We start from the raw sequence: 144,179 nt of genomic DNA, 5'->3' as shown, positions 1-144,179 counted from the left end.
CCAGTCGGTGTTGGCATGGAACCTTCAGTCTTCTGTCAGAAAGCTGAAGATAATAAAGGACTTCATCTTTTAGCACAACAGCTACCCAATGATGGCTTGACCCGTGCTGCAGGTTGTATGGTTGTCCAGGTCTGAGGATGGTCGTAGAGAGGAGCAGTCACATCTTAACGGTAGTGCAAGTGTGTCCTCCAGTTCTCTTCCCTTTTACGGACCCATGAAGGGATGTCATAAAACTGGAACGTACCATTGTTGTGTGTGTGCTGAGAGTCTAATGAAGGATTTGTAGGGCTAATGGAACTTGTTTATGTGCGGTTCATGTTGTGTTATTAATAAGATGTCTGTACTGTCTCACAGACCACACACAAATGTTGCATGCACGGGCTGTGTACATGATACGCAGGGTGTCCACACAATCAACACTGATTGTCTAATTTCCTCATTTCTAGCACATTAACAGCTTAATGTGCCCGTTAGATGCCCAGGATTCAACGGGCACAATTTGCACAATCCCCGCCCAGGATATGGGGGGTTGAAATAATCATATGTACAGCTTGCCTGCGTCTCACCTACTTCTCCCTTACCTACCCTTATGTGTTGGAAAAGTGTTCACCTGTCGGCCGTAGAAAATAACGTCCAGGAACATTTTCTCTTTGGAGCCCAGCCCCATTCAGGTTTGGTCAATTTTCGCCCGCATCCACCGGAAGGGGCAGCTTTGGAATAGTCAAGCCAGAGTACAGACCTGAACCAAACATCTGTGAGGTGATCTAAAGAGGGCTGTGCACAAGAGATACCCTCACAATCTATTAGATGTAGGAAAAGAAGACTGGGCAAACACTGACACATCAGGAAGTACCACGCCATTATTCCTATCCAAAAAGACTTTAACTGTACCGCAACAAAGGATTAGCTTAAGGATGTGCATATATATTTATTTATTTTAAGATTTATTATTGATGTTTTTTCCTTTAAATATGTCAGTTTATTTTCCAATTGTTTTGTTTAAGTTGGAGGTCACATAAAAGTTGTGCAATTATTCATATCTCTCATTTTTTACGTAATGAAAACCTGGAAATTAAACAGGTGTGTGGACTTTTAGCTCCACTGTACATATTAATAAAACTTTAGTTTTGTCTTATTTCTCCTCTGCTTTCACTATTTTCACTAACTATCCCCTATTTTTGGGAAATCCATAAAAAGGTAAGTTTGTCTATGCATAGTATATACATTTATATTAGAGAGAGGAAATGCCCATATTGCATATAAGCTGAAGTGTAAAGGAACCTTGAAAAATCGGGCCAGAATTCAGTATTTGCAGTGTGGCATGCCGCTTATTAAGGAGAAAAAAAAAAAAGGTGGGGAAATAATTTTCTTCAGATAAAAGTAATTACGCACACAGAGCAATGACCCCCAGAGAGGGAACTCATTGGAGTTGTCTAGATGGTAAACAAGTGGTGGAGATAGGGATGGGGATGAGAGTATCTGTGGTCTTTTTGAAGTGTTTCTGTTTCAAATAAGCACAGTGGCTTTCCTATTTTCCCTCGGCTGCCATGGAAAAGGCAGCAGCAGCTTCGCAGGAAGCTCTGTGGCCTCGACAAACCCGTGGCAGGGATCCTAGACTGCAGTCTTCATGCAGGAAGCCCTGGCCAGAGGACTAATCGTATTCCGGTCCCCAAACAACCATGTCCACTCCTGCACAGCTGTGCTTCCCTCTGAAGCATCAGCAGCTGCAAAGGTTATACGAGGGGCAGCAGCAGAGACTGGAGTGAAGAAACGGCAGAATTCCTTTCAAGATGCTTTCCTCCTCTTTATCCGTTTTGTTTACACTGCATTAACATTTCACTTTTAATAGATGACTTTTCCACTGCCAGCTGACTCTAACATTAATTTTTGCTTATATGTTTCTCACCATCGTGCTGCATAAATATTCAGATCAGAGCAGCACAACACCCTGATTAAAAACTCTAGTCAAGGCAATAATTAATGCATTAAAATGTTTGATTAAAAACTATTTAGGGATCCTAACTGCAATGAAAAACCTTTTATAAATGCCATGAATTAGAAACATTTGTATGAGCATTTGAAAATAAAAAAAGAAACATTTAGAGTGATAAACAACAAATTTCTGCTTTTTACTTGTAAGAAACAGCTAAATTGGAGTAAAATTCATGGATGCTTTCCTAAAACCAAAGCACTTCAGGTAAGATTATTGGTTACCTTTATTATCTGAGAAGTCTGTTTAAATCAATTTAATCCTACAAGGTTTAGAGTTTGAAGGAATTCCTGGGCAGGAAATAGTGGGGGTGGGAGAAGTCAGCCTTCAGGGCATTTATCCAGAAGAGGCCTCTGCCCTGAAGGCTTCTGCCGGTAAAGCTTTGGGATGTCAGCTGAGGTGACAAAGGACACCAAGCAGACTGCAGGAGCTCTGCAGATCTGACAGGACTCCTATAAGATTGAAAATAAAGTAACATAACAAAACAAAGCAGAGAACGGCCCACAATAAAGGGGCTTCGAAACGTTTATTAATAAGTCTTGATAAATGTTTACAAGAGAAATGTGGAAAAGGAAAATCATTCTAAATGTATTTATTTCAAAGAACCACATTTCTTTGGAATAAATAAATAAATGTTGTTTTTTTTTAGTGGACTACCTCTGTCTAGGTTTTGCAAACAGAATTTTCGGGAAATGCTGATGATTTGTCAAAACACACTTAAACAGTGTGTGAACTAATCAAAGACGTGTCTAGTATGTTACATTTCATTTGCACATTTTTTAATGAAGACTTTCAGAGTTAGCTTCAAAGTGTGCAGATATTGATGACGGTGCATGTGGTAAAAGCCAAACATTACAGGAGCATAGAGATGTCTTGGCATCAACCAAATTGCCCGACTCTGGGGTGGTGCTTCAGAAAGAAAGAGAAAAGTGAGCTAGCTTGTCTGTAAAACTGAGCATTGATCCCTCATTCCTTTTATCGTGGTTTGTCTGTTCTGCCGTCTCTAATGTGTTTGCGTGATGAGGCTGTTCTTGCTCCGTCATCACAGCAGCACAGAAGCAATAATTACAGCAGTGGAGAAGTGTTGATGATTTGTTCCTATGTTCTGTTAATCAGAGAGGCTTCATTAAGAGAGGCGGAACGGGGTGTGGATCTCAGGTGTGAACACATCACGCTATAATTGCACATTAAATGAGACAATCGTTTGCATCAGGAAGAAGCAGGGAGACCTGCATGAAAAGAAAATGAGATGAAGCCCACTGAGCTGCAACTGTTCTGATTCTGTTATGCTTAATAAACGTGCATTTACAGAAACTGTGTTTTTAACATGTTCCTGATGATGGGGGACATATATAAAGGAAATTTAGCTTAAAATTGCATTTCTCAGTACATCAATGTGAATCAGGAGCAGATGAAAAAATACAGTTTAATAAAAGATTGTATTTGTGACGTAGAAAATAGGCTGGGCTGATCTCCATTCTGATACATCCAATCGTAGACGACTATAGATTATGGATGTAGTCCTCGTCCGAGCTGGAATCGGGATTCAAACTGTATGGCTGGATAGCTCCAAGATTACTCGCAATTTTTGTTGCACAGCTAATGTTAGCTTGTGGGGGTAAAGGGCAGTAAACACATGGTACAGCACGTAAACAGAGAGCTCTCAATTATGGGGAGGGCAAAGGGGGCGGGGTTGCTCCGTGTCAACAGTTCCTATAACAACTCAGAGGTGGATTTGCAATAAACTCCTGCCGCTCTGTGGAAACTATGTCCCAGAAAACGACAGCCCCCCCCCCTCCCGTAAAATTAGCACAAATATGATTTAAAAAAAAAAAAACACTGGAGATGCTTTGAAAGTAAATCAAAAGAGAATCCGAGTGGGACTTTAGACAAAAATTTAAACCATAGCTATAGTGAAATAAGAAAAACTGCTGCTTAAATTATTACTTTAAAGCAGTGTTTTTCAACCCTTTTTGAGCCACGGCACACTTTAACCTTGACAAAAATCCCGCGGCACACCAGCATCCCAAAAAAAAGAGATGGGAGATGTAGTGTAAAAACTGCCATAAAACGGCAGAAAGACTCGCGTCTCTGAGCTTCATGGTTTTGTTCACTTGTTCCACGGTCTGATACCGGATTCTGTGGAAAGCTACACCGCTAAAGACGAGCTTTAGCTGGTGTTTTTGTTGGAACTGAGTGAGTTATGAGCTAAATTGGAACAAGGAAGTTTAGACTTTAAACACTTCTGATTGGTCAGACTGATGACATGTGATTAAGCCTTCAAGAATGATTGGTGGAGTCGTGGAGACAGTAAAAGCTGCGGGACTTTTCCTTACACAGTTATAGCTGCAGCTAAATCGCATTACCGTCATTCTTATAAAAATGTCTTTAATAGAATCAAATAAAAACAAAGAAAAAAGTATTTTATGATCTTTCATATTCCTAACTACTCAGTGTTTTATAAGGACCTGTTTGGATGAACAAAGAGCTGATTTCCTGGAGATGGGAAATGTTTTTAGATCAGTGAATGAGGGCAATTTTCCACGGCACACTTGACCATCTCCCACGGCACACTAGTGTGCCGCGGCACACTGGTTGAAAAACACTGCTTTAAAGGGCCTATATCATGCAAAATCAACTTTTTGAGCTTTGAAGTGTTTTGTAATATTAGTTTTTAGCAAAAAACAACCCTAAAGCTGTATTTTGATCCATTCACAAATCTCTCAGTATTTCTCTAAAAACCTGCGCTCTGAGCAACAGCTCCTCCCAATCCACGAAAATGAGCGAGTCCTCACATTGTGATGTCACAAAGTGGGGAACAGCCCCTTCCAGGAAGAGCCTGCACTGCCAACACCACCCCCAGGCTACGACACAAACACCAATTTTTCCCGTAAAGATAGCGGTGATCGGAAAATATGAGGGGCCGTATAAGACATTATTTATTCTGAACCATTCACATTCATACATTCTTGCTCTCACAGTCATATATACTCTCTTTCGCATACATATATTCTCTTACGCATCCATATATTCTCTCTCTCACATTCATACATTCTTGCTCTCACAGTCATATATACTCTCTTTCGCATACATATATTCTCACTTGCACATCCATATATTCTCTCTCTCGCATGCATATATATTCTCTTACGCATTCATATATTCTCACTTGCACATCCATATATTCTCTCTCTCGCATGCATATATATTACTTTACACATACATACATTCTCACTCTCATTGTCACTCTTAAAAAAGAATGTATGTATGTGAAAGACAAGTATATATGAACGTGTGAGGAAGAGTTTATATGTGTGTGTGAGAGAGGAGTATGCATGAAACGGAAGTTACTTTGCATGAAAAGGAAGGCACTTTGAATGAAAAGGAAGGCACTTTGAATGAAACGGAAGGCAGATGATTTCTCGTGCTCTGATTGGACGAGAGGCCGCCACCTCCCATTTTGAACAGACGCTAACACGAACCAATAAGAAGGCCATCGGAACCTTAAGAAATATTTTATCTTCACCTCAAGTGGTCACAAATCTGTCTGCATCTCTAGAGACACAAAGGAATGTCTCAAATACCAATAATGGTAATAGAAGTGCCACCGAAACAGAAAATCCGTATCCACCTTATTCCTAGCCCCCATGAGCCTTTGCGTGAATTATGGGCGACACTTCCTGTAGACGCTGGAACACGCATTTACATTAAAACAAATACCTCTTGTTTTCGATCCATAACTACATATAAATGTGGGAAAACCAGCTGTCATTTCTTAAAAAAGGCAACGGTGATGTGGAGATGAAATATTTGTTAAGGTTCCGATGGCTGCAGGACCCCCGTGACTACTTCTTGCCGGTTCGTTTTTTTTTTTAAATAAACTTTATTAACAATATCTTGCACATACAAAATACCAAACACAAAACTCCACTGTGTGCAAAATACAATCTTCACGTTCGCCATGAGAATGAACAAAAAAACATAATGATAACCATGTAAAACAGGTTATGCAAAAAGAAAACAAAAATAATAAGGCAAAGGAATCTGTTAAAGTTTCAGGAGAGACCATGTTTCAACTGTTCTGACAGCTTTTTTGTTAGTGGAAGATTTAATACTGTTCACATACAAAACCATTTCTTTCTGAAAAACATAAAACACGTTTTTTTTATTGGCATATTTACACTTGTGTATAAAGTATTTAGCCATAATTATAAGTAAATTAACTACATATATTTTTTCTGCATTACGTCTTTCTTGTGTAAAATATCCAAAAATAATATGCTCGTAAAATAATCTATAATCTTCACATAGATGAGTTCTTATAAAATGTATCACATCTTTCCAAAATAGTTGAGTGAAATAGCAAAACCAAAAAAGATGAGGCACAGTTTCTGGTGAGGAATGACAGAATGAACAGTTTATGTCCAGATCTTTTTTAAACTTAGTAAAGAAATGTTTCACTGGATAAAATTTGTGAAGAATTTTGAAAGAAATTTCTCTGATTTTATTGGTGATGAAATACTTTTGTGGCAGGGTCCAAACCTTTTCCCACTGAATTCTACATCCAAAGCTGTTCCAGTATGAGATAACATACGGTTTTGTGGCAATCTCATTTTGAAACAGAGAACGGATACTTTGATTATTCCTGCTAGCTGAAAAACATACCTTTCCACAACACAAGTCTGTTAATTTGGGATTTCTTGCTTGTTCATGTTAGCGTCTGCACTGTAATCCCTAGCGAGTTGACTGAACTTAAAAATTATTTTGTAACAGATTACGCAACAGTTAAGTTATATTATTAAAACTTTTAAGTTAACATTTATTAAAATTCATATTGTCAGTTGGCTTACATTTGTATTATTTCATATAAAAAATATTAAGATTCCTCAACTTATAAGAGAGATTATTTACTTAAAGTTTTTAATATTTTCCAACTAAAAAACGCTTTAACTAACTATATTTTTATATTACTCAACTCATAAAATATGTAAAATTCACTCAAATGCTTTATAAATTCTTTAACTCATTAAATGTGTAGCATTGAAAATATTTAAAATTCTTCAGCTTAAAATGTATTCTAAACAGAGATATTGATACTGCCCCACTACATTTTAAAGGCTAACATTGATAAAAACCAACAAACGTGAAGGCCACACAATAGTGATTGCTTAATAGACTTTTTTTAATTGCTCTTTAAAAAAAAGCACAAATATCAAGAGGATGAAGAAACAATAAGTGCAATAAAACTGCATTATAAGAGTGCCACACAACATATTGACAAAAAGAGTTGGTTTTGTATTTTATGGCAGAAAAAGCAAATGATCACAACAAAACACATTAGTTACATAACACTTAAACCAACAAATAGTCCATTCTGGAAGACTCACTCAACGAAACATTCTTCAGCGTCAATAAATGTCCTTTCAGTGGTTTGCTGTCCTCAAGGCTCAAGACAGCATTCTGAATAAATATGAAGGCAAGTTCAAGTTTTTTGGGGTGCTGTAGGTCCAGAGCATAGATGTCCCCGAAGAGTTAGAAGAGATTAGTCAGCCAGATCTGTGGGACCACTGACGGCAGCATCAGGAGCATCACCACGACAACTGAGAAGATACCCACAGCAGTGTCTGTGAGGTCTGGTATTCTGGAAAATACAAAACAAAAAACACAGATGAGTTCAGACCCTCAAAGATATTCATCACACTAATGTCCAAAACTGACATTCCTGCCATCTGTCAATAGGAATCTTTTCATGCTAACATTCTGTTAGCTTTTAATCAACTGGCTATGATGTTTTAAGGACCAACTCCAATTAAAATTGTGTTTTTAAAAAGTTCTTTAGCATTTTTCTGAAGGAGGACATTTATAAAATAATTTAAGACTAAAGCTTCATTTTTCTTTATTCAAATAATGATGGATCAGGAGCAGAAAAGGTAAACGAAACTCCACTCCTTCCAATCAGGAGTCCCTGATGTTCGCCTTTCATCTTCTGTCTCATTTTTAAAACCATTTAAAAATATCACTCAGTTTACAAACTACAAACAATTGCCCTATTTATTATGTCACTCAATAAAATCTCAATCAATATTAAAGGATTAGTGAAAACCATTGACAGGGAGTCGTGTGCACTTACTGTACAGGTCATGAAGAAGTTGGAGGCATCTTCATGCAGATAAACAGGAAGTGCAAGGAGGACAAGTGCCCGTCTCATGTTCACGTCACGCTGGTCCTAAAAGAATAAAAAGAAATATCCATTACCTTTGAAGCAAATGCAGAGCAAACACTTCCAATATTTACTTAAGGAACTTTAAGAAATAATAAAATGATACCTTTTCTAGATGTCTATTTCTAGTAAGAGGACAATACAGTGTTTATGTCATGATCCACTTCAGGTCAAAGACCCAAAGTCATTTGAAGGCAAGTTACACCGTGGCTTCTTACAGCTGTTATCCGTTTTTGAATTATGCACATTAGAAATTCACCTGGAGGTCATAAATCCTAACCAAGCTGGCCAGTTCCTGTCTGTTTTGGTGGACTTAGTCTCAGAAAAGGGCAGCTTTAAGTTACACAAACATGTAAAAACTGCACAATTTCCTCTGACTGCATCTACTCTACATAAATCCATTTCAGATCTTGACAGATGAGTTTTCATGGTTTCAAATGATGGAATGGTGCTAATGCAACATCATTTTATTATTGTAATATACTGTCATAAAGACATGACAATATTCCAAAGTGTCTCCACATACATTGCAGTGGAAACACTTTGGAATATTGGCTATGTAGTACTGCAGTATTATATGTAGTACTGCATAGTGCCAAAGTAACAGAACACAACTTGCACCTCCATTCCATTGTGCCACCTTCAGCCTGCAATTTAAATATGTTTAGTTAAATTGTAAATAATTTCAGCTCTATTTAGACCTTTGGCTAGTTAAAATGTGCATAAATGTTTCCATGCTGCCGTATAAATCTAATAATGGTAATAGTTCAGGATGAATGTATTAAATAAGTATAAAACTCACCCACTGACACCTCTTTTCTGGTGAAATGGTGACTTTCTGGTGAACTTTCTGAAGTTCAGTATCTGAAAAAGTCCAAGAGAGATTTTTCAATGTTAAAAAATGTTTCAATTATATTCTGATCAAAAAACATTTATTGCACTACACAACCTATTGCATTTTTTGTTTTTTTAAAATAGCTCTAGACAAATAACTGAGACAAGTTACCTGGCTGGCCTTGGCGTCTACCCGGAGGTGAAACACTGAACACTCTGTAGTTCGGTACCTGAACACAACACGAGCACGTTGATTAATTTATTTTTACAAAAACCTTTTTTATAACGGAGATCAGTGATTTATAAAAGCTTAAAGCTGCATTCAAAACCCAATGCTTCCATGTAGCAACCAGGCTTAAAACTGTTGGCGGTAGCTCCTCCCACACAACCGTTAGAGGCTTTGAGTGACATTTTTGGACAAATGTCCAGCAGCAAACTTTAGCCACAGACAGAGGCCTCCAACGCGAATTTCACACGCGGATCATGTTTAGTGTGATTGCAGCATAACAGATCATTTCTACCTCTGAAAAAAAAAAACCTCATCACTGTCGTAACTTACGGGCAGAAATGCATTTTGGGTTTGGCTCGCCATACGTCTGCTATGACAAACTAATCATGTATACATTTCCACATTAATCTCTAAAACAATCATAACACACATATGTTTAAACAACAGTAAACCACATTTACGGTAGTATTATAAGAGCATTTTTAAAGCATTCATTCATAAACCATGAACGATACTTACCAAATTAAATCAGGGCTGAAGACAAGACGGCACCATCAGCGATGAGGCGGATGAAAAAAAAACCCGAGGTTGGGGCGTCTTGAAGCGGGACGAAATCGCAACGCTTTGCAGAATAATAAAATGCTCGACTTTCAATTTCAAACGTCGCATACTCGCATTCGGCAAATCCAACATGGCCACCTGAGCTAACGTAGAGAAAACGAAAGACCCTCCCACCAGTACGTGATGACGTCATAACGCTACTTCACGGATCTTAAAATTTTTGAGTGCCAGATACAAATAAGCTTTAAAATATTTAGCACTGTTAAGTTAAATTTGAAAAAATCTTGATAGAGCTTAATACTTTATAGTTGAATCAACTACAAAATGACATTTAAGTTGTGTAACCTTAATAGTTATGAGTCAGTACAAGTGATAGGGTTTAGTGTTCAAAATGGGAGGTGGCGGCCTCTCGTCCAATCAGAGCACGAGAAATCATCTGCCTTCCGTTTCATTCAAAGTGCCTTCCTTTTCATTCAAAGTGCCTTCCTTTTCATGCAAAGTAACTTCCGTTTCATGCATACTCCTCTCTCACACACACATATAAACTCTTCCTCACACGTTCATATATACTTGTCTTTCACATACATACATTCTTTTTTAAGAGTGACAATGAGAGTGAGAATGTATGTATGTGTAAAGTAATATATATGCATGCGAGAGAGAGAATATATGGATGTGCAAGTGAGAATATATGAATGCGTAAGAGAATATATATGCATGCGAGAGAGAGAATATATGGATGTGCAAGTGAGAATATATGTATGCGAAAGAGAGTATATATGACTGTGAGAGCAAGAATGTATGAATGTGAGAGAGAGAATATATGGATGCGTAAGAGAATATATGTATGCGAAAGAGAGTATATATGACTGTGAGAGCAAGAATGTATGAATGTGAGAGAGAGAATATATGGATGCGTAAGAGAATATATGTATGCGAAAGAGAGTATATATGACTGTGAGAGCAAGAATGTATGAATGTGAATGGTTCAGAATAAATAATGTCTTATACGGCCCCTCATAAATATATGTATGCGAAAGAGAGTATATATGACTGTGAGAGCAAGAATGTATGAATGTGAGAGAGAGAATATATGGATGCGTAAGAGAATATATGTATGCGAAAGAGAGTATATATGACTGTGAGAGCAAGAATGTATGAATGTGAATGGTTCAGAATAAATAATGTCTTATACGGCCCCTCATGCATGGAGAAATGGCAGCAGCTGACTCAGATGGGTCCAGAAAATCTCCTGAAACGCTGAGGAAGATAATTGCAGAGAATAATTATCATCTTGATGAAGGACTGATGGATGAAACTGGCCTCTTCTGGAAGAAGCGATGTTCAAAACGCGCTGCAGGACCTCTTGCACTTAACTAATGAAGGAGGAAGCACAGACTCCTGGTTTTAAGGCAGAGAGAGACAGAGTGACACTCCTATGTGAGTTTAAAGTACTTTACGGTACAGTCAATTGCTCTGAATTAAAAAAAAAAAACTATGTTGGGCAATCTTCTTTAACAAATGTAGCATCAGAAATGTTTCAGAAGGGTTTTTGATGAGGAAGATTTGGTGACGGTCATTCTTTGGCCGTGTGGGTGGGGTGGGGGTTCTCCGTATTCACTGAGAATACGGGGGAAAAACTTTATTGTCACATGAATGGATACAGTTCACCCTGAAACATTTAAGAAAAGCATATAGGCTTGTTAGTTGGAGTATCTTGAAAGTTTAAAGGTCAGGAAATGAGATTTAATTTCAGATCAATATAGAAAGAGAAATGGGATGGACATTGTTTTCTGTGTAGTGGAATATTGGAACGATGCTCACATCATCCTGAAGCTGTATGTCATGATTTGAACACTAATCCCAAAGGATGAGTGAGGCGGAAACAATCGCCACAGCAAAATTGCAACACAAATTTTTGAGCACATGCTTCTAAAAATCCCCTCCATGCAAAAAAACCCAAACAGATTTAGTGATGATGCATCACCCAAAACGGTGACTGATGAAAGCCAAAGCCTCCACTTTCTGGATTGTTCTGACATTAAGTTGCTGCACTGAACAGGGTGACATTCACTGAGGGAGGGGGGGCACTGTATGACACTTTAAATGAAATTCAACAGGTGCAGATGTCAACCGTAAATCAGGCAGCATTAGAGTAAAATCTACCACGAGCTTCGCCTTCCTGCTTCCGTCGCAAAGAGAAGTCCGTGAAATGTTGTGAGGTCCGCCAGCCGGTCTTACTGAGGAAAGTACACAGGTAGGCTCTGATAAAACAAAACAAAAATCCTGTCTGTTGTTTTACTCGTTTACTGGAGTGCAATTAATAACTCCATAATGGAGCAAACACAGCCTGTATTTTAATTGCTGAGAAATTCATTAAGATCCACTAAAAATGTGGTCAGTCTGGGATTCAGTTACTGGACTATTGAGCAAATGTTCACTATGAAACTTCACGTCGCTGGTGGCCCTTAAAAAAAAGAAAAGCAATCAATAAAGGTAAAAAGAAAGAATGTCAGAGGAGCATTTAAAGAGAATAGACCCACTTGGTAATTTTCAAAACACAGTTTAGACTGAAAAGAAACATGAATCCATCTAAAGTTTTATAAAGCTCTGTCTTCTCCTCAGAAAGTGTCATTGTTCCGTGCAGCGTCTGTCTTCGTGCATCCAGATGCGTCCAACAGCGAAAGCAGCCTAAAGCCAGGAATTGATCTGTTCACTTCTGTGCAGAAAAGACACACTTTCATCTCTCGGCTGCCTGCAAAACACTGCAGATGCATCATGGGAAATATCTTCAGCCCCAGTGGACTTTAGACATCTGATGTTTGAACAAAACACGCACAAAATAGCATTTATTATACATGTTTCCATAAAGTCTGCCTGTGATATCGAGAAAAATGAGGCTTGAATGGAAAAAATATTGCAAATTGCATCGGAAATACACTGAATTCTGGAATCACTGCAAAGTTTTGGTTGAGTTTCCCCAACAGGATGACCACGTTGAAAAAGTTGTGGCAGAAACACTTGATAAGTAACTTGACTCGTGTTCATTTCTCCAAATAGAGAATCTATGTATCCACAAATGAGAAAAAAAACTACCCCTATAGGACATGTTTCAAAGTGGATTGGGAACTTATTTGTGCTAAAATGCTGAAGTCCTCTGGAGTCAAAGATCTCTGCCCCTGGCAGTCTCGTAACCTTGAAGGTCAGCCTCTCAGAAGAACCTGATACCCTTACCTTCAGCTCTTTTTGCTCATCATGGCAAGACCGAGCTAATCAATCAAGCACCGTCAAAAGGCCAAACAGAAGCGCTGATCCTCTGCATCGACCATCTGGATTACAGAGAAACACCCTTTAGACCCAGTACGTGATTTGGCAATATTTCCAATACAGTCTTTTGATAATAACTGCCAACTTCAGACAGAAACTCTATCCAGGATCGAGCGCTTCTCTGAAATCAAGCGAATGTGCATTTGTTCTGTTTTAAACAATGATTGTTTTCTGTTTAAAAGTAATTCTTGTACATTTCTCACTATGATTGAAATTATTAAAGCTATTTTATTTTTCCCAAAAAGAAAAAAAAAAAAATTTTCAACAATCATTTACGAAAGGAAAGATCATCTTTTAAAGCATTTCTCCTATTTAGAAAAAAAATAAACCAACAGCATATTTTAGAAAAAAACTGACTGAGCAGAAGTCAAGCACAGTGTTGCATGGTATTTGAGAAGAACAGGTGCAAATTTAAAACATGTTCACATCATGCCACTTATTACATCCAAACCCCCCTGTAATGTCACAAAACACCTTGTATGGTCTGTTAAAGCTGTTTCTAATCAAGGTGAAAACGGGTATCCAAGCACGAATTTTTGTGACATGTAGCCAGGCGCACTCTTGCTGCGGGGTGCGTGCAGCGTCGGCTGCAATCTTCTGCGTTGTGTCTTAGTTAAATAAAGAGACAGGGATTGCCATCCAGAATGAGGGAATTTACTGTGTGAAAGCAAACATAACAGTTCCTTCTGGTCTCACTTCAACACACACCTGAAGGAAGGCAGAGAAAACCGCCACAGTCATGTGTGAGACCAAGCATGCATGTCCAGTCCTGCCAACACTAGCATACGTCAGAGTGCTGCATTTACCAGTAACAGCATATTTTACACAATTATCAGGAATAAAAATGGTACGAGGAAAGTTTTAACATATAAACATCGCATTTCTATGTTTTAAACTTCATCTAAACTCTCTTTGCACCCAAACTAGTGAGAGCAAAGTCGGCTGCTTACCTCTTCTCTGCAGTCCTCACGGAGACTGAGGGAAATGCCGCGAAAGAACAGGAAGTAGTGGCGGACCATTAGAACATTCTCATACAAACAAGAAAATAAAGACAACAAAGGCGATTTTGGAGAAATTAACATGACAAATATTACATGGGCTACACATGCAAGATCACTAATTAACAATTTTTTAAATGTATCAAAGTATAGTAAAAATAAACTTCAGGAAACGTATCAGAATATTGTTGGTTTTTACCAAACGTTTGCACAACTGTCAAAGGAAGTACATAAATCTTCAAAGTAAAGTATCGGTGAAGGTTCTCTTTTTTTCAAAGTAAACCTATCAGTTTTTTTGCAGTTGGGGAAAAAAAGGGATGAAGTTCGACCTACACTGGTCTCTCACTGTATCACGGTTATCCTTTCAGAATTTTCTTCAGTGCAATTCTGCATACTTATTTTTTTCAACAGTACTCTGAGTCCTGCATCCTGATTGGCTGTAGACCATTGTCAATCAACCTCTACTGTTCCATGTCTGTTATACAGACATTATGTATCTGTAGCGTTTAACGTTTAGCTCGCAATATTTACATAAATCTTTGACCTGATCAGATGTGTTTTTTTTTTTAAACTGGATTCATTTTTCTATGAAATTTTTAACTTTGATTTCAATAGAGAAACACGTTTACATGTTAATGTCTGCCTGACACAAGTGTCAAGAGTGTGTTGTCAGGGGGTTAATATACATTCTATAATAATTGTAAAAAATAAAAAAGACTATGCCATGATGAATAATATGTCATCATGGAAGTGTCTGCTGCCAAGGTGGAAAAGCTGTACAAGAACACGTCTGTAAAATGTTTATCTGAAGGGTCAGAGCTTTTCTTTTTTAGGTGTTTTCAATGAAGATGAAATAAAGTCCATTTATGTTGAGTTAAGATTTAAGCGCCAGTGTTTTTAGTTGTTACATTGTTATTGAGGTGTTGCTGTGTCTTCACTGGGGATTTCCTGTCATTAATCTACTGTCAGCTAAAATTTGAAGATGGAAAAATTGTGGAAAACAGTAAAAAAGAAAAAAACGTTAAGAATCACGGTTTGATCTGTGAATTGTTGATCTTGTTTGTGAATCTCTTCAATCTTCAATCTACAATTGAATCTCTTCAATCTACAATTCCAATCATTTGGAAGCTCAGAGATCTCATTCAAAACACAAGCAATCTCCATGTGCAAACTGAATATATTGAAAAATAAATCCAACACAATGGTTGTGCAATCGTTACAACTGCTCTAAGACGTTTTTGCAAACCGTCAAGATCAAACAGTGTGCTGCCACCATGTCACAGCTGCCAGGGTCTTTGAGCACTGTCGTCTGAGAGCTTTGAGATCAAGATAGTTGAGAATTCTCCTTGAAACAAAAAAACTATGTTTTAGTAAACAGACGTTTCACAAACTTACATCATGGATCAAATCGCAGAGCGATAGAAACGCGCCGTTTTCTCCATAAATCACAGTCTTCATCCCACAGAACCATTCATGCGTTGTCCAATCGAGCTACATGTCAGTGCCAGACGGCTGAACGGTCGTCCACCTTGTTTTTCTGCAATTTAATGAAAAACCAAACTTAAATGTTTCTTTAGCTGTAGCTTATCCAGATACAAAATATACAAACTTATTCCTCAAACTTAGATATTATTTAATTTTGCAATCAAGAAAGGCAATGGATGAGGCATTGTTGTGTAACAAAAAGTGTTTGACATTTATTCTACATAATATTCCTTGGAGGGCTTTTGTTTTCTACAATTTCCTAACCTTCCAGGTACAGTTTTATCCACGTGTCTGCATTCAGAGGCCAACAGATAAGCTGCGTGTGTCTCCGTATGGCTGCAGTAGGCGAGTGTACGGCTTGGGACAAAACCCCACAGAAAAGATTGAAAAAGAAATGGATTCCCACATAAAAATGTGGCATTAAATAATTACTAGTGGTGATCAGCACAAAAAAGTCTTTGCAGCTTTGGGTAAAAAAATAAAAAAAAATTCAATTTTCTTTACTAGTGCAAGGTTGGCTGTGAGGATCACCGAATGGGCGCCGTCTCAATCTAAGGCCTGCATGAAATATTAAGTATTGTGGCCAGATATGCACGGTACAAGAAATACAAAAATGTTCTCCTATCTGCATTTATTGATGGAAGTGAAAGCAACAAATACAATATTTATGAAAGCTAAAAAAACTGGTTTCCGTGAACCATGCCAGACGGTCACAGAGAACTTTGCAGGCTGTTTGTCTCATAACAGTACAGAGATACAGCACATCTAAGAAATCAAGATTAAAAATACTAAGTGCAAGGTAATAACTAGGGCTGGGGATTGTTAAATATCCAATTTGATTGACAAATCACGATCAACAATTCACAAATCAAACCATGATTCTTTCTATTTAGTTTGAATGGCTGCTGTATGTATGTCTTGTTACTGGATGTAAAATAAATAAATATGGATTACTTAATCAGCATCATTTATACCTTTTTTTTCCAAAACAGGAGACCAGATTCAATAACACAAATAAAAATACAAAGATTTTTTTTAAAATAAAAAAACAATATAAATAAATGGATTATTCATTTCAAACAACGTCACAATCAACAGTTTTTCTGTAAACCTCCTGTTTAACTTTACCAGGAAACTTAACGAAATCATCACTTTTGGTTTTGCTTCATTTAACAAGAAATCCGGAAAATGTTTCTGGTATTTTTTTCATGGCGAGAGTCTCGTAACGCACCTGATTTCAATTAAATATATTTTTATAAACTCAAATGGATAATATTTTAGAAATCTGAACTTTAGTCTAATTATTTTCCATCTGCAGAAAACTAGTTAGTTTTACTTTGAAAATAAAAGCCTTAACTAACGCTTTACTTTGAAATGTCATGCACTTCAAGTGACAGTTTGTTTAGTTTATGTTGTTTCTCTTTCGGCTTTTCCCATCAGGGGTCGCCACAGCGAACAAGTCGCATGGGAAACTTGGCAATGTTTTACGCCGGATGCCCTTCCTGACGCAACCTTCTCAAACCGGGCTTGGAACCGGCAGAGGTAGAGAAGGGAACAGGGAGCAGCCTGGAGTCGAACCCGGGTTTCACGGACGGAAGGTGCCGCAAACCAGCACGAGCTAAACTAGCTCCAGTTTGTTTAGTTTATATACAAGAAAATCCAACACTATTATAACTATAATTTCAATGCCTGATGTGTATTTTTGATAAACCTTAAAAGATTGCAAATCAGCAATCTCAAATCGTAATTTGTAATTTTAGAACAACAATTACACTGCCTGAAGGGTATTTTTACCACACTAAACTAGACACTAGTGAATACATCTCAGACCTAACAAATATTCAGACTTGAATATTCTGAAAAAGATTGCAAATATCGGATTTTTCTGATACTTGTTACCGTCCTACTACTAATGCAGTCCGAATAAAACGGTTCCGTTTGAGGGCCCATGAGTCACTTAGACTGGCAGCGGCTCAGGAATAACGTCCGAGTGATGGGTCTATGAAAGTGAGGTGGGCTTTCAAGTACAATGTTACAGCATTGTTGGATGTAGGACCCTTCATTTCATAGTCGCTATTGACTCAGCCCGTTCATTGACATGCCATTTTCATCCACCAACTGCAGAGAACTTCAATGCACCAACAGACTCACCCTCGTGCAGCTCTGAGATTTCTTGGCATTTGCAGAGCTTTGGATCTACCTCATCTCAGCAAATATACAATCAATTTTACCTTCTTGTCTCCTTCACTTTAATCCCCTAACTTTGCTTCCTGCTCGATACAGTAACGTTTCAGAACACTCTGCTCAATGGTGTCTGCCCTATCAGGCGCTGCGTGGATCGAATGTCAGCACTCTCAGGCAGCTCGTCTTAGTCTCAGCAGATGAATACCAGGCAGTTATGCCCCCTCCACATGTCTAGCATGTTCTGATTGCTGCCTCACCTTTTATGCTGTGTTCTGAAATGAAAAGAGATAAAAGCTATCACACACAAATCCATTTCCGCAGACTTAATCATGCATAACAGGCCCCATTACATTATTTTTACAGCCATTATCAGTTGAACACAAATGCACATTAGACGCTTTAGCCTTTTTATGATTAATCAAAGGAACTCCAGGCTGAAAGCACAGTATCTGATGTCTCTGAACAAATGTCTTATAGCTGGAGCAGAAAATCTGTTCCCTTTTTCTTAAGATTCCACCACAGCATCTTTTTTTTTGAATTCTTTGTATCCGTAACATGACTTGTGATTTAAATGCTTGTTTGTAAAAGCTGATTCTTAATTTTTTTTTTCTTCTGGGTTGCCTCAGCTGTTTTGAAGGCGTCTGTGTGTGTGTGTGTGTCTGTGTGTGTGTGTGTGTGTGTGTGTGGGTGCGTGTGTGATCAGATCCTTACATTTGAAATATGCAGAACTTTTGTAATCATTCCCAAGGTCTCATTAGTGCTCTAATAAATCAAAGCATTAATGGAAGGTGTCATTTCAGGAAGGTCAGCTATTGACGCATTCATGTCACTTTTATTCATCCGGCCTTAAATGAGAATCATTGCACTCGGTGGAGGTTGTGATGGCGCTACAGAAAGCCACATTTGCTTAGCAGCATTAGTATCAGCAAGTCTGGAAAGAAAATGTTGAAAGTATCTGCAATACATCAATTATAAAGAAGTACTTTTTAAGGGGTTGAAATGTTAGTACAGGCTCTGGGAAACAAATGAACAATCCGAGCTCAAAAATGAATGAGACAATTTGACTGGTAGTTTCAGTTTTATGAAAATAATATACATTTTCAGCTGCTAAAAGCTCCTGCAGCCCTCTGAAATAATCAATACTTCATTTCACAGGAAAAGTATTATGAAAATGAATATAAAAAAGTGTGAAACACTTTTATTCAGAAGGGGAAAAATACAATCTGCAAAGTAATGTTACAATCTGGTACATTCCCAAGGTCATTCACGGAGGACGGCGTCTTCAGGGCAGCAGAGAACAGAGCAGAGGGAAAAGGTGCGTTTCATTCTTCAATCTCATCATTGCTCTGTCAAGCTTCACACAGAAGCTGGAGCCAAGAAAATTACAGGCCAAACGTCATCTATCAGACACAGTTCTGTATTTTTTTTTTTACCAGTGTGGCATTGTTTTAGTGTCATCCTGATTCCGCACTGATGTCGGGGTGTAGACGGCTGGGCGGTCCTCCGTGTGGGTCGTTTGAGGACACCGTTTCCTGTAAGTGAACTCAGGATGGGCTGACATTTCAGTGGCTTTGTGAGTTAAGTTGTAGGCACAACTACTCTAACAGGTGAATATGGAAAAATAGTTAAACCTACGCAGGCGGCCCGCATGAAACCTTTGTGTGACAGGTCGTACACTCAAAAAAGAGTATTTGGGCTGTAGTTGGAAAGATGAACTTTATTTTACAATGATCTAACTTAAAAATTTAGTTTAAATCATTTTGAGTTCATTCAACTTAAAAATAACATGTAGTTGTCTGACAGTTATTTTACTTTTCAATCAACTTAATTCAATTAAGTTGGTGTAACTTTGGTGTTAAGCTGTCAATGCATCATGACGTCATAACATAAGGCAGCGCAAGGAATTGTGGGATTCCATTTTCTTTACCTGCCTGGGAAGATTGGGGTTTAAAGGCCCGTACACACCGGGACGAATTTCGCCCGCAATATTCGCCGACGTTTAACACCTCATGACTAAACAAAGGGCACCAATGTGAGTGTGCACACCGGCGTGAAAAACACCACGCGTAAAAGCGTCACTTTTTAAAAAACGCCTCGGGTTTTTTTTTTGGTTTGACGCGCCGCGTCGAAAACTATACGACCAATGAGAACGGCGCTTTTGCTCACGTGTCTGGAGCTTCTGAAGTTACAGTAAAACACAACTTGGGGGCGCTCAAACACAAAACTGCCTTGCTGAGCACATATACCAGCGAAGAAGATAGACGCCAAGCAGCGTCTACACTGCCGCGAAGAAATAATGACGGACATTCTAAAATATCAATATATTTCATATATCAATATATATATCATATATATATCAATATATTTCAAGCACCAGTTGGAGCTACTGGTGCTTGAAATATTCATGTTTTCTTTGTTTGATTCTGACAAGCGCGTAAATACTTGCTCTCTTCTTCTGAGTGAAAAGCGACTTTAAGAAGCGTAAAGTTGCGCAGCGCCACCTTGTGTACAGGAGTATTTCTGTTTACATTAAGCGCCATCTAATGTCAGGGAATGAAATTGCATGTTGGCTCATGGTCAGCGAAAATCGCCTGGGTGTGAACACAAAAAACGTGGCGAAAAACGCTGGCGAATACCGCCTGGCTAATATTTGTCCCGGTGTGTACGGGCCTTAAGTGTGAGTTTTTGTCCATGTGCTTTGTTGTCAAGCTGTTTTACACTGTTTTAACTATTAATTTAAACTGCTATGTTTATTTATAACTATTAATTTAAACTGCTATGTTTATTTATTTCTGCACCATGAGTTAGTATGGGAGAGGATGATGACCAACCCCCTTGTGCCAAAGATGCCGAATGTTCCACTATCCAGAACAAAGCTCACGACATTAAAGCTCCTGCCCTGTAGTGCAAACCATTGCTGGGTCATTCATGTCTTTGATGGGGAAATTACAAAACCTGTTGGCCGAAACTTTAACGTATGTAAAATCATAGTGAAAAAAATAAATAAATAAAAACCGATGCCAGAAATACATTGTATTGAGTAGGAAAAATGTATGACATTAAGTTAGATAACTGTATTCAATTTAGTTGTACAAACAAAAAAATTTAAGTTAGATCAACATGTTAAATTGAGTTGGATAGACACAAAAAATTAACTTGAATAAACTTAATTCAATTACGTGTTACCAATTGAAGTGATTCATTTAAGATCGATCAACTTTTATTTCTTTCGTTAGAAATGAGGAAAACAGACAATCAGAGCTTAGTTTGTGTCGACATCCTATGGTCATCATACAGGCGCTTCCATATTTACGCATCACGCACGCAGTTTGTTCGGGATTCATTTGTGTGCCATCAGTAAGGGGCCAGTAGTTGCACCTTACTAACAACTAGTGTGGAGCCCTGTACCACAGCATCACCCATAAGTTATTATGGTCTCGGCCTTATGATACACTTACATGATGAAAATGATGCATTTTATTTTGATGATATGCAGGAGAACGAGATTACAAAAAAATATTTTGTGGTAAAGAGAATAAGGGGCTATTTTCGTTGGTGGATGTGAGATGCGGATAAGACTTTGTTTTATTCTTCTACAAGCTGACCCTTTGACCCTTTTACTGACTGTGTCGTAACTGACGAGCTTTTCTGCATTTACCAGAATGTAATAACATCTTTTAATTTTTAAAATACCAAAATAGGAATATGAGGAAAACTTGTTTAAGAATTCTGGAATAATATGTTGGAAAATCCTTAAATGGTAAAACACAGCTTGTAGAAAGACTTTTAGCCAAATAAAGCAAATCTATTTTTGTGCAATCTACAACAGTGGGCTCCAATCCCCGGGCCGCGGACCGGTACCGGTCCGTGGGTCATTTGGTACTGGGCCACACAGAGAGTAGTATAAACACTATTTCGCTTTTTCTTTTTTTTATGTTAAAGTCCTGAATGTGATATTTCACTGGTGATTAAAGATGAATACAAAGGTGATTTTTCCTGTTTGGAAACCTTTTTCATGTGTTGGACAAAACTTTGCTGTTATGTAAGTCTGCAGGGAGTCATTTGCAAATTAAAAAGGTTTTCTTTGAAAAAGGAAGTTGCTGATTTCTGTCAGAGGGGGATAAAAAGTTCAGAGCAGCTGCAGTATTTTGAATTTTTCTTTGTTGTCTTTAATATGCAGAGGGGAAAACAGAAAACAACGAAAAGCTTATCTTTACATGATAAGTTCATAGATAAACAGCTACAAGCAAGACAGTTAAAAAAAAAAAGGGAACTTACCTTGAAGAGGATTATTTCAAAAGTTGGTAAGAAGGGTGTTATTTAGGCTTAAAAAAAACACGTTAATTTTTACCGCTACCATTACATCAATAGTTTTTAAATGGGTGGCAAAAGACCCCACACTTGTACTCATCTTAGAAGCCAAATAAGAGCCATATCAAACCTGTTTGCCTGTTTTTGCTCTTTGTTGCGCTGGACGGTTTGCATTCACACTGAAGTGATCCGTACCAGAGTTCACCCATGTGTTCCCGTATTTGGTTCACATGAGAACTCAGCTGTGTTTTTTAACTTCAGCCAATACCAAGTACCATAAAATGAGAAAACAATCAGATATGGGTCATCACTACATGGAGGCATTGACTCTATACCTCATTCAATGCATGGAAGACAGAAATTGACGTTGAGAGATAGACTTCATGTCTGGCATCATGAGTGTATTTGTTTTTCAGTATCATAGGAGCTGCGTCTGCACAATGGCACTTTTAGCAGTACTTCCATGTCTCTGTAACCCATTTTGATGACTTGCTGTCCCGCAATAGTCAAAGGAAGGAAAAAATAAAAAGAAGAAGAAAAATGTCTTGATGCAAAAAAGAAACATATCTGAGTTCTGGAGAACGATCAGATTCTCCTCCATGTTTGTTTTGGACAACATTTCTTCTTCTCCTTCTGCTTTGCTGTCAGTGTCAAATTCTGATACACACTTCTACCCCCCTCCCCACAATCACACACACACAGCAAATGTTATTAGGAAATTGATGAAGAGATTAGTCCATTTAGGTTTTGAAAAATCACATATGCCACTTTTTTACTTGAATCCTCTCCGAGCTCCATGCTTTTGTGCTAAAGATGATAGTTTTTCAGCTAAATAAAATGTATTTATATTTTATATAAACACATCTAAACACACATAAAAGGGAGTATTTTAACAACAACAAAAATCTGCTTGATTTTCATACTAAGTTAGCAAACTCAGGATCCTGTAGGACCTATTGAAGATAATGTTTTGGATACAATTTGGATCCATAATTATACTATCACAGCAGCCAGCAGTCTCTCACCTTACCTATTGATTTATTACACTTTCTTTTTTAATAAAACGGCAAAAATAATTGTATAAAAGAAAAGAAGAAGCTAAGATAATATAATTACAAAGGCTTTTGGATATATGCAATGATCTAAATGCTGAATCCTCTATTAGCGAAAGAAAGAAGTGACCACAATAATTGGTGATAGTCCTTTAAAATCAGGTCACTAAATCATGACTATAGTTCTGAATAACGAGTTTTAAACAAAAGCAACTGAGAATAAAATGAGTCGATGTTCAACAATGATTATGTCTTCATAAGATTAATTCCGGAAATTGAATGAGCATCTCTAAACTGAGTCTCCTCCGATGCTGCACTTTACGCCACAGCACAAGGTTAGATGGCACACTCAAAATGGATCTCTACATTTTTTTTCCTGTTTCAAGTATCCTTTCATCTCATCTCTGCCCGTCTTCACTTCCTCCACATCTGAGTAGGAGGGTGCTGCCTCCTGCCCCATACTGTGGTATTATTCAATATAGCATTATCCTTCGAATGTTTTTTTTTTTTTCATAACATCTTGTGAAAATACATAAATAACAAAAACGGATAAGAAAACAGGAGTTTGAAACCGACCCCGTCCTGAGGAAAGACATCTTTCCTGCCCTGTATATAAGCCCAGGTCACAGTCATATGTGGCTGATAACAGTTTATCCTTTTATTTTGTGGCTTCTTTACAAGTCAGTGGATAAAGCCATATGGTGTTTTTATGTAACGACGGATCCATGTTTATACGAGCCTTTTTCTAAAAGCCTGGTGGAAAAAAAACCACGATCATCTCTCCTCACACGATATCAGCTTTCCACTTCTTAACACTGAGACACACAAATGAGGATTTTAAGCTGATGTGATTCAGTTATTTCAACATGGCTACACACAGACAGTCCAGTACAAATGTTTTGCACCACAGATACCCTAAAGAACTTTTTTGTTTTCCTGAAGTATACATTATCACCTTGGCTTAATGTATTTGCTGAAGCGTTAAATGCGATTTAGCTGTTGACGGGTCAGTTACTTATGCGATTGTTCTGTCCACGTAGCTGTGAAAAGACTCAGGGAGGAATGACAAGATTTGCTCTGTGCTTCTGCTCTGAGAACACACAGCAGATAAGAGAAATTTTTAACACTAATTGGAATTTTTCGGCAAACATATCAACATCACACATGGACACTTGTGCTGCAGAATGGCCTGCTTCCACCTAAGGCCAGGAAATACCAGGTGCAGTTACAGACGGAGCAACAACAGAAGTGGATCAGACTCATTCTTGGTCACAAGAGATGTCTGGTGTTCAGAAACGTCCCAGAAGCAGCTCAGTAAGCTGTTGATGCCGCAATTCGACTTAAAACCGAACTGTACATGTTACCCCATTGTCACAGCATTCGTCGCTGCAACTCTGTCTTCTCTACTCCCCTGCATGCACTCATCTGTTTTTCTTCTGTTCGTTTTGCTCCATTTACAAAACATACTGTCAGGGTCGGGTGGTGGACACAAACGCAGGACGCCAGCGGATACGTATAACTCGAATTTAATCGACTATTCTCGTGAGAGTACAAACAAACGAAACGATCCTGTGACCATGACTGGGTTGACAAAGAATATATACAGTGACTAAAGTGGAAACAGGTGAAAACAATCAATGAGGTAAAGACAACGAGTGTAACTAGTGACCAGAACCGGAAGTGTCAAACTAAAACAGGAAGTGAATCAAAAACAATATCGGCCGCCCTGGCCCCTCCTGGTACCTAACAGTACCTCCTCCTCAAGGGGCGCCCCTGGGCGCACCACCAGGTTTGTGAGGGTGCCGCCGGTGGAACTCCCGGAGCATGTCCTTGTCCAGAATACGGGACGACGGTTCCCAGGACCGTTCTTCAGGCCCACACCCCTTCCAGTCCACCAAGTATTGGAAGCCCCGTCCTCTCCGTCTGACGTCCATTATGCGCCGGAAGGTCCATGCGGGCTGACCATCGATGATGCGAGGCGCAGGTGGTGGTTTGGGGGACGGATGCAGGGGACTCGTGATGTGTGGCTTAAGCTGAGACACGTGAAAAACTGGATGGATCCGCATGGTTTGTGGTAGGCGTAACTGGGCCGCCACGGGGTTAATCACCCTCACCACCTGGAAAGGTCCGATGTACCTGGGGGAGAGCTTCCTCGACTCTGTCCGCAACTTGATATTAGCAGTGAAGAGGAGGACTGACTGACCTGGCGCGTAGGCGGGGGCTGGGCGGCGGTGCCGGTCAGCCAGCCTCTTGTTGGTTGCGGAGGAGCGAAGCAGTGCGGCACGTGCCTCCCTCCAGACTCGTCTGCAGCGGCGGTAAAGGTGTTGGATGGATGGTACCGCCACCTCTGTCTCCTGCTCCGGGAACAAAGGAGGTTGATAACCCAGGGAGCACTCAAAAGGAGACATACCAGTAGCAGACGAGGTCATGGAGTTGTGGGCATACTCCAGGGAAGCATGGAGCTCCAGGAGGTCTGGTGACGAGAGCAGATGCATCGGAGGGCCGCTTCGAGGTCCTGATTGGTCCTCTCAGCCTGCCCGTTAGACTGAGGATGGAACCCTGAGGAGAGACTGGCAGTGGCACCGAAAGCTGCACAGAAGGACCTCCACACCTGGGAAATGAACTGTGGACCCCGGTCTGAGACCAGGTCCACCGGAATACCATGCAGCCGGAAAACATGATCAGTGATGAGTTTGGCAGTCTCCGCGGCCGAAGGCAGCTTCTGCAAGGCCACAAAGTGGGCTGCCTTCGAAAACCGGTCCACCACTGTCATGATGACCGTCCTGCCAGCTGAGGACGGCAGACCGGTGACGAAGTCCAGGGCAATGTGGGACCAAGGACGGCTCGGGACTGGTAAAGGGTGTAGGAGCCCAGCAGGAGGTTGGTTGGTGGTCTTATTCTGGGCTCAGACTGTGCAGGCAGAAACAAACTCCCGGGTGTCCCTTGCTAGACTGGGCCACCAGAACCGTCGGCGTAGGAATGAGATGGTCCTGCGGATGCCGGGGTGGCAGGTCAGGCGCGTAGCATGAGCCCACTGGAGAACCTGGCTGCGACAGGTCCTGGGAACAAAAAGTCTATTAGGCGGCCCCCCACCTGGGTCTGGGTCCTGCGCCTGAGCAGCTTTGATGTCCCTCTCCAACCGCCAAGTGAGGGCACCTAGAACGAAGGATGCCGGTATGACTGTTCTTGGTTGTTGATCCTTCACTATAAGTTCCTGCTGCCGAGAGAGGGCGTCAGGTTTTACATTCTTGGAGCCAGGACGGTAAGAAACAACAAAATCAAAACGGGTGAAAAATAACGACCACCTCGCCTGCCTGGGATTCAACCGTTTAGCGGTCCGGATGTACGAGAGGTTCTTATGGTCGGTCCACACCACAAACGGCTGAGTCGCCCCCTCCAACCAGTGTCTCCACTCCTCAAGAGCCAACTTAATCGCTAGAAGCTCCTTGTCCCCCACATCATAGTTCACCTCGGCCGGGTTAAGCCGGCGGGAGAAAAAGGCGCACGGATGGAGCTTGTCATCCGTGCTCGACCGCTGTGATAACACAGCCCCTACCCCAATATCAGAAGCGTCAACCTCCACGATGAACTGGTTGGAGGGATCTGGTTGGATCAGGACAGGCGCGGTGGTGAACAGATGCTTCAGCTTGACAAAAGCAGCCTCAGCGGCCTCCGTCCACTGAAAAGCAGAGGAGGTGGATGTCAGGCTCGTAAGGGGTGCTGCGACAGAGCTAAAATTACGGATAAAGCGGCGTAAGAAGTTGGCAAACCCCAAAAACCGTTGTAACTGTTTACGGTTAACAGGGGTGGGCCATTCCACAACCGCCTTAACCTTGGCAGGATCGTTTCGTACCTCCCCACCCGCAATGACAAACCCCAAAAACGAAATACAAGGGGAGTGAAACTCACTTCTCAGCCTTTACATATAGTTTGTTCTCGAGAAGCCGCTGGAGAACCAGAAGAACATGCCGCCTATGCTCGCTGGAATCCTTAGAAAATATCAGGATATCATCCAGGTAGACAAAAACAAAGTGATGAACAAAATCCCGAAGCACATCATTAATGAATCCCTGAAACACTGCAGGGGCGTTAGACAGACCGAAAGGCATCACCAGATATTCATAGTGTCCGAGTGGGGTGTTGAATGCAGTCTTCCACTCGTCACCCTCCCTGATACGCACCAAATGGTAGGCGTTCCGCAGGTCCAACTTGGTGAACACCCTGGCCTCCTCCAGTGACTCAAAGGCGGAGTTCATCAGAGGAAGGGGATACCGGTTCTTCACAGTAATGGCGTTTAACCCCCAATAGTCGATGCAGGGTCGTAACGACCCATCCTTCTTTCCAACAAAAAAGAACCCGGCCCCTACAGGCGATGAGGACGGCCTGATGAGTCCAGACCTGAGGGAATCAGCCACGTACCGCTCCATGGCCTCCCTCTCCGGTTTCGACAGGTTGTAGAGGTGGTTCTTGGGCAGCGTTGCGTCTGGCTGCAGTGTGATGGCACAGTCATAAGGCCTGTGAGGTGGAAGCGATAGAGCCCGATCCTTAGAAAAAACCTCCCCCAAATCATGGTATTCGGAAGGCACCCCGGATAGGTCAGGTGAGGGCGGCTGCCCCACCGGGACAGCGGGATCGGCCTCCGGATGTCGAGCTGAGCGCAAACAGGTCTCATGACAATAATCACTCCAGCGAGTGATGCGACCAGAGGGCCAGTCGATAACGGGGTTATGAGCCAAGAGCCAGGGAAACCCCAAAACTATAGGATTGAGAGATGACTTGAATACGTAAAACCGGGTGAACTCGTGATGATTACCTGAAATTATGAGATGGACTGGTTCAGTAATTTGGTTGACGGTGGAAACAATCTCACCATTAAGAGAGCTAACTAATAACGGACGGGGAAGCGAGTCGGTGGTAAAACCCGCCTGTTTGGCCAGCTCGGCATCCATGAGGTTCTGCTCAGCCCCAGAGTCCAATAAGGCCCGAACGGGAACCCCCCCAACCTTAAACATAATATGAGCCTCCAGTAAGCACGAGGCAGGACTAGAAATGGTGGGCGCTGGACCTCCACTTGTCAGTGTGCCCACACTTAATGACAAGCGGTGACTTTTGGGCAGGCCCTGCAGAAATGACCCCGCTGACCACAGTAAAGGCACTCACCTGCCGTTATCCGGCGTTTACGTTCAGTGGAGGATAGGCGCCCATGTCCCAAAAGCATAGGTTCGTCCGTCAGGGGCTCCGAAGGATCTGTGGGAGCAGCAGACAAAGCATGATGAGAGGAGCGTGAAGAGTCCACGGGGCGTCCCTCGAAACGGGGAACCTCCGCCCGACGTCCTTTTCTGCGATCCTGCAGGCGATTGTCAATCCTGATAGCGAGGGCTATCAGGGGCTCCAAGGACGACGGGATCTCCAACGGCGCGAGATGGTCCTTCATCTCCTCGGAAAGACCCTCCAGGAAAGCGTCCGTCAGCGCAGCGGGGTTCCAATCGCTCTCTGAACCGAGAGTCCGGAACTCTATGGCGTAATCAGCCACCCGCCGAGGCCCCTGTCGCAGCCGCATAAGCGCCCGGGCTGCCTCCCTCCCAGGCTTTGTGTGCTGGAAGACCTGGGTGAACGCCTCCAGGAAGGCAGGAAGAGATGCGCAGGTCGTGGCTCCACGTTGCCACTCTGCTGTGGCCCATGCTCCAGCTCTGTCCGTGAGGTGCGATATCATGAAGGCCACCTTGGACCGCTCCGTAGGGAACGCTGCGGCGTGTAGTTCGAAGTGCAGCTCACACTGCGTGATGAACGCCCTGCAGTCCCCAGAGTCACCGGAGAACCTCTCTGGCCGGGCCAGCTGCACCACAGGAGCCGGAGAAGTCTGAAAAGGAGCCACAGGAGCCGGCGAGGAGGAGGAAGGATGAGGCGTGTGAGATGAAGAAGACGGCTGAACCTGCGTGGCCAGGAGGTCCAGGCGTTTGTGGAGCGCGGTTAACTGTTGCTCCTGGCGACCGGCCATCTCCAGCATCCCTCGACGCAGGTAATCAAGCTGTTCTGCTTGGAGCTGGATGATCCGCTCCTGGTTACCGGCATCAGCTCCAGAATGATCAGCGCCCGCTGTGTCCATTGTTGACAGGATCGTAATGTCAGGGTTGGGTGGTGGACACAAACGCAGGACGCCAGCGGATACGTATAACTCGAATTTAATCGACTATTCTCGTGAGAGTACAAACAAACGAAACGATCCTGTGACCATGACTGGGTTGACAAAGAATATATACAGTGACTAAAGTGGAAACAGGTGAAAACAATCAATGAGGTAAAGACAACGAGTGTAACTAGTGACCAGAACCGGAAGTCTCAAACTAAAACAGGAAGTGAATCAAAAACAATATCGGCCGCCCTGGCCCCTCCTGGTACCTAACACATACAGTTACATTCCCAGACACTCCCAACAACACGCCTTCACACTTTCTCTTATTTTGGTTGTTTATTATTCTTTATGCATATAAAAGTACTTCAAGTGCTAAAACCGGCTTTGTCTCTTCCCTCAGTCGTTACAGTCCAGAGTCAATCGTAACATGGTACACCCTGAACAGTTTGTTGCAGGGCCACATATTCGGACCAAGGGGCAATTTACGATAACCAATCAATCTGTAAACCATGTTTTTAGACTGTGGGAGGACACCAGAGTGCCCAGAGAAAAGGGTGAACATGCTAACAGAAGCGTCCAAGCCAGGATTTACACCAAGGCCTTCTCGCTGTGAGGCGAGGGAGCTACCAATGCGCCACCATGCAGTCCTGGTTTGGGTGCTGCGAGGACAAAGTCTTCATCAACTGGACTAAGAATGGTTTACACTTAGACCTTAAAGCAGTTTGGATGTGCGGCCACTGACCTTAAAAAGGTAACACAGATACAGGGATGATCATCTCGTACATCAAAAACCGAGTAGAACATGAAAATCATCACGTTGGCAGGCAGGGGTTATCCACTGTAAGAGACAAAGTATCAGGAAAGGAGGACGCCTTTTCTTTTTCTGCTTCCTGCTTTGCTTCCTGTTATCGCAGGATTGGATTGGAAATTGTTTATTTCACGCAAAAATAATACAGAACACAACAAACAACTTGATGGGCCAAGATCTATTTTTTTCAGCACAAAAAATACAATAAAATAGAACAAAAATCTTAAGATTCAGGAGAACCAGGCGTCACAGTTTATTCAGTTACATTTGTGGAGACAATGGGTTAATATTTTCTATGAGGGGAATTCAAGATTTTATGCTTTTGTTTTGTTTTATTTAACCAAGTGAGCTATTACTTAAGAACACGCTCATATTTACAATAACAATCATTATATCACTAAAGTCCATTGAGGAATAAGTAAATATGATGATCTGGTGGTGCTCAAAACTTACTTTTTTACACTTTGGCAACATTTATAAAATAAAGTACCATGGTGTGTTTTACAAGAGGGACATCTGTTGGGCAACAGCAGTTCAGTATTTTGGATTCTTCCACTATTTTAATTAAAACAATAAAATCCCTAAAAGTTCATGTTTTTCAGATTGCTGCTCATTAAAATGGTAGTATATTATTTCAATAATCATCATAATAGGCTTTAATAATTGAAAATGTATGAATAGTCTGAAATTGGTAAGATTCTATGTTCCAGACATTTGGTCAAATTTTAATGACTTTACTTCCAAAGGCTTTGTTTAAGATTTACTTTGAAATATTATTTATCACGTTGTTCAGAGAATTCCCAATATAATCAGTCAGCTGCTCTTTGAAGATCAGCCCCCCCCCACCCCCTTAGTTAGAATATTCTGACAAAACTTTCCAAATACGTCCCAGATGTCTTCATGCTGAACTAAATAAAACAAAGCGCTTCCCAAACGTGTCTGTCACATCTCTGGAATGTGTTGAGGGAATAATGTGGGGAAGTCTGGTTGTCACACTTTACAGAAAGAGCTGCAAAAGTGACAGCATGATTTCCCAATGCCTTGGAGCATATTGTAAAGACCCCAAAAATGCAAGAAGACTTTTTTTTTTCCTCAAGGGTTTTCAAAAATAACAGAAAAGTAGTGCACATCCCTGCAGTTAACATAGAGTTTGTTCTACCCTTCTAAGCTAATTGAATGTGTAAACATAAAAGGGGGAGTATCAAAAGAAGGAAGATCACAAGATTATATAGACAATGATGAGACTGTGCTTTCTCTATTATCGCTTCCTCATAACCTTGTTATCATACTACCAATACATGGAGTTAGCCAACAGAAAGCCCATTTAATCCTTTATATTGTTAAAAAATGATTTTCGAGAGGGAGAGAGAGTGAGAGTGAAAGTGAGAGAGAGAAGTATTTTTTTTCAATGTGATCCACTACAGCAGAGACCCACTACAATTCTTCCAATCAGCTTGTAGACTGAATCAGGTTTGTGCATGACTGGAAGAATTTCCGACCAATCAGCATCAACCTTCATTTGCATGTCTGATTGGCTAGTGTTTGTGGCACATTTTTAATGCAGTGTCTTGCTGTGACTGCAGAAGAGAGAGAATTTCTCTGTAATAAAAAAACGTTTTATTTGCATCTTTAAGTTTCAAGTGCAAACTAATTTAATGAGCACACAAATGTATTCAAAAGTGTAAAGTTAAAAGGTTTTACGCACAATACAGTGAGTGTTGTGCTTAGAATGATGGCACAAAAATCCCTACCTGGAAGGAAAGAGACATGTAAAGACAAAATTAAAGAACTGAACTTAATAGACGCCTGCATTGACCTCGGGGTTTCCACTCCATGATCTGCACAAATGTTGGACTCCTCTTCTTGGGAGCTGCACCTTCCTCTTCTTCACTGCATCGGTTGTGTGGCGGAAGCAGGAGATCCAGCTTCTATAGCTTCAGCTTCAAATGTTAAATATAAACTGACAAATGGCAGTTGGAAGCACAACACTGAATCAAAGGCCAGCGTGTGTCATGTGGGAAGAAGACATTAAGGTCATCACTGCAACTCTGTAATTCAGAAGACCAAAACTCGTAGTGTTTTTTTTTTTTGTTTAATCTTTCATTTCTCTCATTTATTGTAGTTATTTGAAAGCAACTTCGGGAATCAACGTGTTCTGTACTATTGAGATATTTACAGTACAGACCAAAAGTTTGGATACACCTTCCCATTCATTTCAATCAGAAGGTGTGTCCAAACTTTTGGTCTGTACTGTAGCTAAAATGTGCATGCATATCAACTATTCTTGATTTCATATTGGTAAAATTAAAAGTTTCTTTTTGTCTTATTTCTCTTGTGTAACAGTAGAAATAACAGACAAAAGCTAAAAGCCATTTCTCATGAAACAACCTTTATGTGTAAATTGTTGATCAATCAATACAGTCCCTGGACTTTAGAAGACTAAAAGATTTGAGTTTAAGGAGACTGACTTAGCACAAAGGCACAATCAATAGACACTATAACCCACACTGTACACTGAATGTTTCATGAAATTTAAAAATATTGTAAACAAATGTTTGTCTTTTTATTGTCAAACAGCACACAAGTGATATGACCATGTCACATTTTCAAAGTCTTTATGAATTACAGTAACTGCAAACTTATGCAGCCAGGTAATGGGAGTGTTTCCTGTCAGTAAATAAGAACATTTTTTAAATAAATTCATAGGTAAAGAACAATTAGCATTAATGAAAAAGGACATTAAAACTTCTGCAGGCCTTTTTTTCACAGATTCTTTTCTGTACAGATATATTCAGGACACTGGCCCTTCTTGATTGTGTGTTGTAGCTGTGAGACCGATCTGATCATTTATCCGTTTGCACTTTGCCTCCCAGTCTCAGGGAGGATTAAAGACTGCTTTCAACGTCCGGTGAGCCTCCCTCCACTACAATGTCAAATTGACCCGTCAACTAGCTAAATCTGGGACACTTTTCCCAACCCAGAGGCAAGATTACAGACTGTAGCACTTTGCTTCGTTTAACGGAGCAACTGGTGGCTGCTGGTAAATTAAACAAGCAAATACAGAAATGAATAAATCAACAGCAATAAAGTTTCCCTGGTCATTTCATAATAACACTGCTGCTGGGGCTTTTTCTTCCCAAAAATGGCAGCTATGTCTGACTTATGAGCTCAACGCGCCCCACTTTGTTGGCTCCAAAGATAATTTGCAAAAGAGGTGCTGCTGTGTGCTAAAAATATTTCATTCTTGCAACATCACTGAAATTCAAAATCATTTTCCCGCTGGCTCTGACTGCATTTTCCTGCTTGACTGCCACCAACAGATGAAACGTGTTTATCACTTTGATGCAGCTCTTTGACTGAGAAAAGTATTATGGGCTTTAGTGAAAGGCAGGAAACTGACACATGTCCCCTGCAAGCACCCAACTTGTCTGTCAGAGGTAACATTACAGTGATTGTGCTTTTGACAAGCGCATGAATCAGTTGATGTGTTTGAAAATGCTCTGTGAGCTCTCAGACTACCTGCTGTGATGTCTGTTTCCACAAGCAGGGCCACAGGGAAGGAGAACTTCATAGATTTAAGAGCTGGTGATTTTCTCGTCAACTAATGATTTGAAATATTTGCTCAGAATTTCATTGTCAAAGTGACTTTTTTTTAGTAACCACTAAGTTTTGTACCCACTGACTGTATATGACAACTGGACAGAGTAAATGTGACGTCACCAGGCTTACTCACGGTTTCAACCCAATGAGGTCAATTCAGTTGTCGTCAATGTGGACACCCCCGTGTTGAAGCTAGACGACATCAGTAAGCAGTGATTGTAAGTCAGATTCGGTCTGACTCAACGTTTCTATGGCAACAGCTCTTGCTAATCAGGAGTGGGCTTGTTGGAAGTCCACACCCTTACAATTTGGAAATGGGCCACGTGAAATCTGTCAAACGTTTGGAACTTTCAATAAAGGTAGATGGTCTCTCTTTGAAGCATCTGATTGACCAGTTTATAACTTGAATAATTTGTGCTACCAGAAAAAAAAGAAGATTAGCAAGAAGATATTAAAAAAGGTATTAGTAAGAATGGTTATTCTGACAAATAGAATAGCTGTTTATCTCTCTATCAAGGTCTATGGGATTTTGGTTTCTTGGAGCCAGCTGGTACTTCCTGCCAGGGGGGAGGGGGGGGGGGGGGTCACTCACTCTAAGGCTGCATTTTTTTGGTTTTCAATATCTTAGGACAAACAGAAATGGCATTAATGCGGAGTCGTCCAAAATCATTTTAAATATTTTAAACGGGTTTGAAACCTTTTTTCAAAATACTGTCAATAGTGTGTTTTCATTGTTATGCAGATGATCTGCAGATTTATCTAGCTGTCAGTTTGGAAAGAAAGAGCCTACAAAATGTTCTGAGTGCAAAATTGTTAAGCAAGAATTTTATTTATTTGAATGAGACAAAAACAAAATATTGTTTTTGGATGTAACTCCAATTCTTTTACTGTGGTTTTACTTTTTTTTTGTAGTTTAAAACCTTCCAATATCTGTATGAGACAATATACCCACACTATAGGAAAAAGGCTGAATTGCATCTCTAGAATACCCTGCCCACGGAAGCAGAAGGGTGGAAACATCGTGCTTTGGGGCTGTTTTATCTGCAAAGGGGACAGGACATTTGTTTGGACTGGATGAATGGGGTCATGTTTAGATATTTTTGGCAAAAACCTCCTTCCATCAGTGAGAAGATTGAGGATGAAACAAGACTGAATCTTCCAGCATGACTATATTCTAAAACGCACTGCCTGAGTAACCTTTGAGTAGCCACAAAAAAAGCATCCCAAGGTTCTGGACTGGTCTTGCCTGTCGAAGTTCATGTTGCTTAGCAACTTTTGAAGATTTTGAAGCATTGAAGAACTGGCAGCTACATTGCAAACCTGCTGTATCTACAAAAAGCTTTTGACCTCTCTCATTACCAACCAGGGTTATACAACAAAGAATTAAGGTGAACTTTTCTTTTTTTACTTATTTTCTGCACCAAAATGTATTTAAAAATTAAAGGTTTCAGTTCTCAAGAAATAAAAGATTAGAAACTCTCTTCTAGACAAGGTTTTAACCTTATCGCCATATGAGACATAAATTATTGTTATAAAAAGGTTACATTTATTTATAGAAAATGATTAAAATGGTCATGAATATTAATGATGATTTATGATTAATCTTTGTGTTCATGAACCCACGCTCAAGTTTAGTTCAAACCCTCTCAAGTATCGGCCGTTCTTTGCGTATAGCAGAAAACTAGATACAAAACCACAATTTACCATAATTACTGAACAATGTTGTCCCTTCTCTCCTCCAAGGCGAGACAAGGTCTGTCTGTGGTCATAAACAACAGCAGAACTGAAGATTTCCCTGTTCCTCAGAGAGAGTTATACACTTGAAGTGGAAAATGGTTTATAGCAGATGTGATTTAAAGTTGCCCCTTTAGGAGGAAACAGTTAGGATCTCCTGCACCTAAAAGAAGCTAAATATTAAGAATAATAATAATGGAACGTTTATGATGATTTATAAGGCAATAGTGTATATTGTGCATGGAGTTTTTATTTATGTTTACAGAAACGGAAATAAAAGAAACAAGAAAATCCAGTTTTCTGTCCTCACAATATGCAAACGTTTCATAAAGTTAATCTCTAAAGTGGCTCAATGTGCATGAAATTATTTCAGAATGCTCAAGTGGATCATCATAATAAATGTTCAAGACCACCTCCTTCTTTTAACGCCTGAGTCAAATACTGACAGTAACACGAGCAGCCTTTAAAGATCCATAACACAATCAGAGTCGAGAATTTGCTAAACGCTTCTGGCAGGAAGAACATTTTTTTTAGGGATGCCAAACAGGGAATTCATCCATTTGGATAAAACACTCCCCTGGAGCAATAAAAAATGTGCAGGTCTACTTGATGGAAACAATATTCCAGGTAGAGTATTTAAAAAAAATAGATATATAAAGATGTTTTCATTGCCCAAGGATGAGAGCACCTTGAAAAAGAACCAAAACGTTGTTGTTAGATGCTGGATATGAGGCTCCAATTTAACCAGGAACTTTGGACCAGGCTCCTATGTGTCCCTAGATAATCTCGTTTGAGACAGACCATCTAAGGGGCACATGGGACCCCCATATGAGAATTGTCCACTAAATTTAAACTCTGCACTTAAATACAAGAGTACAAAAGGGGTGCAAAGAGATGCTGGTGCCTTGGTAACCCAGTTGACCCTCCATAAGAAGAAAAAAAAAAAGAGAAAAGTTAGCATTCTACTTGCAGGCAAACAAATCGGTCACTGAAGCAATCTCAGATCTTCCACACCAGCCTTTGATGCAGCCCCCTCCTCTGAAGCCCTGATCTGCTGTGAGATTGTAATGACTTGGCACGCGAAATGCCCTCAGCTACCTTGACTGTGTATTCACCCACTCCCGTAATGCTTTAGCAAATCTACAAAGGCAGGCACAGCACAAGTCAGCCCCCTGGCAAGTTATGTAAACTGCCACCACTCTACTGTATTTCTGCACAAGCACTTGGCAATCTCTCAGCTCTGGCAGGAAGTGCGGAAAAGTCAGATAAATAGCTTGCAGCTCCAAGGGATTAATGTCCTGGGCTGAAGGTTGCAGGTTTGATCATGAACTTCCCCATTCCGTCTGTGTCCTTGGGTGAGATGCTGTACTCAACATTTCCCCTCAATCTGCTTCTTACATTTGAGGCGTTTTAGATAAAACCACACTTGAAGATAACTTTATATTACACGCTTTTTTCCCCAAACAATTTCATGAATTTTAATTAGTTTTTGATTTCTGAGTCTGAATTTGCTCAAAGAAAAACATCAAACCAAAAAATAAATACATGTAATTGACCCTGAATAACTTGACGGTGTTAATAGAGTCAAATTCAGTCCACATCACTCCAATAAGCCAAAAATGTCATAACTGTATTGTCCAATAAAAAAGCCAACACTTAGTCAATTTACTTATTAGATAGAACAAAAAAAAACTATATTTTTACATTTTAACACACAATAAAAACTGAGTAATGGTTTAGAAGGATACACCAATTTCCACTGAAAAAAAGCGAACAATTTGATTTATATTAAAGTTTTCCAAAAGAATAAAAAAACGCCAATACCTCAGAAAAAACAGTTTTAATAATCCAATTAATTTCTATGACCAAATTTACGTAATTGTGTAAAACAGTCTTTATATATCCTGTCCTCACTTATATGACACATGAGGCAGACAACTCATGAAATCGAGATTAGACGGAAACCTCCAGAAGACCCAGACTCGGTAAGGACCACTGTCATCTAGGAGTCTCCAAATAAATAAATAAATCATTATGGACAAAACGTATTTGATGTGCTTGCCAAGTTCTTTTGTGTTTTAAATTCACTGGGTGCAAGGAAAGCAACAGTAAGCCTGTAAACATGGAAAGTTGAGGGTTTCATTTATGAGTGACCTTCACATTTTAAAAGTGAATCAAACTAAAGAAAAAAACAAAAAGAAGAAAACTGAATTCTAAAGATTTGCAGTGAAACGTTCATTTGACTTGATTTGGTTTCTTACAATCATATATGAGGCTTTTGTCTTGGTCACAACTACCCTTACAGTTTACACACGGGGATTAGCAAGAAGATATTAAAAAGCACATTTTTTCTACAGCTACTCTGCGGACGCTGGTCGTAGTGAACAAGGGTAAGTAAGAGTGAAGTAAGTGAGACACACAAAGGGGTCAAGTAGCAAGTGTCCTCCTTGCCTCGTACAGGTTTGCCCATTTTTTCACAGCAAACACTTTATCTACTTGTAAGGGCATTTGTGATTCTTTCTTTTACTACAGACTAGAGTGTGGCATAAGGACAGCAGCATCACCCGAACGTCATGGGGGCGTGGAACTCCCATTAGCCTTACAAACACTTCACCATACACTTACCACATGTATAACAGTGGTACGTTCCATTTCAGCAATCCTCAAGGGAACTGCAAGACACACCTGTGCTCCTCTTAAAGCCTTAGTCACAACTGCCCTTACAGGTGGATTTGGGCTGTCTGTTGGTGAAAAATGGGCAAATCTGTGTGGGCCACCTACATGTCCCTCAGGAATTTTTAAGATGGTAGACCAACAGGTGAGCCTCTAAGGCGAAATTTTCATGCACATTTTTCTAGAGGCAAGTTGCAAGAAACAATTTGTAGCGAACCTTATGAAGGTAAAAATGCTCCAAAAAGAACGCACTTGTAGATTTGATTTGAGAACTTGTAATATAGAATGTGAATACTTGTGCATCAAAAATCTGCATCTGTGTGTAAAAATCTTCTGCTGTGAACTGACAAATTTCCATTTGCATGAGTTCATTTAGAGTTACAACTTCAAATCTGTGATTACAACTACTCAAATGTGCTTCTGCGTGTGCTCGAATCTGCTGGCGCAAATCACGAGTGCGCTACAACTGCGCTCTGAATTCTGACACATTCCTTGGGAGAAACGTGTCAAAACTGATCTGTGTGCGAAAATGGAACTGGGGGGATGGAGGGTTAGAGGAGGCGGAGTCAACCAATCAGAGTGCAGCACTTAGAGGACTTGGTAAAGTTAGAAAGGTCTTCACAGATTCGGACTTCCTGCTTCAATAATTCTTCTGATAAACGTTCAAATGTGACAGCAAGTCTCTCAATCATTTTGTATTAACATGGAGAGTGAACTACAAATGCATTTCTAAAGAAAAAAGTCTGTTTTTTCCTGCATTTTAAAAGGAAATGATATCTTCGTGCTTTAAATGCAGACATGCAGCGAGACGGCTGCCAACGGACTGTCAACAGGAAGATCGTCTTTGTTGTAGCAGGACAACAGGGCCATGGCTTTTGAGCAGCTTTATTATAAATCATATGGAGTAACATTTTTAAAAAGATATATTAGATTAGATTAACGCGTTCCCCGCGGCTGTGGCAGACCCAGGCGACGGCACGGCGACGGCACGGCGACGGTGGAGCACGGCTGTGGCAGACCCAGCCCACTGAGCGACGGCTGGGTCTGCCCGAGCGACAGGCGTGCTCCGCCGTCGGTCAGCGGGATCCTCTGCCTCTCCTTCCTCCGCGGAGCTCGGCGTGTGTTAAAACAAAATGATTCTCAAATCAAATCTACAAGTGCATTCTTTTTGGAGCATTTTTACCTTCATAGAACCTTTATAAGCAAAACTTAAGTATGCGAGACAAAAAAAGTCTTATGACTTTTTTATTATTTACATTCTGGCTAATTGTGCGAATTAAGAAGCCCATTAGTGCTGTTCCAGGAAAAGGTGCATGTTTTTTTGTGTGCAGTTAGAAATAAAAAAAATTAGATAGTTTAGTTTGCCTATGGGCATGGAGCCAGTGCTCACACCTCACTAATCCCTGGAGTGCAGCATTAGGTAATTATATGACAGCATCAGCCATCCATCGTAAGCGTGTGTGACTTCCATCAGCCTTATAAATTCTTCTCATACACTTACCAAACCCACGACAATGTTCAAATTTCATGACATCCCTTGAGGTTGCCGCACAACCCTCAAGGCAACTGCAAGACACACATGCGTTCATCTTAAGATCCTGTCTGCGGACGACCCAAAAAACTGCTGCACCCGCACGGGTCCACCCCCCACGTTACAGTTGCATGTGACATGCATTTAAGAATGCACTAAAAGCACATTTCTGAATTTGCATTCACCTCTTGGTGTTCACACTGGACAAGGCAGGACGAGATTCTTCTTTTTTTCTTTTTCTACTGTCTAGTAGCCCATGTCCGCCACCTACAGATGGAAGAGGCGTTGTTCAAAATGTCGACGTAATTCAAATCTCGGCAATCTTGCTCCAGGCTTTTTCTTTCACAGCTTTATTCCAATATACAGTACAGACCACAAGTTTGGACACACCTTCTCATTCAAATGAATGGGAAGGTGTGTCCAAACTTTTGGTCTGTACTGTGTGAAAGACTTCGTGTCAGAATTCCGACCGCGTACAAACCGCAATTATTAAAATTCTCCTTCATGATCAATTTTCTAACACTTGGCACTTCGCTGAGTGGAACGCTACCAAATCAGAGTCCCTGATAGGTCAAAGTTCGAGCTGGTTAAACTTTCAACTTTCAGCCTTCAATGGGTTTTGTATGTAGAGTGAACTCAAGAGTTTTGAATGCAGCTGCACGTTGCAGAGGGTGGAGTGAATGTAGCTTCAGGATGTGCTTCAATCAGCTGCTCCTTTCCATGACTACAACGTTGGGACCATTTCTGTCCCAAAGTTGTTTACAACGGTTGTTTAAACCATTCACCTTCAAAAAAATAGTTTTCCAAACTAAATATTCAAAGAAGAAACGTTTTAGTTAAAGGTAGGCATTAAATGGGAAGGCTCAAATAGATTATTTGATTTTAACATGTCCGTCTTGTCCTAACAAGTGTTTTGAATCCACTGATCTGCTGCACCTAAAACCTCAGCACCCGTCCCAAATCAATATCAGACAGACTCCACGAGTTAAGACCCAGTTAAAGGATTTAGGGGGTAATGGGAATGGTAACTCCTGGCAGATCCTCCTGCGTTTTGCTTTTCATTTAAATGAATCCTGGGAATACAGCAGAAGGGCAAGGTATTTACCCTGACTGCAAGGCAACTGGTGTACACCTCCAAACAGCTTTGCTGCCACACTGAAGCCTCGGTAATGAGCTGACGGGTGCAGCGTTTAGACTGCGATTGCCACTCAGCTCTGAAGGGTTGACTCTCACTTGAGTGTCTTTTGACATTAATGATGCCAGCCAAAATGGCACACCTTCCCACTGATTGCCACATGTTAAAAAGGAAAACTAACTTGTTGATGGTGTCAGCTGAAGATCACAAAACCAAGATTTTGTTGCACCTTTGTCTCATTTCTTTATTTTGCAGTAGAATGTTGCTTTGTTGTAAAAATACACCCACGACTGTTTGTTTAAGGGACTAAAAGAAACAGTCAAAACTGGACTATAAATATATATATATATATAGTAATGCACGTCCACTTCTCAGCCCACGGACAATCACTGCAAAGATATGAGAGACAGGGAACTGTACATCCCGAAGGACGAATTCAGAGACTCTGAACTTGGCATGCTGTCTTCCTGTCTCCGCACTGTACTGGCAGAAGTGAGCAGTTTTGGGAAAAGTATTTCTATACCTTTACCTGTTTTGTAGGCAGTTCTACAGCCAGTGTGAAGGCTAACAAACTCAAGCAGGGCTTTGGACCGTACGAAGAACACTACAGCCTTAAAAATGAACAAGAAGTTCTGACACATCACCTTTAATGTGCTAATCACTGCCACACCGAATAGATTAAATTAATTTTTTATTTAATATTAAAAGTTGTTTTTTTTTTGATAGAGCAATTTCATACATTTCTGTCAGTTAAGGACTTTATGGTAAATGGAGTATACTTGCGTTTTACAGTCATACTCCCATTCACACACACACTTCCACCAGCGGCAAGATGGCGTCCAGCATTTTGCCCAAGGACACTTTAACACATGGGAATCTAAACTGCAACCTTCCGATCAGAGGTTGACTGCCTTACTACTGCACCATGGCTGCCTCCATTTAATTCCTCCTAGGCTTTATTTGCATCGATACAATACATTCGTTTTTGAGTCTTCTGTTTAAAAGAGTTTTGTTTCTGTGATGCTTCGTTCACACCGACCGGCGTGTTCAAGTCTATGTAAACACGTGTATTTGCGCGTTTCAGGCTGCTGCATTCAAGACTCTGGCGTTTATGCATCGCAGGTTTAAAAGTTTGTTTTTGGGCTTCACAAACAAAACGTGCAACCATTAAACGTGAACGTTAAACCAGTTGAATCTTGACCAATCAGGGACACAGATTTGGTAGGGACGTATGGGTAGCATCCCTCTTCATTCACAGAAGTGCCAACCGTTTGAAAATGGATCACGAAGGAGAAATTAATATTTACGGTTTCTACCCGACTGGAATTATACCGCACAAAGTCTTTCAATTATTGGAATAGAGCTGTGAAAGAAAAGCCTGGAACAAGATTCGCGAGATTTTCATTATTTCTACATTTCATACCAAGCCTCTTCCAACTCTGAGTATATGCGCCAGTATTGGGTAGACTTGAGTGAACACCGCATACTAAAAGCACGTAGAAAAACCCACGTTTAGCACATTCTTGAACATGCATCACATAGTCCAAGAGGGATGGCATGACACCACAAATGTCAGAAGTACAAAAGACAGAGTTAGTATAAAAGATGACCAACCAGTCAGAGTAAAATATCTACATGACTTAAGTATAAATCTGAAATTCCAGGAGATGCAACAGTGTTACTAAGTGTGGCAGGTCATGTTTACAAATCACAAAACAATTTTAGCTCTTTTTTTTTAACCAGGAGTTTGTGCAACATTTGCTCAAAAGCAATACATAATAGCTGAAAAACACTCATAATTTTGGTTTCTTGATGCCGCACAGTGAGGGGGAAAAAAAAGCAGCATTACCCCAAAAAAAACAACATTATTTGTCTTCAGCCAATGACGGTACGCAGACTCAAAACAGCGATGTGTCAAATTGTGCCTTATTCAGTCACAGGACTCCCACCGGATACGCTGTGGGCCTAAAGGCATCTGGATGCAGCGATGTGCAAGTGTTCTGCTTTGGTTCTAATATTCTTGCATCTGTGAATTTATACTGATGCTACTCTGACAAACAGCAGAACTCGTTTTCACTTTACATTATCTAGTAAAATCCCCATTTTTTTTTGGAACAACGACAGCATCATGAAAATCAAACAATATAAAAACAAACTGCGGTAAACGGCACTTTGACTTTACCAATGCAGTTTATGTCATTCGTATCTTTATAATGCCGATTGGTACCAATGGAAAAAGGTTCATGTACTAATACCATATAAGTACAGCTGTGAAATTAAGAAGTACACTTGAACCATCCTAATAAAGACTGATGATCCCAATATGGAGCTGCATGTGTCTTGAGGGTGAAGTCGGAATTCAGTCAATTCATTATTGACTAACAGTAAACTGTCAGGAACCCATAGAGATGGAGCCCAGAACAGAAGCCTGGGCTTGTGGGAGGAGTGGAAAAGTCTGTTCAATTTGTCAAAAACATTTAGCCTCAAACATGAGTCCATCAAACAAAATGAGAAAACACAGGTGACAAAGCAGGTGACCTGAAAATCTGACACTTAAATAGACTGAAGATCATCAACTGCAATGCAGACAGCTGTGGATAATGAACTATTTGAATCTGGTGTGACTGTGACAAGGGGAACTCACACACCATAATAGCATCATTCACATGTGTTTAGTTGAGTTGTTATCTTCTTTACTTTTTACTCTTCCAATTAGTTAAGACAATTATCCAAACTAAGTCTGATTCATCTACATCTAGATATATATATTTCTTTAGTTTTTTTTTGTTGTTGTTTATTTTGGTTGCTTAAAATATCTCAAATCCAAATTATACTATATAATATTTTCTTTCGGTCTTGTGTAGCTCCAGAGGATGACCTCATTGGCACTTTACCAAAACGTTAAGATTAAAGAAAGCAATGAACAAAAAGCACAATAAATGTGAAAAAAAAACTTAATTGAATATTCAAGCATGTGTCCAAATCTGAAGCTGGAAACTTCCGTTTAGAATTTCTGTGTTTGTTTTTATAAATTTTCTGTCACTCTATAAATGTTTCCAGGACGTTGTCCTTAAAGCCACAAAAAATCAAAACATAGCTTAGTTCCTCACATGAAGAAGTGACGTTCTTTGTGTTTTAGAGAACTCACCGTTTTCATGTGATGTCCCGGTTTTGCTCTCCTGATTATCTTTGTTTTATGTGGAAAAAGAAAAGTGTAAATTTTCATCTCTAAAAGACATTTTATTTTAAGTTTATGTTCAGATTACTGTAAATATTAGTGTTTGTGCCACAGGAAAGGAATGTATTTTGTTTATTAAAAAATGGATTGGATTGTGTTTTTTTTTCTTTTTCTTTTCTGTGCACTTCCAAGTCAACATATTACTTCAAACAGTCCAATGTTTGTTCTCTGGTTGGCAGAAAATCTAGAAACTCTCACAACAACTATGCTTAAAAAAAATAAAAATAAAAACTTTTAGCAGGAAAAAAAATAATTATTGTACTTTTCATTTGGAAGAAAAAGTTGGAGATGCATTGCTTTTATCAGCTGTAGTATTGCCCTTTGATTTTATTTGTTAAACTATAACAGTTTGTTATATATATTTATATTAAATCTATAAAAATAGAAAATATTGGACTGTGTGTGAGGATTGTGGTCATTAAGTAGGAACATTCTTTGATTTCTGTTTGTTTTTTTGGTTCATGTCATTTTCTCTTTGCAGGTTTGCTTCTAATTCTCAGCTGTTTCCCGTTAGTTCATTATCATCATTGGTATATTTAGGGCTTCTTTCAAATCATCTGTTTCTCAACCGTTTTGTTTCATGACTTGGTTTAATTGTGTTGGCAATTCAGCAATATTATGAAAAATGCAACTCAACTATTACAACCTTCTTTCTTTCCATAACTTTGTTTTTTAAACGTTTATTGCTGATATTTTTTTTATTTTTTATTTTATTTTATTTTATTTATTTTTTTATTTTACTTGTCCTGTCCAACAGCTAGGCAGTCAGATGAGAGCTGAGGGCCTCTTGTGTTGGACATATTTTATTTTAACAAGAGGGGTTATTCATCTTCAGACAAACCAAAGGTATGTCTGAATAAACCCCTTTTGTAATTGAGGCCAAACTTTATTAATTTCAACCATGTTTGAAAATCTTTGGTGTTGGACCGGACGGAAAAGGAAAGAAGGGAAGAAGAGAGAGGGACGTTAGAGAGAGGGGGGGGGTGATAGTGAAAGGGGGGGTAAGAGTATTATTGCTGATATTTTTACTCACCAAAAACATTTTAAAATGTCAACCCATCAATGTAAATAATCTCCTCATTAAAAATCCCAAGGTAAATTATTGTTCCCGAAATTTTCATTCAGTGTTGAAATGGTCTGGATTTTTGTATTTGTCCTCCCAAACCAAAAAACAAGGAAGGAAAACCTAAAGTGACATTCCCTCTGTTTATGTGAATGATGAGTGCTGACATGCAGACGTCTGTGGCCAAAAATTGAGACTGAAATAAGAGAAAAAGACAAATGTATTTTTGATAATTAAAAATTAGTCAAACCAGTTTTTTTAAGGAATTTCCTGAAAAGACTTTATATACTTTATTTATAATAATACTTTTTATTAGACCTTAGTTCAGGCAGATTCCTTGTTCCATCTGTTGTTTTTCTTGTTTGTCTTTGCTCTTTTATGTCATTTTGCTGTGACTACTATTTTTAGGACAATGGTTGCTTCTATTTTTAGGTTTTCCTCTTGTATATAAAGCTTTTCTCATTGTTCATCATCAAATGACTAGAAATATAGTCTTTTTATTATTTCTTGCTTCAGTAATTGTTCCCACAACTGTTTGACCACATCTGCACGATTCAGATCATCAAAATAAAAATAAACTCCTATTCACAGTAGGTGGACTGTAAGAAATGACTGTATAAAAGGGAATCATCTGGCTGGTTACATATTCTTACCCTCCAGGCATGCTCTTTGGATCCAAAGGCCTTCTCAGCCTTCATGCACAAATTTAGAAGTTCAGAAATGCATAATATCACTGACATGCAGATCGTGATGTGGTTTTTGTGTAGGACCTTATAGTTCCAAATAACAAACATTTAAAAGTTCAATTGTTAAAATCTAAATTGTTAATGGGTCAAAAGTTACTGAGTCACTTTCTGATTTTACTTAGATATTTTGATTTTTAACTGGTGTGTCTTTTGGATTTTTCTAGATTTGCTTCTTACAAAACTGATGTTTGACCATATTTTAACTGAAAATTTACCGGAAGACAATGTTTTTTCCATAGATTTTTTTTTCTTATCTCTCCCTAAAATAGGCAACCATCAAAATTCTGCTGACTTTACATTTAGTTGTCAATCTAAAATTTCATAATAAATAAACAAAACACCTCTGTCCACAGAAAAGCTCAGTGGATGGATGAGTTCTGAAGCCCCTGCAGTTTACAAAACCCCACTAAAAACATCTGATGGTCCAACATCTAAAGCTGACGATCCGGTTCTATAAAATGAAAGCCAAACCATCAGCAATTTAGCTTCCATTAAAAGTACACAGTTTCCTGTTTGGGCTTTAATAAGTCTCTGAGATAACAATACAGAACCTTTCCCTCTGATGTAATGAAGTTTTGATTGGTTTTTGTTTCATGTGAGGAGTAACTTGAAGGCACAGCAGAAGAAAAGCTTTCATATAAAAATGTGAAGCAAACAAATTTTACACATTTTCATTGAATTCCAGATGTCATTTAGTTCAAATATATGAGAAAACACTGCGGAACAAACAGTTTCACAATTTACAAGTTACAGCATACCTCTGTTTAGTTTGAGGTTTTTTGCTTTTGTCAATACAACCGGAGGAAAGGGGACAGAATCTGTGAGCCCCCAGTGTGACCCCCCATGCCATGGGCAATAAACCGTCTGCCACTCTTATTAAGGACATTCTGATAGCAACCAATTAATCAGCAGCTGCAAAGGAAAATAGATGCACTTAGATCAGTATAAATGTAGAAGTAAAACAGAGAAGAGAGTGGAGGTTACGCAATACCCGTTTTTGGAACACTATTAGAACAAGATGAATGTTGTTTACTTGGAGTCTATTAATATTTAATACATTTTGAAAGAGTAAGTTTACCTCTATACCTCCCACAGTATAGCACTGTTTCATGTAACATGTAAGAAAAAGTTCTAAAATGACTTTTTAAATGAGGTTTTTGACCATTAATGTTATTTTTTTTAAGCTATTCAAGTCCAAGTTTATTGATTCTTAATTATTTTCATTTACTTTATGCAAACTTGATTATATTTCCTAACTTCTGAGGTGTGAGACTAATGTGAAGCATGGACATGGTGACCCCAATGTCTGAGACCCTAAACATTATGTACAGTTTCATGATTTTCTTCATATTTGATGGTTCTGATTTAATAAAAAACTGCTAGCAACTCTGCATGGGGGTGTAGCGGTTAGAATCCTGCCGGGTCTATTGTGCAGAACTCGCATGTTCTCCTCCGGCATTTTTTTAAATGTTCTTTTTGAATCGACCTCAGAAAATATTTAATCAAGTATTTGTCTGAATGTTTGGACATATTTGCATCTGGCAGTCATGTAAAAAGGCCTCAACACAGTAAGATGGTTTTATTCTGTGCTTGCATTATTAGAGGGGAAGAAGCAAACAATGTTTTCTTGCTTCTCGAAACGTCTGGCTGAAACTCCCAGAGCTGTCTGTGTCTAATAGTGCTGGCTGAAGTATGGCTAACATATGCATGTCTCTAAAACAATCAGTCTTGTTTATCCAGAGCTCTTGAACCTCAGAGGATCAGAAAGTCTCAGCGATGAATTCTGATTTGCTAAATCCCGTTCCAATAAATTGCAGTCTTTCTGTTCAAGCTTTAAAAACTAACTTGTTTTCTATTTAAACCCCCTGCTGATACATTCAGGTGAGAATAACGCAATAAGAAAGGTTTGGATAAAAGATTCACCAATTGTGTGTTTTTAGCTTCACTTATGTTTGCTCTGTAACATCCTCTCTCCTAAAAAAGAAAAAAAATCACAACCACACTCCCCAAAAAATAAAAAGTAAAATAAAAAAGACACAGCAGGTGAAACTGTCATAAAAATGAGTGTCAGAATCTCTTAAAGGGCTTTAAAAAATAAATCTAAATCAAGTAACCAAACCACAACACATGTCAGGAAAATCCAGAGCAAACTTCAAAATTACTATGGGATGGCCACCGAGCCTACATCTTGGTGGCTTTTTTGTGGCAAAGTGTGAAATTTTCCAATTTTTTGCACAATAGGGGAAGAGAAAATGTTATTCAAAGAATCTTTACAAATTTTCACAAAAATGCCACCAGGCTAAGATTACAACCACAACCAAAGTTCTGGTTTGACCTCAGGATGAGGCTTCCAATCTCGAATTTTCTGGAAAAAAAAAAAAAAAATCACCTTTAATACATTCTATAAAGTTAAACTCCTCCCAGGGGTTTGCAGTATGTTTGCGCCCAGCTCCCCAAGCATCAGAGGCTACCTGGGAAAAAAAATATCCCTTTTTAGGTTTGTAGATTTTGAACAGCATTGGTGTAGGACGTTTTTTACCAGAATACGTTGAAAATTAAAAGCATAGATCGTTGGTTCAAGCTGAACAAAACAATATGACAGACAATATATACATATTGGCAAAGTGGGCGTGGTTAACAAAATACCTCAGTTGCCACGGACATCCAGATGCTTTCTTTAGCTCATTCTTTTACTTAGACCTGTTTGTCACCTCCAGGTGACCAACACATTGAATGGCTGCTATGGAGATAAAACCAACAGAAAAGCTGCCCTTTAGAAAAAAATTTGTTTCTGTTTTTTTGGTAAAATTAGTGGCATGCAGCTCTGGCCAGGCCAGAAGGGCTGAGTGAAGGGCCCCAAGCAGCCGTTCAGCCAGTGAGGGCAGGTAGAAAGGGGGTCATGGGGGAGGGGTAGAACTTGTGGGCCATACATTACCATTTACAGCTTTGATTTTAATGTGTTTTGACTTTGAAGGCCATATCAATCTTAAGTTTCCTTTAACTCTCATTTCTGAATTAAAAAGCGGTCTTCTGGATGCATCTGCGAGGTTTTGCTTGTCTCCAATGGGATTTTGGACCACTCTTCTCTTTTAATTATCTGCAAATGTTCAAAGTTGGAGAGCCTGATTGCCATCCCCATGGCTCTTGGCACCCCCAGATTCTCAACAAGACTGAGCTCAGAAGTCTGGCTGCGGCCATTTAAGACACTGGTTTCCTTTTATTTATTTATTTATTTGGTCAGCCGTGTCTTCACACTCTGGCTTGTTGTTCTTGGCTGTTTCTCTTTCGGGAAGTCTCGAATCGTCTTTTGGCCAATTGGTGAGCAGAATGTTCCTTTGATATTTCTGCCTGATTCACTGGGGAAGAAAACAGAGAAAAGAAAAAAAAAGTTGCTTTTTGTAAACACAATCAAATGAATTAAACTGGAAAAAAACACAACATAAGCTCATTTACTTCAGGTTACACAAGTCTCAAAAACCCCTGAAGTTGATTTTTGACAAATCAATGTCTCTGAAAGGTCAATAGGTAAAAACTGTCTTTATCATCTGAGGAATGTGTTGAAATCAAAAAGCATTTCATAGATCAAACCTGGAAATTATAATTCATGTTTTATCCTCTCTCATTTAGATTATCACACCCCATTTTCCACACTATAAGGTGCACCTTATTTTTTCTTCAAAAAAACAACAATGTCTTATAACTAGAAGTGGCTTATGAATTAACTCATTTAGCACTTTCTTTTCTTTCTTTCTTTTTTCTAACGTGTCCAAAAGCTGAGCAGACAGATGAGAGCTGAAAGCCTTTTGTTCTAGACATATTTTACTGTAACAATAGGGGTTGTAAATCTGCTGACACATAGGTGTATATTTACATAAACCCTTTTGGTAATTTAGGCTAAACTTCAAGTCTTTTGTTGGACCAGACGGAAAAGAAAAGGGAAGAAGAGGAGGGGGGGGTAGAACCGTGAAGCAGCACAAAGCAACAAGTTGCTGGATGTTTACAATCATTACAATCAGGTTTATAACTGATATAAATCCAGAAGGGGGCGGGGCCTGTCCACACACACACCCCCAAATGCCACAAACATACCTGTTGGCTCCAGAATGGCCCACATACAAGACAAAACACAGTTCAACTGATGTTCACACAAGCATACTTATGCCTTCAGATGTGAAATATTTCATTCAGTCACACGAACTAGTTGTGCAAATGTGAGCTAACACCTGTGCTCAAGTGAGTGTTTATGTTCCTCTAAAATGGATGATGGAATGTAAAAAGAAGGAGGGAGAGTACCCAGCCATCCCCACACCAAGACCCCCGCCATGGCAGCAGTGGCAGCCAGGACCCCCCCCCCAACACCCGCACGGTAGCAGATAGAGAACAACCCCCCTCTGGGCAATCGCATCCGCCACCCAGGCCAGGGCCAGCAGGAGCGCCACAGGGGCCCCCAAAGCCAGACAGCAGGGAGGCCCTGGGGACAGAGAGTGCAAGCCCCAGGCCCACCAGGAGAGCAGCCCCCAGCCCCAGAAAAGCAGCCCACCACCACCCAGGAGTTCAGGGCATCCCCCCAACTTTAGGAAACTAAAATGTAAATGGGGTTCCCATCAATTCTTGTTTACTTGTTTTTTCGTACACATTTAATTTACGCTTGATCATCTTGTAAGAAACACAAGGAATCTGGAAAACTTCACCTGAACTGTTCATTACCAAGTATTTACCTCTGAAGTTTTGGCTAACGATGTCCTGGATCGACCTTAGGTCAGTGAATCGGATTGAATAGGATCATTCCAAATGAAACACAATTGACTATAAATTGGATCGACAACCACAAAATTGGATTTTCTTTATTTATTTCCTTTATTTAATAAACAGGAAAAGATTCGATCAGACCTGACTCAGTTTAAAAACTGGTTTTCAGCAGGTTCCTGTTATGAAACAAAAATATTTGCTGCACTTCTAGTTATAGGTATTGTGAATACTCTAACATTGCTAATGTGTAGCATTAGTTCTAGAATTTCTATAGTTTTTTTCACATTTCTGTACATAAAACAGTGGTTTTATGTTCATTAACACCAGAGGGCTTTAAACGGATTTTAAACGGACAATCACTTACTTCTTTATTCATCAAATAGAAATAGTTATAAAACATATTAGTAGATTATTCTTCTTATCACATTGTCAGTGTTTTTGTAACACTGCCAAGGTCTCTTTATTATATTTTTAATGATGGTTTTCTTTTTTTTTATAGTTGATAAAGTCTCCATATACACACCAGGAAACAAAAAAGGAAAAAATGCTGCTAAAAGGACAAAGTAAAGTGATACAGTCCCTATCAGTCCATATAGAGCTCTCAGATGACACTTTTTAATCACATACACACACCAGTGGGCCATTATGAGGTGTATCTTATTGCAATGACGACGCATTACATTAGGACTTCAGCTGTAAAGGATATTCCATCAGCAAATTTCCGCACGGTTGTCCTCGCTGTCGCTCCGTTTATCATAACAGCTTGAGAGTAGATGACCCGCCAGATGTTTGTAATCTCACACCGAGGAGCTTGTGGCTGGGGTCACCATACAGATAAGGACACAAGCTGGGATTATAAATAACGGCAGTGGGGAAAAGGCTGTAGATTGCACCTTAATCGCAGATAACAGGCACATGTCCTCCTTTACTCTCATCTAAAATAGAATTTGCAGGATTTGTGTTCATGTTTATCTTTCACCTTCTTGAAAACAATATTGAAATGTTACAGCTGTGAGGGGAAGCATGTTTGTTCGATTCTCTTGCATCTTGGTGAGTGCAGTCAGGTTACTGATATCATTTCAGGAGTGGTTTTTAATCATAAACAGACTAATGAGAAGGGGTCGGGCAGAATTTACCCAGGAATAAAAGGCATCAGCACTTGTTACATCACCACCTTCTTCCCTCTGTCATCCTGTTTGCCCCGTTTTCTGTCTCCTTTCTTCAACACCTAAAAACAAAAATGAGGAGACATAAAAGTCATAAGGATTTATGATCTTGTGAAGTTGGCCTGCACAGGAAATGTGCTAAAACAATCTTATGGCAGCTTGAAGTATTTAGCAAATCATTTAAATCAATTTATGCATTTGACCAATCAGGTGGACGCCTTCACGTTGTTGACCATTCGGATCTCTTTTATGTTAGATGGTTGCCCCCTAGATCTTCTTCTTTCTCTTTCAGCTTTTCCCATCAGGGGTTGCCACAGTGAACAAGTCGCATGGTAAACTTGGCAATGTTTTATGCCGGATGCCCTTCCTGATGCAACCTTCTCAAAGCAACCGGGCTTGGGACCGGCACAGAAGTAAAGAAGGGAACAGGGAGCAGCCTGGATTTGAACCCTGGTTTCACGGACGGAAGGTGCCGCAAACCAGCACGAGCTAAACCGACTCCCGGTTGCCCCCTAGAGATACGAAAGTTAACTGTTATTTAAATTAAGCTGTTGCAGTGAATTGGAAATTGTTTTTTTTGTTGTTTTGCCAATTGTTCATGTATCACAAGTTATATCGTCATCGCAATATTGATCACCAATATCGTGAGTTTCTCACATATCGTGCAGGCCTACTGTGAAGCATTTGCACATTGATGTACAAAATGAAATTTCAATCAAAAAGGCTGAGAAAATACTGTCAAAACAAATAAATCATTGAAAAACTATAAACCAATGGCTTTCCGAATACTCCAGCCCTGCAGTGCCGCATGTGTTGTCCTTTTATACTCCACAGTTCTGAAACATGTTTCACTCCATTAGTGAGTGAAAATTGGAGCCATGGAAGTGTAAAGAATTGGACATCAGTCCCCCTAAGCCCCTGAGGTACATCAAGAACTGTTGCCTTGCCAAGCTCTTCCTGTTAAGAGCATGTTCTGCCTGTGAAGATGGCTTAGCAGCAGAGAGTACATTAATGCAACATGTTACTTTATGCCTGCTGAGTCCGGCGCTGCCATTTTAGTCTCCAACTTCAGGGAGTGGAAGGAAGATGCAGCTGATGAAAAGATCTGTGCCTTCCCATGCTGCACTTCAAGATCAAACGTTTATTTTATTTATTTATTTTTTAATAACCTTTGTGTACAGAAGTTGCCTCATCTCTTTATGCTTCAATGTCCATGGCATTTATTTTTAGCTGCACTGCTACACATGTATGCAAAAGCATGCATGGTTCTCAGTTGCTTTGCAATTGAAATTGCCTCAACTACAGACAGAAGTCAAATTCCAGGAGATGAGGTGTTTGTTCTGGGGCTGCAGAGCGACTGTCAAAGTAAAAGCCAAGCTTGCTTTATCCCCAAAATGCAGGTTAGGATACCTTTTTCTTTCTTTCTTCTAAAATAGAATAAAACATTTTAATGCATGTACATGCCAAAATCTATCAAATGTTCAGTTTGATACTAATTGTTTTTAGTGGAGTATCTGATTGGTCAGTTAACAACTTAAATAACTTGAACTACAGAAATAGAGGAAGAATAGTATTTTTGACTAATAGATGACTGACTGACAGCTATTTATTTATCTTCATTTACTGAATCTTAAAAAAGTAAAGATTCCCTTGTCCCAAGAAAAAAAAAGTCTTATTTTCTATATAACAAAATTATTATTAATTTTTTATATTATTAAATCTTATTTTTTGTTTAGCACAATAATCTTAGATTGAGGAAAACATGTCTTAGTGACTGATTTTTTTCTTTTTTTCTTAGACAGACCTTTTGTCTTACCCCATTGCCAGATGTTTTTTTTTTCTTTTGTAAAGAAAATGTGCCCATGGGGTAGGAATTTGTGACTTATTTCTACAGTGCCTTTTTTTGCAGTGTATAAAGCACTTTTCATACATATGTTACACAAAGTGGTACACATATAAAAAATGTAAAATAGATGTTCAATTTCATGATGTTAAACAAGTAAAATAAGAAAAGCTATTGTCTATAAATAGTCGATGGTTTTAAGTTACCTGATTTTTTTTCTTTTTTCTCCAAAGAAAATCTTAAATCCTCACAGAAAAAATATCAAGTAAAATCTAACGTTTGCAAGAAAATTAGCTGAAGTCAACAATAAAATCGTTTTTAGCTAAGACTGAATTGATGTAAGGTCAAACAGAATAAAACAAAGTAACACTGTAGCATCTGGACTATACATGAATCCTAACAGATCTATTTAATCGTCTGTGTTCATCATATTATAATCAAATGAAGTTAAAAAAAAAACTGCACCCACCCACCTATTTCATTTTGAGCGGCACATTGACGACAGACGGAAAAGGTTCTGGTGGAGACGGTGAGTTTCAACTGCGATGCTGTGAGATGTCGCTTCTCTAAAGTCGGCAACAGCCATCTTCTCTCATCTAAGTGTGATAAAACCCTCATGAGTCTGAAATCATTTATCATGGCACCTGTTCGACAAGCTGAAACATGAAGCAGGTATATTTTCAGCTGCTCCCGTCGCCCGTCGGCACATGTTCACATCTACAGTACAGATGACAGGCTGTCAGACTGACATCCCATTCAGCACAAAAAAACTCCCCTCATATCTCACCTGATATACTCTTGACACCCACAATGTGGGTCTGAACGCCGATCGATGGTTAGACCAGCCAACAACAGCCACCAGACAATAAAAAAAGGAACAAGCATAAATGTTCAGATTAAAACTTTGAGATCATTCTCGCTGGTTTGTATTCATATGTTACGCCACAAGGGATTAGCCTTCCAGAGGGCTGTTGGGTATTTTATAACTGGCGCGGCGCACGCTTTGGTCTCGGGCCGTGGACATCTGGCTCAGAGCAGATTACTGGATCCTGTGTGCTACTTTCCTTGTGACCAAAGCTACACATCGGCATCTTAACTGCGGCAGCAGGGAGGGGGGGTATGCTTTGCCTTTTTTTTTTTTAATCATATTAAGCAGGATCATTAGATAGACTCATTTACACAGTGCTTTCATGAGGTGTGTGAGTCCAAAATCCCATTGGACGCCGGCCCGATCTCTTTGTTGGCGACATGCATGCAAGATTAAACTGTCTGAATGCAGATAAAATACTAATTGCCTCTCTAATTTTTCCAAATCCAGATGTGATTTAGAAATTATGAGCAGCTCAAAAACTGCTCATTAAATTTTTTATAAACAAAAATATACAAATAGTTCTGTTGTATACCGGATAACCAATTAAGAGCATACATTCCTAAATTCCATTGTCACATTTAGAATGAGGCTTTAAACCAGAGTAATTATGAAGGTATTGGATGATAATGAAGGACTGCTCAACTAGTCTGGCCTTAGTCACTTACTGCCCTAATGGGTAGTTACGCAGAGAACAAATTTCACACACCTAGGTGGCAGTACAGAAACTACAACCTGCCTTTAACCTGTGAGAATTGTGCAGTTTCAGTGATGTTTTTGGTCCTGTTTTTGAGTTGTCCCCTGTCAGTCACTCCAGCTTCATGATATTCATCCACAGCTGTCTTCATTTCTGTTAATTGACTCCTGTGGGTGCATGTGACTAAGGCCTTGGCTGGAGCAGTGGATTCATGACCACTCTATCTATCCCCAAGCTGCCGTGCTCCATAAAAGCATAAAATAATACGATAAAGCATTTAGGCAGATCAAGTCAGACTTTACAATTACCTAGAAACAGGGTCTTCATGTTCAATAAGTCTGAAACCATCTTTGGGTGCTGCAAACATTGCAATATGAAATATAGATATGTGTCAAACTGAATGATTTCTGCTGCAGCACAGATCTTCTAGCAGGCTTTGCTTAATGGTGGAATACTCAATGTTAGGCCACTCCCATTAAAAAAAAAAATGCCCGTCGATTATCCCTTTGCAGCATTTCATGCTATGATAGCACTAATGGTAAAAATAGAAGCCTGATCCTGGCCGTTTAAAAGAGGATCAGCAGGAAGGTCCTGCTGGGGCGACCATTAGAGAGTTCTCTGGAGGCTAATGCCAATACAGTGACTGTTTTAAGCCGGCTCCAGAGACGACTACAGCAGACGAAGGGCAGTCGAGGCGCAGCCTCTCATTTACCAGTGATGCATGGATTGATGAATCCCACTGAGGAAGTTGCACATATGTGACATTTATCATATGGATGAGTGCACTCTCTGAGCTGCTTCATATGCTGACTAGATGGGCTAAATGGAAATAGATTCTGCAGGAATAAAGTCATACTTTATGTGTCTGTGTGTTTCTAGATGTGCTGCAAGAGGATAAAAAAAAAAGGTTTATTAATATTCATTCACGAGTCATTTATTAATACCGGTAACACTGATTCATATTGGTCTAGTCTCAAACGTATGTCATATATGAAGCTTACCAAATTCTAAAGCGCAGTAAGCCAGAAGAAAATAGTTTGTCAATCAGACTTTATTACCTGCGTTTGCTGTAACTATAGCATTAGCATAATCACAAAACCTGTAACCAGCAACCTTGTTTGCAAGATGTAAAAAAAAAAAAAAGAACTGTTCGACTCTCCTGCATGATAAACATGTTATTTTAAAATAACGCCCAACCTAGTTTGCAATTCGTAAAAAAAGACTGACATTCTGACAGAGCGCCGTGTACTTCTCAAAATCGCTTCGACATGAACAAGCATCAGAATTGATCAATGTCTGATGCGCTACGGATTATAAGGCGTACTGTTGGTTTTCTGGAATATACGGTTTTCTGTCCAATCAAATCAAATCAACTTTATTTAAAGAGCCCTTTTACGATTAAAGTAGCTCAAAGTGCTACACATAACACATTTATCCAAATTAAAAAACAAACACACAGCAAGACAAAAAAGAAAGAAATATAAAAAACAAACAATGCCCCCACACAGACACATCGTAGTATTAAATAATAAAATGAGACACTGATAAGATGCCAAATAGAAATCTGGCTTGATCCTAAGTGGGGAAATATGCAGCTGGAATTTTTATTGACTTAAAAAAAGCATTTGACACTCAATCAAGAAATCCTACTTGACAAACTGGAAGTCTATGGGATAGGAAGATTAGCGTTAACTTGGGTCAAAAGCTATTTAACTGGAAGAAAACAATTTGTGGTGTCCCACAAGGATCAATTCTGGGCCAACTGCTATTCAATATTTACATAAATAATATATAGTCATTTTTTTAAAACTTTTAAAACTCATTGTTTGCTGATGACACAAATATATTCTATTCCATCTGATCAGAACCGGATTACGAAAACTATACAAAATGATGAAATGAAATAACTCTTTTTTTCAAGCAATAAATCAAATGCGAGTTAAGTTTTGTTTTGTTTTTGTTTTTATCTGTGTATTTCATCTATTATATAATGACTTTGATAAAGCTGTGTTTATTAAATATATATTGACTACAATTAATAGTTAAAATAAATAAATTAAATCAAATCAAACCTATTGATACAAATATGCATTAAACCACTTCTAAAATACCTTAATTTAGCTTCTACCTATAAGCAAAACACACGTGATTTTGTTTTTAGATGGAAATATATTAACCCCTGATTTTCTCTCCAAATATAATGTATAAGTGTACATTTATGTATTGTTGAAATCTAAAGGTTGATTATCGTTTTTCAAACCATTGATATTTACAAGTTAGAGTTGTTTTTTATTTCATTAAAGTTCATTGTGTTTGTCTTGATATCTGACGTCTTCCGTTCTTCTATTATTACACACGGTTGTGTTTTTACACATACATGTTTCGACTCATGTCTTCCGCATCAGAGTCGTGTTCATGTTTAAGATTCACATTTACAGTTTTATGAGTTATGTTATAATCATGTACAAATATGATTTCATGCCTAACGTAGTCCAAACAATAAGGCCAGGAGAAGATTTTTGTGTTGAAGAAAAATCCACAACATGTGCACTTCAATGTAGCTTCAAGCTGTGTTCATCAACGAAATCTTACTGAAAATTGTCCAACATCAAAGCTAACTAGCTTTGGAAATCTGTCAGAAATGTTCTAATCACTGTGAAAGAAAACAAGAAAGTGAAAGCTGGAGAGGTGGAGAGAAATGTGGAGAACAAACGAGGAATATAAGATGCAAAAACTGCCTTGGCATGCAGAGGAGGAAGATGACCACTCTTTTAACCCCACTGTAACAGTCCTGTGCAATCAGCAATCTAAACCGTCTCATAGAAGCCTTTGCCTAGAGCTATGAAATCAAATATTACAGTCACCTTCACCAAAGATGAGGAAAAAATGACTTATTACTTATGATCAAAGGTTGGTGTTTTCTGCAAGAATTTGCATCAGCTGTTGAAGGAGGGTCATTTCCAGTAAATGAAAACGCATTCACAAACAGACCAGGATTTTCTTTTTATTGCTTTTGAAGTTTTAATTCACTGAAGGAAGTTATTGAAAGCAAAAAAAAAAAGTCTGTATTGATTTTAAATGTGTTTATTACACTTTTTTTTATGATTAACAGTCATAAAATACAGTTTTGTCATTGCTGTATTCGCTATTGTCATTTGGAGAACCTTAAATTTGCATTAAAATCTAGGAACAAGAAATCAAAATACCAACAATCCATGTTATTTCTAATTACTTTTTTTTTACACTCAAATACATTGTTTGGTTGCTTAAGCAACTGTTGCTTATGGGTGAACTTGCTGAGCAGCGAACCTCACATGGCTCCAGGAACTCTTGTCAAACAAGGAAACATAAGTAGCCTCTGTAATTACTAAGCCTTGACTGTGAATCTGGAGCGAATGAAAATGGTTTACTTCCAGTTCCAACGAAATGACGTCAATTCAGTCGCCACTTTGACAAAATAAGGCTGTCCCCAAGTTGGAACCAGAAATCTTTAGTTAGCAGTGGTTGATCCGAGTCGGTCAGAGTCATTTCTATGGTAACCACTCTCACCAATCAGGAGTGAGTTTATTGGAAGTCCAGACCCCCTTCCACTGAAAGTGAGCTACACAAAATCTATCAAGGACCACCTACTTTTATTGAAGCGTCTGATCATAATTTGAATAACTTGCAATAAAAAATGTAATTAGGTGTTAAAAAAAGGTATCAGAGAAAGAATAGTTGTTCTGACCATTAGAATGAATGGGTAACAGCTGTTCATTTTCTATAGAAGTCTGTGAGATTTTGGCTTCTCTGAGCCAGCGGTTACTTCCCATTTAGAACGCCAGGGGGAGGGACCACTCAAATCTGTTATACAGTTAAAAAATGTACCTTTTAGTTTTCTTTTAATGATCCTCAAAATACCTTTGATTTATAACTGGTAACTTTTATGTATTTGAAAGAGTTCCTGAATAAATATTTTGTTGGGCAGTCTACTTTAGTCAAAAGAAAGCTACATTTATAACCTTTAGAGCTTGCTTTCTTAATGTTTGTGCCTCAATTGTCCAGTTTTATATTCATGATCAAATTTATTCCTAAAAAAGTGACATGGCTTTCTTCTCAATAGATAACCATTAATCCTCAGCTCTTTAATTGCCTCAGTGAATGTTTTCTACCAAATATCAAGCTTGTTTGCCTCCAATATTTGTTCATTCAGTAAGTCAGATGAAATAAATTTAGACTATTTGAAAAGAGCAGCCCTGCATAATCTCATAGATGATATAAACACACCCAATGTCCCTTTGTTGCTGTCAGAACTTGGCCCTCCTCCCAACCTGCTCCTTCCATCCCTGGTAAAGATTCACCTGTTCAAATACTTTTATAACGTGCTGCTCACCTCCTCAGCACCAACGGTTGTCTAGAATTCTGTTCTGCCTGCCTAAGTCTGTCTTTGTACCTGATCTGTTCTGGACTTTTCCTGCAATTTTGTTACCAGATTTTCTTGCTTATTAAGAGAGGCTGTCTGGATTCCTTTTTTTTACTCTTTTACCCTAATATCGTGTTTTGTGCAAAAGAGCTGTAATTGAATATGACTGGATTTTGGAGAAAAATAGAGAAAACATTTTTTATTAGCCCAAAAGAACTAGGTTGTGCTCCATTGTGGTACCATGGATCCAAGAGGACAAATACAAAGTTTGATCATGCACTTCAGGCCTTTGCTTTCTGCTGTTGAAACATCAGAACCTATAAATATACTAAACGTTTCCATGAAAATGCATAAGTGCAGAATTCTCTGACTCCACTGCACCACCTGTTACTGTCATGCTTTCCCTCTCCCTCTTTAAATGAGCTGTTGAACATTCTATTGGTCTGGTTTTGTTGCATGGTGGAAGAATTAAGAGATATCAGTCTTCCACTGACAATACTGCTGCTGGCAGGAAAGTGAATGGAAGGAACGACTGCTGTTGCCAGGATTAGATTTGTTCTTTTCTCCACCACCGTCTCCAGAGAAGCCGAGCTCAGAACCAACTAAGAAATACTGAAGTACTTTGGAAACGCAAGGGAAGGCAAGGCTGAATTGAAAGTGGAGCAGGCAGTTGCAGAGTGAGGAAAAGGAAGATAAAAAAACTGCCAAAACGGAAAGTACACTGCATAAAAGTAAAGCATATTTTTACACATTTGTTTGGAATTTTGAGTTTGGAAAATATATAGAAAGGATATAGAAAAATGTGTTGCTAGTCAGAAGCTTTGACATGTTTGTCCAGTGGACAAGTCTAAAGTATATTAAAATTTAAAGGCAAAGAAAAATGTGATAAATTCAAGCGAAATATTCAAGTTCAACGAACAGGTTAGACTTAATAATTCTCATGTTTTCTTTACATTTTGTGTAGTTTTTACTGTTTTGGTGCTAAATGTATTTTATTGGGCTGTATGTGAGAACAGCTGACAATTTCATCAATCTTTCTTTTAGGACTACCCGGTATACTTAGCTTTCTTCCTACTTCTGTTACTCTGATTTTCTGTCTGCCATGACTTTGAGAATTCAACAGCTTGAGATTTGATCTGCGCCAGCCTGGAATTGCCTCTGCAAAGCCCCCCGTTACATTAGAAGTGTCAAGTAAAACGGGTAATGACGTTTTTATCAAAGACATGCCTTTCAATAATCCAAAGTGAGAGTACAGCTGGGGGTTTCTGTGTGTGCATTAAAAGGATATTTATATACATGAATGAAATGAAAGGAGAAGTTGTGATTTGTATGAAATCATTTGAGCAATGCTGCGCCACCAACAGCTGACTCCCTGGGAGGAGACAAACAGAATGAGCTTTACTGACTCAGTGAAACAATGACCTGGTTTGGCTTGCAGCTTCCCCTGGTGACAGAAAACAGCAGGATTTTTAAATTGGAAGCTGTACAAAGATAAGTTTGTCAAAGTAACCTGTGTATAAGTGGTAACATTTGGTGTTTTATATGAAGGTGATATTTTCCTCTCAGTTTTGCATTGTTATGAAGAAGAAAAAAAGGAAACTGTTAAAACAAATCTAAGTGGCGAAAGGTGATTGTGAAATTCTAAAAAAAAAAGTTCAGTAAATCTTTGGAAATGAAATTGCCAGGTCTTCAATGGAGAGGGCAGGCTCACAATGTAAAGCCTTAGTCGAATGCGCCCTTATGGAGGGTTGACCCATTGGAGTGCTGCTGGTTTTGGGGTTGTCTGGGTCCACGGGGGGTCGTAGCTGCATCTTAAAGGTGTGCGTATTGTGGTTCCCTGGAGGCTCGTACTGCCACCGCTGGGTGTCGTGACAATGGAACATACCATTGATGTGTGTGGTAAGGGTTTTGTGAAGTATTCGTAAGGTACACTTGAGACGGACGGGTGATGCTATCATACGGTGTCCTTAACTCTAGAATTTAGTAAGGTGTAGGTACCGCCTCCTTACTGACCACACAGGAATGCTACATGCACAGGGTGTGTGTAACAAGAGAAAGGGATTCATAAAAGAATAAACCCAAACGTAATACTAAAATTTAGAGTCTGTAATCCACATTGCTGTTGTACCAGAGAGCATAACGCCAGATAAACAATCGGCCTGATAGAACACCTATCCTAAAACTCTGTGCAAGCAGGCCACCCTAAGTCCTATGGGAACCCAGATGCAACAGGTAGTTGAGATTCATGGGTAGAGCTTATAAAACAGGCCCACCAATGCGTCCTTTAAAGTCTTTGTAGAAGCAGGGGGAGGGGTTGAAAAAAGGAAAAATCCTTACCATAAGTGTCTCTACTACTTCACTTTTACTTACCTTTACGACGGCATGCCCGTAGAGAAATGTGCATAAACATTTTAACTTGGCAATTGAGCGGTCTACAACCTTGACTTTTCCTGCAGTCTACCCACATGCCTCGTCCAGGTTTGCCCATTTTTCGCCGGCAGGGAGCCCGTATCCACCCGCCAAGGCTTAAGGCGAGTGCAGCTGCAGAAACAGCAGGTCAGGAAGTCTTTGGCTCCTTTCAACAAAGGACTGGAAATGAGAAGGGCACTATTTTTACAGGAGGGGTTTGACTGGCTCACCGTTTCCAACATCCTGACAGTCAGCAACAGAAAGTACAGTGACTGTTTAAGAGGGGGCCTTGTTGATCTTTTTTCCCCAGTTGATTCCTCCCCAGGATCAATATCTTCTCAGGCCTCCTTCAGTTCTCTCACTCTCCATGCTTAATCAACAACAGGAGGCTCCAGGTCTCAGAGGAACTTCTGCTTTCTGATGCATTCATGTTGTGTGAGAGTTGTCTGCAAGATCTCTGCATAATCTGGTCCAGATCATAACTCTATTAAATTGACTGGTGGGTAGAGCCGCACACTCTGCTGCTCTGACAGGGAGGTTGTTACGTTGAAGTATTGCTATCATAGACTATTTCATTGATTTGAAATATATAGAAGTGTGGATGTTTACATTCTGAGCTTTAATGAGCATGCAGAGGCATTGCCTTCAGTATCATCATTATTGCATGAGCAACAATCATTTTAAACTTGCTAACGTAATGTTTGGACGGATGTTGACGCTGGATTTTTGTTTCCAACTCCAACTACTGCAGAGTCGGTAATTTGATAGTTGAACTATCAGAAGTTGAAGCCAGAACTGATAAAAATTGGGACATCAATTAGGCTTGTCTTCATTTTTTGAGCAGTAAAAGCTCAAAATTAGATCAACTGTTAGGACAAACGAACAAGAAAGTTTCCATTAAGTTGTGTTCCAGAAAGGTTTTTTTTTTTTTAAAATGTATTTTTTATTGCATATCTGCCATGTTTTAGCTTTGCCTAAACCAATTATGACAAATTTCATGACATGTGTGATAAAAGGCCTGCCTTTCTGGTCCAGTTGCCTAATGAGATTTACCCCTCTGACTATAGTTACATTCATCTGCTGAACCCTTTAAGGTGCTAAGCTATTTAAAGCATCTATAGGTTGACTTGTCTAATTACATAGCAGATTCAACAGCGGTAGTTGTGCAGCTTTGAAATGCTGTTGATCTGATTCACTGTGCTGCTGACATCAGGTTCTGTGCTCCAGTCATTTTCCTCAACCTGTTAAGCATTGTTGAGGAAAATCCATGGACAGAAGAGCATCTGCTTGCCTGTTGTGGTTGCCCTGCTTATAGGCGAGAATGGTCAAAACCATTTTCTAGCAAAAAGTAGCTTGGATTCAGAGCTTTGTACCAGTTTGTTCATTTATGTGCTTTAAATGACCACCACTTTGCAGTTTCTGAGTTTTGTGTATTCGTTGTATGTTTGCTTTGATCAGTACAACTTCAGTCTTAGTAACAACTGCCCTTGTGGGTGGATAGGGGGGGTCTGCAAGGGCAAAACAAGCATGTGCAGACAGAGAACTCGGACCTTCCTAGAGTGTGGCTAAGGAGGCTGTACCACAGCATCACCCCAGTGTTATAATTGTGTGCAACTTACATTACATACATTACACTGGAGCATACGAGGCAATAAATATGGAACGTGAGATGGCCGTACGAGCCTCAAGGGAACTGCACGACACACACCTATGATGTAGCCACTCCTCTCCATGACCCTCCACCAAAAACCCACGGCACTCAAATGGGTCAACCTGGCACACAGATCTATGTGACTAAGGCTAAAGCTAGCTTAACCAACTGCACTTTGCATTTCTACTGCCATTTTCTTGACCTAAGCATTCCCAAAATGTTTTCTTGTATTCTTAGCAGGCCCTATTTGATGGAGTAAATTTCCAAACAAAAGAATTTTGATCACATTAAAGCATTGTAGGAGTTTGAAACTACTATTGTATATAATGTAGAGGATGAATGATCTGAGTACAATATCATAATTTATATCCAAGGGGCAGGCGTATATAAATAATTTTTCTACCCGCTCCCTTTCAAACATCATTGTTTTGTATAGTTGCTTTTGTTGTTGATGTCATTGTCTGACCTATTGTGTGAGACTGTGCTGCTCTTTTGAACATGTTTGAAATAAAATATTAAATAAGGCAATTTGAGGGACACAAGTAAAACCAGAGAAAAGCACATCCACCACAATAAATTACTGTCTAAAAACGTTGTTCAGTTTGTTTGTAAATTATATGTTATAAAAATACTACGATAATCGTGAAATCAAACAGGAATAACACAATACAAAACTAAATACATTAACACCTATTTGGAACACTTAGTTATGTAAACTGCATTGTAGAATGTACTAATGCTGAAGAAATACTTCAGCAATAATAAATAAACTAATGGAGGCAGGAAATCCAGTCTTACCTGTTTCCCAGCAAAGATTAATTAGTCATTTGTTTTCTATCATACACAAAGGGGGGAAAGGCCTTTTTTTCAAAACACTGTTTGTCTTAAACATTAAACATCAAATTTAAAAACTGCATATTGTATTAACCTCTTATTATATCCCATATATCTCATGACACATCACAGGATGTATGAAATAAAAACTTTTATTCATAATATATCCATACTTTTACACAAACAAAATAAAATGCATATCTATAGTTCCATTGCAGTCTCCATGAACAAATGGGCTGCATTGTTTTAGAAAATGCAGCCCACATATCATTTCTTTCATGAAAACAAAACTAAAACTTTTGGAGGTAAAACATCTTCTTATAAACATAAAAAAACATTACCCAACAAATGTATGACTGAATAAATGATAAGGGGATTTTTTTTCTATATTAAACAGACCTAACATTCTTTGTGTGCATTCTGACGCTCATTTCCTTCCTTTTTTTATTATTCTTTTTATTGTTGTTTTGTCCTCCAGTGGTCTGTCTAAGCTATCAAAGCTTTTGAGAGGGAAAAGGTAGGAATTTTCAAAGTGTAGCTCAGACAGAGTACAGTTGAGTACATAGAGAACAAACAATTTTGGGCACCAAGTCATTATTTACACAAGATCTGTAGTGTTCTGTAAAGGCATCCATTTTGTTTAATGTACTCTTACGTCTCCATCACTGTTTGTCTCCAGCAATGCTGGGTCAGTGTGACTCCTCCCTTCTCAGTCACTGCCTGTTGGAAATGTCACTGCATCTTCCGTATCATTGTCATTAGCATCGACATTCTTGAGTCCTGTGTGCAGAGTGGCTGGATGGCGGCCCTTAAGACATGGTTAGAGATATCCAGGTCATGGGAATGATGAGGAACAACAGCATCTGTGAATTTGAGCCCTGGCTTCTGATGCAGTGGGTGTCTGATTTGGGCTTTTTGGAACATTTCTTTTTCTTTTTGTTTGATGCTGTAGACGACTCTGGATTATCTATAAATTCCGGGGTTAGGTCTTCCAATGACTTGTCCAGAGAGTTAGACAAGGTTCCCAGCGGCCCATCATTCTGCTTGTTTTGGGTCTCGTTTTTCGTTCTTTCCTGTTGCTTGTACTTGGTCTTGGACATGTTCTCCTTTTCCTTATGAGGGTTGTTAGTAATTTGGCGACTCTTTCCAGAAACAATAGAGGACTTATCACTATCTCCAAGACAACATGAGGGAATGGTATCTTCCAAAGGGCTTTCAGTAGAGAGGAAATTGCCCAACTGTGGCTCAGAAATGAAGAGGTTTGTTTGGATTTGTGACATTTCCACACACCCTTCCAAGCTGTCCCTTTTCAGTCGCTTCAGGTCCTCTCCAGCCAAAGACTCGGGAAGGTAGCATTCCAAATCAGAGCTGGAACCTTTGAAACGTTTGAACCACTCCCATAATGTCCTTGCCCGGCAGTCGCAGATCCAGCGATTCCCGTTCAACCGCAAGTACTGGAGGGAAACCAAAGGGCTCATAGTCTCTCCTGTCAGGACTGTAAGGTTGTTGAAGAACAAGAACAAGGACTTCAGATTTTTTAGATCACCAAAAGCTTGTGGCTGCACATAAATGACATGGTTTTGGTGCAGGAGCAGCCGGTCCAGGTTGACTAAGCCCCGAAACATGTTGTTTGTCACTATCTTGATTTTGTTATTGTGGAGGTACAGATAGGTGAGATTGGCAAGGTCTAGGAATGTGTCATCGTGCAGAGTCAGAATGATGTTGTCCTGCAGGTAAAGGTACTGCAGAGAAAACATTCCTCGGAAAACTCCTTCAGGAAGTTCTGACAGGCCGCATCTGTGCAGATGGAGGGTGTGCAGTTTAGTTAAGCCCCGGAAGGCTGTCGGGCTGATGGTGCGGAGATTGCTGTTGTCTCCAATGTCCAGTTCCTCCAGTTTCTCCAGGCCAATAAAGGCCCCGGCCTCAATGTAGCTGATGTTGTTGGAGTAGAGCCAGAGAACAGTGAGGTTATGGCACAAACTGAAACTGGTGGACCTCACCACTGTCAGCTTGTTGCTCTGGAGGAATATTCGTTGGCTCCGTACAGGGATATCAGTCGGGATGGAAAACAGTCCTTGTTGTTGGCAAGCCACAGTGAGTCTGGGCTCACTGTAACACACACACTTGGCAGGACAGCTTTCAGCTTGAGTCAGAAGATTCAGCCACATCACCAGAAAAAGGAGTCGCCCCCCTAAAGAAACAACAACAACAAAAACAAATCAGTGAATTAGCAGATGTAAATACTGTCATAGTCTGGTTGTCATACGCAGAACTGAAACAGCATGTCCTCCTGACATGAGCAACATCAAATTTCCAGCCAAAACATTTGGTTGCAAGGAGAGTAATGTTCAGTTCAGTTCAGTGATGGTAATTAAGCCTGATTCAAGCTGTGAAGCTGTTTGGATGTAAGGCAGCAGGGGTCCTCTGTGCTGCAAACTCATTTAAAAAAGTGTGGGTGGCTTTTTATATGGGATTATCTAATTTGAACAAGGCGGACAAGACTAATATAGTTGCAATTTTCCCAAAGTTGGCATTAAACCTAATAGTAGGAAATAAGGCATCATGACAAGCAAGAAGAAAGATGGCGACAGCTGAGAGCTGGTAGGAGGACTTTTACCACAACTCAACTAGGGAAGTTTGTTTTGTTTTGTTTAGCAGCGAAAAATTAATATTTAACTGCGCCTGCCTTTTAAAAGGATTTTGTTTGAGATTCCAGGAATCCATTAAAAAATATGTCATTTTTTAAAGGCCATGCTTAGAGTGTAAAATCACACAAAGATTGACAAACTGCTATCAAATATGAAAGTATACCCAAAGGGTGGCTCATCAAATCAGTGAGTAACTCCTAGCTTGATTTCCCAAAAAACAATTTGAGGAATGGTACTGTCAGGACTTAAGCTTCCTGGTTCTCTGGTTCTCATCTTCACTGCATCTCCCATCAGCCACCACTCACTGTTCCCTGATCTTCCCTGGCTTTTTTGCATTTGCTGATAGTCTGAGCATTGCTTCTCTGTTTGTCCTCTCGGTCTCGGTTGACCGTTGCCTTCTGTGACTTCGCTCTGCCTCGGCCACGACCAGTTTGTTTGGTTATGCACTTATCAGCTCCTTGACCATCTATCGACCCCTGTATGTGCTTAGACACAGTTGTACATGGATCCAAACGCCTCCGCCTCTTCGTCACAGCTACATTTCAGATCAGTGGGTACCAGAAATTGGACCAAGTCATTGTTTTGCAAGTCTCAAGTAAGTCTCAAGTCTTTTTCCTCAAGTCCAAAGTCAAAGCAGGCAAATCCCAAAACTCACATGACAGCACCCATCTGAAGAAAAAAATAAAACTACAGCTATGTGGACCTAATTTGATTGGATGTTGTGCTGACAGCGAGCACAGATGCGCGTGCACACACACACACACACAGATGGTGGTGCGGTCTGTGTCAATATATTTTTTCTTTTTGTGTTGGGGGGTAGCAAGTCTTTTTCAGTCAGAAGGCATAAGTCAGAGTCAAGTCACGAGTTACTGATGTTAAGGTCCAAGCCAAGTCTAAAGTCCTTAAATTCACGACTCGAGTATAAGACATGTGACTCAAGTCAGTTCCTCTGCTGGGTAGCATCCTAACCTGTATCTGCTGCGCTAGACTTAAACCAACACTTGACTAAAATGGTCCAGAATAGAGTTAACTTGAAATGTTTGAAATTATGAGATCAGAATTTTTGTTTTTAAATTTCTACATTACAGCTCAAAAACAAAATAGTCAGTCATACAATACGCAGTTGAAAACGCATGTGAATGGTGATGCACTTCCAATGTTATCACTGCTAAGCTGGTGAAACCTGCTCATGATGGAAAAATGATTGAAAATTAAAAAAAGACAGAAGTGCCATTGCTACAATAAGGCGCTCTGTCATTCAAAATAAACACTTTGGTGACCAAACAACAAAAGGTCAAAGGTAAATACCTGTTTTCAAACTGTGTCAAATATTTTTTTAACTAAATGTAAAAAAACAACAACAATTAAATGATGTCTACAACATGTCTTATGTCATGTCTTATATCTTTATGTCATAATGTTTCTTTATCTTATCTTATGTCTTATGGGCATGTGCCTTAAAATCTTACAATCCAGACATAAAGCAAACTAATTCCTTACGGTGATACAGATAGCAGATGTATTTGCCCTTGAAGGCATTTGTGATTTTAAATAAGGCTTATCTCTGTGCACTCTCATTGATTATTTTTTCTAACTTGGTTTCATAGAGCTCACTGAACATTTGTGTTGTACCTACAATGGGCTGGATCACCACAGGAGAACAATCCCCATCGATAACACGGTAGTGCAGAGTAAGAAGTCAAGGCTATCTGCTGCTGCATCCTTCATGTAGAGATGAAGGTATCGGGCTGTGACAAGTATTCCTGGTGTCATCTTATAATGACAGGAATTCCTCCGAATCTCTGAATCCTCCACAGCTCCTGTGCTCTCTGAAGACTTCCAATCTCAGCCCCGTGGAAGGAATCCAAAGCTTGCAGGCATGAAAGGTACAGAGTCTCTGGAAAAATGTATGAGCCTTGCTCATCCCTCCCTGCATCCACACGCCTCGCCCTCTCATTCGGCTGCAATGTGTCGTGCTGCAGCTCATCTGTGGACCTTGTTAAACGGAGCAGTGGTGTGGCCTGACAGCAGTCCTCTGCTGCGCTTTCCCTCCAATCTCTCTGCTCAGCCGTCAGACTGCCACTGGAAAGCTGTCAAGACTTTCTTCTCTTTCTGCATCGCAGCACTTTTTCCTCAGCACTGCTTTACAATAGCAATATTTTACCGCACAAGCCACTTGCTGTATCTTCTCTGCAATCTTTCCCCCCCCCCCCCTTCGGCTGTCTATTCATTAACAGACTATTTCCACCCACGCGTCGCATGTCAAAGCCTGATTTTCTCAGCTCTCAGCATAATATGTCTTGTCTTTGTTAGCATCTGTTAAATGACAGCAGAAACCCTCAGTGTCATCAACCCCTTGCTGATATTTCCTCCTTCTCATTAGTACGTCTACGTCACACAGATCACATTACTTTATGATACAGGCCTGCTCATCGCCAGACCTTTCAGGAAGTCTTCCTATCATCAAGACGCCTCAGTTACACCTTTAACGGCTCATTTATGATCCACAGATTCACTAATAATCTAGTGTCATGAATTCTTTTCATCCTGTCATTTGGATTAAAAACCTTGCTACTCAAATCTTGGAAAGCTTCATACAAACAAATTCAGAAATATTCATGACTATGAAAATCACCACCAAAATCTAGCTCCCAGCGCTGCTTTCTCTTTACAAAGACTCCTAAACTTTAGGCATATTCTGTCTTTTGTTATAAGGTCGGGCACATTCCTAAGAGTTCCATGAAATATTCAAGACGGGCCCCATCAAGATAACAGAGATCCAGCATGGCAGCCGCTCTTCAGCTCTGTCTTTATAAGTCTGTTCAGAAGAGCTGCTTTTAGGTTCAAAGGAATCCTGAGGGGACGTTGATGAGAACTTTAGAAGAGGGTTTGACCACCTGTCTCATGGCTCTGTACTTTCACAATAACCAGGACATCTGAACTGAATAATACACTAACAGATCCTAAAGTCTGCAACTATCAGGGAAAAATACTAATAAAAAATGATAATAATACATAAATCAACAAAGATGTAGACCAAAAATATGTATAAATCTATTACTTTCACAACAGGAAAACTATCAAAAACATTAATGGGGCCAAATTATCCTATGTGGCTAAAAAGAAAGTTCTAAATCAAGTAACCTAACAAAAACACACATGTAAGGGGATATCCAAAGAAAGTTTTGAAATTATAATGGGATGGCAACAGGACCTACAGCTTGGCAGCCATTTTGAGGCAAAGTGTGAAATTTGATCATTTTCACATTTTCCCTCACGGGGGGGACATTTGTTCGGCCGATCATCACAAATATTACAGCCACGCCGCCAGGTTAAGGCCGCTATCTTTTTTTTATTATTCTTTTTTCCTTTTTTCCCCTTTTTATTATTATTAAAAAAATAAAAAATAATAAAAATCATAAAAAAAGGGCTGCCAATTTCAAGACCAATCACTGTTGGCACCTTCTACAAATTTAAACTCCTCCGAGTGATTTCTGTCTATCACATCCTGACTCCTCAAGCATCACTGGGAGGCTACCAGGGGAAAAAAAAATGTTTTGGACGGCGTTAAAATGGCGAGCTCACAACAGTGGCGTTCTCCTGTTGCTTGCATTTTTTAACCATAATATTTTGAAAACTAAATACAGGAATTGTTGATTCAAGCTGAACAAAATATGAAAAATGATGTGATTATTTACCAATGTGGGCGTGGTTGACTAAAACCTTGGTTGCCAAGAAAGTGCAAAAATGTACTTTTTCAGATTTTTCTAAAAATGACACAGACCTGTCCCGCACCCCCAAGCGACCAAGAAATAAAATGGTTGCTATGGAGATAAAACCAATAGAAAAGCCACCATTTTGAAAAACCTCTGGTGAATTTGTCAGGTACAACTCTGACCAGAGGAGAGGGGGAGAGTGAGGACAGGATGCGGACATGCGGACCATGGAACACCCCTCGCTTTAATTTTATGTTAGATTCTCACAAATTGGAAAGTGAGACATGTGAGGGAAATGTTTGTGAACAAAGAGGAGGAATCTGTTATAAGAACAAACAACTGTTGCTGTAAAACTCATGACATTTGTGCAAGTCCTCCATAACACACAGGTGAAAGCCGTGGGAATCCATGCAAAGGTTGTGCTATACCGGTTTAAAGAAAAAAAACAAATAAACTATGCTAAATGGAGTTTTTATTTGCTTTAATTGCATCTTTAACTAGGCAAGAGACAATGAGGAGCTTTTTAGGCAAAGAAATGCAGGGTTTTACAACCAGGCCATTTCATGGTTCAGACGTTTTTGTACTTTACTTCAGGAACTTCATTGAAAAGTTCTAACTACTTTCTACGCACAAAAGATTTCCTTTTTTTATTGATAAAGACAATGTTTACAAGAGAGTTCTCACAAAGTCTTTCCTTTTTTTTAACAATCCGTTTAAACCAAATTGTTATCTGTGTTGAACACAGAAGTAAAGTGTTTGGATTCATTGAACAGGTGTTTTCTAACGTATCTTGTGTTTGGTTTAATTTCACAATACCCTCATTATATTAGCTTCTTTTCCCCTCCCTTCTTGGTGAGGATAAGCCTCTTATGCTTGCTGCACTGCTTGCAGCTGCAGATCAAAAAGACAGAATGTGTGTGCACTGTGTCCACTTCACTGAGTGAGTGTGTTCGAAAGTCTGAGCGCAGAAGTGGCGAGCATGTTTTCAGAGAGAGCAAAACGGCGGCGGAGCACGACTTCCATAAATTGCGAGAAAAGCGCGTTTGCTCTCTTAGAGCCATAATGCATGCACTTGAAAATGCACTTTGTGCACACAGGCTTTAGACCTGCTTTTGTTTCCGACTTCTTTCTCGCAGATTTGTCAACTGTACACACACATTTGCATAGAATTTCTCTCCTCTGTGAACAAGGAAGGTTGGCAGCAGCAAAAGCCTGTACTTATGCTTCGCTTTTAGCAGCCTTTGTGCACTTTGTACCTGCTAACGCCACTTCTTCATTTCGCCTCATCACAAACGCATTATTACACCACTTCTTAGTCAGAAACAGGAGTCTGTCTTGTTCTTCTTTACTTCAACACAATCCCTCAAGATATAACCATCAACCTTTTTTTGATTGACGCTTCTTGAGCAATGCTTGTTTTCATGTGAGGATTTCCTACACTGTTGCACAAAAACGCAGAGTTATGGCTTTAAATAAAATAAAAAAAGCCTACTTTCAGTATTTTTTACCTATTTCTCTACTTGCTTGAAACATAAATTATTCACCCAGCAGGAGAAAAGGGCCATTTCACCAATTTCAAGGGGAGTTCTTCTGTAATGATCTGTGGAAACACATCGTTGTTCACCTGGTGGACAAAGCCCCGTCACATTGTCACATCGTTTGCTACAGACATGCTTTGGGCAACTTATACAACATGCAAAGGAAGATAAGTAGGTGAGATGCAGATGTGTCGTACATATTTCCAATTTTTTCAAGACCCTCCAAATCGTGCACACTGTGCAAGGAGCCTATTAGTGCTGTTCATGTGATAAGTGTGTGCTCTTTGCGTGCAGCCTGACTGTTAGAAATGAAGAAATTAGACAATCAGAGTGTAGTTTGTTTGGACATCCTTCAGAATTTATATGGGCACTTATGCATGACGTGCACACCCCGTGTATGCAGCACTTGTGTGCAGTCAGTAAGTAGCAGCACACTTTACATACGGCTACTGTGGTGTAAAGACACCGTACGACAGCATCTCCTGTGCGTCATAAGTGTGTGCGACTTACAAAAGCCTTATGAATACTTTACGATACACTTACCACACGCACAATGGTACGTTCCATTTTTATGACTTCCCTTGAGGTGGCCCTACGAGCGTCAAGGAAACTGGAAAACACATCGGTCCAAGTCTAACAAAGTGTACTTGCCTCGCCCCTTTCAAACTGATCATTCGAGTGATCACTAAATTGAAACCTAGAATTAAAGCATTATTTTTTGCAGAAATAATGTGATTTGGTAATCAATGCGGAAGGCAAAAGCGGTTTAATCACAAATGATGTTGCCAGTCCAAATCATTGCCCTTTTTTCAGGAGGACATTGTAATCAGCTGCAAAAGCGAGATAGAGATGTCAACATAAGGTTTATGAGTGGGTGTAGACCCCTTCGTTTACATCTCAGCATGTCACTTTACAATATTTCTCACCCATTTGCATATTATCCAGGCTAGTTTATGGCTCTAAAAGAGGAAAGGTTGTTCTCACTGCTGCATTATCCTCTAGTTTAAGAACTGCATCAAGTGTTAGGACAGCTTATTCGCAGGACCCCCGATTTATCACGCTGGCTTTACGTTGAAGGGCTGGGGATTGGGCAAGGACAGCTAACATGACAGTCTTATCCCCCTCGGCCCGCGGAAGAAGTGATGTCTTTGTCAGAGATGAATCACAGCGGTTTTCCAAAGGGACTTTTGAGTCTCCTTCTAAAGTTATACATTATTATGATGCTCGGAGGCAAGCCATTTTTCAATATAGGCCTAATTTTACTGTTTTTAGGTCAGGCATCCGTAATTTCCACATACATTATGCCAAAGTGTTATCACAGTCGTACAAGATGAGACATTTGTATTCCAATTTTAGTAGAGCCAGTGCCGCTTTATGTGCTTTCAGGATTTCTGTAATAAAGGCTCATATAGTCCCTAAAGTCATAAAATCAAATGTTAATATGACAAGAATGCACAGAATAAATATTTCTAACCACCACTTAAGGACTTGACCCTATGTTAAACATTTATTTATTTGGGACAGTGTGACCTTTTGTGACTTTTGCAGCCCTGGCTGCTTCTCTAGTATAAATATATCCAAGCAACGTTTATAGTCCACTAAATTATACCAGTTGCTGCATAATTTGCAGAAATTCCTTCAATAATTTAACACTGAAGGTCTCGTACACAGAGGACGCCAATAATTTTGATAACCCAAACAGTGATTGTCCATTTATGGTATGGGGTATTCTTTCCCATTAAGATTTGGATACAAAAAGAGTCTTTGCTGGACTTTGAAGTTTCTTCTTCTTCTGCCTGAAACTTCCGGAGCGCATCGTAAAAGTTTTACGTCCTCATTCTCTCATGTGGAGTTTTCAGTGAACTTATACTTTTTTTCTAAAAAGTCAGAATTATAGAGTAGCCTACAGTCACTCTGCCATGGAAAAGAAGGGAGAAATTCCATTTAAAGCCTCTTTGAACCTCTGTTCCCTTCCAAAGCTTGAGAAAAGTTTGATCGCAGGGGAGAAATGGTCTTTACTCGCTGCTAGGGCATAATCATATGGAAATAAATGTCATAAAGAACATCACTTTAAATTCTATACTGTGTAGAAATGTGCCTTGTCACTCACAATATACTTTTCAAAGAGCCACTTTTCTTTTGATGGTTTTCAGAAAAAAAAAAAAATTCCAAGTAAAGGTAATATTTACAAACTCTTCAGACTAATTTATAAAGAATGTATGTGCTTCTCTCATGTTCTGAGTGTTAACATGAATGTTTCACTAAAATGATACCTTGGATTATTTCAGGAAATAGATATATTTCTGTTTCTAGAGCTTTGAAAATGTAATATTGTCCCTAAAATCAGTCTACAAGTGCTCCAATATTCACAGAAAACAACACAAAGACAGCCCCAACACTCAACCCTGCAACACAGATGCTACGGTCTAAAATAAAGATGCAACCAGATCAAACGTGTTTTTTAGGACAAGATGGACCAGAGCCCAAGCTGGAATCCCTCAGCTGCTGGTGATGTCTTGCAGGCGGATCAGCAAGCAGATGAGGACACAATTAGAAGATGAACAGGAGGGACAGATGAGGTCCTTTTTTGACGTGCATGTGACACAACCCTTGCCCGAGCAGATGGCTCATGAATAACTGAAGGAACCAGAGGTCGACTGGCAAAAGGAAAAACAGACATACAGAAGAATATGTGTAAAGACCAAGCCTCCACACTCTCTTCCCAGAATCAAAGCCATCTCTGAATTGTTGCAGTTCCACCAACGATCACTAGTGACTGGTGCATTAGTGAAGATTCAAGATTCAAAGGGTTTATTGTCATATGCACAGGAAGAAGCGGGTTTCCCTGCACAATGAAATTCTTACTTTGCTGTCTGCTCAGAATGCCAAAAACAGTATACAGGAAATTGAAAATTCACAAAAAACATACAAAGAAAAACACAAGATGTCAGGCAAATTCTAAATATGCAAAAACAGTGATAATAAACAGTAGCAAACAATGTGAAGGAATTTGCCTTGGAATTGTGTGCTAAAAAGTTATTACTTCCACCAGAAAAATAAACATTAAAAGTCTGGTTTAAAAAAATTCTGTTAATTGATTTGTTTTCAATTTCCATTTTTATTCAAGACAGCTCTGAGTGGGGTGAATTTTTTCTTGCCTGTTTTTATTTTTTTAGCTTATTGATTTCATTAGAGCTGAAATTTGTGCAAAATTATAGACATGTCTTTTTTTTCATTGACAGGTGCGGAACCAATGGTTGGACTCCATCAACCTTTAGTGTACTCAGTCTTATCCAAAGTTAAGGCTGTGTCCCACAGCCACTATGTCCCTTTTGCGCATAATGCACAGATGAAAACTTGTCATATGTGAGAATACAGGAAAAAAGTGAGAAGTTTTGGTTTTTTACGTATAATTTACACAAATGAACCAGGTTAAATCCACTGTAGAACTATTAATAACCCATGCAAAGAACACATAAATCAAGATAGAACATGAACTGTGCATGTTTATTGCGCTGATTATATGCAATTCATTAGTGATTTGTGTCTTCAATAACATCATTTTAATGTAATGTGTGCGCCATATACGAGACATAAAAATATACGTTGGTGGTCCATGCATGACAAGTCAGTTAGACATATGTGGAAAACTTTGTGGCTTTGTGACACGGCCTTTAAAAGCAGGTAAAGAAAACACTTCCCCTGTTTTTCTAACCAGAATTTTGGGTGTCTTGAAGGATCCAAATGATCACCAAAACAGCTGCAATTGCCAACCAATATAAAATGTAATGGAAAACGTGCCATCTTTAAATGATGTAGGTCTTCACGTAAACAATAGAACTTTAAAAAAAATGCACCACAATGTGGTACAATCCTTTCAGCTTCAAGAAATGGACACAATAAAAGCTGAATAGGGCAGTGAAGAGCCAGAAGGCAGCAAGGAAGCTAAAGTTAGTCAACTATGCCAGTGATTGTAACTGTCTTATGAGTTTTATTAAAAATAAAACACACACACACATGAAAGCAAAGCTCTAAATATGTTATTGAGAGTTGTGAAATCTGCACTGCTGTGATTCATTTTATTCCATTTCTTGGGTCATTTTATAAGCTATCAGTGAATTACAACAATGAAACGTATTTAGACTTGGAGCAGCAAATGGTTGGTAATTGAAACAGACATCATACACTTCTGTATGATTGGGAAAAACTATTCCAATACCAATGAATCTCATTCAAACAGTGATTTCAAATGTTTTAAGTCCTGAATTTTAACAAGACAATCTAGGTTCAATGCTCTAATGGTAGATTCCTTATTTTGACACATCTTCATAGAATCACACGATCACATGACCATTGTTCTCTTTCTGTATTTCACTGTATGTTCCAACACAATCGGCCATTTTAGAAACAGTTTGTTTCAAGTTAGTTTTACTTTAGAAACTAAACTTTTGTCGTTTATAGTCAAATGGGTAACTGTGGAGATTATCACCTCGGTGTACATACCATAACCTGAAAGAAGTCTATACTTTTACTCAACGTTCTCATCCATACATGAGAGCCTTGGTCTGTATAAGTATAATCAATGGTAATGCAACATATATTTCAAAACATTCAGACTCAGCAATGTTGTTAAAGGTAGATGAGGTGGTGGTTGACTGTAGCTACCAGGAAGTAATAGAGGTAGGCATAGGAAGTGGGCTGCTTAAATCCTGACATTGAAAGAATGAGCTTGCAATCAGAAAAGTGTCAGATCAAATATCTGCCCGACTGGCAAGCAATTGGAAAGGAAAATGGAGGTGAGAAGTGCTGCCTTTCAAAACTGCCATCAAATTACCATCGACCCCTCCATGATGCACTGACCTCCCAGATGCTCAACATCATTCAGCAGGTTAGCACAGACTGCAAGACTGAGCAGCAATCCATATACAAAAACTACTTTCGCAGTACACCGTGGTGAAAAGTACTTCAGTAATACATCTACTGAATTACAAATGTGCTTCAGAATGAAAGGGAAACTTGTTACATTACAATCTGAGGAGCTTTTCTTTAATGTGTACGTTTTAAGACAGAAATCTGCTCTAAAAATAAAATGTTACATGTTTTTGTAATACACAAAAAAATGTAATTGTATTTTTTGTAAAATCAGCAATATTACAGAATTTTACATGTTAATAGCATTATGGCAGGAAAAAAAACAAAACAACTAAAACTGTTTGCCCAAGCTGCATGAACTTGCAAAAACTAATTTTTCATGTGTACAAATACTGTACTATAAAAGCGATATTTTCTTTCTTTCTTCTGAAATCCGTTTGGTATTAATTTTTAGTTCATTTTCAAAGAAAGCACTGACAAACAATGGGACTTTTACCGCTTTGGCCCCCTTCACTGTATTTAGGAACTGGACTGAGTGAGTGGGACATCCCCCATAGAAAAAGGTTTACTTCAGGCTCAGATGAAATAAAGTCAACTTAGTTGCCATTTTTTCGGACTATGGACTTCGCCATGTTAGATGTTGTCAGTAAGCAGTGATTGGTCCAAGCCGGTCTGAGTCAACGTTTCTATGGCAACCACTATATGCAATTGTTTGAAGTCCACAGCCCCACCTCTTGACTACACAAAATTTGTCAAACGTTTTAAATGTAGGACATGGTGGCCAGCAGGCTCCACCTACTTTTATTGAGGGACTGAGTATTAGCTGCTTATTTTTATATAAAACTCTATGGGATTTTGGTTTCTTGGAGCCACCAGGTACTTTCTGTTTGGCTTCACTCACTCCAGTTCATATGTACAGCCAATTGTCCGATGTGGTCTAATTTGATAAAACTCTTAAAACCTGTATTCTCCATGCTAGCACACACATGGTATGCACAAGCCATTTGGTGACATGACGTTAAAACATACTGTTGGCACTTATTGGGTTTAACTTTGCTCATTTAAATCCATGCGACTCTTGGTTATGTGAGCAGTCAATCTCTGTAAGACTAGAATGGGGTTCCACAGGGTTCTGTGTTTGAAGCTGTAGATGTAAATGGTCACATTGGATACTATATTGTTCTGTATTTCAATCCTTTAAACTACTTGAATATCAATTGCCTATAATTGATTCTGTGGTTCTGTATCATTTTGTAAAGGCTCTAAAGGTCCAAAAGGCTGATTTGGGACCCTCTCCTTGTTTGAAAGCCTCTATTCTTAAACATGTCATTAAGAAGTGCCGTTCTGTGCTAGTTTGTAGTTAGTGCTGGTTGGATGACCCAGAGGCATCTTTTTTAATTATGCAGCTGCAGGCAAAGTCTAGGAGACATTTTGTGATGCAATGGGCGCCTCTCTGGTGCGCTGCTTTCTTTAGTCTTTGTGTTTTTCACTTTCTAACTTTGGATGTTTTTCCTTCCCTCCTAACCTGACCTTTTGTCTTTATTATATCTTTTTCTCCCCACACAGTTTTTAAACGAAGACCCATCCCTTTTATGTCATCAGATAACGATTATACAAGAACACTGGGTACGTTTAGCAATTTTTCTAAAAGGCTTTGGCTAATGTGATGAATAGAATTTAGCCACCCATGCAGAGTCCACCGCGTCAGTGACATTTTAACTTACATAAAGCAACCACAATGGATGCACCATTGTTTTACGGGAACAAAACTTGTTTCCGCTGGATGAGCACAATGCATCAAAGAGCTAAGTAAATTATGCATACTTCTCACCTCACTTACTGAGTACACGGGCTGCACTCTTGGAACTATTATTGCATTTATCTACTCAAACGCTTGTTATATTTCTTCTAAATGACATCATGGAAGGCTGACGTAGATTTAGGCGTGCTTAAATGCCACTAAAGTGGATTAATTAATGTATGGTGGAAGAGTGCCACTGGATTAGGGTGGCAAAAATGCCACATTACTCACAACTGCACTTTATCGCTGGCAGCAACCCAAGAATTCCTCCGTGTTCCTGACGGAGCTCGCTGTGAAATGCTCCGTGGAAGGCGTCGGGAGTTGAAGCTGCCCCAGAGGTTTTGAAGAAAAAACTCAAATCCAGCCTTTTACCCACCTCTGTGTGTTGCAGACATGGGGAATTTTTGATTGTGTATCCATGTAAAAATGGAAATAAGCTTAAAAAAGAGGCTGGCATCCCACAAGCCCGTGTGAGGATGCACGCCTCAACAGGTTTAGAGCGACAAACCAAAGTGCCCTACTTAAAGTTTAACTTCCAAATGTAAGATTAATGCCGTGCAAATACAGGGAAATCTTTTTTTCTGGTTTACACATTGCTACTTCAAAAATGTCTGTAGTACATCCTTAAAGAAGTCTTAGCAGTTTAAAACTTTTATTTCTTTTTAACTTTTTTTGCAAGTTCATCCTGACATGCTTTAAAGAATTTGGATTTCTTTTATTTCTACTAATACATGAAATATGTCTTAACAAATAAGAATGCTTTGTTCAGTGTGAAATCTGCCAACAGTCTTATTTATTCTATTTTTTGTTTAAATATCATGCCAACGTTTTAAACATATCGTACTTAAAGCTGGTTATTTAATATAGATTGTTGATCCTTTAAATTAAATGTTGATGTTTAAACATATAATCAAATTATTTCCTGTGTTTATCATCTATTCCATGCTGTGTTAAACCCATAAGCACAACATAAAACACTGAGTCATGGTTCTTGGCTGAACAAGTCTCCACCATAAAATCTGCGAATGATAGCGGCTCTTGTAAATATTGGATGAAAGCTTTAGTTAATGTTAACGGCTCGTCACGTATGGTGTCAGCTGGGGAGCCGGAGAGCAGCCACAGTGCTCACAGGCAGCTCGAGAATGTAAAGATGGGAAAAACACGGAGGTGGTCTGGCAAGAAAAAAGAGCCGTAATGAGGGAACACGCAATCTGATTCAAGTTTGATGTCATTTTAACTTTGCTGTGCTGCAGGCATGTTTGAGCGCTCAGAGAACGCCGCGTTTTGTTTTTTTCATGCCTGGAAGAGGAGTGAGCAACAACATTATCCACTCCACATGCTTCTGACAGCTTCATTACCACGGATCCCTGTGTTTGGCAGCAGCCCTCTTACAACTGGCGTTTGTGCTTGTTGAAGAAAAACTCGCTGTGTATGAAGGGTTTCTTCACGAGTCACAAAGCGGAGGAAAATACATCAAACAAGCATTTCAACTTTGACCAGTCTAGACTTAAGTTGCTCTTCAGTTCCATTTAAAGGGTTTTGTGGCCAGAAAACCTGCTTCTGTGATAATGTGCATTAAAACGGCTCAAGCAAAGGGCTGGCAATCTATTTTGATCAACGATTCACAGATCAAACCTTGATTCTTCCTATTTCACATAATATTTAAACACCATCCTTTAGAACAGGAGGCCAGTATCAACAAAAACAACAGATAAAAACACAAAGATTTGGAAGAAAGACATGGGATTTATCTCTGTTAACAATGCCACGCTCTAAAGTTTTTCTGTCAACTTCCTGGTTAACTACAGATGTAAACAAAACATAAACGATCATTTAAGAGCAAATCCTGAAAATGTTCTCCACAGTTTTTCCATCCTCAAAGTTTAGCTGACTGTGACAAGAAGACGCCAAATGAAGAAACAACAACACCTCAATAAAAATGAAACAACCAGAAAACACTCACAGTCATTTCATCGAAACTGACATCAGTGATTCCAGCAGAAAACACATTTTTATTTAAAAAATGAGAACCTTTACCAACACTTTACTTCCGGTGACAGAAGCAATTTTAGCTAGTTTAGTTTAGTTTGTTTACCTAAAATCTAATATTATTCTGTAATTTTATAACAATAATTACACTACCTACAGTTTGTTTTACTACACTATATTTACATATAGTTACAGATATTTATACTCATTTTTTTGGGATAATATCACAAACATCCAATTATTTAGATACTCGTTAAACTGTATAACTGTATAGGGCATACAGACAGCAGAAAAGGTTTTAGTAATCATAAATTAGGAATGCATCATCTACAAACTATCTTCAGCTCTTTTTACAGTTTAGTTGTGTCCGAACAAAAGAACATGAAACACAAAAATGCAGGTTTTGTTTGAGTCATAGTTGTACTTTTTTCATTTCAGAGTAAATCGACATGTTTTAAAAATAATTTTCATATAAAATAAGAAAATGTGATATAATTTTATTTTTTGTTTTTTTTTGTTAATAAATATTCTTACTTTAACTCACAAATGCACAGACTGACTTCCCTAAACAAGTCCTTTTTTATTTTTTTACGTCTTTTTAGCAGCATGAATGAATTGGGCCTTTGCAGACATCCAGGTTTTTTATGCCATGACTATTAATTCACTGCCGTCTAATCACAGATGCTGGCTTTTAAACCACGTTCTGGCAAAAAAAATAAAAAAATCAGATGCTGCCTTTGGTCTTTAGTCCAAGAAAAGTTTACAAATGGTTTCCAACAAGAATTAAAAGACTCAAATAGTCAGAGCACAGGACAGCTTTTCCCTTTGCAGTCTCTTATTTTGAAGCCAAAATGATTTGGCAGAATGTCTCTTCCTGCTTTAACTTCCCTGCTTTAGCTGGACCTGGAGGGAGGATCGGAGTTCACCGAAAACAAATTTCAGGCCTGGGATCCACCTCAGTTTGTGGTTTAAACAGCAGATATTTCTTCTTTCGTCTTAAAATCACAATTAAATTTATTTCACCGTAAGCAAACACTGTTTAGCACAATGTTGAAGAAGCCAAAGAGACTTTTTTTAGGCAAATGATCTTTCTTACACCAGGCATATTTTATTTGTCCATAGATAAAATGCTAATTCGTCAGACTTAAGAAGTTCGATCGATAGGATCGAGCAGACAGGAAGTTTTAGAGGTGATCAAGACAAAAGGGTTGAGATTACACAAGGTTTTTCAAAATAAAAACATGTGGTTAGGAGGAAATACAAACCAAAAACTGTCTTTGACTCATTATATCGCTCTTGGAGGATGCCTAACAAAATAACTAGATCAACCAGATCTAATTAGTACTAATTAATTTGACCACACTTGTAAAATAATTGAAAATGCTTTAATGGTTGAAAAGATTTTTTGATGTTCTCCTGTGACCAAAGCCGATCCTCTCAGTGGGATTGAAGTAATCAGAGAAGATTTTTTTTTTTTTTTTTGCTTGAACAGTAAGAACAAAGAAGCATCTCTGCATAAACCACCTTCTGAGTCACATTATGGTAGCTGCAGTTTCTATTCGTCACACCAGTAGTATTTTAATTTTATTTTGTAAGCTGTCAACCTGTCAACATCCTGTAAAGACGAGAACAGCTGACCACAATTCTCTAGTCCTGCCATGGTGTCAGGTAGAAAAGACCTTGAGTTACAAAATATTTTGTAAGATTTGGATAGTTTGTCATTGGGTTATTTTTTTTCTTTGCACTGTTCCTGCAAACTTAAAAAGAAAAAAGTTAGAATCAATCAGAAATTTACCATCAGCATTTTCTCAATATATTTTGAGCAACTTTTCTTGAAAGTGGGTTTGCTGATTGCTAATTTGTTCCTGACATAGATTCTTGGTCTAACCTTTGAAAGCCTTTTGCACCTTGTATAGGAAGAAGCACACACATTAATCACTTTGTGGTAATGCATCAGGGGATGGGCTGCACTGTAACAGAGTGCCGTATTGAGTAGCATCCATGTAACAATGCGGTGAATGACACCGCTATTGTTCATTGATTGAGAGCGAGTCTGGGAAAATGGGCCTGAAAATACTTGACAAGACAGATCATTATTGACAACCTTTGTGCTGCCATAAAGGGTCATTCCATCCTCCTCTTTCCTTTTTTTTTTTACAGGATTGTTAAATTTCCCTGCTGACAATGCAGATGTGTCAGATGCAATCACCTCCACCTGGCCGGGACGGGACGAATCAACAGAGACAACAGCGGGTGTCCGCTAAATCCCTGCCAGAATCGCTCATCACTTTAAAGGAAATGCTGCAAACTTTACAGAAACACTCGACAAAAGTTTCAGTGTTACGTCGCCGACCAATTATCTCAGTATCGTATGGACTTTATGAACGTTAATGTATCCAAGATAATGCCATGGAGTCCAAGATGAGCATCAGAAGAGGAAATGGGGAATTCTAGGTGAATTAAGGTCAAACTACTTGTCTTTTACACTTTACACAAGTTTGTAAATTTGTATAAAATATACAAAAATGAGATGACGGCTTACACCCAACTGTTGTATTGGCGCCCTAAATTTTAAATAAATAAATATTTTTTAAAGAGCGAAATGAAGTACAATCAAATGTGAGCTAATGGAAGATATATAAAATAACTTCATATTGGAAATAAAACTGAATGACAAAGACATGCTTTTGAACTTTGTACAAAAACATACTCTGGCCTTACTGTGATGCAAATAAACAATATTGATTTAGACGAGTAAAAATCAAACAGTAAGCTCTACAATTTCATATCTAAAAGTCATAATACTACTACTACTAGTAACAGTAGTAGTTGTTAAAAATAATAATATTACACTTTTCTTTCAAAAAATGTTAAAAGTCTCATGGCACCTATGACAACCCTGGGACTCTTTTTCTGTTATGTGTTGGTTATTTCCAAAACTCTGTTGTTAAAAGCAGAAACTCAACAAACAGTTTGGGACCTCCTTCCTGAATTTCTGTCATGGTTTGAGTTTGTTTTGTCTTGGGTTTTGTTTTAGTTCTTGTTCTGTCTTGAATGGTTCTGTTTCCTGTTTTATTTTGAAAAGGTTCCTGTCTTGTCATGTCTTGAGTTGTACTTCCTTTGGTCCCCATCTGCCCTGATCGTGTTCACCTGTGTCTTGTCTGCCCTGTCTGTATATAAGTCTGGTCTATGCCTTCCTCTTGTGCTGTCCATTAACGTCTTCATGTGATAGCGTCTTAACGTCTTCATGTGTCTTCGTCCCTTCTGCCTAGTCCATGTTTCTTGCCACGCCACAGTAAGTTTTGTTTTATTTTGTCATCCTGCTCGGCAGCGCTTTTTGTTTGTTAATAAACCCTCTAGTCCTGAACCCGTTTGCCTCCCGTCTCTGCGTCTGGGTCCTACTGGCTCTCGAGCCCCCTTCACCGTGACAATTTCATCACAATTTACCAGCAGCAGAAGACTACACTCAAGACTTTGCATAGAGTTGTGATGTGGGAAATACTATTAGAGGAAATTTAGTTGAAGAAGAAATGCTGCACTCGATAATACACGACGACACTGACAAACTCAGGCTAAATGTAGAGGCAGAGCACCGCATCGGATGCCACAGTGGCACCTGAAACAGCAATCTGAGGATATTCGAAAAATGAATTTTATAATATTGCAAACTGATAAAAATGCACTTCCGCAGCAGCGTTAAGATGGTGTTAGAGTTGGGTTAGAATTATGCAAGAAAAATCCAGGATTTATCCTGCTTTGCAATGACAATCAGCAAGCTTAAGACTGGCTTTAAATCCCATTTCCTCCAAATCGCATTCCCGCTCTGATCTTCATCCTGATCATGTTTACTGACTGCTTGATTTCGAAAACCAACATGCAGTTAAGTTTGTGCAAATGTTAAGACCTCCATACAGAAAACCACATATACATCTTCAAAATAAAGGATCTATTGCATGTGATTGTGCATGTGGCTTCTGCAAAATCTTTCTTGAACAACTCATGTTGAATTTCTTTTCATAGATTCATTGAGCAATCACTTCAGTTAAGGCTCCACTGTACTGGCACACATATGATGTGTCAAAGATGTAGCTGAATAGATAAGAGGGACAGCAGAAATGTCAGGTACTGGGGGGCTAGGCCACTTAAAACCAATAATGAACTCACAAAATGTCTGCGGTAGCTAAAGCCATTGAAATGAAATATGGCTATAATGCATACTTTCTGAAATTAAAATGTAATGCCAATAAGAGGGAACAATTCATCCAGTTTTGATATAACAATGCATTTGCTTTTCCAGTTTTCACAAAGAGCTGTCTATAATCTCATCAGAGTTATTGACCATGGCCTTATCCAAGGTGTTTGCGTTTCCAAAATTTAAATTTAAATTTTCTTCTCTTTTTTTTTCTTTTTTTTTTACTTTCACCGTCTTATTTTTCATCTACATTGACAATCCAGCAAAACTTTAATTTTCATCATAGAGTGAGATGTCATCTCCATGGAAGTGTATTATTTTTATTTTATTATTTTTTACAAAATGAAAACAAAATAGAAATAAGTGATAACATTTATTTAAAAAAATGCCAGGACAAGGTGTTGTCAATGGCTGTTCAATTACAATTGAGTTAGTCGGGTAAAACAAATAGCTGATATGCTTAAGTTTACAGATATGCTTGAGTAAGACATTTATCTTGAATGGCTAAAAAAAGAAAATGGCTTCTTTCTTTGTCCTGGAAGGTCACGTTATTAAATTAAAGGTTATTTAGCTTTTTTTTTCTTCTTTTTTTTACAGTGTACAATAAAACTGAATAGGTAGGGAAAAAAAACTTGGCTACACTTTTTTACTTGATATGTTGAATATTAATGGAATAAACATTTGTAAGAAAACCTGCACCAATCGTTAACGCATTAAACTTTGCTGAGTAGTAGAACTGATGAGTAAGATCAAATTAAACTCAGAGATGCATCCTTTGAAACAATATAACGTGAAGAACTAAAAGAGGACAACTGTAGATGGTTAAAAACTCATGAATTGGCTGCTGCTGTTTGAGAAGGACCTTTACCTGTAATTTGAAAGAAAAAAACATGTAGGATACATGACCCAGACTATCCAAAACGTGGGGGCATTTTATTGACCAGGGGATGGCCAAGAAGGGCTGGACCGTTGCCTAAGAAAGGAAAATCAATGAGATCCGAAGAAAAGGAAGATAAATGAGACGGGCAGCAGTCATGGGGGCAGCTGCCATCTCTCGTGCTATTGTGATTGCATGTAAAGGGTAGTTATTACAAAGTCGGCTGGCTTTTTCTTTTGGCTATCATTTACAGCAGATTCAATTATGGCATCTTCAATGCACACACTGTATATTGCAGCACCTCGTTATGTGGTTGAGGCACATGTTATCTCCAAGAACGCCTGTTCAGTTCCATCTAATCGTCTGGGAAATAATCACCAACCAAGAAGTGCAAAAAATGGAAATGTTCTCAAGCATTTACAGCAGATGACAGGAGATGACCAGAAAAAAGGAAAATAAAGGGATAATTAAAGCAGCGACTGGCCCACAGGCGCTACCAGCCCCTGCTGCACCATTTTGACCCATCCTTACTTGGGTGACCTGGCTTCCCCTGCCACCCTGGACAGATCACCATGTGACGAATTTGGTGAAAAGAAAAAACACCTTTTTCAATACGGCAGCTTTCTGTTGGTTTTATTTCCATAGGATTTCCTCGGCGACTGACGTTTATCAACAACCACGCCCACATTCCTAATATGTTCAAATCGTACGTTATATTTATTCATTCAGCTTGAACCAACAAAACATGTATTTGATTTTCACAATATTCTGATGAAAAATGTGTGCAGCAGGGGAACGCCAATGTTGTGAACATGCCATGCTAGCGCTGTTGAAAATCTAACATTTTTAACTTTAAAACTTCATTAGATTATTCCCCGACACGTGTTCTGATTATATTACTGGATTTTGAAATGCTTTTACCTCCATAAGAAATTTTGGCCCCATTCATTTTTTTTAAAAAAGTTCCCGCTGCGATGTCATCATATTTTGAGGGGGAGTCGTTTACCCTGCCCAAAATTCCTTTTCACCGGGTACGTGATGCATTCAAATTTCACTGTGTTTTTTAATAATGTGGCGGGCGGGGGCAACATTTTCGCTCAAAGGTGCGGTAAAAAACCCAAAATAAAACATAAAACAATCAGATCTTTCTGTCGTCTGATAATAGTGTTTGTCGGAATAAAAAAAAAACCTGGCATATTATTAGTGCGCTCATTCTGTCCGTCTTTCTCTCTGATTCGTGTCGTTTGGATGTGTGGGTGGCTCTGGAGGCACGGTGACCTGGAAAAGACAAACCTCTTTCTTCCTTTCATCTTTTGAGTCAGTTCCTGTAATAAAAATGCACGACGGCCAAAACTCGCATCCCGCTTCAGCTGCCCCGCTGGACAACAAGAGCCGTGCTCACAGACGCGCTTTCCTTTTTCTGCAGAGGCATTTTCCAAGCACTGCTGTCAAAGGAATACATTTCAATTTTTTCACACAATGAATATTTTTGAAAATGCAATAAATATGGGAGTAGGCTGCAAAACGTGGAGCACATGTGGATGGATTTTTTACATTAGTGAGGGATAGACTCTCGTGTTTTCGCCTCCCTGCACAAACATCTGATTTATTCTTTCTACCAAACCTTCTACTGTAACCTAAAGCAGAAGAAAAGTGGTGCTTTCAAATTAAATTTAGCCAACTGCTACTCACTGCCTTTTTCTGTATATATATATATATCAAAGCAGAGAAAAGAGACCTTTAAGCACACAAGACGCTCATTCTTCACTGTGCTTTATGGGATAATGACAACCATCGGTGCACCTTGTCAAAAAGGGAGCAGAACCGGTGAGGTTATGCAGAACTGAGGAAAAATGAGAGGTAAAAAAAAAAGAGCCAGAGTTCCGTTTGTTTCATGTGAAGAAGAGGGCTGTACGTTTGAGGAGAGCCGAGCTAATCCCAATTTCTGTGCAACGTCGCAAAGCTAAATCTGCAGCGTGTTTGTGGAGCCTCACCGGCAGGTCGGTTTCTTTTACCTTCCCTGCGTGGCTTCAGGTACAGAGCGGCTGCAGGACGCCTGTAATGCGCCATCACAAAGGTGCTCTGGAGGCGTCTGGTGTCACATCTTTCTTTCCCCTTTCACTTTTAGCTCCATCAAGTTAGAGCTCTGACAATGGGATAATGGAGCTTTGGTGCTGATATTTTCAAGGGACACTTTTCCCTCACCTTGTGCACCCCCCCATGCTGGAAAGAAAAAAGCTGAAGTCCTGTTGATTTAATGAGCCTTTTTCAAGAAGCTTCTGAAAGTGTGCACTTCCTCCTTAGGAGGAAAGAAAAAGAAAAGAAAGGCTTGTGCATTATCTACCATCCAGCCTAATACTGCCTCATCATTCCAGACGCAAGCGCTGGAAAAAAGGAGATTTTTGTGAAGGACTTTTATAAAAATTAGGGAGGGGCAGGAAAGATAGCTTCTGTGGAATATCACCATATTTCAATTGGCAATACTTGTATAGATTTCAAATGCTGTCAAAACTATTTTTGGTAAATATTTTTTAGGCTAACAGGTCAGAGTGTTGTCTCTGTTTCACCAAAACAACTGACTGCTAGTTGGTAGCGCACCACACCGAGTCTCTTTCAGCAGCTCTACACCAAAACAACAAGATCTCCTGAGAACCATCTTGTGGTAAATGTTCAATCATTAGTTTCCCACTTTTTGTTGTTACAGAGCTCAATGACACAACTCCGTTTTAACGATGGTTACTTTAACTCGGTACCACGTTGGTACCACTACAGACCCATGCAGACCCATCTGTACCATATAAACCATTGTTTCAGATGTGCTAATCAATTTGCATGCCATTTATTTTTGATGTACACTTCCAACTAATCATTTTACCTTTTCCAGCAATTGTGGGTGGGTTTATGGTATTGTGAATGGGTGTGGCTGTGAAGGTGCATAATCTGTCCGGAGCTTCATTCAAAATGCTGAAGGTGAACCCATGGAAAGTTCACAGCAAAAGATTCCAATTCAGCGACCTGATGGATCAGAGTTTTTTTTTTTTTTTTTCCCATTCATCTTTGTAATCCGTTTGTTCCCTTTCGGGGTCACGGGGCTGCCAGAGCCTATCCCGCCCACTTGCGGGCTAAAGGCCCTGGACAGTTCGCCAGTCTGTCGCAGGACCCAATGGATCCGAGTGACGTGTACGATGCTCCGAAAAAAGACCGTTGTCATGGCGATGAGTGGTGAAATACGTGTTTACTTCAACGTGTGTGAAAACGGGGATGCAGCGCTGCAGTGCAGGCTGTCAAAAAGAATGAAATAAAGCATCGTATACATTCTCCTTCACCCTGCCATGCTGCTCTGTCACACTTAAAAAACATTTTTAAGAAATATAGGCATGCTTTTTTTTTTTTTTTTCCATTGGTTAAATTCAAAGTACTTTTTAAATGTGTGTTGGAAGTACACAGCACTTTAATTTCTATAAAACCTTATTGGTTCAGCCACATTTATAATTTGTTTTTTTATACACTGAAAAGTATTTGCTTGTGAAAAACAGACAACGCCGAGTGTTCAATGAATATTACTTAATTTACCAAAAGACATTCCCTTCAAATTTGCTTTTGTGAGATCCTGTGCTTTCTGCTCTGATTATCAAATTAAATGTATTTTAGACCATTTTAATTGAGTATTAATATACAGGCCGTTTTTTTGTTGTTTTTTTTAAAGCATGCTCTTTTAAAAAAATGTGATATATTGTCTTAGTGTCTTGTGAAATTGTGGGATTTATATACAAAATATTCTCACAATATCATTTATCAGGTGGTTTTTCAGTTTCTTTGTTTCGGTTGGTAACCGACCAATTGAAGAGCCACTGAGCTGCAGTCTATGAAGCAGAAACATAATAATCCATTTAAACATCAGCAAAGTGTCGGTTTAGGTCATTTTTATTCCTATTACCTGTCTCTTTGTCTGCCTCCTGTTGGACTGATAAGTTCACAAGTCCCGGGAGATTAGTCTCCTTTTTCGGCTGTAAAGGTCAAACTTTCGCCAAAAGCCAGGTTCACGCTGTGAAGCCATTACTCCTTGGTCTAATCCTTCAGGTAAGGGTCAGACCAAATCTGAGTGGAGTGCCATTCCCTTCTCAAAACGCCCTGTAACTATTTGTGTGCCTCTCCTCCACCTTCCTCTGGCTGATTTCAGAGAGAGATCAGCGCCTCGTGGCTGAGCGGATAAGCCTGGACTGAAGATCCAACTGCTGCAATCTCACAGGAAGCAACAGTGTCAGAGCGATGGGTCGTTCAGGTTATCTCCTAAGGCCCCTCTTTTCTTATGCGAGTCACTATCTGAGCAGAAGAGATGAGCAATCCAGCACCCAGACGCTCCGCCAGACTTTACCTCAACAGAAAACAAAAACCCGCAATTAGCAAACAGCACTACTTTATCACCTAACTGGGTTTCACCGCAAGTAATTGTCTGTTTATGTGAAGGTGTGGGTGTGCGTGCGTTGTCAAAGTCCTGAAATGACAGTAGCAGTGGTGCGCTGGTGCAATTTGAGTGTCACTGTACTGTGAGATGACTCAGCTGACAAGGCTCCGTGCTTTGCTTCCTGGGTAATGAGCCGGTCCTGCCCGGAGAAAAACAATCTGGTATTTTTAAACTGCATCTTGCAGCTGTTCCTTCCTCCCCAGTGCTCTGGCTTGTAAGCTCTTGGTGGCTTGTAATATGCATGCCATTTCTAGTGCCTGTGCTAATGGCCTTGGTGTGTGTGAATAATAAACGTGCATTACAGAGCTTTTAGCGCTACTCTAGGACCGTTCATGCCCTGCAGATTTAGACTTCGTTCTTTGCACAATGGCCATGTACACATGCGAGCGGTTGAAATGGCTGTCTGCTTCATTTGTTAGCCCATTGTCAGCTGGATGTTAGCCAACTCTTTTCCAGGTGCTGCAGGAGGAAGTCTGAAGACTTAACAGCTGCCCTTGTGCTACCTTAAACTGAGGCTAATCTTCTTTTTTCAGGCACTAAAACTGCAGTCTTGTTAAAGTGAATGTCAGAATAAGTGGCTGTGTTCTCTCAAGGACCTACAGATCTATGTAATCTTAACATTACAGGAAAGAGCTCAGAGTTTTTTCAAAGCTCCTAACACAGTCGCCACGTACACACGAGTTACATGAACGCCTTGAAAAGGGGGTTTAATTCTGCAACGCCAGGGAGATCCGTGACTTTAACATAGTTTCAATGACCCCATTTTTGCCTTTTCTCTTTCTAGGGTGGATCCCAATGTAAGGAAATAATACCGCCTGAGTCAAGTCCCCCTTAAATTTTGATTCATTATATCAACGTAGAGAGGCCTGATGTTTCATTTATGATTTCATAACATCAACACATTAAAGACAAACTTTGTTTCTCTTTTCAACAGGACGGTTTTTGTCATGTCGATGTTTTCCCACAGAAGAAATTTTCTTCAAGATTCTGACCACAGTCACTCCAAGAGTTGAGTGATTGATCAACCAGCTCCTTACCACGGTTTAATGAAAACCTCTCTTTTCTTCAAAACTCAAACACCATCATCAAATCAGTGATGTCCTATAACATCAACCTTTTTCTGTTTCTTATTTTGTTTCTGTTTTTTAACCTTTTATTTGGATTTCTCGAAATTACTTTTGTTTTTGTAAAAACATTTTACATTTTTATTTTATTTATTTAACCTTTATTTAACCAGGAAAGTCCCATTGAGATTAAAAACCTCTTTTACAAGGGAGTCCTGGCCAAGAAGCAGCAAAAAGTTACAAACACAGACAACAAATAAAATTACAATTTCAATTATAAAAACAGTTACATTTAAAGGAGTTGACCTCAAGTGCTCTCAGTCTGGCTTTAAAATCATTTACAGAGATAAGTTCAGGGAGCTTCCAGGTTTTTTGCAGTGTGTTCCATGAAGTGGGAGCAGCGTGAGAAAAAGCTCTTTTTCCCAGTTCTGTGCGCACAAATGGAATACTGAGCAACAGTTAATAATTTGAAAGCAATGAATATGAATCAACATTTCTCCTTGTTAGTAAATCTCCAATGTAGGAGGGAAGCAGTCCAAGCATGGCCTTGTAAATAAAAGTGTACCAGTGTCCTTGCCTTCTTGTGGACAGAGATGACCACCCCACACGAGAGTACAGTTCACAGTGATGTGTTAATGCTCTACTATTGGTGATAAACCTCAGAGCAGCATGATACACAGAGTCTAATCTGTAAAGACAATGATTTGAAGCATTCATGTACATCTCGGTTTCAGTAATTTGATTTTTAATATTTGTTTTGCTTTCTTTAATCAAAGAAATGGTTATTTTAGACCGTCTCAATGTGTGAGAAACCTGGGCGTACTTTTTGACTCTGAGCTGAGTTTCATTCCTCACATCAGAAACGTTGTGAAAACAGGACTTTATCATCTTAAAAACATTGCCACAGTCCGCCCATTCCTCTCTTGCCAGCGAAGAGTTGCTACTGCATGCTTGAATTTTTAGTCGTCTAGATCATTGTAAAGCCGCGCTCTCTGGTTTACCAAAAACTCAGCGGCACGAGTTCTGACGAGGACCGGTGGCGGGAACACATTACACCCATTTTAAAATCGCTGCATTGTGATCTTTAATATGTTTTCATGTTGAGTGATTCCTTGATATTATTTGTACATCAGGTCCACTGTACTTTTGCACCAAACTTTGGGGAAAGTTCTTGGCCTCAGCCCTAAAGGGAAACCATGATGGAGAGTTTTCGTTAGTTTCAATATTTTTGTTACAAAAAAAAAAAATTTTTTAACCACTTAGTTGTAGATCAACCCTTAGCAATTTCTAGTTTGTGTTTTTAAGAAATGTAAAACGTTTTGTTGCAGATTAAATAATGTTCTCTTATATTACAAAAGTTAAACCAAAATTTGATTCTGCATAATCTTTTTTCATTTATGGATGGATGGACGGATGGGTTCGGAGTCCAATCAGTCAGGATGTAACTGGTTACCGGACCTGGGTCCGCTTGGGTGCATTCACACTGAAAACTTGTTCCACATGTGTCCAGTCTGACTGCACCCTTATATTCTGTCGGGTTCATTTGTTTGTTTTGTGTACCTTTTCTTCTGCTTTTCTTCTCCAGTTCATGGTGTGCATCAATTTGCCTACCGTGCTCCTCTGGAACGATGTTTTTCAACCTGAGCCAAGGTTCACTTGTTTACCGAAAATGTAAAGAAAAAGAAAGTGAAACTGTCGTCTGTAGCAATAATATGGTCATTCTTATCAAAAAGTCTTAAATGTGCTTAAAATAACACATATTTCTGTCCACTCAGTATGAAACAGAGTGGATGTTCTGGCAATGGTAAATGTTTTTTGGATCAATTAGGTGAAATTGATGAATTACCCACGATGCATCTGACCATCTCTCATGGCGCACTGTTATAAAACACTGTTATAAAGTCGCAATGGATTTTTCTGTTCCTCCATCATTTGCTTGGTCCAACACTGCTGACTTTTGGCCCTTTTCACACTGACTTTTAAACACAACACCTTGCTCCATGTGCTGGTTAATCTATTAAAAAATGTGTTAATGAAAAATGAACTTATCAACAAATCCTTTCAAATTCGACACAAACTTCTGATCTCTGTAGATCAAAGTCAGGACAAAACAGAACACACATAAAAATCTCATTTACATGTGAGTAATGCACACATCTTAGTTAGCGTAGATAGGATTTATGCTCACAAAGCATAAGCACACACTAATTGGACTGTTTCTTTCAAGTTCTGATGCATATTATTATGCCCCGGTGTCTACATGACTTGCATGGATGATAGAAAACAAGGATGAAAGCGTTTAAAGTCTTCCCTCTTCATTCAGAGGCTCCAACATTGTCGGATCACCTGAGCTGTTGTCGCCCGCCTGACAGAAACCATTTCCTCCCCCGTTCTGGGCACCTAACCCTCCGCCACCTCTTCCTTTGCCCCCAATAGAGCCAACTGCCCCTGCCACGATAATTTATGAGCGCATGCTGATGCGGAAATCACAATTTAGCTTTTTTCCCAGGATCCTCCATCTGTCGTCGGCGCTTTAATATTTGAGGGATATAAAACTAGAGCATTAAAAAGGTCGTGAGATAACAGAGAATATTTACACACATTTCCAGAAAGCAGAAAGAGCCATGGCTGCCTTTCTACGGGGCATCTTGGAATAGCACGAGCAGAAGTTGTTTGCGCTTCTTTTTCCGACTAAATCTTTAGTAGACCTCCTGCCGTAAAGAGGGGCAAATAACGAACTGGTAGCTCAATTCTGAGCAACAAATCCTGCTCCCACAGGCTATCATTAATCATACTATGCAGCAACATATTAGACAAGAGTCTTGTCCTGGAGTTAACCTCGCACACAAGCGCAACAAATTCTAATATGTTGGTGATTCTGATTTTTTTTTTTTACCCCAGCTACTAACAAAACATGGGCTAATTTTCCCACAGTGCCACTCCACATGGACCTGCTGGAAAACGCAACCCTCTGCACTTTTTGACTTGCACAGCCTCCACTCATCTCTACGAACATGAACCTCCATTTATGATTAATGACATTACCGTCTGAGCCACGATAAGAGCTCATTTAGCTGTGTTAGCAGGGACCTTGACTCTATCTCCACTGACTAATCCCACGGCTTTTGTTATGATTAGCAGGAGCAGAGCTGTAATCTTGCTTCCTGCGTCCCTCCAAGTGATGCACCGCTCCTTTAGAAGCACGGCAGGTGACGCGGCTCAGAACCAATGTCAATGTTTGCATGTTTGCATCGCCTGACACTCTTGGTGATTTCCAACAGTCATTGACAGGGGAGTATGTCATTCATCAACCCATTTATTATTTCAGCAAGAGCCGTCCCTGGAGAGTAACCATCAGAGGCCACTTATTCTGAAGGGACTCATCCTGGAGGGTCTGTGGATGATGAGGGGGATGCTGTTCAGTCTACATGCTTGAAACGGCAGCAGATTCCTACGCTGCTATTTGATGCTATTTGATGCTGCTATTTAAACTATTTGATGAGTGCAAAGATTTCAAATCTTGTTTTTAGACATTCCAGATATGCAATGAAGTTGTTTTTTTTTACTTATCTTTGCTCTACGGGGGTGTCCATTCTTTTTGCTAGATTTTGTGCACTCAAACTATCTGAGGACCAACAGTTCGTATCATAATTTAGCCAATAGCTATCAAGACATTGTGCACACAGTTCTTAGAAGGTGCAGGAGAGTGCAGATTACTGTTTTTATGACCAATATGGCCAAATGTAGCCCATGGGCCGGACTTTGGACATGCCTGCTCTACGCCTTTTCAAGCTCTACTTAAAATCCCAACACTTGAGAGTTTTTTCATCTAGAATTAAGTAAATTATTACTAAAATTGGTCAAAATCATTTTGTGTTATACTCTTGAGACAAGAAAATCTTGATTTAAGACTCAAAAAAAAAATCACTGTTACATTTGGTTTAATTTGAATAATCTTATGCCAAAGTTGAGACTTGCATTTATTGTCATTATTTTGGAAAGGAAAATGCAGAGTTATGTCCCAGGACTAACTGCTAGTTTTAGATTTGATGAGGATTTATTAAGATGTACTTGTGCTAAGATTCTCATTTTGTTCTAAAATAAGTAATTTCCACTCAAGTTTTTGTCACTGAAATCAAAATAAACTACAATTAGGTCAACAAAAACTCAAAAAAGGCACTCCATTTGCATAGAACTACCAAAAATACTGCAGAATATTCCATTTAAACTATTTCTAACAGTTAGCTGTTTTGGCTTATTTTATGCCTTTTTGAAAGCTTGTGTGAAACTATGTTTCTAGATTTTAACTCATGAAATGTCTTGCTAAGTAAAAAGGACAGAACATTTTACTACTTTCTAGGGATTATCTTCTTAAGATTAGTGTTCTTTTCCTACTTAGGCTACCTCTTTTATGAACATCTAAGCAGCAGTAGCAGTTTTTCTCTGAGTCCTAATAAAAGTTTCTGTTTGTACAAAGCTAGAGATTTTAGGGGGAAACAAGCTCTTTAATTATGTAAAAACGTATTTTATTTGGCAATCATTTCCACAGAATTCTGCAGAAACTGAAATGAAACCAAGCTGCTGTTCATGAACTACTGCAGAAATTCACAAATGAAGCCCCATCTCACGCTAACGACCTCTCAGTTTCATGGATTTCCAACAGAGCGCTTTGCTCCCAAACTGCAGCCTTGGTTTAGGTTTCTAAAGTTTCCAGGTTCCTGTATACCAGCTGCCAGCTTGGATTCAGGAGTTTGACCTCATTCTATCTTTAAGGGTTTGACCTAAAACTCTGCTTTTATGTAGGCTTTGCATTTCGAACAGGTACAGGTGATTCCTGCTTCCGTAACTTCTGGTCACTGACTTTTTATGTGGTGTTATTAATCTCTTTCAGTTAACAATTATTTTTTTCAATCCGTTTTTTAGTAGTTTTCATAATAACAAGATGTCAGCTCTTTCTATATTTTCTATGTGCTTTTCTTGTGTTTATGCATGATTTTTCCACTTGTGAAAGGCGTGAAATCCCTTCGCCCGTTCTGTGGAGCAGGTGTATGAATAAAGCAGAAGTCTTTGACTCTGCGTTTTACCCTGATTTATTTTGTCAGTCCGTGTTTTTAAAAGTGCATGGTGGGCTGCAACACCATGTCAAAAAAATCTGACTTTTCTGGTGACTCAGCTCCTGTAACTGCCAAAAGTTTCATGCTCCAAAGATTGACAATCTGGCATTTTCTCTAAACACAATGACACTCTTGAGTGGAGGCCTCTCGTCACACGCGAACAGTTTATTTTCATGACTTCTGCCCTCCAAAACTCTGATTTGTCCTAATTCTCACCTATTGCAATGAGAATGAGATACTTCATAGGTTACGAAAGACATGAAAGAAATGAAATAATGATCATTAATACAACCTAAAGAAGCAAAACAAATCTGTTTATGAAAAAAGAATTTAAAAAACTGTAATTGCCATTAAAACAAGTGAAAATTGTTATAAATTTGCTATAAATTGACTTAAAATAAGTCATGCCATCTCAAAATAAAATGACCAAGTGAGTTTCTTAAATCAAGTGTGTTTGTTAATTTGTCTAGGCCAGGGGTGGGCAAACCTTTTCACTTGTTTAGAATCCCATAAAGGATTCTAAACTTTGACTGAAAGGCCAGACCAGGAGCAGATACGTGGAATGATTTGGTAATCCACCTCATACGAGAAAAAGGAACAATCTGGACGAAAACACGCTTTCATTTGGGATTAAAATGAATCTATCTATCTATCTATCTATATATATATATATATATATATATATATATATACACACTTTAAAACAGAACATTTCTGAGTTTTAATTTCCTATCTGTGGCTTTTGTTCTTATTTTAGTGCCCTGATGTCCCTCAGGGAAAAACACACACTTAGAGAAATGCTGCATTCATGTGGTGTGAGAATAATCTGAAAAATGACCGTCAGACTCAGAAAACACAGATGAACATCAGAAAAACGACAAATTTTCTACCACCACATGAACACAAAATAACTTTCTGCACCTAATCAAAGTCAACTGTGGTGCACTTTCTATGGGGAGACACCAGAATTACAGGGAAAATGAAACATTAGTAAGGAGTATCAATATCATTTATTCCAGTTTGATGGAATTATATAATAGATGACCGCAATTTGTCTACCCCTGATTTAGGCGCTTTGCAGGTTAAAAAAAAACCTCCCATAACAATGGTTTTTAAGATGCTCTTTTGGTATTTTTCTGATGACGAGGAACATAAATAAAGAAAATTAGCTTCAAAATATTTTTTCAAAGTATTTGTTTATTAAAATTGTTGTAAATCAAGAGCTTATTTGTGACAAAGACAATACGCTGGGCAGGCCACAAGATCCCTGCTCCACTCAATCCTGATGGATCCACTGATGGAACGAAGGGGGGAGGGGTGTGTAAACAGAGAGCTCTCAGCTATGGGTGACGGGAAGGGAGGGCAGGGTTGCTCCTCGTCAACGCAGCCCACAGCTCAGAAGGGACTTTCTAATGAACGACTGCCACTCTGCGGAAACGATGTCCTAGAAAATGACACAGGTTTTTTTTTTTATTTGGGCTAAATAAGACAATCATAATTTAAAGACCACTGGGAACGCGTGGAAATAGATCAAAAGATGATCAGAGTGGGACCTTGATTAAAGAAACTGACTGTCATTTAGTCAACAAGATTTGGTCAAAATAAAAATTAATAATAAAAGTAAGGGAATAATTGCAAAAATAACATTTTTTAGGACATAAATACATATAAACTATATCACGTACTTTGTTGCTGCTTCATCAAAAAAAAGAAAGAGAGATTTCCGCAGTAAGATGCATCCTACAAGATGGTGCATTGTGTGGCACTCACCCTCAGCAGGAGAAACGCAGCACACCATCTGTTTCTCAATGCTTGACAACAAACAACAGCCACACATTTAGACCTGGAGACAAGGGCTACTCTTGCACTTCAGCCAAGAATTGTGGGAAACTGAGAGGCGGCTTCATGCATGCAGGTCAGGCTAAAAATGAGATAAAAGCAATCACCAAAGATCCATTTTGATCAAGAGGCCTAAGCTGACACAGAACATCCAGGAATGATGCTAATTGAGGCAGACACTGCAAAGGAGCTGCTTGAAATGAGAGTCTCCACGGAAACGGAGCTTAAAAATAGGTAGCTGGTGGAGCGAGATGAGAGACCAGAGAAAACGCACAGTGTTGACCCATGTTCTCCAACCATCACAGTCATGGAGATGCAATCCTTGTTTCATAAACGCTTACATAAATCCAGACAGCACGCCTCCAGCAAAACAATCATGACTTTGGTGGATTAAGATTAATCTAGGTGATTTACTGAGAGTTCCCACCCCAAACAAAACAGAACCAAACAGAACCGTGACTGCACCGTCTGTCACCGGAATGCAGCCCAGAGACACCTGCACACAAAAGAAGAAGTGTAAACAGATGGAGGAGGGAAGAGAGGAGACCTGATGGGGTCTGGAGCAGTGAAACAGGCTCAAGCCTGCCCCCTAGTGTTCATCCCACTCCCTGCTCAGAACGCCAGCCAGACTTTCACCTGTTTTCTCACAACCCAGTCTCATCCTAAAATGTGTAGTAGCTACATTTGTCCACATGAAAATGCGTGAGAGTTTTACAAAAACGCCCCCTAAACTGTGAGGCGGATACGTTTCATTTTTCTATTCATTTTCTACAAGTCTTCTCAGGATCACGTGACTTTGGAGGTTTGGCCTGCCGTGAGCAAAAAACATGGCGGATGCACGTTCATTTTTCGGTGGAATATCCCATAAAACAAGATATTTTGAGGACTAATTTTTATTTTGACAACATTTCTAGTGAGAAATATACCATTTTCTTTTAAAATGTGCTTTCATGTTGGACATACAGTTTGTAGTTTGCTTGTTTCGTTCAACTTTTTCTCCCAAAGGCTCTGTGTTACGTTGGAGAAACACGTTAACTTTCATTCATATCTGCAGACGTGCGCGTGGGTCACGTGACTAATATGTTTCTCTTTTTTCCGCAGAAAATGCCATAAAATAGGAGTGATTGTGGACTAATTTATTTTTGAAAACATTTCTAGCAGTATATATCCCCTTTATTTTCATAATATCCATTCATTGCAGACATGCAGTTCGTAGTTTGTTTGTTACGTTCAACTTTTCCTCAAGGATCTGAAGCTTCTGATCTTTTCCATAAATATATGCGGGCTGACGTGGGTCACGTGACGTGAGTTTCTCTTTTTTCATATAGAAGATCTCGTGAAAAGGTACGTTGCTATTTATTAATTATTTTTATTTACATTTACGGACCCGTGTATAGGTTTCATGCTGTGTTGATCAGGCTTTGATTGACATGTGACAACAAACCGGAAGAATGTTGTTCAGGAACGGACTGGAGAGTTCTCTAAATTTACTTAGCGATTTTTTTTATTCAATAATCTTTTACATGTTAAAGTATTCACACTACAAGTCTAAATGCTGTGTACGATGTCTGATCTTTTCCATCATATCTGTGGGCTGACGTGGGTCATGTGACGCGAGTTTCTTTTTTTTTTCCTGTGGAAAAATCTCGTAAAATAAGATCGTCTGAGGTTTAATATTTAGGTTTAATAACATTTTTAGGGACCGATGTACTCTGTCGTAACGTCCATGCAAGCGTATTTTTTCAACATCAACTAGTTGAGTTTAGAAATACACTGTATAATTAAAAAAAGACGTTTGGCTCTAAACTGGTTTTGTGATTGGTCCCACGTTTATCGGGAAGGTTAAGTTCTAAAAATAGGCCCAGTGACAAACAGGTTTTTATTTTTTTACAGAAATTAATGTTTCCATTACTAATGCAAACTTTTTGTTTTGCAGGTCTCATGTCGCATGACAGATTGCAGTTGTTTTTTTATACAAACTTTATTGACTGTAACAATTCAAAACAATTCCCAACAGCAACAAGAAAGAAACAAACCAGAGGATTATTATGAAATTTTTCACAAAAACATTGAAACTGACGCACAGATTGAATGTTTTAAATGCTTTCTTATTGTCAGAGTTTCTTATTGTGTTCATGTTTTGTTTGAACTCATTGATAAAGTTAGAAAAATGGGGGGGGGGGGGGGGGTATGATTTCTAACTTTGTATTTATGAATAAAAATAAAAAAAGGTTAATGATGTAGAATTGTTCTTTTTTATGGGATGGACAGTGGGTGAGGCACGACAGATTGCAGTAAAACTAAACAGTAAAACAGTCAAACTGCTACCACAATAGTGTTGAACTTCTGTTGAGAATAATTCATTCATAAATCTGTCTATATATTAGAATATCAGCATCTGGATCATTTACGTCTATTTTAACATAAAAGAGGCTAAAAGAGGACATAACATCAACAAACAACAACTACTAATAAATATTATAGGAAATAAGGAAACTAAGTATAAAAAAGTAAAACAAAATAAATGTACATAGTATATTATTTATTATTGTAAATAAAAAAATAAACATGTCTGACTAAGAGTGGGGGTTGAGGTCGGGGTTTTTTTGTCTCTTTTTTGGGATCCAGCGTAGAGGCCATGACCCCCCCCTGCAAGAAAAGTAGAGAAGGTTCAATCAAACAGTGATAGAAAACGATGGGCTACAGTTTGTTCACTCAGTGCTTACAGGGCGACTGTTTTTAATTTGATTAGTGTCAATTATCCTTTGTAGGAAATATTAGTATTATTCAAATATTTATGAATAATTACAATATTACATTGATTTTTAACGCATAGCACAAAAGCATCAAATAATCAATATCTAACAACTTGTAGAACATGAATAATAAAACTTGGACATGCATCCATCATCTACCCCTTTTGACCTTTTATTGACAAAATTAGAAAATATTTATATAATTTTAAATAAACAAAAAAACAAATTAGGCTGATTATTATTTGGACTTATTTATTTGCGACCAAGCAAAAAAACTGATGGAAATTCATGTTGAAGAGGCACGTTGCTGGATTGTCCGTACGTATTTTAACCATAACCCCGCCTTCTTTACTTGCAATTAGGCACTTCAAAATAAATAAATAAATTCATTAATAATATATACAACATAAAACATGACTAGCACTCCATTAACTCCATCTGGGTTTCATAAATAAAATAAAAACGTTTACCACTCAAAACAATCATCAGAACTCTAACACAGTAAATATGCCAAACAAATTAATAAAAAAGCATTTATATACGTTAGAGTTCTACTTTAAAATAGTAATAATGTAAAATAAAAACTGCTCCTTTTTTCTTTAAATGTCCTTATTGCATATTAATCTTTTCCTCCAATCACACGGCTGCATTCTGAAAGATGAAAAGTGTAAACTTGTTTAAGAGATGTTTAAGAGGACTACTGTAAACTAAGATAAATGTGTTAGTTAAAATAAAGTAATAATGCATAGTTATTTTATAATAAAAGACTAAAAAAGGCAAATTAATAATACAAAATCCAAATCTTTACAAATTCGGCAAGTATTTTGTCGTATTACTTTTTACTGGTGGAAATGCAAAGAAAGCGAGCGACAACTTAGAAGAACTGGTTTGAACATGAATTATTGCACAAAGACGGAAAGGTGGGCGTGTCTCCAGGAAAGAGATCCTCATGACAACCAACATGATTTTTGATACGGAGGCTGATGCTTCAAGGAGAAAAGAAACGTCAACAGCCAGTGCTGATCAGAACACAATCCAATGTTCTCATCGTTTGAATAAATCCTGAAATGTTCATCTGCTGGTGTTTGTCTGCATTTTTTGATGATATTTTGCTGCAAAATAAACCCATTAACCATCACTGTTCTGTCTGTGATGGAATAAACGCCAGGGCTACTATGGGAAGATATACGGTAGTCAACATTTTCTTGGAAAGGATTCTTTTTAAATAATATTTTATAGAATCTTTTAATAGTGTGTAAAATGTTTTTAACTACAAAACATTTTAATTGCATATTATATGTTTTATATCAACTGTAATGCCCATTAAAAAGAAAAGCTAAAGTAAACTTGAACTGAATTATTTCTTTCTTATTAAATATTTGAGGAAAAGTGTAAAAATAACCACCAGATGAATAATTCTGTATTTTCATATTTCTTTGGAGAAACATTTGTTGAGGATAAAAAAACACAGGAATATCTAAAAAACACATCATTTTTGCTAACTGTGCAGAAAAATAAGATTGTACCAGGATAGTAAAATGTCAGAAGTTGGCACACTGGTGGACGGCTGTGGGGCTGAAGTGATGGGAGGATGGATGTCTGAAACGGTTGATGGTTGGACGGCTGAAGCACTGGAAGGCTGCTGGTTTTTCCAACCTTAATGGATGAAAATGATGAAATGATTAGTGTGGTTGTTTTGGTGAGACATGACCAGATCTGCTGACGGTTCACAAATGAAAGTTTCTAATTAAACTAGAGTTCATGCACATTGAAGTCATGTCATCAAGCTTCCATGAATAATGAGTTAAAACAACAGACTGAGGTGAATGTAAAATTATTATTACCAGTATACCTGATACAAGGCCTTCATCCAGGCAAAGCACGTTTATGCTTGATCAGGGAACTTAGGGCAACTTAGGGGGCACAACATGTGTGTGGTAAGAGGCGGGACTTTTTGGCAGGTTTGGCAGCAATTTTTGTATCGTCATCGTCAAAATTTAAATTATCATATAACACTGTGAACAGATCGACAATTGGTTAATGACTCTGAGTGACAGATGGTAAATACATACCAATACAGACACTTCATCACATGTGAGGCGTTCTCTTTTGGCCTGAAATCTTTGTAGCCCGCCTTACATTTGGATGTTTTGGCGGCCACAGCGATCACAGTTGATGCAAGAAGTTGTCGAGCCTCGTGGCAGAGTCAGCTGAAAATAGGAAAAGCAGAATTTTTATGTCTCCAGTTCCCCATTCTGATAAGATTTGGGGAAAATATTGCCATATTAATGACAATGGTTGTTAGTTTTACAATTAAATTAAGGTAGCAATTGAAGTCTAACAGTTTTGTAAGAATGTGCAGGTTATTAGTTCTGAATTTTAAAAAGAAAAGTTATAAAAAAAAAAGGTCATGAAGACTTGGTTTTGAGCTGAAGATGTCTTTCCTCTTATCCAAAAATGATTTCTGGAATAAAACTGGTAAAAAAGCAGTTTGACTGGATCAGAGAAAAGGTTTGAGCGAGTGTGACGTCACCCATTTACTTCCAGATCCTCATAACAAAGTCAATTCTGTCGTCGTTTCTCTGTGATAACGACGTCACCACGTTGGAGCCAGTTGACAGTGATTGATCTGAGTCAACGTTTCTATGGCAACTACTGTCGCCAATCAGGAGTAAGCTGTTGAAAGTCCACACTGCTTCCACTGAAAGTGAGCTTGGTGGAATTTGTCAAACAAACATTCAAGGTGGCACATGCTATTACTGAGGCATCTGTTGGTCAGTCTATAATTTGAATAACTTGTGATAAAGAAACAGTTTTGTAAAACAAATAACTGGAATTAGCAAAAACCTGTTTAAAAGGGTATCACAACAAGAATGGTTAATCTGACCCATAGAATGGCTGACTGACAGCTGTTTGTTTCTCTTTAGAAGTCTATAGGATTTTGGCTCCTTGTACTTCCTGTTTGGAACGTGAGGGGGAGGAGTCAGTCAGTCCAGGTCTCTGAGACAGAGACTGTTTTAAAATATTTACAAAACCAAGTCCAGATGATCGTTGTTACAACGTTTTTTGTGTAAATTTGGAGAAAACCCCTAAATAGGTCAATCATAACACTTTAATATATCAGGAAATTACTGTTCCTTTTTTTGCCGGGAAACCGGCGGTGGCGCGAGCGCTGCCATAATCATTAGCTAATGTAACCCCGATTCTCACAAACCTCCCTTCCTCTGCTCGACCACAATAACTATACAGTCGAAACAAATAATTAATACATGTTTCTATGATCATAGTACCCTGCAGTCGTGTTACGTTCAGTCTCTCGATGGACTGGAGGCCGTATTTTTCAGCACCGCTCCTCCGTCACACAGTAATAACAACAACAGCTGCATTCATCTGTCAGATGAAAATACTTTCAGATGATCATAAAGTATTTTCATTAATGCCTCTTGTGTTTACATTTCTTACCTTTGAGACTTCTTTAGCTCGCGCAGAGATGCAGAAAGCGCGACAACCAGATTACCTTTATTGACGCCCAACACCCCCCGACCGGCGCGCGGACACGTGGGGGTGGGGTGGCTTTATGTGCACGGCGCGCACGCATGCGTATTTGCACTAAAATTTTCACATGGCCTCTTTGGCATATAAACCTAACATTTCTATCATTTGTGTCTAAATTACGAGCAGTAAATAACACAACTTGATTTGTGTGTGTCAAAAAATATTTCATGTTGGGTCTAAATCAGATAAACATTGTTCATCACATCAAATATTTACATATTTACTGTATTATACTGTTTTCATATATTTGTTACTTTTATCATCTAAATTGTCCTAAGATTTATGAAAAAATGAAAATCACACACTGAAAAATAGGGTTTGCTTTATCATTTTATTCTGCATAATGGAATGTTTGGCTCAAAACTGAGCTCTTTGGCATCGACTCAACCATTGGGTTTGGAGGAAGAGAATTGCTACCTATGACCCCAAGAACAGCTTCCCCACTGTCAAACATGGAGGTGGAAGCATTATGCTTTGTGGCTATTTTTCTGCACAGAGCTACGTCACCACGTTGATGGAGCCATTAATGGAAAATCTTGAGTGAGAACTTCCTACCCTCCTTAAGTCAGGACCCTTCAAATCAGTCATGGATGGGTCTTCCAACAGGTTAGTGACCTAGAACCTACAGCCAAGGCAACCAAGGAATGGCTGAAGAACAATCATATCAAGGTCATTGAGAGGCCCAGCCCATGTCAATCCTATGGAGAGATCTCACAGTCGCCAAGCAACAGCCACCAAATATTCATGATGTAGAAGGGTCAAAAGAAGGGCAAATACATTTATATAAATTCTTTCAAGTTGATTTCTTTCTAGGTTTGCAATTCTGCACAACAAACAAAGGACAACAACTTTTTTTCCTCCAAATAAAGGCAAAAACCTTGAAACTTCATGTGAGTTCTTGGCAACTGCCATTTCCCAAATCCTGCTCATACTGGACCCACATCTCCATGTCTTGGATATAAGTAATTAACTTGCCAATAACAAAGACTTATGAAAGGTCACTGAGGTGAACTTTGTAGACAAGTGCGGAAACTGTATAGTGTAAGGCTGATCGGCAAATAAAAGACCATGAAAGTCATCTTGGACTTTAGTAGGCATAGAGGAGGGTTCACAGCTTCCCTTTCCTGGGCATCCCCATCTCAGCTGATCTAACTTGGTTTCCTAACATCCAGGACGTTATCAACAAGGCACATCAGCACGTCTGAAGCTGCTGGCAACCTACCGCTCAGCCAGTCCAACTGCATCATGGTCTGGCTCTCAGATCAAACTGAAGAAGAGCAGCAGAAGCTTCAGTGCTGAAGATACTGGAGCAGATCATCGGCTACCCCCTTCCCTACCTGTCATCCTGTCTGAGTAAAGGGACGTGTCAAGGACAGCCCCCTTCCTGCAGCTAACATACTGATACACATATCACTCCACACTTCTAATATTCTTAATTTCTCATGTCATTTACCCCTAATTTAAGATAACCCATTGTCATTTTGCTACATTTTACTTCAGTCTTGCTCAATTAAAATGTAGTCTGTACCCTGACAAAGGATTTGGAGATGCATAGCACATTATATGAGTTTAATAGGTCAGTGTTTCATTCTAAGGTGTTGGACATACAAATCAAAGGCCAAACGTTTGAGATAAAATGAGAAGTGTCTTCAGCACAGGTGTGAGCACTGAAATGTTTAGCTAGTGTTGTAGAAACTTGAACGGAGGTTAAAAAAATAATGTAATTGTTGAAATTTAGGTTGAAAAAACCTTCATTGGTGCGGTGCAGAAAAAAAATCTCTCATTTCAATTAAAAGTCATTTATTTATTGGTACAAAGTTGAAATGAGGTTTTCCTTCTTATAAGCCTTTTTTAGGGGTGGAGCTGGGGCTTGAACTGCAGAAAGTCTCCTCCTCAGCAGACAATTAGTCCCTCATGTTCTCTCTCCATCAAGGCCTCTGTGCTGCCTGAGAATGAAATGAAGAGGAAAACACATAAATGCCACAAGCCCTGGACATCCATGCAGATCACAAAGAGAAACCTCCTGGCTTTGCGGGGCAGAACCTTCCAAAAGCTGGGAGGAGAGCTCTTCAACCACACTTCAAGGACCCGCAGTGCTGCTGGACTTCACCAACCACAGTCTGGTCAGCAGCATGACATCCTAGAGCCTTTAGTTCTTTACCATGGCACCATAACCTGCAATCCATCACATCATGCTTGATCAGTTATGCAACAACTTTAGAAAGTGTAACCCTTGTGCTATCCTAGGCACTTTACCATTGGGAGTTGGGTCATCTAGACCCACTAGACAGTGCTCTGAACCTTTTTTCTTCAATGATTTGTGATCTTCACTGGTGTCCATGGATTACATGAAATCTTTTCACCTTTATCCACCTTTGTCATGGTAGGGAGAACACCTCAATGGAAGGGGGGGGGGGGGGGGGGGGTCATCTAAGATAGCACAAGGGTTACAAAAGATTTTTACCATATGCTGATTCTTGTTTTCCTGATGCTCAGACAAAGCCCTTCAGTGTTTTTCTCTGGGTCATTTTGATTGGTCCTTGTGGGAAGAGATTAATGTATTAATAATACTGAAGAAATCAAGAGATATTCCACATCAACAGCATGAGAGTAACATGAAAGAAACAAGCCAACATTTATCTACAACATTACCACAATCTTTACCTGGAGGTATCATTCTGGTAACGTCTGCTCCAGCTTTTCTGACTTCCGCTTGTTCCAGCCACCGGCCTGAACGGCGAGGATGTCTGTGCAGAATGAAAGGATCAAAATGTATTAAACTGAGAAAACAAATTACACAAAAAGGATGCATCTTCAATGAGTATTTACCAGTTTTTGACACATATGTACTCGGAAGATGTGTCTGCTGAAGAGAGGAAGCTGTTCAGTCGGTTCAGTCCCTTTCCCTGAAGTTGTCCCTTCTTGATTTCATCCTCGGATCCTCATCATTTCAACCAAAATGTATGTTTGCAAACTTTTGAAACATAAGGGATTAGAAAAAAACTCCAACAGGAATAATGAGAAATAAGCCGTTGATAATTATTACCTCACACATCCAAGAGTGAACTTGAAAAGGACACATGTTCAACAGGTCCTGCATCTCAGGACAAGGAACGCCAACCTTCTCCAAATGCGATCAGAACTCGTAGACTACATCAGAGCAGAAGAACTGCAAGGTCTGTGGAGAAAGCCGTTTCTGCAAATAGAAGGGGTTCATGAAAATATCTCAACGGAACAGGTTCAGGAAGCTCGCTCACCTGGAGAGAGCTCTGAGTGGAGCCGCTTCCACTCTACATCCAGAGGAGGACGCCTCCCTGGGGGGGGGGTTCCATGCATGTCTCACTGGGCAGAGGCCCTAAGGAAGACCCAGGACACGCTGGGGAGACTACGTCTCTCAGCTGGCCCCGGGGTCCCCCAAGAGGAGCTGGAGGAGAGGGAAGTCTGGGCATCTTTGCTAAGACTGCTGCCCTCACAACCTGGTTCTGGATGAATGGAAGAAGATGGATGCATGGATGGAACGTGTTCAGTCCTTTCAGCAAAACTCCACGATGGCAGACTGCGATCCTTCCTCATTTACTTTGCCAGAAGACTTGTTGGAGGACTCTGGTGCTGCCACAAACTTTCCTGCTCCACATCTCCCATCTCCAGGATTCTATCAAAACAAATGAATATTGTACATAAACATGATGATATGACACAAAATACATTAAGACATATAGGCAGGCGTGTTCATTTTCTTAAGGAAGAAGACATTAAAATAGCTTTACATGTTCTATTGCCCCATGAATGCAGTTCACAAAGGAGGTCTCCACAGTGTTTTTGGTCAGAAACGCATCTTCAAAATAACCACTGAGCCTAAAAGAACAGAAAAGTTTACATAAGAAAAACATTTATACCATCAAAAATGTAGGTGGAAAAATTTTTTACACACCCCAGTTGGCTCTCAAAACAGTACATTTTGCAAGTTCCATCCACTGCTACAGCCAACATGGAGGGAGAGCATGCAGGACCCTGAAACAGATGAACCTGACAGCCTCTCCATCTCAAAGTTAGCAGAAAATCAGTCCAGGAACTATTTGTGCATGTTGTCTCCAAATAACTGACCCGTCTGAAAGAGGAAAGGGAAAAAAACACGAGGTTCTTTTATGTATATACATACACACATACAAGAATCAGGAATCAGACTTTCTAACAGAATTTTTAGCTATTATAAAATCGTTCCCAGTGTTTTTTTTAATTACGATCATTTTGTTTTTAAAGACATTTTTCTGCAGCACAGCAGCTCATAAGAATTTCACCTCAGAGCTGTGGTGCAGATGTTTGCCTCTGCTAATTTCCCATAAACCGTTTGTTGATTCTCTCTCCCGCTAGCTTATAGCACCTCACAAGCCCTAGCCGACATTAGCATAGCAAAAAAAAAAAATCAATGAGCAACATTGGAGCTATCCATGTGTACACTTTTGAGCCAGATACTAGCTCAGACTAGGGAACTCAGGACATTAATGGATCTACTGGTTTTTGTCTGCAAGTGGATGCATCAGAATTGGAGCGGAGCAGAGACTTTGGCCCATTCATGGCAGTTAGAGCGTCACAACTAAGAGCTTTTTGAGACAATGAGTTTCATCTTCTCCTGATCCATCGAGATTTGAATAAATACTCAGAAACAGTTTTAATCTTATATTATTCTGTATATGTTTATATTTTTGTTAATGTTCTCAATAATGAGAAAAATGTTTGATCTTAAAAACGTGACTTCCATTGGAGCGGCTCTTTAACTTTGTTGACAACGCTAGGATAAATAAATGTGGTCAGCCAAATCAGCCATAATTGTTTAGACCAGGGGTTTGCAGCCTGAGGCTCCACAGCCACAAGTGGCTCCTTGACCCCTCCTTTGTGGTTCTCCGACAAAAAATAAAAATGTTTTTAATTCAAACAAATATCCTATTTTTCAGACGACACAGCGCATCACGCAAAACAAAACAGTCAGATAAGTCAAACTTTACTCAACTTGGTGATCTACTCAACAGTTGAAGCAAAGTATTACTGTGCCAGGCTCCTGACTACAGTACCCATAATGCTTCAATAATCTATCAAGCGGTAATGCACAATATTTTAAGAAATTCCAGCATTTATGACCAATTTTTTTAAACCTGACAACGTACCACAAAAAATCAATTTGAGGTCAATACGCACAATTTAGAGGGCCTATCCCATGCTAGCCATTTAGAATAAACTATTTCCTCGATCTCTGAGGCTCCGCCTTTCTCTTCTTGTGGGTGTCGCCTATTTCATGACATCAACCTAGAGTCGGCGTCGGCAGCGTTTCTGCGTTTCTTCCATCCAAACTTTTGCAAAGATGGATGTGCATATTGTGTAATGAAAGCATTTTGCTGATCACCGCTAGCTCCATAGAGGAAGTGGGGGTGTCTGTTAGCCTGGAGGCGGTTTAGCTGCACAGGCTCTTCCTGGAAGAGGCTGCTCCTCACTTATGATGACGTCACAATGTGAGGACCCTCTTATTGTGAATTGGGAGGGGCTGGTGCTCAGAGGGTTTCAGAGGAATGTTGAGAGATGCGTGAATGGATCAAAATACTGCTGTGGATTAAGTTTTGTGAGGAATTAACATTATAATACACTTTAAAATTTTAAAAAGTTGATATTGCATGATATAGGCCTTTAAAGAAATACTGGCTGAGATGTACTAACAACATAAAATCTACAATGTGTAAAAAAAAGCCTTTGTAAACCCCAGTAGTTATCCAGTTTCCAAAATAACATAAATGCAAATGAGTGTTTGATTTTCTAAACGCTGAAGAGACACCTTGTGTGTCCTACTGAGTTCTGCACAGTGAGACATTAGAAAGGCTCTTAGCTGTTTAAAGGGCTGCAGACCCCCGTTTCTGGCTAAATGACCCAAAAGGAAACTTACCTCTGCGGAGACCACGTGACGTTTCCGCCCCCGTCCTCTATACAGAAGAGGCCTTCACCGTGATGCTGCGGCCTTTTAAATTTAAGATGGAAAAACGCCTCGTCATTCAACGTTAATCCTAAACAGCCAACACGTTTTTACTAAAAACCCATCTCTGGTTTCCCAAATCTAAACATTACATTTCTACAGAGAAAAGTTCAAAGCATCGCCCACCTTCCAGCTGTCCAAGAGTTCTTCAGCCGCGCGCCTTCCTGCGGGTTCATCCGGGGGTTTCCGGGGGAGTGGGGTGGGGGTGCCCGTATGACGCTGCGTTCACTGGCTTTTCGAAATGCGCACTTCATGTCAATTGGGGCAAATTGAAGGCTTAAAAGCCTGATTACTTTAGATAATATATCCTATTTAATATATCATATTTAAAACTTTATTGAGAATTACTACAGGAAACAGTGATGAAACCTTTTTTAACAGATAAATTAGAGCACTTCATTGTAATACTATAATATATGAGATACGTCAAAAAAATTGACAGTTAAAGAAAAAAGAATATAATAGATGCTAATATTTTATAAACTCCATCAAAATAATTGTTTCATCTCATTTATCATAATATTTATAGGTTTTTTATCACACACCATTAGACTCGTAGTGTAAATAAATTAAAATGCAGAAAAATCAATTTAAAGAACTCTTTGGTCAGTCCCTGAACTCAACATTTTTCCGGTTTGTTGTCACATGTCAATCAAAGCCTAATCGCCGCAACAGCAACACGGAACGAGAAAACCTATACACGGGTCCCTAGAAATGTAAATAAAAGAAATTAATAAATCGCAACGTACCTTTTTACGAGATTTTCCACAGGAAAAAAAGAGAAAGGCACGTCACGTGACCCACGTCAGCCTGCATATATTTATGGAAAAGATCAGACGCGTTCAGATCCTTGAGGAAAAGTTGAACGTAACAAACAAACTACGAACTGCATGTCTGCAATGAATGGATATTATGAAAATAAAGGGGATATATACTGCTAGAAATGTTTTCAAAAATAAATCAGTCCATATTCACTCATATTTTACAATTTTCTGCGGAAAAAAAGAGAAACATATAAGTCACGTGACCCACGCGCACGTCTGCAGATATGAATGAAAGTTAACGTGTTTCTCCAACGTAACACAGAGCCTTTGGGAGAAAAAGTTGAACGAAACAAGCAAACTACAAACTGTATGTCCAACATGAAAGCACATTTTAAAAGAAAATGGTATATTTCTCACTAGAAATGTTGTCAAAATAAAAATTAGTCCTCAAAATATCTTGTTTTATGGGATATTCCACCGAAAAATGAACGTGCATCCGCCATGTTTTTTGCTCACGGCAGGCCAAACCTCCAAAGTCACGTGATCCTGAGAAGACTTGTAGAAAATGAATAGAAAAATGAAACGTATCCGCCTCACAGTTTAGGGGGCGTTTTTGTAAAACTCTCACGCATTTTCATGTGGACAAATGTAGCTACTACACATTTTAGGATGAGACTGGGTTGTTTCTCAACATCATTCGTCCATCATTCTGTGTTTTTCTTAATGTGTTGACTACAGAAGAGTGAGGCACATTTTGGGGTTCAAATCTGCAAACACTTAAGATAAATAATCAAAAAAGTGAGGCATTAAAAACGTGTGCTGCAGGAAGAAAAATAAAAAGGTTGAATTGAGTGAGAAGCAGACAGCTTAATGACTAATGGCCCTGCGCGCCCCTGAATGAACATTAAAGATGGTTCCACATTATTAGAGAAATTCATTATTTGACAGATAAAAAAAGAATGCAGTTCAATAGAAAGACCTTCTTCTGCTCGGCTTTAGAAACGTCTCCATTTAGTCCTGCCAGCAGAAGATTTGATCAAATAATATGTGATGCTTTAGCAGAGAAAAGCCAGCAGCAGCAGGCAGGAGACAAAGGGAAGCCGCTGACTCTCCACTCTCTCCAGGAACGGCATTAAGTTGCTTAATGACAATGAGGGAGGACTGAGTTGGTGTGAGATTAATGCCATTTAGCTGCCCTCATCATAAAGTTCAATGGACCAACAGCTCATTAGAAAGCCCTGAAGTTTAATTGAACGAAAACTAGCATCACATAAACCGTATTTCATCGCATCAGGATAAACTTTGATCATCGCTAACGCACAGAAGCACCAGCGAAGCTTTTACTCTACATGCACTCCATTACTAGTTTTGCCAATCTGTGCAGCTTTCCGAAGCTCATCGTTTTATGACTTTATGATACTCTATCCCCATAACGAGCCTAAATGGGGCACTGCCATTATTTTTTTGTTACCGGGGGCTTTTTGAGGTCCGAATTGTATTAATTGGAACCCTGTAAGTTTGAGATGGCACAGAGTCAAAAGCTTTGGTGTAAACGAGTCAAAAAATGGTATGAACCAGAACGGTGGACATTTCTTAATGAGTTGGCTTGAAATTCCAGAATCAGGGCATGAAACAGGCGGCTGTGATGGCAACATGTAGCAGACTGTGCCTTTGTGAGCTGGTTTTTGTTTTCTGTTTTGCCCTTTGTTTCCTGCAGCATCCAGGGGTGAAACTATAACTTTAGGCAAAGGTGGGTGATTGCTTGGAGGCCCCAATACTCTAGGAGCCCTAAAATAAACACACCCATTACTATTTAACTCTGTCAAAAAATAACCCCCAATTACTGAAGTGGCATGAGACTGCTCATGTGAAAGTGTTTCGTCCTCCTCCGTCCCTCTGCAGCAATGGACTATTCCGTTAACGGCAAGTTAGCGAGCAGAGACTCTTAAGCAGCGTTCACACTGAACTGTGTGTGACTGTGCTGCAGGGGCGTTCTCTTTCACTGTTAAGTCAGTGTATAGACACATTCAGAGGTCTGAAGCATCCTTTGAGCGATGGAAACGGCAGCCCGAGTTCAAATATCTGAACTTTGAAGAAATTGCATTGTGTGAACTGATCAGGTACTCGGCCTTGGCCCATGACGTGTTGATGATGTCAGCAGTGGATGGAGTCCAAAACCAACATTTGAACATCCTCCTCCTGAACTTTTTGCTATGTCTTTCTTATTTAAACAGAGAAAAATAATAAAAAATATCCTCTAATTTTCTTCCTGTTTTTATTTTTTCCCTCCTTGGACTAATGCGAGACCCCAAGTGGTCAAACTGGGTCACAAAGTGACGGAGTACCGCTGAAAGATGATGAACCTCACCATACTGGGAGCGTCTTAATGATGTCATGAACTCAGACATGGAGACGTGATTACCGATGCTTTTGTAAAGATCTTCAAAATGAAACAACCTGAACTTAGATAAACAGATAGATGGATCAAGCTAATGGGGCTTTAACTTAAAGTTTATTAAAATATTTTTGGACAAGCATAAAGCGGTAAATTTGATGTGTATCAAAGGAGAGGCGGCGACCAATGAAGAAGTTATTCGACAGACATTTTAGTTAAGTATTAATAATTATATAACTGCTGCAGAGGGCCCCATGTTGGTGTTTGCCAGGGCCCCCCAAACCGCTTAGTCCACCATTGACTCAAACAACACAGACTGCACCGTTTACAGCTCCTGCTGTAACTTCCTTGAATGAAACCCGCCTTAACCTCAGCTATCGGACATGCTGCAACATCTGTGGACTGGGACAGGGATGGCAAAGGAGGATAACCAATTTCTTTTTCGTTTAATGGATTTCTACTGAGCTTTGCACACTTTTTCACTTGAGAGCTTGGTCCACCGTACAGATAGCTGGCTGACAGATCCGGGCATGAAGGTTACGACCTTCTGCCTTTACACCAGAACGATCTCAAATGGACACGATAAGAAACTACCCTTTGCAAGAAAGGCACATTAACTGTGGGCAGAGTGGCCCCGATGCAGCCGGCAGAGCTTAGGAGTGGAAATGCAAAGCCACCATCTCACAGCGAGGAATGGCAGACTTTGTGGATTACAATTTTTTTCAATATTTCCCCCTAAACTTAGGCACAAAGCAGGGATAAGAGAACAACAGCCGGAAATCCGCTTGTACATTCAAATGCACCATCAAGCCTGTTTGCGTCTGGAATGATTTCCTGTGAGGCATCTCCACATGTGTGATCACAAAAGAGACGTGCGTCTTTGAGAAGCCTGCCAACAGCAAGTCATGCTGAGAAATGGACAGACGTTCAGGGTTCTGTCTTATCTGTAATGTCAAACAGGTAGAAGGTATCTGATGGAAACGTAGGCCCTAACCGTTACTTCAAAGATCAAGACGGTTTTGGCTTTTTCTTCTCCAAAACACTGACGCTTTCTCGAAAGTGACGAGACTTTGACATACTCCCCTAAAACAAAGTCAATAGAGGCTCTCCTTATCAGGAGAGCATGTCAGCATGAGAGAGGAGAGTGACTCAATCATCTGGACTCCAGAAGCCACTCTGTGACTCAGATCAAATCAGGAGCAGAGACTGGCAGCTCCTCATAGGCATCAGAGGAACCGACTACAGACTTTGTTTAACCAGGAAAGGTCAATAATTGAATAAATTATTTAGAAAACATCAAGAGAAAACCGGTTTTCATTTGTAAGTAATCTAACCTTTGACGTCCCACTCCGATTATTGTTTGATTCATTTTCAAAGCCTTCACAGTGGTCTGTTAATTATGACTATGCCGCAATTAGCCCAAATCTTAAAATATGCAAGGCGGCAGGAGTTCCTTTGAAATTCGTCTCTGAGAAAAAACTCTTGGCCCAGAAAAACCCCGCCTTTCCCTCCCCGTTGCTGTGAGCTCACTGTTTACACAATCTCCCCTGCTAGCTTACAGCCCCCTCACAGCCCCAACTTACCATTACTAGTTATCCAGCCGTATAGTTTTGATCCAGATAACCCCTCAGATAAGGCTTTAAAACTATCATCAAATCTTTAGGCTCCACCAATAGAAGCATTGACCATGCATGCAATTTATTTATGATCAAGAAATCTGCAGTGGTCTGAAGAAAGATGAACTTTTTGCATTGTTGCATCGTTCATTGTAATTGTAGTATTATCTGTAATACAGAGAGAAATATGTCTAAGGTTTTCTAAAGTCATGTTGGTTTCCTTTATTTATCAATTTCAACTTTGCTGAAATCACAGGATACATGTTTATCTGTGTTTTAAGCAGAATTTCTGTCTTTTTAAATAGTCAGTTTTTAGTTTCTTTGATGCTTTCTACAGAAAGTAGTCTGCGTTGATACCTAATTCTGCCCGCCTCAGTTAAGGCCCAAACGGAATGGCCGTGATTTTAATGTGAAGCTCAGAATAAGCAGCTTAAATAAAAGCCATCTCAGTCAGTTGGTGTGATCACGCAGTTCACGTCCTGAAAGCTTGGCGAGGCCACTCGGACTCAACACTGCTGCACTAAACAAGGTCCGATTGACTGCACTGCAGCACCCGAACTACCATAGTTCAAATAAATGGGATTGCACAGACAGGAAACTAAGGAAGTGGGGAAGGACTGCTTGATTTTCACAATAAAACCCCTCGTGCTGTCCGGAAACATGCATGGAGCGTGCAGCTGTTTGTGTTCAGGCCATGACTCTTGATCTGATGGCTAAATTTGATGACACTCATGTTCTTGGTGTTCCCTGTGAAAGGTGATTGGGTATTTTTATTTTTATTGCTTTAACCGATCTTCTCATCACAAGCTCCTCCTCTCATTGAAGCCAAATCTTCATCTTCAATCTGAATCCAGGATGATTTACTCCAGTTAAAGCTTGATTTATGTTTCTGTTAAGCTCCTTTGGTGAGTCCACACACAGGAACTGCAGCACTTTTGTCATTTTGTAGTTAGCTTGCGTTGGTTTGCTGTAACTGTTGGGGACAAATAGTGACAATTCTAATATTTGTGTTATTTTTTTAACTACTACCCAGAAAAATGTCAAAGTCTGGAACCTTTTTGAGCATTTTTGTGGCAATGCTTGATATCCATCTTTTTGTTACCTTTTTTTCATTATATTACACAATCATAGAAAGAAGATACAATTTTACAAAGATTTTAACTCTGAGTAGTAAACAAAGTCATTTTTACCCCCAGAATCCCCCCCCCAAACTGTTTTTGATGTTTGATTAACAAAGATCAAATGTATAAAGACAAAATAAAAATGTATGAAAAAATGAAGCAAATACAAGCCCAAAATGATGTGTAGATGTAGAAATAAACAAGCAAAGCTCCATTAAACTATACGTTCCAAGGATTTATTCCACATAGCACAATTATGTCATAACTCTTGTTGTGTTTCAAAGCGAAAAACTGTTTTGAAACTTTTACATGAAACTTTAATTAAAAACTAGGCTGTTAGCACGTCTGCATCTCGCCTCGTTCATTGTAAACAACGCATGTGATTGGCAATTACATCCGTGAGGTCAGAGACACGAAGGGTCAAAGCGACTGTTCCCGACATCAGAAATTTACCAAATGATCGGTGCAAAGTGAACCAGTCCTGTTATAACCCTTGTGCTATCCTATGATGCTACGCTTACATTCACGTGTTCTTCCTACCATGACAAAGGTGGATAAAGGTGAAGAGGATTTCATGTAATCCATAGACACCAGTGAAGATCACAAATCATTGAAGAAAAAATGTTCAGAGCACTGTCTAGTGGGTCTAGATGACCCAACTCCCAATGTTAAAGTGCCTAGGATAGCACAAGGGATAAACTGTAGTTGCACAGACTGAACATGTAGGGTGTTGCAGGTGTTGTTTATGTGGCATAACTCAAGGAATATTCAGTGTATAATTTTGAACAGATGCAAAATTTACGGGCTTCTTAAATTCATTCGAAGCGTGCAACCTCTAGCAACCGATGAGTAACGCAGTTTGCATTCAATCTGAGGCATTTGATAATCCAGACGGCGATGGCACTAAAACTAATTATTCATAAGAATAACAAAAAGAAAACAGCAAATTCTCTACATACTTTTTTAAAACTTCTGGTTTATTTGCTATCCATTCAAAGACTTTTCCAAAGTTTTCCAAATAAACCTGAGCTTCATATTCTAAAACCCCAGTAAGATAAAGAGCAAGGGTACAAGACTTTTACCCACAATTCATAGGTATGCAAAGTGTTTGTATTACTTTGCATTAGTTAGGAGAATATCAACATGACAAGTTGGAAAAATTCAAGCATCAATCCTTTGAATTCTAAACTGAAGCTGTTTTAAAGAAAAAACAGGAGTGCAGTTGGCAAAGTAACCGCTTGGGGCTTCTCACCCACGCAAGCCGGTTATTATTTACTTCAAAGTAAAACAGTCCAGCTAAACAACAAGGATACTTATTCTTAGCCCATTGTAAGAAGAAAACAGTTCTTAAAGGTTGAACAGTTCTTAAAGGTTGAGCCTTAATCTTTCAACATATCTGTCTAAGTTGACTAAAGAACTAATAAAATAATTTGACTTAAAATCCAATAACATAAATACCAGTCGTTCACATGGCCTCTACCGCTTTTGCAGTAAGAGATAATCCTGCCAACTGTTCAGTGGTGTCCAACCCTGTTCATTGTGAGATACCGCTCTGCTTGTTGGGCAGCTAACCTTGCTTTAGTAATTACCGGCCACTTGGATCAGGTGTGTTCAGTCAATCAGAAACTGGACTCACTCAACTCAGCCAATGAGCAACTGCTAAAGCAGGGTTAGCTGGAAAACAAGCAGGGCGTTAGCTCAAGAGTAAAAGGCCAGGAAATGCCCGAATCTGGAAACAGTTGGGTAGTGGGAACACGCCATCAACAGCGGGGGGAAAAAAGACGCCGGGGATGTAGACCGCCTGCATCTCCAATCAGCTTTGGGCCGTGCCGTTTGGCTGGAGGTAAAGACTGGAGGTAAAGCTTTGGTGTTGAAGGGTTAAAATTCAATGCCATCAAAAAGTCTTCAACTAAAAAACATTAGTTTTCAAAAAATTCACTTTGAAATACATTTGTCATAGCTATTACATAACCTTTGAAGTTAAATAGGTTCTGATTTAAACTTTATATCTGTTATAAATCTGCACTGTTGTAGGGACTGATGTTCTTCTCAGACAAGCCGCCTAGTGGTCATGTGGTGAACTGACCCGATTGAAGAAGAGGAAGTTAAGGTGTCGAGTGGAACTCAGGAAAACAATAATAGTCAGCAGTAAGTAAGGATGACCAAGTGAACCCAAACCCTAGAAACAAAGGAAAAAAAGAAGCACGAGTGTCTGCATTGTTGTTTCGTCTTTATTTTCTTGTGGATCAGCCGCTGCGTCCAAGGCCCCTGAGCACATGAACATGCCAGTCCTATTTATAGCAATGTGCGACTTTCAAAACCATTTTCTATACGGCATCTCTGCTGCTCTTTCAAGATGACAGTTCACATCCGTCGCTTTCATCAATTTCCCTCACCTCCTCTCAGAAAGAAAGCTGGCTCGGCTGGGATCCGACATGGAACTGTATGAAGGTAATGACACAAATATGCCCACAGACGTCCTGTCATTTATCTTCTCACTACTTTTTGTAAGTCAATTAGCCCAGTGAACGTGCTGTATTTGTTATTATCCACATTACACCACAGGTAAATGACTTCTCTTAGGAGCAGACACTTCTATCAGTTGTCTTTGACGGCAGCTGGACAGGAATTAGGATGATGGATTGAAGACTCAGAATGGAGCCAACCAAAGCTTGCTGATTCATACGTGTTTTAGCACTGGATTTATATGAGCAGGAAGTGAAAACTAACGGCAAAGTAAATAAACCTGACTGTCCTTCAGTTCCTCCTGTTTGCAGGATCTTCTGCAGCATCTGCATGAAGGTCTTTCTCCAGTGTTCTACTCAACAAGCAAAGTCAGTGACAGCAATGTCATGTGGGGATGAAGCAGCTGAAAGTCTCCTTTAAGAAACACAAGCTCCTCTGCACTTCATGGCAGTCTGGCAATGCGGAGAAGGGAAAGGATGTGTACTTTTCTCTCTGAGGGGCTGTGGTTGAGAGGTGTTCCTTGTTTTAAGATGTCAAAACAAGCTCAAAGAAAAGGAAAAAATGTGTGCACAGACTGAAATAAATATGCATGAAGTTGGAGTGTGACAGAATATAAAATTTGGTACTACAGTTGGTACTGGATAGCTTATTTTGAAGCACAAAGTTTTCAGGAGATGATCTCCATTTGGCTGCTAACTCGAATGATTCTTAAGAAGACAGAAATAACATTTGGCTCGTAAACCAAATCTGGAGTTTTTCAAATTCTAATGCATATCCTACTAGCCCACAATCAATTTTAAGTTTTAAAACAGCAAAAGCCCTAAAGGCTGTGTCACACAGCCACTATGGACATTTTGCGGATATTGCATGGATGAAATTTGGTCATACGTGAATATACGTGAAAAAAGTGAGGAAAGTTGTGGTCTTTACATGAAATTATCACAGATCCATCAAGAATGAACCACGTTAAAACCACGGAAGAAGTACGAATAAACCACGCCAAGAATACATAAATCAACATAGATAGGACTGACATTAACCATTTGTGAATATTGCACTGTTTATATGCAATTTATCAGTGGTTTGTGCACCAATAATGTAATTTTAACATATGTGTGCTGTATACGTAATATAAAAGTTATACATCGATGGTACATGCATGAAAAGTCTGCCAGACATACGTGGAACACCCGTGGTAAGCCAAAATTCTGCTAACTTCTAATTCCAACATTTTGTCCACATGGCCTTGCTATGGATGCCTGAGAAGTTACGAGACGATCGCCAAAAATCCCTAGGACAACTTTTCGTTTGTATCTGGTGCTAATGGTGCTTTTTTTTCAAAATGCATGAACTTTTTCCAAGGTCAAAGGTCAACGATGCTTCTGTGGCGTTTGTAGACTAGAGCTGGCAGCAAGTGTGTGCGTTTTCGTGACCATCACTCAAACAAAAGTGTCGTTTTCCCATATTGTAGAAAAACACAAAAAACGGTAATTCTCAGGGTGCGCCACAAAATGGCCGCCAAGCCGTAGGTCGTGTGGCCATCCCATAATGATTTCAAAACTTTTTTGGGATATCCAAGGTCTTTTACAAGACAATAAAAAGAATATGCAATGAAACTGCAAGAGTGTTATTGATCAAAATGCATACATTAGAAAACATTAACTTTGAGGATATACGTATATACTGTATATTTGCATAGATCAGACAAAGGAGCTTGATGTAAACATTTTAGGTCATTTGAAATGTTTCGCATTCTTCATCTCATCTTCACTCCTGCTCGTCTCGCCCACATCTTTGACATTATAATGCTATATGGCATCTATCATAACAGATACAGAAGCCATGGCTTATGGTTGATCCATGAGGGTTAAAATATCCATAAACTGTAAATCTGAATGTTCTGAAAAGATTAGGCTGATCAAAAAGCTAAAAAGCTTTGTATTATTTTAGGAAAAATCAAATCACTTACTTTGCGATGGATTTGAAGATGTCAGATATTTAAAATCTATATCAAAAATGTGACAAAAAGCAAAAGTCATGGCTTCAGTATAGTCTAAAGTTGACCTTAAACACTTTAAATGACACAGAAAAAAAATAAGTCCAAATCGTCCTAAAAAAGAAACTTCAAGGTTTAATGAGCATGGCTTTTTCAGGAAAGTAATAGCAACGGCCAAAGTTTATACAGCAATAGCTGTGCAGAAATTTCTTTTAAAACAAATCTAAACCTATGTGCAGAAGCAACACAACAGAGAAGCTGTATCGCAATTCAGCCCCTCATCATGGGAAATGATCAAACGATCAATTTACCAAAGAAATAGGTGGAAATTGTTACACAAAACAACATCTTTATTTTCACCTTGGCATGAGAAGGGCAGCACGCATGCAGTTTCAGTTAAGGCATTCAGAAGTATTTGACCTCAAGAATCCAATTTTATTTCCAGATTGATCGCCCTTGTGACAGTAGAGAGTTACACAACATTTGTGGATTCTTTTTACAAGACATATTATATCATGTTGTGTCTTTGCAGCTTTTTTAACATTGTAAAATTTCAATTCACGGCTGACTATTTCATGTCGTATAAATGTTCGTATAAGCAATAACCATTCACCAAATGAGTAACGTCATTGCAGATTTTCATCTAAAATGCTGCTTTAGAGCAAACATTTCATGTAAACAAATGTAATAGTAAGTTATTTTGCGATATTTAACCCTATGGGGTCCAGATGACCCCACCCTCACATTGACGTGTTCTCCCTACCATGACAAAGGTGGATAAAGGTGGAAAGATTTCATGTAATCCATGGACACCAGTGAAGATCACAAATCATTGAAGAAAAAAGGTTCAGCACACTGTCTAGTGGGTCTAGATGACCCGACTCCCAATGTTAAAGTGCCTAGGATAGCACAAGGGTTAAAGACCCACTCCAATGAAAACTGTGTTTTTAACATGTTCTTGTGGCTCCAAGCTGTACGGCTGGATAGCTCTGTCATTGCTCGCCATTTTTGTTGCACCGGTAATGTTAGGTTGGGGTTGTGAGTGTCTGTAAGATCGGGGGAGAGTGTGTAAACAAAGAGCTCTCAGAAACGGGGGGAGAGGATGGGAGGGTGGGGGCTGCTCAGCGCCAACAGTCCTGTCCACGACACACAGGGAAATTTCAAAGGAACTCCTACCGCTCTGCAGAAACTACGTCTTAGAAAACGACACAGGTTTTAGGGTTTTGGCTAAAACGGCATGATAAAAAAACAAACACTCCACTCCATTGGAGGCTCATTTATAGATTTAGAGATTCTGAGACAGTAAAAGTTTGATAGCTTAAAAAATAATAACAATAATTACTGTGCAATATTTATAAGAAACATGTAACAACAGAATAGGGCGTGAACAGTTGCAGGTTTTTCTGCTTCCTTTGTGGCTGTGAGGTTTGTGTGTTATTTTTGTCGCACTGCGTTTTAATTTGGAATGGTATTCTTGGAATTAAAGGAAGATAAAAGGGATACTGGTGCTTTGTTAATATCTCTCTGAAGGTGGACTCAATCTGGCAACTGAATGTCTAACCCTCATTTTCTCTTCCTCTCTCCCTGTATTCAGCACATTGGATGTGAGATAACTGCAAACTCAGCTTAGTAAGGGCTTACCTTAGCTGGAGGAACTCTTAAAGTCATCTCCTTTCATCTTTCTGGTTGCCAAATAAACCAAACAGTTTTTTTCTTTTCATCACCATCTGGACGATGAATATGTATCTATGTAACTTTTCCCTGTTTGTGCATGCCGTCGTGCTCAGAGTCACAGATCGCACCTGTCTGGCTGGATTTTCAAAGGTGTGCATTAACAACACCAGCGGTTTGATGGGCAAATGTGTGCAAAGAAGAGGACTGCAGGCTGTTGATGGCTGCGCAGAAATAACTACTTGTGCACAGTCATGGCCGTTATGCAAGTCCTTCATGCATTTAACCTGCATAATCCTCCATTAGGACGGCAGATAATAACTACGGGATAAAGTAGGAGCGACTTTGTGCATTTTTAGGTCTAAACTCTCTAGACAAATTTCCATGTTAATTGTGGTGATGTAATATTTTTTTCGTCACAAAAGCTGCTTTTATAGTTGATGCACAATGAGCTTTAGCAAAAGGTCTGCAAACAAGCGTCTATGAAAGCGGAAGCGTTTTAGTTGGATTCCTTGTTTAGTCTTTGATGTTGTTGCCATTCTTTCCTCTTTTTTTTTTTTTAGCTGGGATTAAGATACATAAATACATATTTAGAAAAGTATTCGGGAAGTTAAATGGTACTCTTCTCCTTCACTGACCCTAAATGTCTTTCTTCAGTATATGAGGCACTTCCACAAGAGAGTTTCTGAGCCAATGAGAGTCAAGTGTGAGACCTAATCCATTACACTTTGACAACATGGGTATCAGCGCACTACAGCCATGCGGGCCCTCCATCTTAACTCGCCTAATACGCAGTTAATTACCACTGTTCTGACCTGCCGGTAAGACGAACCCATGTTTCTGTTATCTGTGAAGAAATGCATTAGCGTATGCCCCCTTTAATGGCTTTAATTAGTTGTAAACAGAGCTGATTCTCCATTTAGGTGGATGAGAAGTCAATGCGGCAACGCTGTCCCAATTTGCAGCTCTAACTCTATCTCCTTGAGATGGGGGTGAAGGAAAAGGCGGCTCACAGCTGACAGAAAAACCCTGTTTTCACTATATTCACTCTGTGAAAGAAAAATGACAACATATTGACAGAGAGGAAATATTTCAATGTCAGTAACACAATCTTGAGGATTTTTTCTTTTCTGAAGGAGTTGAGGAAACATGAGTGGATGTAAAGAAAAGGACTCATTATCTTGTCAGTGTGAAGTAAGCATATCTCTGAAATTACAATGAAGAGGGAGGATCAAAATTAGAAGTGTTAGACGAAGACATGCTCTCAGTGTTTAGAAAAAGACATCAACAGTCCGCCACAACTATGTTTTGACAGCATAGCCTAAAGTCCCACTCAAATCATCTTCTGATCTGTTTTCAAAGTGTTTCCAGTGGCTTTTTAGTCATGAAGATGCTGTTTTTAGCCAATATCTAAAAATCTGCCATTTTCTAGGACATACTTTCTGCAGAACGGCAGAAATTGATTAGAAATTCACCTCTCAGCATAGTAACAACTATGTCTGTTGTTGCGGAGCAAACCCCCCCCCCCCCCCCTTCCCCTCCCCGTTACTGAGAGCTCTCTGTTTACAGTACACACTCTCCTGACTGCATATTTTCTATGTGCTGTCTTTTTCAAACAGCATTTTTTCTTATGCTCCTGATTCACGACAATTTTGAATAAAGAAATAATCAGAAATGCTATTTTAATCTTAATCATCGTTATATATGTCCACTAACATCAGAAAAATGTTAAAAGAAGATGTTAAAAACACCAAAAACACATCGCAGTGGATCGTTAAAAATCTTTGAAGTTTCCATCTGACAAAAAAAAAAGGCCTATAAAGTGATAATCAGTAAGCTGCTGTGCATCCTCATCCATCCGCACAAAACTTTCCATCCTTCAGTCCTTTCATTTCCTGACTAATGCCTTGCATGGTGCAGTGTTCCCACACTGGAGGAGGCTAATGGCTCTTGATGGTTTCTTATGCGGGGCACTACAGCTTTTGAGTTAGCTGGTCTCCATCTTAACAATAAGAGGATGGAGCTGTCAGGAAATGCCGTCAGAACACACTAAAAGAAAAAAAAGTTCCAGCATATTTCTGTCACAGGACCGAAACAAACTAGTTATTGAATGCGTATTGCATTTGTTGTTTAATGGTCATGTGACAAATATACCATCCATCTATCCATTTTCTGAACCTGCCTATCCCTGCTACAGTTGGGTGAGGGGGCGCTCCCTTAGAGATAGGGTGAGAAGCTCGGTCACCCGCGGAGAGCTCGGAGTAGAACCGCTTCTCCTCCACATCGCAAGGAGCCCAAGTTGAGGTGGCTTGGGCATCTAGTCTGGATGCCCCCTGGACGCCTCCCTGGAGAGGTGTTCCGGGCATGTCCCACTGGGCGGAGGCCCCGGGGAAGACCCAGGACACGCTGGAGAGACTACGTCTCTCGGCTGGCCTGGGAACGCCTCGGGTCCCCCCAGAGGAGCTGGAGGAAGTGGCTGGGGCGAGGGAAGTCTGGGCATCTCTGCTTAGACTGCTGCCCCCGCGACCCGGTCCCGGATAAGAGGAGGAAGTTGGATGGATGGAGTTGGGTGAGGGCGGGTTACACCCTGGACAGGTCGCCAGTCGATTGCAAGACCAAAGACACATTCATGTTCACACACTGGTTCATTTTGGAATCTCAAGTTCACCTATGAAGCAAGTTTTTGGATTGTGGGAGGAAACCGGAGATCCCAGAGAAAACCCACACATGCACAGAAAGGTGGTTTGCCCTCTCTGGGTGGGTGGAGTGCTCCTATCCCACATGGAGGAGTTTAACTATCTTGGGGTTTTGTTCCTGAGTAAGCGTGAGATTGACAGGCGGATTGGTGCAGCGTCCGCCGACAACTTTGCTGTCGAAGCTCTCAATTTATCAGTCAAACTTTGTTCCAATACTCACCTGGTCGTGAGCTCTGGGTCATGACCAAAAGAATGAGATCTCCCTTAGAGATGGGGTGAGAAGCTCTGTCACCTGGAAAGAGCTCGGAGTAGAACTAAAGCTCCTCCAAATCAAGAGGAGCCAGTTGAGGTGGCTTGGGCATCTGGTCTGAATGCCTCCTGGGCGCCTCCCCGGGGAAATGTTCTGGCATGTCCCACTGGGTGGAGGCCCATAGGAAGACATAGGACACGCTGGAGAGACTATGTCTAGCTGTTTCCCCTCAGAGGAGCTGGAAGAAGTGACCTGGGAGAGGGAAGTCTAGGGCATCTATGCTTAAACTGCTGCCCCCATGACCCAGTCCCAGATAAGTGGAAGAAGATGGATGGATGGAAGTTTAAAAATAATTTTTCTCTATAAAACAAAATAAAGCCAGGGGGAGTTTCTTATTTTAATCTAAAGGCAAGAAGGTAAGCAGGTAGAAAGAGCAGAATCCCCAGAATCACCATGCTTTTATTTTTATGAAAGCATGGTGATTTTATAAAAATAAAAGCATGGTAAAAGTGCATGGTGGTTCCTCTCACTGTGTCACAGCTTTAAGTCTTCAAGGACATGTTTTCAAAGGTCTATGGTCGAAGCGTATGGAAGCTTATGCATTCAATAAAAAAAGGAGTGATCTTCATTCTAAATGTTGTGTTCGATTTGTTCTATTTTTTTAAGAACTACAAAAGCAAAGAACTCCAAACAGGCTGGGCTGTAACCTCACCTGCTTATGAAAACTATAAGATAGCCTACAATTAAAAGTTGAAAAGCCACGATGTGACATGAACCATATCTCGAAATACAAAAGAAAAAAAAACATTACTTTGAAAAACATTTAAAATTAGCTTAAAAAACAGACTGTGCCATATAGTTGACCACACAGTGGCTTTACAGACCATTTCTCAATGGTTTTGTCACCTTTAACCCTTGTGCTATCTTAGATGACCCCCCCCCCCCCCTTACATTGATGTGTTCTCCCTACCATGACAAAGGTGGATAAAGGTGGAAAGATTTCATGTAATCCATGGACACCAGTGAAGATCACAAATCATTGAAGAAAAAAGGTTCAGAGCACTGTCTAGTGGGTCTACATGACCCAACTCCCAACGTTAAAGTGCCTAGGATAGCACAAGGGTTAAACTAATATGGAGAAAGTGATAGTAGTTCTTAATTTGAAGGAAAACATCTGTGGTTTTTTTTCTAGACATGAATAAATTAGAACAAAGATCAAGTAAAGAAAACTTCCTGTCTGCTCAGTACCTTTTAATGGAAACTGATGCACTCTAACTAAGTATGTTCTTTATTAAATGTTGCCCACAGTGGGGGTGTGACAGCTCAGGTGTGTGTGAGCCTTAAATTGAGAGCATTACATCTTTTGTAGCACTTCTTAAACCCAACACAAAACAACAAGGGGGGAGATTGCACAGCAAAAATTCCAGCCAAGCTGGCAGAAATCTTCCGATATTTCCATTTCTTCTGGACTGTTAGATTCACTGGAGCAAAAAGAGAGAAAAAACTTAAATCAAGATCACAAGAGGCGAGGCGAGGCAGAAGTAAGAGCAGCATTCCTGCAGGCAGACCCACACTCGGGCGCACACACACACAGTGGACAAAGGATGTGCCTCCACTCTTATGTATTTAAATGTACTTGCATTTAAATTCTATAACAAGTCTTCACTTTTAAAAATTTCTAGTTATTAACAACGTCATAGATCAGGGCAGTCAGAGAGAACCATCATGCATGTTCACAGTCACACTGGATAATTAGGAGGTGACATATAATCATATATGGACATTTTCAGACTGTGCAAATGGAGGATTCTAAAATGGCAACTGGGGTTTGAACTAGAACAATCTTTGCTAAAAAGGCAACAGTGCTAGCCAACAGACTGCTTTTCAAGACTTCTTTCAGCTTTTAATTTGTGTGCATTGAATTATTTTGATCAGATAGTTGACTGAGAACTGAGAAGAAATAGTGCTTTATTGTATCATTTGGGAATTATAGCAGATAGCAAGTCTAGTGGAGCTCTAGCTCCAGTGTTTACATTCTTTACATTCTACTGTAGCTCTTCCACTGTTAGCATGATAATTCCAGCGGATTCAAGAGAAAAGTAACTTTGCGCTGATGTGCAACACTTCACAGTAGTACAGAGTTTGTGCAATTGATGTAAATCTGCTGAAAAGTGGCGTTTGTGATAATCTCATTTTTAACCCATGACTGTTGTCATGTTCTTACAATAGGTCCAACTCTTTACCTGCAAGAACATCTTATTTAAACTTAAATGAAAATAGGCTTTTCACAACATTTTTAGGTTACAAATAATTTAAAATAGATTAATTACATTAATTAATTTCAGGTCACGATTGATTAATCCCACACAAGAAAAATAATCGCATGACTGCACTATTTAAAAACACCATTTTTATTGGTCTTTAAACATTCATTACAGACTGAAAACAGTTTTTTTTTAAAGAGTTCATGGGTGAAGGTTTGTTTTCCAGAGAAAAAGACAGAAAATGTCTCAGGATTAAGACGCAGTTCCTCTTTTTTGGTGACAATCCTAATTCACGATGCTGTAAAATGTCCACGTGTCCGTGGATGATGCTAATCCCTGCTCTAAAACTGCGACTAATTAATCTGTGGCTTTGATTACATTGCCCATTTACATGATGGGTTTGTTCCTAACCTCCCCAAAGGAAAGGGGAGAAGGCGGAACAATTTCCTGGCTGTTTCTCCAGAGTTAACTGTGGGAGGTAGGACTGTAACACCAACCATTCACCCCTGCCAGAAATATTGTCAGCTTGCTGAACCTTGTGTGACTCAGCATGTGATGGGCGGTTGGTGCAGCCAGCGCTCGGATGCTGAGCTTGTTCCGCTGAAGCGTGTGCAGACCGCGGAAAGATGAGGGCCGGGGGAAGAGTGTGCTCTCCCTCCAGTCTCATATTTCTCTGTGGTATAATGTGCTGACTATTCCTCTGATACCTCCTAAGAGCAAGGTGGGAACCACTTCACAGTCGGCCATGTAACTCAATATGCTAATGCGCCGCACAGCAGGCACAAAAACACAACCTGTCCATTACTCACAGCAAAACCACGGAGAAATCGGTTCAAAACCACCAGAAAAGAGACTTTAAGAACAAGCTGAGATGTTTTTTTTCTTTTACAGAAATCACTTCAGCTAAACACACCCATGAGACCAATCGCTATCAAACAGCAATCCAACTAGATGTGTTTTCTGAAAGGTTTAACCCCTAAATTAGAAAAAAAGAAACAATTCAAGCTGTGAGTCCGATTAACAGACAACGTGTTGGCCGGATCAAAACTCCTCCAACAGAGAAGGGCTGTTCTTCTGAGGGGGGATGCATGATGGAAAACAACATAATACATCATATTTCTGAAATGTTGCTCTAATGACCAATTTTCATCCAATTTTCCAAGTTTTGCTCAAATGAGTAGCTGCTGGTAGAAGACCTAAGACGCCACACTGGGACACAATTGGCTTCAGATTATTTTGTTTCTCACACAGGCGTCGTACTCAAGACCCCCCTCAGCATAATTTGTTTACAGCTCAGACGAGATGGAGTGTTGGGAGAGCTCATCCTTCTACCGACTATAATTGCTGTGATGATGGGCTTCACAGGGAACACGAGCAGCCATGTGAGAACAAGGAAGGATTAACGTAAAAGCTGTCTGCTGAGTGTGTGACTCACCTGCGCTTACCTGTTCATAATTCTATTGAACAAAGCTGAACTGGACTGAGTGGAGTCACTCATAGAATACGGCTTTCTTCCAGCTCCAACCAAAAGAAGTCTATTCAGACGCCGTTTTTTTCCGACCATCTTGGAGCCAGACGTCATCAGTAAGCAGTGATTGGTCCGAGTCCGTCTGAGTTATACCTCTCTCACCATTCAGGACTGAGCTTGTAGAAAGTCCACACCCCTAAATTGGTGTCAATCTGTCAATCAAGCGTTTAGATCATTTGAGGTGGGACCACCTACTTGTATTGAATCATCTGATTGTTCAGTTTATAACTTGAATAACTTGAACTACAGTAATATGTGACCCAGAAATTGAGGATTATTGAGAACATGTACAAAAAAACAGGTGTCAGAGCAAGAATGGTTATTGACCAATAGAATGAGTATCAGTAGTTTATTTCTCTGTAGAAGTTTGGGATTTTGGCTTCTCGGACCCGCGGGTACTTCCTGTTAGAATCACTAAGGGGGGGGGGGTGTGTTAGTCCAGTTCTCATCAGTCAATGGTCGTACCATTAATCCAGCAACATTGGCTGTTCAAAAGGTTACTAAAATACTTTTTTTCTGACAACTGTTATAAGGAGTCAGAAAGAGGTGGGACTAAAATTGTGGGAGAAAAAAACATTTTTAAAGATATTTTATTGATTTTTCCATTGCAGTTCAATTATTTGCTTCAGATCAAGGACTCTAGTTATCTGAACACAGAACAGTTACTCTGCTGCTTTTAAAGGTCTACAGTACAGACCAAAAGTTTGGACACACCTCATTCATTTGAATGAGAAGGTGTGTCCAAACTTTTGGTCTGTACTGTAAATCAGGCAAAATCACATTTTTTTTTGCTTTTAGGAGTATTGTAATGTTAAATCCTCACAGAAAAAATATATAGCCCTCCCAATCCACAAAAACGATTGTAATGTGATTGTGATGTCACAAAGTGGGGAACAGCCCCAGACTAACGCATACATACACACACAGACACACGTACACACACACACACACACTCTAGTGGCGATAGCGGTGATCAGCAAAACACCTAACAAAAACTAACAATTTCGTTGCTTCAACTTGTCGTTACTTGCCGTTGTCTAGTGGCACACAAGCCAAAGGCTTCATCTCATGGTTATTCTACCTTTTTCATGTAGAAAACCATAATTTAAGGGGCTTCAGATCATGTTATTTAGATGGAAAATTCTGCTTTCATCCTATTTACTTTTGTCCCTGCTGGACCAATGTTTTCTTTTTCTCTTTAACTGTGCTGACATCGACTCACTGACTGACTATCTTTAGAGCAGAGAAGTTCCTGCTATAAATGAAAAGCATGTTTAATACGGATCGGTCAGATTCTTTGAGCGAATATCCCATTTCACTAAGATTTTACATGCTCTCATTAGCTCAGCCATAAGACATTAGGGATATTATATCCTTTTTTCCACTCTTATCTTTAGCATAATTGTGGGAGTAATAGCAACGTATAATGATCATTTAATGAGCTTATAATTCAAAGTGCATGTATGCCCTCTAATTTGAAAGCAGAGATATTTTCAGTCAGTTTTTTTTTAAATCAATTTAATAGATGAAAGGAAAGGATAAGAAAATAGCCCATCAGGAAAAATATACTGATTATCAGCCACAAATATTATATCTGTATAACTTTAGACATTTATGCTATGAACCATACATCTTGTATAGGTAAAAAAAATCTGAGAATTCAAAGTGTTTCTATCCCAGAAGCTCAGAACCACAGCGGTTCACTCCGTCTTTCCTCTGAGCCGGATTTTTTAGTCTCTGATGGAACTCGGCTTAGTGAAACTTGAAACCGCCCGTGACATATGGTTTTTGTGAACCTCATCAGTGCCGGGAGTCCACTTCCAACACTTTCCTGCCAGCCACTGGATCTGTGCTGAATCTTCCACCATCATCTTCCCACCCCTCCCAACCGCTTCCCCCGAGTCCAACAGATTACAGATATTATAATGGACATCCTGGCAGCCGAGCTGCGGTCACATTTAATTTGCTGTGGCCTGATATCTACACAAGATAATCAGCGTTTACACCTGAGAGTGCAGACGGAAAGCTGAGCGACAATATATATGTAGGAATGACAGTAATGGAATTATAAAGAGAAGAATGAACAACAATGTGAACAGAAATGATGGAGGCAATGGGAAGATGCTGATTCTGGAGGAATATAAGTTCAGCTTACATTCCACTGGGACAGAAGAAGAATACAAATGAAGCCTACTTGTTAAATTTATATTACAATAAGGATCATTTTAGGCCCCTAGATAAAAGACAGTAAAACCTGATTTTCAAATTGGAGACCTTGAGTCTTCGCCTGCTCGGATTGCCTTTCCTTCAGCGTCATAATGACTTGGCCAGGCAGCCTTGTTCGATCTTTCTGCAGCACGCAGCTCCACTGTTAAGCATGGCAGAAATATGGCATTTTGGAACTCGTCTTCTTTAAATCTTATCTGCATTTCAAACTGCTTGGCACCTGTAATCTAAAGCAGGCCGTGTTCCCAACAGCCGATGGCTGACAGTGTTCCTCCTGAAGGACTTTCAGGATTTCAGCTATGAACAAGGAAATAACGACTCACTTCCCCCAACATTCGGTTCAAACCCTGATTTCTTTTTTGGTGGGGGGGGCTCACAGTTTTGTCTCGGTTCAATATATGATTTTTCTTTATACGAAACAACATAATGTTTATAATTTGCTACTAAGCAAGTAATACTAAAAAACTTTGTTCTACGACCACCTACACGGAAGTCCATCCATGTGTCAGTCAACTCTTGGTTGGCGAGGCCATGCTGGTTTGGTTCCTTTGATATTTCCTCTACAACCTCAGTTTGAACAAAACTACGCATAAAGATAAGTCGATTCCAACCGTTTCCACGATGCAGAGAGGATATTCCTTTAGCTTAAGCGAGTCAACAACTTGGCGTCAGGGATTCAACTCTGCTTCAAAACACCCACCCCATCTGTCGAGCTCACAGACTAATGACACCAGTAGGCAGACTCACATGATTAGAAGCATTGGTGAGGAGTTCATCTCACGTCACTACTGCTAATGAGATCAACATGGCTAAAAATAAAATGCAATATTTTTCTACCCAGGGGTAGAAAAAAAAAACATGCTTCTTCCACAGGATATCCCCCAATTAGCAGACAGCAGCGAACAGGAAGTATGAATTTTCGGTTCAAACTGAAAGCTCTGGCAGCAGCTGTTTAGAAATGCCAACTGTATGGAACAGGAATCGTTCAGGGGGGGCTGACAAACGTAAAAGTAACTAAAAAAGGCCCAGAAACTGGCTTTAAAGAGCCCGTTTTACGTCCTGATGTTGTTCCCCACATTGCTGGAGGCTGGACGAAAGTTAATGTTTACATTTATAATTCAGCCTAAATAAAGATAGATTGGACCCCTAAATTATTTTTTTTGTTGCAACAACAGGGAAACGAACTTTTGTTTTTTCATCCGGAGTGATGGCAAAGGTTTAGGGTAATTGGGTTTGTAATTAAAAAACTTTTAATTAAACTTAAAAGGATAGTTTTTGTTTTTTTTAACATGGAGATTCAAACGACTAACGTATTGACCTAGATAGACTAGTTCTTGGTCTGGACTTGAACATTAGAGGCTTGTCTGACCCCATAAGAAGGACTGATTGGGCAAAGTAGAGCCATGAAGCTTGTTAGTTTAAAATTCACAACCAGATTCCACAGAAGTTTAGTTTACAGTCTCCACAGGACAAAAATATTGACAAGCAAGAAAACCTCTGAATGAATTTCATGCTGAAGGATCAGTGTGTTGATGAAAACTTTCATGAAACCCTTAGAAAATTCTTTGTGAGCCCAGGACTCCTCCATACATGTTATAGTACATTCAGTGTATTCTCATACCTCCAAATCCCCATTTTAATGTTTTAATCTAAATGTAACTTTTATGATCCTAATCTGATCAGAAAAAAAGGCATTTAAAGTGTCATATTTGGGTTATGAGCTCACTTGGAAAAAAATCCATAATCTTAATTTATATGTAAATTTAGTCCGTTTTCAAGACAAAAATTACAAAGACGACATTTTCAAAATTAATGAAAGTGTGGAAGTCCCGATTCGATCCTACGATCAGAAAACACGTCGTTTCAGACTTTAATCCGGAATTCAATGTTGCCTCTCATTCAGGGATCGGATGATTATTTTATTCTGGTTACAATAATCAGTGTTGTGTATTTCAAGCTTGTTATTACAGATAAATGCCCCATTAGGGGGCTGCCTATCATCAACGGATCACAACCTTTTATTGCCGTACAGTGGAGCAGAATATGGCTCTAGTTTCAGCTCCAAAACGACAAAATTAGCAACAAATTCAAAGATTTGGACTTTCGGGATCAATAACAACCAAAGAATGAAACAAATCAATCAATTTTGAAATAAAGTCATTTTTTATTTTTACAAATTTTTTAATGGCGATATGAATCACGTGTGATCCAAAATAGGTCTAAAGATCCTAAAGCTAATGTCAATCACCTGACACCTGACTATTACCTGTTTTTACTGGTTAACAGTTAACTATTTTTTCAAGCTACTCTATAAAAGCGCTGTGTTTAAGCTTGAAATGATAAAAAACAATGAATAAACTAGGATCTGTTTATTCAATTTGTCCATGTTTTCAGTGTGTTACAAAAGTATCTGACTGGGATTCAGTACCGACGGATACTCGGATCAGGTCCAGCACTATATTGTACTTTAATCACGAAGTAGCTGTGCGTTCAAACTTCCATATGCAGTTATCTTAGCCTCTAAAATAATATTTGAGTCCATTTGTGCTTCCTAACTACGTGTTGTGCTTGGCAAGGAGTGAAAAGATTCAAATAAAGCTTCTCATGGACATGGTGACTCATAAACCAAAAGCATATGAACACCTCAAAGTGAACACCCGCTGGACGGATGTGGACTGATTATAATTCATTTACTTTGATAAATGAACCAAAAAGGGGGGGTTTCAATTTTGCAAGCAATATGATTTCAGCACAACAGCTCCTTGTTAATTAGCAGATCGTGCACCCAGCAACGTGATTCATTTTCTCCTGATATTCTGTCTCTTTTTTCTCCTCCTTCCATCTCCTCCTTTTCTTTGCCAGGCAACAGTAAAGGCAGGTTGATGAGCAGTTCTTGTAAAATATGTGAATCAATTTAAGCTATACTCAAATGTGTGCAGACCTTGTTTAATTGAAATACAATTTAAAAATGTTCTAATCGTAATTTTGGATGTGTCTGTGAATGTTTTGTCAATATTTAGATCCGGCTGAAATGGCCAGCCGCTTTGGCTGAGCGGCACTGCGGCCTGCATGAAGAGAGGCAGAGCCGGTCTGACTTGTGCGGCTCACAATGTCTCCATTCACACGTCTAATTTAAGAGCGGCTTCTGTTCTGTCTAATTAACAATTTACTGGGCCATCAGTTAGCCTCTTCTTTGAGGTATAATTAGCGGCACCGGCATTCAAGCGATTCGGTGCACACATTCACATCTGCAAGGAGATTAGAAAGGCCAGACAATTTTTAAAGGACTCCCTGATAAACAGAAGAAGAAAAAAAAAAGATGCAAGAGATGCAAGGACTCAGAAAACAACCGTGGAGCAAAACGCTGAGTCGGAAGACAATGCATGCGCCAGAAAGAATCTGCCGTTTATGCGTGTAAAGTACAACCAATATGTGGAATTACTTCCATGTAGGAGGAATCAGCCCCAGCATATTCACAACTACAAATCACGTTTCAAATACCTGCATCTCCGCTAATCCCGACACATTTTTCATGCACTTAAATTCCACGTCCTTTTTTTATGGTTTTCTTTAAGCAACTGAAGGGCTTGATCTGCTCTCTACCGTCTGCATGTGCACCTTTAGAGGATTAACCCCCCCACCACCAACAATTAAGGCTCCACCCACATCTTCCTGGCATTTATGACACCCACTTCAAAGCAAACTTTTATTTTACAGTTATAAAAACTAAGTGTATTTTCATGCATGCGCAATCAGTATTGGTTGTCTCTCCGATATTCTAACAGCACAATAATAACCCACAGAGAGGATTAACCACCAGTAATCTGAGGGAATAGTTTGTTTCATTTTGACTGCTTTTTGCCTTATTTTTTTGCCCCTTAGCACCCTCTGCATAAACAAATGGAATTTTGCTCGTTTATCCACTTAGTTCCTCTGTTTTGCTGATTAGCAGAGAAGGGCTGCGAGAATTGGATAACCTAGAGAGGATGGTTTCAAGGATATTTGAGGCTCGCGCGCACTTGCCAGTGTGTTTGTGTTTGGGTGTACTGTACAAACAAATGCGGGGCTCCTTGAAGGGTGCGACCAATTAAAAAAAGACCCCGAAGAGCCTGAGCTCATCAGGATGCAGACAACACGGCAGATTGACTCTCAGATACCGTGGCCTGTCGCTGTAGCTCAGACATTATACTGCCAGCCTGCAGTATTGACATCCTTATTCCATAACCACGGAGAAACCCATGCCAATATGGATGGGATCAATGTCAAACACTTCTGCACCTTATCAGACGTTTTTATTTTTTTTCTGGTATGCACGGACTTTAGATATCAAACTCCTGTCATAAACCTAATCTAAAACAGTATTACACGCAATCCCAAGTCAAACACTGCAACAATCTGTAATACATCTTAGGCAGTGTTATGTCATTTTACAGAGCTGTCATATGAGATGCCATCAATGCAAAGAAAGATGCTTAAATACAAGCAAATCTTTTTATAACAAATCAACAAATCCGTCTTTACTTATGTCACCAAAACTGTCACTCCCATGTGCATGTGGATGTATACCATACCATCCACTTTATAGGGCGAACCAGATTATAAGGCATCCCATCATTAAAATGTCTATTTATTTAAATATGTTATATATAGCAGCGGTCTTCAACCCCCGGGCCGGGGACCGGTACCGGTCCGTGGGTCGGTCCGAGCTGCGCAATAAGAATAAATAACTTATATTACTTCCGTTTTATTTATTTCGGAATTTGAAAGATGTTTTATTTTGAAAAATTGTCAGATTCTCTGTTCCATCCGTCTATGTCCCTCTTGACGCGGCCAAAACGCTCTTCTTGGTCATGTGATATGATACCGCTAAAATAAAACCAGTCTCAGTCTGAATAAATTCTGTTCTCGGAGTTGAGCAATTGGACCAAATGGCCACCGTAGCCAGTCATTGCGCGGTGTAAATAGAGTAACCGGGCAACAATAAGACACAGCAACTTATTGAAATGTGGTTGTATGAAAACAGGCTCATTAAAACTACTTTTAACTTGATACACATTGTTTCGCACTGCTTTCCCAACAACCTAAATATCATAAAGACTTGTCAGCGTACCTTTTTAGCCGTCACCTCTTCAGTAACAGCCTTGCAGCATGCCTCTGCCATACCAAAGGAGCAAAGGACAGAGTCGTACATGACGTTGACACAGATGTTCAAAATGGGTCAGCGAAGTATAAAGTATGACTAAGTGAATTATCCTGACAAAGTTTGAAAAGCGCAGACTTCCGTTATTCTTTCTCTCATTGCTTTCCCGCGCCATCGTAGTTCCTGGCCAATGGCTGAAAAGATCAACGTGATTTTGTTTGCAAGCTTTGGTTCGGAACAAAAGTCTGAGTGTCGGCAGTCTAAAGATAGACCAAATGCAAGGTTCATGGCTCGATTTGCACCAAATTAAGTCGGACCTTTTTCAACCTAAATACCTCCTTAGGCACATTAGGCAAGACAACAGAGTCAGAGATAAGCCCATCAGTCAGTCAGACTTTATTCACGTTCGTTCACGGTAACCGTAACCATAGAACTTGTTTTTTGAAGCACACTAAACATTAGCCTTCAGAAGCGTAAGCCACATTAGCATATTCACTACCTGCAACTCCCAACCTTGTTTGCAACATGTAGAAACAGACTGATAGTGCTAAAACAAACATTACACTTTCACTCATTCCCACAAGTGGTTTGGCAGAGATTTTTATGCCAGATGTCCTTCCTGACACAACTCTGTATTTTTATGTGGGCTGGGGACCGGCACAGGATGACCCAGATTTTGGCCCCCTTGTTGCTTCGTTGTTAGACGCTAGGTGAAGGGTCTTCCCCGAGGACCCACACTGGAGGAAGCTCATCTGGGAAATGAACCTGGTTTGACAGAAAGTCGCGTATTTTTCAAAATCACTGCGACATCAGTAAACAAAATCAGAATGAATCCATAAAAAAGGCGCTCCAGATTATAAGGTGCACTGCTGTATTTGTTTTTTTTAATTGAGGCTTTTAAATCTGTCCTATGAAGTGGAACATACGGTAAATGAATTTGTATTAGTATGCGGATGCTTCTATGTTTGCATTTCTTTACCTTCTTTTTTCCCAATCAACCTACCCTAACTCGGTTTGACATATGTCTATGTGTATATTTGCTTGTTTGTCTTTTGATTTGATACCTTAAACTAATTCCAGAAAGAACACTGAATGAAAAGGAAATGTGAACCATTAGAGAGAAGAAACTGTACAAAACAAGACTGTTAGGATCAAATAAAGTTAATATTTCTGAGTTGATTTTATCTGGAGGTTAAACCATGTTTTAAACATTATCTTTTATATCTTTTGATTTAAGTTGTTTTATGTTTCATTGCATTGTGATGAGGCGCCATTTCTAACCTTCTAACACCAAGAACTAAGCTTTTCACAGTTTGTTAGGAGTTCACTGTAAATCATAATTGTGAGAAAAAAATATTCAGAAAATCATGTGCTAGTTAACGTATTTGGTTTTGTTTGTAACATGAAGGACAAAATGCAGAAACACAGACTGGACATCCATAAGACCATAAGGAATTGAACTGGCCCAAATACAACAGAGGTCTGAGTTCTCCAACCAGTGATCACTTTGCAATGATCTAGACTTGAGCATACACATAGTAGGTAGTAGTTTTCTCTTTTCTGTGGTTAATCATCCACCAATAAATGAAAAGAGGACTGAAGTCTTGTAAAGCTGCTGTGTGTTTGTTAGGTACAGTGTCATCTGCGGTTTAATTTTCTTTTTTTCCCTTTAATGCTGAGCTTTTTTGAAGCAGTCGACACGTGCCTGTTATTTAACTGATGTTTTATCTTTAGAGACTCGCCCCGGCACATTTAGCGGTTCTAGCATATCCATAATACACAGGAGTCCAGTGATCTGCAAGCTGGCCTTGGCGTGGATCACTTAATTGTGCACAGAACAGAGTTATCACAGGAGCCAAACTACTACATTTGTACTGGCTTATGGTGTCACCACTTCAATACACTCTCCTCTGCTTTAATACTTTCTGGCAAACTAGTTTACGAAATCAGGGAATCGATAAAGACACCAGAACACTAACGATGGAAGGGGGACAGTTGAGAAAAAGGAAACATTTTTTAAAGACCACCTCCATAAATATTAAGTTAATTTTCTAATGAACTACTGCCACTCAGTGGTCTTTTAACTCATAGTTAAAAGACCACTGGAAATGCATTGAAAATAGATCAGAAGATGATCAGAGTGGGTCTTTAAATGAGTCCAGTAAAGTCCATGGGACACACTTGACTAACAGGTTGGGAACCATTGTTTTAGATAACTGTTTAGTCTGTTATACCTTTTTAATTTACACGTTGTGTTCCAAAAAAACCAAACAAGGACAGTTTGTTTCTGATTGTTATTCAGAAAATAAATAAATAAATAACACAGGCTACCTGAAGCAACAGGGGCTGTACCAATGCCCTGCATGGCAACATCAATTTATACTCCTGCTACTAAAGCATGGATGCAGGGAACAGTTTAAAGGAATAATATGCTTTCCTTAACGGGGCATCCTTTCTAGAGATGGCCATTCTTCTTTTTTAGCAAAGAACAACATTCTGTGCACAGTGGATGGGAAGGGCTGTACAAAGATGGCGGGTTCTCTAAACTGCAGCTCACGCAGCTTCACTGGAACAGGCCAGAAGTGAATTCTTTATGCTTTCTGGTCAAACCAGGAGTGCAGAACAGAAAAAAAGCAGCAGTGTATAGACAAAAGTGTTGCAACACCTAGACATGAGTTTTCAGGAAGAGGGATTGAATAATCCAAGACTCTACTTCATTTATTTTAAATTTTAGTGTTTCTTTTTTTTTTTAAGAAGTGAAATAAAAATGCAAATAAAAGGTTTTTCCAAAAAAGCTGCTGGGCTGATACATAAAATGCATGCACTTCAGCCACATTATATTAGGTTAATTACACTAAAATTCTGCTGTTTTTTTACTGTGTTGAAAAGCATGACCAGCATACATTCATGTCAAAGTGAGTTTTGATTTAAATCTTCCATCAGTATCATAGAATATAAATGCTTTCCATTTCCAAGTGAACAAGTTCAATTAGCTGCTATTTTGTTCTGGAAAACTTCAACTGATGCTACAAGAGGATTTTTGGGTTATTTTTTTGGATTTGAACAGATTTCAGATTGAAATATGGTCCAGTAAAGTCACTATTAAACTGCAGGTTTGATATATTAGTGCTTTAAAGAGCACCTTAAATATCTAAAGACATAAACTGTATTGAAGTGCAATTCTAATGAACTTCTAACACATGATGTTGCTCCCTCTTTCACCGCCCATTCTTGTTTTACATACATGCAATTCAATTATTTTAAGTTTCCATTTTGATTTTTGTCTCTTTCTGACATAATTCAGTGTTTCCAAAGGATCAATGGAGGTGCAACCTAGTCATAAGAAAGTTATAATAAATGTATTTTTCTCCAGGAAAACAAAGATTCCTTGGTCAAACAAAGAGACTTGTGTGTGTGTGGGGGGGGGGGGGGGGTCACTCAAGCTACATCCACCACTGGTCATAACTCACATTCCCAAAGTAACAGTCCATCATTTTTCTTCATTTTCTTGCGCATAGACACACTAAGAGACACCTTAACGAGAAAACATACATCTTGTTTTATGTCTCACTGCCCTCCCCTCCCTCAGACCCCACAAACGCGCAACACTACACCCACACACACATTATTCCTGTAGCCCTCCCCCTGCGTTTGTGTAAACATCCATACAGACACTAAGATGGATCAATTTCACATTCCCTTTCGGGAGGCTGAAGATGCCTTATCTCATTGTGAAGCTGTGCCGGTGTTTGATCTCACCTAATGCTGCAATGCAAATCAGTCTTTTTCTTCTTTTTGCACGCCATCGTTTCTTTTCTTTACGGTCTAACATGCTCTGAGCAATTATCTGCTTCACCTCCGGAGCTGCATCCTGTGGCCCAGTTTTGAAAACAGGGCAGATTTTATTTCTCCTATTATTCTTTTTATTTTTTTGGGCAGTGCAGTGCCGAAAACCTTTCTGATCCAAGCAGAAAATGCCTGCCATCGTCTAATAGTTTCTAAGTCCTGAAGAAAAGGCATTTAGTAGCATCACAATGGTTATATCCATTTATTTGAACTTTATTGGCTTTGCTTGACAGTAGGAAAGGAGCAACGACCCCCCCGAGCAACAGCTTTCCCACAGAGGCATTTGATCATATGCTGACTGGGTGAAAAAGGGTGTAAATTAAAGTCCCTGCTCAGCCGACACTTTAAACACAAGACACGACAGGCCATATTTTCACAGCCAAATCAGGTGCCTTGGAGATAGATACCAATTATAACTGAGACATCAGACATAGGTGTGTCAGCAGCCTGCTGCTAAATCACGCCAACAGCTGGATGATGAAAAGTTGCCTGAAAGGTAAGGTCTGAGGGACCCAGAGCCATCTTGTGCCAGTGATGGGCTGTGCACTTGAATTTGCATCAGTCTGTGACATATCAAAGAGAATGCACAAGCAGATTTACGTCTTTGATTCTGCAAGTGGTGCCGCAGAGTTATTCCGCGGGCCAGCAATAATCTGCGGCTTTCTTGCCATAATCCTCTAGTTTTAGCCAAGTAATGAACATCGGGAGGAAGATGCAGAGTGTGGGGTGTGTTGCATAAGCCCTGAGTGCGTGCGATTCTGCTCCCGTGGAGTGTGTGCACGTGCGTGGGGCAGGCCAGAAACGGGGCTTTTCCCTCAAGCTTTTGCTTTTTCACTCAGCTGATGGAGCCTCTTCTCCACCCCCGTCGCACCTGGAAAAGCTTGGGGCCCAGAAAAGCAAAGGGCACCAGGTGCGTTTGCTGCCTCCTCCCTCCACTACCACGCACATGCGCGCTTCAACACACTCGCAAGGAAATGAAATTCTCAAGCATTTCTGCTGCGCTCAGGAGGTCCGTAACGCCTTCATTAGAATACGTCCAAGCCCAGAGACCCAGCTTCCGGTCAGTTTGGCCGCACCTCCATTGGGGGGGGGGGGGGGGGGGGGATGCTGCTTCCGCCAGAAAACAACAGGAGCCAGGGAGCTGGGGGGGGGGGGGGGCTGAGGCACCAAGCGGGCTATTTCCATCCTTCATCCAAGCAGCACACGCACGGGTTAAGTTTCCACGCCGCGTGTGACCTATTGACCACCGCAGACATCTTTCAGCCACGCGTGCACACTCACTGCTCTGAAGAGAAAAGTCTGAATTATGACTCATGATCCGAGACTCCAAGTCAAGGTCGTTTCCAGCTGCACCGTGATGTTCACAGCTGATTCTGACGCACCTTTTTTCCCCGACCCAGATATCAAACTAGAATGTGTTGCAAGGCAGAGAAGAGCCGTTCTGCTTCCTTCTCAGCCATGCATCACTTTGACCAATCCGTGGGAGAGATGTCAGAGTCAACTCCAATTGGGACACCTGGTCTCTTTTTCCCTTCTCCGGCGCGGGGCCGCCGAAGCGCGCGCGCAGATGTGGGTTTTCATCTGTGCGCAGAAACCAGACGGCATCCTCTGCTCTGCTCTGATGAGGGAACTTTAGAGGTTCTGTCTGTCTGTCTGTCTGCCTGTCTGCCTGCCTGCCTGTCAGACTGAGTCGTACTCACCATTAACAACGACGGTCCTCATGATTTAGACCAGCCTGAAATCCAGGAGCACTATAAATCCAAATGACTCCCACGGTGGGGGGACAGAGACGATATCCGCTTTGTGAAGCAATTTATTGTTGGCTGCAAATCCAGCGCGCGGCCGGACGCGCAAAAGCACCCCCTCAAACTTTAGCCGTGGGTCTTCCCGAGTGGGGAGAGACGTCTCCGTTTGCACCCTGGTTCAGTCATGTGGACGTGGGGTGGAACGGAACTGTCATCCATAAACATCCAGACAGGGAATGGTAAAGAAAAAAGAAAAGAAAAGAAAAAACCTCCCCAAAATCCGAGGGAGGCGCAGACAGCTCCGGAGGAAGGAGCTGAAAGTGTTTCAGCAATCAGGGCGAAAACCCAACTGGATCCATCTGTTAGTAATCGCAGCACATATCCGGTCAGGTCTCCGCTCCGCGCGCTGTTATTTCTCCAAGTACACGGGCTGGGGAGCGCGCTGTGAGCGTGGATGGCGGCTGCACTGGTGCGCGTCAGTGAGCGTTTGCCACGGCAGGGTGGAGAGGGAGGAGGGGCGGGGCAGAAAGGGGAGAGATGGGGGGGACCCTGGGATGATTCTTTCATGGGTCTGTGTCACGCAGCAAAATAAAACACAAAAACCTATAAAACTTGTTTTTGTGTAGTCTAACCCCTTCACCCCACCCATCCCCATCATGTGATTCCTGACCTGTTTCCTACCACGGAAGACATAAATAAGAGGGGGGGGGGGGGGACAAATCATTTCGGTTCCTGATAAGTGGTGACTGCGGGGTTTTAAAGAGTGACTTTGAAATCTAATGGTACTTCTGCAGCGCCGGGCGGCGCTCTGATGAATGTTTAATGCGCAGAGGTTTGGGGCTGCTGGGGGTGGGGTGTGGTGGCTGAGGTGGGTAGGGACTGTGACGTGAGGCGCATCTATTTGTATGGGACGCAGCCAGACACGCACACGCGCAGGCACTGTGGAAGAACAAGCCGAAAAAGGCAGGAGGGGGGGGGAGACTGGGACCCGAGCGCTGTCCAGGGACGGACCGCTGAGCTGGTCTAAAAAAAGGTTTTTGTTCTATTCGGTCATTAATTTCCCACAAAATAAGCTTTTATGTTTGGCTAAAGCTAAACCCCCCCCCCCCCCCCCCCCCGACCCCCCGTCCCACCTCAAACTGGATTTTTGACTCTGCACTCTGGCACCGTGGAGTGACGGTGATAAAGTTTGTCTTTACAAAGTGCTTTGACTGCTCAACAGCCCACTCTCACTGTGTCAGATCCACTCAGTGTCGCTCAGGGTCTCCATCTCTGCCCTGTAGAGGCTCCTGAGCGCGCTGCTATCTGTAGGTACCACGCGCCCCCTACAGGCCGCCACGAAAACCACTTCCTGCAGAGTCACTGGAAAGATGATCTCTGCAGAGAATCGGTTTCTAAGCTTTTTTTTTTTTTTTTTTAATATGAGCTTTCAAAATAAGATAAGATAAAGGTACTTTATTGATCCCAACCTGGGACATTGGACAGTTGGAGTAGTTTGAGCAAAAACAGCAGAATTTTACATAGATATCTACAGCAGTAATG

General features: G+C 39.8%; 2 protein-coding genes and 2 long non-coding RNA genes across 30 annotated transcripts; 1 reads left to right on the top strand and 3 right to left on the bottom strand.

Annotated features, from left to right (window-relative positions):
- Window positions 1-6,250: 6,250 nt before the first annotated feature.
- On the bottom strand, window positions 6,251-10,853 carry LOC144994465 (uncharacterized). The gene is made up of 5 exons (XR_013658021.1): window positions 9,793-10,853; window positions 9,217-9,274; window positions 9,013-9,074; window positions 8,121-8,216; window positions 6,251-7,631 (listed from the first exon to the last, which is right to left on the bottom strand). It is a non-coding gene; the product is annotated as an uncharacterized LOC144994465 (long non-coding RNA).
- Window positions 10,854-64,607: 53,754 nt separating this feature from the next.
- On the bottom strand, window positions 64,608-143,234 carry rtn4r (reticulon 4 receptor). Of its 2 annotated transcripts, none has more exons than XM_023958209.2 (2): window positions 142,593-143,234; window positions 64,608-66,662 (listed from the first exon to the last, which is right to left on the bottom strand). In XM_023958209.2, exons 1-2 carry the CDS (start codon window positions 142,612-142,614, stop codon window positions 65,281-65,283), a joined length of 1,404 nt encoding a protein of 467 aa, XP_023813977.1. In that variant the 5' UTR covers window positions 142,615-143,234; the 3' UTR covers window positions 64,608-65,280. The 2 variants fall into 2 exon arrangements, with proteins under 2 accessions (XP_023813977.1, XP_078808468.1); XM_078952342.1 differs by lacking the exon at window positions 142,593-143,234 and adding an exon at window positions 68,756-69,286.
- LOC111947866 (uncharacterized) lies at window positions 83,176-128,173 on the bottom strand. 26 transcript variants are annotated; one of them, XR_013658015.1, is made up of 14 exons: window positions 111,040-112,370; window positions 110,827-110,898; window positions 108,829-109,005; window positions 108,665-108,752; window positions 107,944-108,549; window positions 107,727-107,871; window positions 107,562-107,644; window positions 107,362-107,436; window positions 107,154-107,270; window positions 106,941-107,072; window positions 104,805-106,843; window positions 103,415-103,552; window positions 102,869-102,998; window positions 83,176-101,235 (listed from the first exon to the last, which is right to left on the bottom strand). XR_013658015.1 is itself a non-coding variant. In XM_078952345.1 (11 exons), the coding sequence occupies exons 1-6, from the start codon at window positions 112,171-112,173 to the stop codon at window positions 108,430-108,432; spliced, it is 642 nt and encodes a 213-aa protein (XP_078808471.1). In that variant the 5' UTR covers window positions 112,174-112,357; the 3' UTR covers window positions 106,681-106,843; window positions 106,941-107,072; window positions 107,362-107,436; window positions 107,562-107,644; window positions 107,727-107,871; window positions 107,944-108,429. The 26 variants fall into 26 exon arrangements, 8 of the variants coding, with proteins under 8 accessions (XP_078808471.1, XP_078808472.1, XP_078808469.1 ...); XR_013658013.1 differs by lacking the exon at window positions 107,154-107,270 and having other exon boundaries at window positions 104,805-107,072; window positions 111,040-111,161; window positions 111,663-111,723; window positions 112,095-112,370; XR_013658012.1 differs by lacking the exon at window positions 107,154-107,270 and having other exon boundaries at window positions 104,805-107,072; window positions 111,040-111,145; window positions 111,663-111,723; window positions 112,095-112,369.
- Window positions 99,240-102,540, top strand: LOC144994464 (uncharacterized). The gene is made up of 2 exons (XR_013658020.1): window positions 99,240-99,930; window positions 100,523-102,540. It is a non-coding gene; the product is annotated as an uncharacterized LOC144994464 (long non-coding RNA).
- Window positions 143,235-144,179: the final 945 nt, after the last annotated feature.

This window comes from Oryzias latipes, chromosome 9, assembly GCF_053564925.1.
Source record: "Oryzias latipes strain Hd-rR chromosome 9, Olatipes_Hd-rR_3.1".
Lineage (NCBI taxonomy): Eukaryota > Metazoa > Chordata > Actinopteri > Beloniformes > Adrianichthyidae > Oryzias > Oryzias latipes.
Note: the sequence above shows the minus strand (reverse complement) of the source record. Positions and strands in the feature narration are given on the sequence as shown.

Coding starts and splice junctions, on each gene's coding strand:
- LOC111947866 (XM_078952343.1), bottom strand. CDS start 111,167: ATGAAGTGCGCATTTCGAAAAGCCAGTGAACGCAGCGTCATACGGGCA. Junction 108,753..108,828: donor TGTTTTGAGAGCCAACTGGG/GTGTGTAAAAAA, acceptor CTGTTCTTTTAG/GCTCAGTGGTTATTTTGAAG. Junction 108,380..108,474: donor CCAACAAGTCTTCTGGCAAA/GTAAATGAGGAA, acceptor CCATTCATCCAG/AACCAGGTTGTGAGGGCAGC.
- rtn4r (XM_078952342.1), bottom strand. CDS start 68,840: ATGCAGCAGCAGATAGCCTTGACTTCTTACTCTGCACTACCGTGTTAT. Junction 66,663..68,755: donor CTGTGGTGATCCAGCCCATT/GTAGGTACAACA, acceptor TTGTTTCTTTAG/GGGGGCGACTCCTTTTTCTG.